General features: G+C 39.9%; 5 protein-coding genes and 1 non-coding gene across 7 annotated transcripts; 1 reads left to right on the forward strand and 5 right to left on the reverse strand.

The window, feature by feature from the left end:
- Window positions 1–44,093: 44,093 nt before the first annotated feature.
- LOC131242322 (phospho-2-dehydro-3-deoxyheptonate aldolase 1, chloroplastic-like) lies at window positions 44,094–47,576 on the forward strand. The gene is made up of 5 exons (XM_058240896.1): window positions 44,094–44,758; window positions 44,870–45,147; window positions 45,260–45,536; window positions 45,642–45,887; window positions 47,124–47,576. Exons 1-5 carry the CDS (start codon window positions 44,213–44,215, stop codon window positions 47,412–47,414), a joined length of 1,638 nt encoding a protein of 545 aa, XP_058096879.1. The 5' UTR covers window positions 44,094–44,212; the 3' UTR covers window positions 47,415–47,576.
- Window positions 47,577–64,267: 16,691 nt separating this feature from the next.
- LOC131242323 (small heat shock protein, chloroplastic) lies at window positions 64,268–65,264 on the reverse strand. 2 transcript variants are annotated; one of them, XM_058240898.1, is made up of 2 exons: window positions 64,937–65,264; window positions 64,268–64,830 (listed from the first exon to the last, which is right to left on the reverse strand). In XM_058240898.1, exons 1-2 carry the CDS (start codon window positions 65,151–65,153, stop codon window positions 64,421–64,423), a joined length of 627 nt encoding a protein of 208 aa, XP_058096881.1. In that variant the 5' UTR covers window positions 65,154–65,264; the 3' UTR covers window positions 64,268–64,420. The 2 variants fall into 2 exon arrangements, with proteins under 2 accessions (XP_058096881.1, XP_058096882.1); XM_058240899.1 differs by having other exon boundaries at window positions 64,940–65,254.
- Window positions 65,265–71,067: 5,803 nt separating this feature from the next.
- On the reverse strand, window positions 71,068–88,210 carry LOC131242325 (ABC transporter G family member 1-like). Its single transcript, XM_058240901.1, has 8 exons — window positions 87,696–88,210; window positions 75,893–75,972; window positions 74,838–75,302; window positions 73,691–73,777; window positions 73,384–73,506; window positions 72,675–72,869; window positions 72,488–72,574; window positions 71,068–72,053 (listed from the first exon to the last, which is right to left on the reverse strand). Exons 1-8 carry the CDS (start codon window positions 88,177–88,179, stop codon window positions 71,382–71,384), a joined length of 2,193 nt encoding a protein of 730 aa, XP_058096884.1. The 5' UTR covers window positions 88,180–88,210; the 3' UTR covers window positions 71,068–71,381.
- Window positions 88,211–92,147: 3,937 nt separating this feature from the next.
- On the reverse strand, window positions 92,148–103,333 carry LOC131242326 (ABC transporter G family member 1-like). Its single transcript, XM_058240902.1, has 8 exons — window positions 102,921–103,333; window positions 97,742–97,821; window positions 96,623–97,087; window positions 95,124–95,210; window positions 94,882–95,004; window positions 93,710–93,904; window positions 93,517–93,603; window positions 92,148–93,027 (listed from the first exon to the last, which is right to left on the reverse strand). Exons 1-8 carry the CDS (start codon window positions 103,234–103,236, stop codon window positions 92,356–92,358), a joined length of 2,025 nt encoding a protein of 674 aa, XP_058096885.1. The 5' UTR covers window positions 103,237–103,333; the 3' UTR covers window positions 92,148–92,355.
- A 14,517-nt stretch (window positions 103,334–117,850) lies between these two features.
- On the reverse strand, window positions 117,851–123,021 carry LOC131242324 (ABC transporter G family member 1-like). Its single transcript, XM_058240900.1, has 8 exons — window positions 122,283–123,021; window positions 121,177–121,256; window positions 120,601–121,065; window positions 120,061–120,147; window positions 119,811–119,933; window positions 119,257–119,451; window positions 119,071–119,157; window positions 117,851–118,627 (listed from the first exon to the last, which is right to left on the reverse strand). The coding sequence occupies exons 1-8, from the start codon at window positions 122,923–122,925 to the stop codon at window positions 117,956–117,958; spliced, it is 2,352 nt and encodes a 783-aa protein (XP_058096883.1). The 5' UTR covers window positions 122,926–123,021; the 3' UTR covers window positions 117,851–117,955.
- A 13,918-nt stretch (window positions 123,022–136,939) lies between these two features.
- On the reverse strand, window positions 136,940–137,046 carry LOC131244738 (small nucleolar RNA R71). Its single transcript, XR_009170515.1, has one exon. It is a non-coding gene; the product is annotated as a small nucleolar RNA R71 (small nucleolar RNA).
- Window positions 137,047–144,179: the final 7,133 nt, after the last annotated feature.

Raw genomic sequence — 144,179 nt, forward strand, 5'->3', positions numbered from 1 at the left:
CTTGACGGCTTCACTTTGTAAAAGCAGTTATATTTGAATAGAGTTGGCACATGTTGTATTGCAAGGCACAAGCTCCCTTAAACGTCCAACCTTGTGAGAGTCAAATAGAGTGGTGTAGAGAACGGAAGGGCATGGACACCCCCCCTCTCCATCTCCCATCCACTTGTGTGCACACTGTTGCAAAAAATATTAATTTTAATAAAATATATTTCAATAATAAAATAATATATAATATATAAAAAGTTATTTTAAAAAATACTTTTTTGTGGGTTTTTGGGAATAGTCCCATATGGAAAATAGAAGAGAAAAATTTGTGGTTTATATGAAGGATGTGAAGTATTATAATATTTACCTACCTAGTCCGTGGACTATGGACCTTGCATGTTCTAGTGCGTAGCACTGGAACACCCGCGCGGGCGCTCGCGCTCGGGCACGGTCTCGGTCTCGGGCTCGGTGCGAGGGCGTGGGCATGTGAGGCAGTGTGGCTATAGAGGCGCTAGTGGCGCACTTTGCACTTCGCTGCGAACCAGAGCGAGACGTGTGCGAGTCGCGGTGTGACTAAGTGGCTATGGCGGGTGGCTGGTTAACAGAGAGACTAAAGGACTGGGAGAGAAATCTCTCAGTATAAATAGAGAGACTAAAAAGAGCCGTTGCAGTAGAAACTGTAATAGCTGAGCCATTAGTGTAGGGTCCAGCTATAACTGCTACATGGCTAGCCCAACAGCTAGAAAACGGTTAGCTGTTGTCTCACAACAGTCAGCATGCAGCAGCTTAATGGCTCATGCACAATAGTCAGAAAACGGCCATAAAATGGCCAGTTTTCCAACAGCCAGAAATGGCTTAATGGAATTTAAGTCTCTGGACCATAACCCCCTAACCACCATAGCTTATAAAAGGAGGACCTGGATGGGTTTCTAAACCATCTCAACTCACTCCAGCAAACCCATACGAACTAAGACAGCCAGCCCCTCTCCACTCATATATTTTAGTGTTTCCAGCAACGTAGCAAGGCTTAAACCTTAGCTTGAAGAACGGACCAACGGTATGGTCTAGGACGGTTCAACTGAACCAGTGGCTGAAGATTTGAACTGACCTGTGCAGAAGTCGAAACTACTTTTTCTCTTCTTTTCTTCTTCTCTTAAGATTTTTCCTTTATACTGTAATACTGACAGAAAATGTGTAATTGAGTTCCATTTGGTCAGCCTTCGTGTTTGCTGAATGCAGACCCACACCAGGCTCGTCGTATCCTAGAAGCTGTTTGCCTGTAACCTATCAGCATACTCAATTCACTTGAGTAGGGGCAAATAACGCTTTAAGGACAGCGTTTTTCTGATTATTTTGCAATTTTCGGTTTCCACATTATACAGAAATACATTAATCTGTATAATTTTCAACAATCTTAAAGCGTTATTTTTCTAATGGAAGCCGACAGTGTTTCATCCATCAAGTTGATGAATCAGGACTTGATACGTCTTGATCGGTTCGATGGAACCAATTTTACAAGATGGCAAGACAAGCTGAAATTTCTCCTGACGGCGCTGAAGATCTATTACATATTAGATCCAAATTTGCAAGCACTACCTGAAGCATCTGACAAAGACACACCTGAACAAGTAGCTGCCCGCACCAAAAGAGCCGAAGACAAACTCTTGTGTCGAGGACACATTCTGAACGCTCTCTCCGATCGCCTGTACGATCTGTACCAAAAGACATCATCAACAAAGGAGATCTGAGCCGCTCTGGAATTCAAATATAAGGCTGAAGAAGAAGGTACCGACAAGTTTCTCATCGCCAGGTATTTTGACTTCAGCATGGTAGATAATAAACCGCTGCTGCCCCAAATCCAAGAACTGCAGCTAATAGTAAACAAAGTCAAAGCGATAAAAATCGATCTTCCTGAATCATTCCAAGTCGGGACTATAATCGCCAAATTGCCCTTGATGTGGAAAGACTATAAAAATAAGTTGCTGCATAAAACCGAGGACTACACACTGGAACAAATCCAGAAACACCTTAGGATTGAGGAAGAATTCCGTAATCGCTATAAAAAAAATGATAACGGGAATACCTCGTCCAAGGTGCATGCTGTAAAAAACACTAATAACAAATATCCCGAGAAGAACGATTCCCTGAAACCTAATAAAGGAAAATTCAAGAAGAACACCTAAAAGAAGAATGCAAAGTTCAAGGCACATGTCATGTCTGTGGAAAAATCGGGCACTATGCTCGAGTATGCCACTATCGCAAATCTAAAAAAGAGGCAAGTGCAGTAGAAGAAGGCGATATCATGGCTATGATCACTGAGGTGAATATCATCCAAGGCAAAGTTTCAAGTTGGTGGTATGATACTGCCGCTACTATACATGTGTGTTACGACAAATCAGCCTTCAAAACCTATGAGGAATTAACCGATGGTCAAAAAGTCCAAATGGGTAATAAAGCGATCGAAGGTCGTCGGCAAAGGAACTGTTGAATTGATATTCACCTCTAGAAAGAAAGTGATTCTAATTAATGTACTGCACGTTCCAGACATGAGACAAAACTTAGTTTCTGGGGATCTTCTGGGAAAACCAGGCATACGGATGGTGTATGAGTCAGGTAAACTGATTCTGTCCAAAAATGAGAATTTTGTCGGAAAGGGATATGCTTGTAACAGAATGGTTAAGTTTTCTCTGAATGAAAGTAGCACTTCTGCGTATATGGTTGAATCCACTGGACTGTGGCATGATAGACTAGCCCATATAGGGTATAGTACCTTGAAGTTCATGGTTAAGAATGGTTTAATCTCATACACAGATAATAAAACTGAAAAATGTGAAGTGTGTATAAGATCCAAAATGACAAAGAAACATTTTCCAAGTGTTGAAAGTTCGTCTCAAGTATTGGATCTTGTGCACAGTGATATCTGTGAGTTAAACGGCATTCTTACTCGTGGAGGTAAACGGTACTTCATAACCTTTATAGATGATTGCTCTAGGTATGTGTATGTGTACCTATTAAAGAGCAAAGATAAAGCATTAAACATGTTTAAAATATATAAAGCAGAAGTAGAGAATCAACTGAATAAGAAGATAAAAATTTTCCGTAGCGATAGAGGAGGAGAATACTTCTCCAATGAATTCAATAACTTCTGTGAAGAACATGAACTGATACATCAATGTACAGCGCCATACACACCTCAATAAAATGGAATAGCTGAAAGGAAGAATAGAACATTAGTAGAAATGGTCAACTCAATGCTGATAAGAGCAAAGTTGTCACTAAGTCTATGGGGAGAGGCACTGCTTGCAGCATGCCATATAATAAACAGAATTTCGTTTAAAAAATATAAAATATCTCCATATGAAACATGGAGAGGTAGAAAACCTAACCTAGGATATCTAAAAGTGTGGGGGTGTCTTGCATATTGCAGAACCCCTGATCCAAAAAGAACTAAGTTAAGACTAAGAGCTATTAAGTGTGCCTTTGTAGGGTATGCACAAAATAGTAAAGCTTATAGACTTCTAGACATAGAGTCTAATACAATAATAGAATCAAGATATGTTGAGTTCTTTGAGAACTCACTATCCTTGAAGTCAAAGGATAATGAAATCCAAACTCCTAATAGAGAACCAGATAGCAAAGCTCCACAGATAGTAGAAGCTCCTATTGAGCCTCGTAGAAGTCAAATGACAAGAATAGAGAAGAGTCTAGAAGATGACAATATAGACTCACAGCGTGTCATTTTTCATCTTATAGAAGGAGATAGAGAAAATGTTATAAGGAAAATACCTATAGTAATGACTATACAAGATGATCTTAAAACATATAAAGAGGCCGTATCCTCTAGAGACTCAACTTTCTGGAAAGAAGCGATAAACGATGAAATGGAATCTATACTATCAAATCAAACATGGGAACTAGTTAACTTACCTCCAGGTTCTAGACCCATAGGTTGTAAGCGGGTATTTATGAAGAAATATCACACTGATGGGACTATCCAAACCTTTAAAGCTCGACTAGTAGCTAAGAATTTTAGACAAAAAGAATGGATAGATTACTTTGACACATACTCTCATATAGCTAGGATAACATCCATTAGGATATTATTTGCGCTAGCTTCCATACATCATCTTCACATCCATAAATTGATGTAAAGACCGCATTCCTGAATGGTGACCTCAACGAGGAGGTATATATAGAACAACCTGAAGGATTCGTTCTACTAGGAAATGAAAACAAAGTATGTAGATTAGTCAAATCATTGTATGAATTAAAATAAGCACCAAAACAGTGGCATGAGAAGTTTGATTCTAAAATACTATCTCATGATTTTGTGCATAATGTAGCTGACAAATGCATATATTCTAAAGTAGATGGTAGTTACATCGTTATTTATTTGTATGTTGATGACATGTTAATAATAAGTAATAAAATGGAAGGTGTGACTGAAACAAAAAGGTTTTTATCTTCCGTATTTAAAATGAAGGATCTTGGACAAGTTGATACCATTCTTGGTATCAAAGTTAAAAAATATTGTGGGGGTTATGCTTTATGTCAATCTCATTATATTGAGAAGATACTAAACAAGTTTAACCATCTAAATATAAAAGAAGCAAAGACCCCATTTGATCCAAGTATCAAGCTAAAAGAAAATACTGGAAGAACAGTTGCACAATTAGAATATGCGAGTACTATAGGGAGTCTTATGTATGTTATGCAATGCATTAGACCTAATATCGCATATGCTGTGAGTAAACTTAGTAGGTTTACTAGTAACCCCAGTACTGAATACTAGAATGCAATAAGTAGAGTCCTTGGTTACTTAAAAGCAATCAAAGACTTAAGACTATTTTATTCAGAGTTTCCTGCCGTATTGAAAGGATATACTGATTTGAGTTGGATATCGAGTGTAGGGGACAACAAGTCTACTACAGGGTGGGTATTCACCCTAAAAGGTGCAGCTGTATCTTGGGGATCCAAGAAACATACTTGCATAACGCATTCGACTATGGACTCTGAATTTATAGTCCTGGTTGCAACAGGCAAAGAGGCTGAGTGACTAAGAGATCTTGTATTAGAAATTCCTTTCTGTGTAAGGCCTATATCGGCTGTGTCACTGCATTGTGATAGTGAAGCCACATTAACTAGAACCTATAGCGACACTTATAATGGTAAGTCTAGACATATTAGTCTTCGACATGATTATGTCAGATAATTGATTCAAGATGGAATCATTACTATTTCTTAAGTGAAATCAAGAAATAACCTAGCAGATCCTTTCACTAAACCTCTACCGAGAGAGGTAGTAAAGGCTACATCTAAAGGGATAGGATTGAAACTCTTCAACCAAAGTTCCACCAGTGATGGTAACCCAACCTAAAGTCAGAAAATCTCTAATTTTGGATTTAAGTCACTAACATGTGAAAAGTTTTCAGCACTAAATTATAAAACCTCATCCATAATAGATAAGTGCTGAGCATTACGATAGAGGGTTGAGTCTTAGAACTCTTAATGAAATTCAGTCTATAAGGACAAGTATCTTATAGTAACGGAGACACTGGAAGGATTTCACCTATATGAATGTAAAGATGGTGCCGTCTCTCATGAGAGTTAGGAGTTTTCTCTCGGGATGATTCACAAATTAGGATAAGCACATGGCCATTAATTGTGCTGAGCAAGATTGTGGGAACTCTAACAAACATATAACGAATATGTGTGTAGTATTTTCAATTCTGTTATCTAGGAATAACTAGTTCAAAGCTGCAGCTACCAGTCATTTCGACAGAGTTTTGAGATACTTACACTAAGGAAAGATTAAAATCGAAAGATATTTTTCTTTATGCATATAAGCTAATTATTCTGGCAGTATTGTTTAATCGAGAAAATATTTTTATAAAATCCAGTGAGGGATTGTTATAAAAAATACTAATTTTAATAAAATATATTTCAATAATAAAATAATATATAATATATAAAAAGTTGTTTTGAAAAACACTTTTTTGTAGATTTTTGGGAATAGTCCCATATGAAAAAGAGAAGAGAAAAATCTGTGGTTTATATGAAGGATGTGGAGTATTATAATATTTACCTACCTAGTCCGTGGACTATGGACCTTGCGTGTTCCAGCTCGGGCTCGGGCTCTGGCTTGAGCACGGGCACGGGCTCGAGCTCGGTCTCGGTCTCGGGCTCGGGATCGGTGCGAGGGCGTGGGCATGTGAGGCAGTGTGGTTATAGAGGCGCTAGTGGTGCACTTTGCACTTCGCATGTCCGCATCGTGTTATAGAGGGTCGCTCCTTTGTGACCTTGAGCAAACCGAAGCGAGACGTGTGCGAGTCGCGGTGTGACTAAGTGGCTCTGGCGGGTGGCTAGTTAGCAGAGAGACTAAAGGACTGGGAGAAAAATTTCTCAGTATAAATAGAAGGACTGAAAAGAGCTGTTGTAGCAAAAACTATAACAACTGAGCCATTAGTGCAGGGTCCAGCTGTAACTGCTGCATGACTAGCCCAACAGCTAGAAAACGGCTAGATGTTGTCTCACAACAGTCAGCAGGCAGCAGCTTAATGGCCCATGCACAACAGTCAGAAAACGGCCATAAAACAGCTAGTTTTTCAACAGCCAGAAATGACTTAATGGAATTTAAGTCTCTGGACCATAACCCCCTAACCACCATATCCTATAAAAGGAGGACCTGGATGAGTTTTCAAACCATCTCAACTCACTCCAGCAAACCCATACGAACTAAGACAAGCAGCCCCTCTCCACTTATATATTTTAGTGTTTCTAGCAACGTAGCAAGGCTTAAACCTTAGCTTGAAGAACAGACCAGCGGTGTGGTCTAGGACGGTTCAACTGAACCAGTGGCTGAAGATTTGAACTGACCTGTGCAGAAGTCGAAACTATTTTTTCTCTTCTTTTCTTCTTCTTTTAGGATTTTTTCTTTATACTGTAATACTGCCAGAAAGTGTGTAATTGAGTTCCATTTGGTGGGCCTTCGTGTTTGCTGAACGCAGACCCACACCAGGCTCATCGTATCCTAGAAGCTGTTTGCCTGTAACCTATCAGCATACTCAATTCACTTGAGTAGGGGCAAATAACGCTTTAAGGACAACATTTCAAACGTGCTTCAGCCTATCCTGATTTCTTATTATTTTGCAATTTTCGGTTTCCATATTATACAGAAATACATTAATCTGTATAATTTCCAACACACACCATCCATCATGCATATGGTCCACTGCTTAAATAGCTCGTGAACAAATCCTAACCCATACTAAGGATTTTGATGTGGTTTCTTCTTCTTCTAAACTTTCGATATATCTGCAGGAGACTCTCAATTGGGAGATTGACAATGACTCATCGATTGATTTATCACACGCATGTATGGTTTGTAATGAATGGTAGTTTTGGTTTTTGAATATGAAATGATAACGACTCTGCTTTAGGTTGATCAACTTAAAATATGGGTTTAAAAAAAGTTTTATCTTATTATATTTCATCAAAACCCAATGATATGCCCCTAGGATTATAGATGCCCACTTTAACCACGGTTGCAAGAAATTTGTGTGTTGAGCCAAGTCCAAGTCTTCATGGCCAAGCATAATATAATTCCTTAAGTCGTTAGGGAAGAATTGTAGCTCGTTTGGATATATGTAAAATCCTTAATTATAAAGGGGTTACGAGTAAACACTTAATGACAAGTGTTTGGATGGCAAAATTTGTTTATGGAGTGTTTACAGGTAAACTTAGGGCCTGTCTTACATTTTTATTAATAATAATGATTTACTTATTTCTATATAAAAAATTATTCAAAAATAGATTGTTTGGTAATTTGCCTATTTCATGTCTATTTATTTTAAACATAAGAAACTCTATCTCTTAATTATTTAAGGGTTGAGAATTTATTTTACTAAATTGGTTAGACATTTTAGGCTAATTTTGAGACAAGTTTGACCTAAACTTTTTAAGTAATTCATATTTACCAAGCCCCCTCCCTCTCTCTCTTTTCGGGATGAGACCATATGATGAACGACCCATATTGAAGGTGGGGACCCTCATGATGAATGATCCATGTTAAGGTGGGCCCACATAATGCATAGCTCACATCAAAGGTAGGGTCCACATAGGGTTGTATACGAACCGAGTTAGCTCGGTTAACTCGCTCGACTCGACTCGAAAAAGCTCAAATCGACTCGGTTCGAAACTGAGTTCGAGCCGAGTCGAGCTGTTTTTTTAGATCAAAAAAATTTTGAACCGAGTTCGAGCTTGCCCGAGCTTGACTCAACTTGGATCGAACCCCAACTCAAATCGAACCAGTTTAGTGACTCAGTTACTTTGATATTGATGTTGCTCACCAAGTATTTGATGAAATGACTCAACGAAGTGTGACCAGTGGCAAGGAAGGTATGTATATGAAATAAATACCCTTTTATTTTCTTGATTTTATGTTGCTTAGAAGGTGTTTGATGAAATACCTATAAAACTATTGTTGCTGTTTTACATATAGTGAGAAATTGAAGGTGTTGTCCATGTGTTTATGAAAATGCTGCACAGGTAAACTCGGCTCAATGTTGGCTCGAATTGGCCCGATCTGCTAACCGAAACGAGTCGAGCTAGCCAGTCAAGCTCGAGGACCGAGCCGAGCCGAGTCGAGTTGTGCAAAGCTCGACTCGGTTTGACTCGTGTACACCTCTAGGTCCACAAAATTAATGGCCCACATCAAAGTGTGACCCCACATGATGAATGATCCACATTAAATGGGCTCTACTGGAAGGACGGTCCACATCAAAGGTGAGCCCCACATGATGGATAGTAGACATTGAAGGTGGGTCCACATGATGGAAGGTTAACATCAATAGTGGCCCACATGATGAATGACCCATATTGAAGGTGGGGCTCCACATGATGAATGATCCACATTAAGGGAGACCTACATAATGCATAGTTCACATCAAAGGTAGGCCCCACATGATTGATGGCCCATATCAAAGTGTAGCCATAGATGATGGACAGTCCACATCAAGTGGGCCCCACCTGATGGACGGTCCACATCAAAGGTGGGACTCACATGATGGGCAATTGACATCAAAGGTAGGCCCATATGATAGACAGTTGACATCAAAGGTGGGCCCATATGATGAACAATTAACATCCAAGGTGTGTCCACATGATGAACAACCCATTTTGAAGGTGGGGCCCCACATGATGAATGGTCCATATTAAGGTGGGCCCATATAATGGACGGAGTGGACCTTGCATGATCTATGGCCCACATTAAATTGTGGCCCCGCATAATGGATGGGGCCCACCTGATGGGCAGTCCACATCCAAGGTTTGGCATGATGGGCGACCCATATCTAAAGGGCCCAACATGATGGATGATCCACAAAGAAGGTGTGCTCCACATGATGGACAATAGACATCAAAGTGGGCCCTACATGATGGATGGCTAGGGGTGTCAATGGGCCAAGTTGGGGCTGAGGCAAGCTCTGTGTAAGCCTAGCTACCATTTTTTATCGTAGACTAAAACTCAGCTAAGGCTCATTACAGGCTAAAATAGTACAACCCAAGCCTAGCCCCAGATGCTCATATAGGGCTTAAGCTCAAGCCCTAATGAGAGAAAACCAAAGGGAGACCTTGTAGCGAATGACGAGACTTTTCCACTTGCATTTGCATTGATTAGGACTCCTTATGTACGACCAACATAAAGTGATCCCACGTGATGAATGGCCCACATCAAGTGGGGCCCTCCTAATAGATGACCCACATCAGGATGGGCCTCACACAATGGATAGTCCACATTAAAGGTCGCCTCTAGTGAATAATGGCTGACACCCAAGGTGAGCCCTAGACAACCTACTTCAAAGGTGGGGCCCAAATGATGCACGTATCAAATGTGGGCTCCACTTGATGGCCTATTGACATTGAAGGGTCCCACATGAGTGACAATTAACATTGATGGTGGGCCCCACATGATGGATGACCCACATCAAGGTGGGTCTCACATAATGAATGGTCAAAATCAAATGTTAACCCTTAATAATGAATGGTCCACATACAAAGCGGACCTTGCGTGATATATGACCCAATTTGAAGGTTGGACCCACAAAATGGATGATCCCCTCAAAGGTTTGATCTACATCTAATGTTCGATATGATGGATGACCCACATCTAAGGTAAGAGGCATGGAAAGGAATGCTGGTTTGAGATAGAGTTGTTGCAATTTTTTAAAATTATAACTACCTTTTTAAAAAAAATCTTATTTGAATATTTTATCAAGCTTTCTTATTTTAAATAAGGGCTTCTTATGTTATGAAAAAGTAATTTTACCATATAAGCTTTGTTAAAGTGTTAAAGTCCCTTGAAATACATTAATACGCCATCTTTGATGGCTCCAGCTTTTAGGTCAAGTGGTGATTTGACATATTTAGGTTAATCCTAGGAGCAACAAATATGCCTCAGTTAATATACATTGATATGCCATCCTCTAACGGCTTGAACTTTTAGATCAAGTGATGATTTGACGAGCTTATTGGAAAATAAGAGCTAAAACAAAAAGTCTTAATTCTCTAGGGTTGTAAATGCTTCCAAAGTTAGCCAAATACATAATTTATTTACATGCAAATACATTACTAATTAAAAATTAAATAGAATAACATGTAAAATAATTTATAATTAAAATTCTTTTAGGTCTTAAAACTTTAATTAAATCCAAACAACCCCTTACATGATTTAAGGCTAGTGATGGCCATGAACAAAATACTCCGCCTTCATTGCTACAAGGGGGTGATGTGGACTATTGGTTTATCAGGCGCTATCATAGACAAACCATGCCTTGAAAATGCCTTGGATGGGAAGATCCTAGCCACCAATCTTGAGGCTTTTTTCCAGGTGATTATGGATTGTTAGAATATATATCTACTTAACAATTGGACCACCCGAGTCTTGGACCACAACATCCACATGATAATACCCATTTGGTGGATGGATCGGATGTGGCACGTATCTGTCATGCACGTGACTTACACCTACTTTAAAATAAACTAGGAAATGGATCATGGGATTGACATTGAAGGAGATTGGAGATGAGGTGAGGAGTGTTTGATACTTCGTAAGAGGTAATGGTTGATATTTAGGGATTTAAAAATTTTATACATGGTACATTAGCTCCACCAACCCATCTAAGTTGTCTGGCTCACATTAGATAGTCTAGTTTCCAAAATTCAAATTGAATTAACATTTTTAATCTTTGATTAATAAGTAGAGAAGCATAGGGAAGAGAGTTTGAGGAGCAGAGTTAGAGAGGCAGATGGTCTCTCACATGACTCTATCGACATGTGTGGGGTCGGACTTGAAGTCCTTCTTCATCATTTGGCCCATATAATGCTTTCATATATGTTGTCCATTAAAAATCCACAAATTAGCTAATTATATAATGAAATCAAAATAATTTTCTGTTTAAGATCCATTTAACCTAAGGCTTGTATTCATGTTCTTTCACATATATAATTTATCAACGCTTAGATATCAACCATCTTACTTTGCCAGAGCAAGTTATAGAAAGCAAGTTGCCTGATCCTCCAGTTTGGAAAGTTTCCTAGTTATGGAAAGCAACTTAGTATGGGTAAACAAATAATCAAGGTGCTTCACCAAATTATCTAAATGCTCTTTCATTTTGCTAAAAATCCTTCATCCTTTAGATGAAGCAGTGTTCAAGATCCTTAAAAACTAATTGTGAGGAATGTTTGCCATTGTGTACTTGCATGATACATGGAGATTAAGACATTTTAAAAATAAATCAAGAACTAGAGCATTTATTAAGTGCCAATACTGTTTGAGAAGTATATTAAGTGGACCTTCCTAATGCATCCTATCCAAAAAATTATTTGAGATATGACCACATTGATCATTCCTTATTTAATGATCGAGGTTGGTTCCTTACAAGTCTTATAGAATGAATTATTCTACAAAGGTTGCAGGCGGGGCCACTATGGTGTGTGTATGGCTTCCAACCTATCCAACGAATTCTTTTCACCAAGAAAATTAGCACTAGGAAAAAAGGCTGCTCACACAATCTTATGGGCCAATACGTAAATTTGGAGGTTTTTGAGGTAGTCTTTCATTGTTTTCATGTGTGACCAACCTAATTATTAGATAGGTATCTTTTTAAAGAAATCTTGCTATCATGATGGAGCCCATTTAATTTTCAAGTTGGATGACATACATACAATAAAGTGGGCTCCACAGAAAAAGAACGGTGCATAAGTAGGTGAAAAGTATATGAATAACTTTCACACTATTTGTTTTAAGGTAAAAAACATACGCTGATTTGGATAATAGACTACCACAGTAATGTGGTGTAAAACTCACATCCTTACTCTTTACCTTTGATTAGATATTACTTGCTGTCAAATCAGAGTAATCCTTCAAAATCACCAAATTACACAGATTGGCGAAGGTGTGTTGAGGTGGCATGGTTTCATGGGGCCTACCATAATGTATATGTTATTTCACACTGTCTACCCTCTTGTGTGATCGTTTAATGGAATGGGACAAAAAATGAGGCAGATCTAAAGAAGACATGTACCACACCATAGCTAGCATGGGGATTGAACGCTTGCTATTGAAAACTTCTTGAGATCCATATAAGTGTTGGATCAAGCTCATTTTTGAGGACACGCCCTAAAATGATTTTTCCAATCGAATGGATGGTGTGGATATAACACATATTAATGAAATTACATCTAAGTGTATGTAACTAGCAAAATTACTTTAGATGTCAAAAGCAGCAATGTAAGACTAGCATTGCATATGGTCGTTACTGTTGGGAGCCACATAAGTAACCTCAAAGTTGAATCAAATAAGCGAGAAACAAACGCAAACAAAGAAACATAGATAACACATGATATATATATATATATGTATGTATATATATATAGTATTACGCACATAATAGGAAACAAATCACACAAATACGCAGAATTGTGTGGGTCATCAATCTAAGCTTCGATCGATCGACATTAAATTAAACTTATCGATCAATCGACATCAAATTCTGTTCAACATCAATCAAGCAACCTTCGATCAATCGAGCTCCATGTTCGATCAATCAAGCCTCTATGTTCGATCAATCGAATATGTTCAAAAGTGTCCAGCATGCAAACTAGAAATTTGAAGAATTTCAATTGACTTGGGTAGTTGATCAATTGATGACCCTTGTTTCGGTATAGATTACAGGCACCTGATTTAAACAATCTCCACTGTGGTTTTAATCTTTATGCTCCACTACTCCAAGCTTCATCCTCCATCTTTAATCATCTCCATCATAACTTAACCGTCATCGCTTTTCATGCACACTACATATTCATTAAACCTTTGCCAATCTCAAAAAAGTAGAACATAATATGATCTTCTCTGCACAAACCACCTTTGTGAACATATCCACCAGATTCACGCTCGTATGGATCTTCTCAAGAATAACACTGTTTTCCTCAAACACCTATTGAATAAAATGATGACGAATATCAATATGTTTAGTTGTAAAATAGTAAACCAAGTTCTTCACCAAATTGATGTTGCTTTCTCTGTCACAATTCATATGCACGACCTCCTACTGAAGACCTAACTCATTCATCATTCCTCTCATCCAGATACCTTTTTGGAATGCCTCCTGTCACTAACTTATATTTAACTTTAGTTGTGAAAAGAGTAACAATAAACTGAAGCTTCGACATCAAGCTGATCGCTCCACCCACTAATACAAATGAGTAACTAGAAGTCGACCTTTTATTATCTGTGTTTCCTACGTAATCAGAATTCACATAGCCTATAAGTTTGCCATTTGATTTCTTGAATGTTAATACGTAGTCCTTCATACCTTGTAGATACTAAAGTAGCTATTTCATTATCTCACAATGCTGCTTTCTAGGGTTTGACATATACAACACCCATTGCATGTGAAATATACGATCTTGTAAAGACCATAAATACATCAAACTGTCCATTGTGCTCGAGTAGGGCACACGAGACATAAACTACTTTTCTTCATCTATAGTAGGACGTTGCTATAAAGAAAGTTGAAATTGAGCAACAAGGGGTGTACTAAACCGGTTTAGCCTACACCCAGATTCATAGCTCAAGTGGTAGACTGAGTGAAAGATACCTCATTTCAACACCGAGGTGTTGGCATCGATTCCCTAGTGGGGGTGGCTAACAGTGAAGTGTGATCTGACAGTGGGTGTACTAACATGCCAACAAAAATAAAATAAAAAATCGGTTTAGCTTTGTCCATCCTAAACTTGAGTATGACCTTCTTAAAATATTTTGTCTGAGATAACTGTAACTTACTCCTCTCTCTATTTTTGTGAATATCAATGCCAAGAATCCTATTTACAACCCACAGATCTTTCATTTCGAATATCTCTGATAATTGAGCCTTCAATAAGTTAAAATCAAACATGTTATGGTTGACAATAAGTATATCATCAATATATAATACCAATATAATGAATTACTCACCACTCAGTGATTTGAAGTAGACATAATGATCGAATTTACTCATAGTAAACTGCTAACTCACCATGAAAGAATAAAACTTTTGTACCATTGCCTAGCCAAGTATTTCGGTTTAACCTGGAAACTTAATTCTCTGACCCTTGTACCTCGAACCCCCCTCTTGGTTACTTTATATAAATCTGCTCATCTAGTTCCCCATGTTGGAAAGTATTGAGACTCAAATATTGCACAATTTTCTCTATTTATATCTTGGTTTTATGAACATGAATCAACTTAATGTTTTATTTTACTCATGTATGTGTTGCAAGGTGAATTTAAGAGCTTGGATTGAAAAATGGTGCTAATAGTATGTATTTGATGCTCAAGAATCACCAAAGCAAGGGATGGATCTTAGGAGACCAATATTGAAGAATTCACATGCCAATGATCTAAGAAAACCAAGTGAGGAATGAAGAGAATCGAAGATTTGAAGTGAAGAATCCTGAAATCGTCCTGAAAAAGTATATTCTAAACTCTGAAGTCTATTTTGAAAAATTGCAAAGCGTAAAATCTATTTTAAACAAAATATGCAGCGAGAAATCTATTTCGAAAAACTATGTATATTTGAGGTGGTTTCTAGAGTTTTCCAACTTTGTATGAAAATTGGAGTTCCTTACTTATAAATAGGACTTCCTAGGGCATTCATAAGGATCATTAAAAGCATTCAAGAGCAATATTTAGGGTTTTTAAAGAGTTTTCAATTTTATAAGTTTTTTTTTTTGTTTTTAGATCTGTTCTATTTACATTTATTTCTTTCTTGTTGCTTTCTTTTTCTATTTTAATTGTGTTTTTCTAAGTTCACTCTAGCCCAAGCTAGAAGGGAAGCACATGGGTTTAATAATTCTCTAAGTTATGATGATTGATTGTTTTAATGATGATAAGAATGGTGTATGCATGTTATCTATTATTTAGGTTTTGTTTTTTATCCTCTTGTGAGATCCATATGTTTCCATCATATGAGATCCATATTGATGGATAAGCTTACCCTAGATCAATTAGATTTCTTAGATAGGAGAGGTTTTCAACCTGTTATATTTCTTTGAATTTCATTATCTTATTGATGTTGAATTCTTAAAATCATTAGCACTTAAGAATATATATCAATGGTGCAAATACATGATTTTCTAATATTTTATATCATTTATTTAAAATATTTAAACTATTTTATTTTTCAACTAGGCTAACCATAGTGCTCAGATCCTAGTTGTGTTATCGAAGTCATCATGATTTTGGAACATTAAGCTATGTGTGGAACTTTGAAGCTTGGGTATTGTTTTAATTCAGTGGAATTACATCCATTCAAAAATTTCAAAATCAAATCATCAGTTTAGTTTTTATTACTTAGTTTGTTTTGTATTTGATTTTCTCATTCTCGCAATTTATCTCCCTGTGGGATCGACCCTGTATTAACGGGATATTGCTTACGAACCTCTGCACTTGGAGGTAAGTAATCAGAAAGCAATCTTCACATCCATTTATTCCAGTTCTAGATTATATTAGGTAACCAGCATTAACATAAATCTTATAGATACATGTTTGACCACATATGCAAAAATCTCGCTAAAGTCGACACCTTTCTTTTACGCGTAACACTTCACTACCAGTCGGGCCTTGTATCTATCTTGTTTCTTTTGATAGATTCACTTACATACGATCACTTTACACCCTAATGGAAAGTTCCAGCAGCTGTCATGTCCCATTCTTGTACAAAGAATCCATCTTATCCTGCATTGTCGTCATCTACTTCTCAGTATATGTATCTTCCAAATACTTCTTAAAAGGTAAAAGAATCTCTATCGTCCATAATGAGAGCGAATTCAACATTTGAGTTATCTCTGTATTTCGCTGGTAATCTACAATCTCTCAGTGGATTTCTCCTCACAGGTGGATGCTTTACCTGCTCATGTACCTCTTCTTATAGCTCAACATTTACTTGGGTCTCACCCTTATCGATTTTAACATTAATTACTACTGACTTTTTTGTTTCCTTATGTTCATCCTTACGGAATGAACGAATCCTCATTAAACCTGACGTCACAACTAATTGTGATCTTCCATGTAACCCAGTTATATAGTATGTATCCTTTCACACCATCACAATAACCCACAAAAGTACACTTCTTTAGTTTAAGTTCTCAACATATGGTATATGAGATTAAGCATCACAACCAAATACTTGCAACTCTGAATAGTCTACATCATGACCATTCCAAACTTCTTCTGAAATTTTACAATATATGGCCATAGATGGAGACTAATTCACTAATTGACGACATCAGTTCATAATTCTTTGCCTAGTATCTTATTACTCAATATACTTCGGGCCAGAGTATCCACCAGATACTCGTAAGATTTCGGGAGAGACATCAACAGGATTAAAGCTTTATCTTTCTTACCCATTTTTACCTCTATACTCGTCAACTTATAAAGTAAATGATTGTATGTGCTAATGTATTCATTAAGATCTGATCCTTTCGCCATATTCATATTATAAAATTGTTTCTTCAGATATAAATGATTACCGAGAGATTTCGTCATGTACAAAAATTTTAACATTGTTCAAATCCCTGTGGTGGTTGTTTGATCAAGGACATAATAGAGGACGTCGTCTGACAAACACAATTGAATTGAGGTAACTGCCATCCGATCAAGTTCTTCCCACTCTTCATTCTTCATAATCGTAGGATGCTTTTGCTATACCATGGAGTGACAGTTGTAATCTTTACCGAACTAAAATGCCTCTCATCTTCACCTTCCATAGTTCAAAGTTATTTTTCCTTATAAACTTTTCTACCTCATACTTCACGTTTGACCCTTCATCGCCATGTTCTAGATTCAAAATCAAATTCTAATGTATATCTCTGATACCACTTGTTGGGAGCCGCAGAACAACCTCAGATTTGAATCAAACAAGTGAGAAACAAACACAAATAAAGAAACATAAAAAACACACGATTTTACATGAAAAATCTATTGTGGAAAAAATCCACGACATAAAGCGGCAAATAATCCACTATAAAAATGAATTACAAAAGATATAATCGACTTATAAATGCAAAAACCCTTCACAAAATCCTAGTTCTCCCTTAGAACAAGTTCTTCATTACCCTAATCACGTTTAACACACACACACACACACACACACACACACAAAGAGTATTACACACGGAATAGGTAACGAATTATGCAGAACCATGATCACTGTCAATCTAAGCTTCGATCGATCGATATCGATCAAGCCTCCATTCTTGACCAATCAAACATGCTCAAAAGTGTCCAATGAGTAAACTAGAAAATTTGAAAATTTAAAGAATTTCAATCAATCGACCCAAGTACTCGATCGATCAATGACGTGTGTTTCGGTATAGATTAAAGGCACCTAATTTCAACAGTTACTTTGTTTTTCTTTGAACTACAATAGTAATGATAATCATTACTTTTTTACCATACATTTCTAGAGCCACTTTCAAATAGCCCATGTACTTTGGGCCCTAATGTGATGTATGTATGACGCCCATTTTGCCCATCCGTTGCATCAACCAGGATGCAAGCCAAAAATGAAACAAATCCAAAATTCAAGTGGGCTTCACCACAACAAGCAATGGAGATTAAACACTTACCATTGAAACTTTCTTGGGCCCACGGAAGTTTTAAATTAGGTCCATATTTGTGTTTTCCCTTCATCCTGTGGAAATCACCCTATCAATGGGTTGGATGACATAACACCACAGTGAACTTTTAATGGTGGTGTTTCCATAACTGTTTCTTGAGATGTCATGGACCTACCTCATTTTTTGACACATCCTAACATCAGCTGCCAAATATGGTGGATAGTGTGAATGTTACATAGACATCACAGTGGGCCCTACCCAGCTTTTGGTTGCACGAGAGCTCCATATAATGGTAAATTCGCATCCCCTTTTTCTGTTCAACTCAATGGTAGCGGTCAGACCCACCGTTCATCAATCTATCTAGCAAACTGAATGGTTAAGATCATCTGATGGGAGAGAGAAGAGATTCTTAGAGAGGTATGTTAATTACATCCCATGGAGCTCACCACATAAACAATCTGATTACTAAAAGCTGGGCCACACATATTTTGTTACATTGGAAGTAATAGTGGCAATCGGATGGCTAGCCCATTCCACCTGAATAGCCTGAATAACTTTGGGCTGGGCTTGGAGCAATAGCTTGGCCTGTGGGCGGGGCCTAGGCCTTGCGTGCATGGCCGGAAAAATCTTTGACTCGTGCTTATGATCAAGCTATTTTAGTAAGACCTGGCCTGGCCCAGCATAGCCGGACCGTACATTTATTATCTCCCGTGATTGTTAACATTTCAAACCTTAGTTATAGTCCATCTATCTTACATGTATATGGTTGGCTTGGCTTCATTTCTCTAAAATGTCTTTTTTTTTTTTTTTGGCATATGGCCTAATTAATCAACGGATGAATTAGGATCATTCAACTGGAAAATACGAATCGAAGCAATTTTCAGGTGGGGCCTGGCCCATCCAAATTTTCTTTTCTACTTGGCTATGGGCTTGGCCCAATATTGGGCCTGGGTCTTAAGTATCAGGCTGGAAAGACCGGCCCAAAATCAGGCCCATTTCTTATTGCGGAAAGATGCGGAGTGGAACGTGTTTACACGGGACACGGATTGCGTCCTACCCCGCCTGTTTCTAGCCACGAATGGGCAGTTATGTGGGCGGGCCCACCGTGATGTATCTGTTTATCCACGCAGTCCATCCCTTCAGTTAGATCATTTCAAGGTACTTGCGTAAAAATGAGGAAGATCCAACGCTCAAGTGGAACACATTGAATAATAAGTTTGGGTAGCATTAAATGAACACATCATTAAATGCAAGTTCATTAAATGCGAGAGTTATCCAGGGGTGTGGTCTACTTGAACGTTGGATCAGCCCTATTTTTGTTCCTATACCTTAAAATGATCTGAGTAAAAAATATGAACGGCATGGATGAACAGATACATCACGGTGGGCCCGCCCACAGAACTGCCCGTTCGTGGCGAGAGACGGGCGGGGGTAGGACTCAATGCGCGTCCGTTTACACGAGAGTAACAAAGGGTTGCACCTCCGAAATGATACGTCTGATCTTGCGCGTGAGATATAAGGAAGTCTTTGCACAACAATTGCTAAACTATCACGATTTTTAAGACATCTGGTCCATTCATTAGGTATATCATAATTGGAAAATGTTTTTCATTAAAATCACATGTCCCACCTTCCTTGTAGACCACACTTGTAAGTTGAACATAGATCAACGTTCATTTATAATTTTCATTTGTTGTCATAGGAAGATGGTCTTTCTGATGAGTGGACCGCGCTTAATATTAATTCAAGGAATTTTAGATGTAAATAGAATCTTGATGAATGTCTTGGATCTCTCACACGTGCTCCAAGCTAGCATGCGTACTGTCCGTTCATCTAAGAAGCGTCTCACTAGTCACTTTGTATGGTTGGTGAAGGGAGTGGCAGGGAGTAGGTAGTAGGGAAGGTGCGACCGGCTGCTGCGGTTTCATCCTTTTGACTTCAGATTCTTCCTCGACACCTAAAACGAATCGTCCACGACCCCTGCATTCCGCAGTGCGTAAAACACCAACGATATGTGGAGCGCATTATATTATATAGCTTAAATCCATTCTTTCCATCATATGAGAATCTTTATTATATCCGTACATAAAAAATTTTAACCTTCTTAAATACTTTTTTGAGATACAACAATGGGAACAATGTAACAGTGCCTTTATAACCTCTTAGTTCATGTGGTGGGGCTCAATTGAGTTTTAGATCAATAAATTTTTTGAATTTTATCTTCATCTATGTTATTTAAACTGGATTAACGGTCTTGATGAAAGATAAAAACCATGGTAGTAGTCTCGCAGACAAACCTATGGTTGGCATCCCATATTCATTCTTTACTATGTCATGGCCCACCTAAGTAGTGGAACTCAATGATTTTCATTATTGGAGACTAAAATGGATGATAGAACATGATGGACGGATTGGATTTTAAATATACAAGTGATGGAGTAACACCAAGGCCGTTTGCCTGAAACAGGTGTTGGTGTGACCCCAAGGCCGTTTGTGCTTCAAGATATGGGGAGATGATACGGTGGACGGGTGTAGCCCGTGGAGCCGGAACATTGTAGATCGATCTTTATACGTGAAGGATGATGTGTCAATCTAGACCGTCAATTTTGAAGGAAGTGTTACATAATGACTTATTTTTTAGACACACGCATCTAATTATTAAAGTGATCTGATCAATGACCTTAAAAGATGGATCGAAATCTGTGAGAAAAGTAAATAAAACTTTCTTTTTGGGATTTTTTATAAAATGGAATATATGATGTAAAATACATTAAATAGAAGGTGTAGATTAATACATAGAACGTCCAATGCATCATGCTGTGATGGATGTACCATATTTCAGTTCTCCATGTTCATGTTCTACGGTACATCCGTCCTCCGTCATGGAGAGGTCATTAGCATTTGGTACGTTGGACTTTGACCGCTCCAGCTGGAGCCACCGAGAGTAATGTCACGACCCGGCTAGGCTCAGCTCGGCTCAACCCAAGAGGATACCTTACATTAACGGATCCCACGTGACGCTCGCCTTACACGTTTTGTCTCACAGGAAATTCACGTAAGTACAAAAAAACAAATGGCTAGTCAAGCCCTCGGATGATACACAGGTGCTGGGGTGTAGATTGGCTGAGCTTGGGCCAAGTTAAATCAAGAGTGCAGATATGCCCAGGCGTAGCCCCAACCGTTCAAAATCTAGGTGAAAGCCAACCAATGTCCGGTCCATTAACATCTCTAACTAAAATTAAGCTTATTTAGTTAACTGACTATCGAACTGCTGGATATTTATTTGATGGTTCAAAATTAAAATATCCAACAAACAAGTGTCTGCAAATCACATATCACAATTGTTCGACAAATACTACTCCAGGATTGTAATTCAACGACAGTGATTTTCTGATCTCCTGCATATCACGCTTCATACGGATTCAGATCATCTAAGTAATTTGGCTTATCCTATTGTAGAGATGTTAGAACTGGAATATAAAATATAGAAAAGTCGTCTCTCTGCATTACACATAACCAGATCATCCATAAATCTCAACTGTCTAACTAGTAGGTCTTATTATGGATGGACGATATTTCAAAAATCCTACCTATCAGAGGGCTGCAGTCATCATTTATCTTTACTTTCCAGCACTTAACGCCAATCATTTACTGTTTTCGAAGGCCACTATTTAGATGGATACGATCATCCCATCAATGCATATCTTGAAACAATTATAGTGGGTCCCACCAGATAGACAATTCTCATTAAAAGATAATCCATGTCTACCAATTTTGCAGTTCTTCTGGATCTACGTTATCATCTCACCAACCCCCACTCCCTTCTCCCAGCCAGTAGGAACTGTGAGGTTTGCAGGTGTGCACATGCAGAGGTTCCAACATACGCAATTTTTATAGTAAGATCTAAGACGTTCATCAGGTGGCCCTGTATACACTCTTAAAGATGATCAGCAATGTGTTTGATAGAATGGACGGGCCCTCCGTTCACAGATATCATGTGGTACTATGTTTTCTCCGATGGATGGCACAGGAGTGATTGATCTAGGCCATTCATGTGTAGGGAACTCTGTTAACATGCCATATACCTTACTGTATCTCGAATATGGACCGTTGGACATTTTTCTTAAGCCTCCGTCTTTTAATATCCAACGGTGGAACAAGGCCCTATCTGGTAATTGTGATGCTGGGCCCAGCATTCTATCAAAACTCTAGCCTGTATTATTTACACCTTCTATAATTACAATATAGTACACCTCGAATATTCCTGGATTACAAACAAAATACCCCATCTCGAGGCCCTTAGTTTATAATTCTAGTAAAAATGGCATGTGCCATGCACGTGGAGAAATTTAAGAAGATTGAAAAAAACGTGGGACGGAGGTAGAGAAACAGCAGGAAATAGGTCGGCTACACTCGGGATGGTTCACTATCATTTTGAGAATTTTGTTGATTAGGGCTGTAAACGGCTTAAATAAGGGTTGGATATTGCAATACTCATATTCCACTAGTGGAGCTCACCTGCTCCATGTGGGAAAACAAGGGGTTCTAAGAAAATTTTGGGGCCCACATGATATTTATAGGACATTATCCAGCCTGCCGATCCTAAGAACCCAACCATAAGATAGGCTGCATGTGCAGTTTAATAATTTCAAGTGGTGTATGTTATTTTATAGTGTGGCTCACCTGATGTTTAAGCTCCCAAACGTCACGATGGGTTACACCTATTGGTGAGGTTTGATATTATAAAAATATCACGCAAGTCTTATAATTCTTCACTTTATAACTTTTTAAAGAAAAAAGTGCAAAATAATATTATGATAATTTCACAACTTAAAAAGAACGTTCCTAATATTTCGGTTTGTAGAGACATTATTTGTCAAAATTTTAAGTTGTGAGGAATTTTACAGCAAAAATTCCTTAAAAAAAAGTTTAAATATGAACTTCATCAACTTACATATGGGTCTAAAGTTTTTCCAGAGAATTTTATAAGAAAACAATTACCTAATTAATATAGAATTTGTTATTTGATACTTTTTCTAAAAGATTTTCAAAAAGCTATCTTATCGATTGATATAATTATTATTTTAATACATTCTGTTATATTTCTTCAACATCCAATGTATTAGGGAAATGATCAAATAAGTTAGTAGCTCAAATGGGCCCCACCATGATGTTTATAGAAAATTCACCCTGACCACCTGGTAGAGCTGGGCAGAATCCGACTCAATCCGACGGATTTGACCCAATCCGACGGATTCAACCCGATCCGATCTAAAGGCCAGGATCGGGTTGGATCGATTAGGCCCACTCAGATCCGACTATACATCAAGTCGAGTTTGAATCAGTGGCCAATCCGGACCGATCCGATCCGCACAACATTCATTTAACACTATTTCTTATAATGTTGTACACTTGAGAGTAAGATATACCTCTTTTTTTTTTTTAAAAAAAAAATATACCATAAAATGATTTATAAAAATATATGGACGGCATAGATGAAATAAATACATCATGGTGGGGTCCACAGACTAGCTGAGAGAGTAGCCAATCTGTCTCCTCTTAGGTGTATTGGGTATATTGATGCGGTAAAAAGCATCAAATGCCTCAATACTCCCCTTTCGCAGTAAGTTCCTGTCCTGCACAAAGATACTAGGTGGGGCCCACTACGATGTTTGTGTAAAAAAAACCCGTCCATCTATTTTTAGACCTCATTATAGGACATGCCACAAAACAATGAGCAGGATCCAAAACTCAAGTGGACCATAGGAGATGAAACAGTGGGGAATGGAATGCCTACCGTTGAAACCTTCCTAGGATCCAACTTGTTGTTTATATGCCATCTAAACCGTCTATAAGGTCATTTTCACTCAGATAAAGTGAAAACACCAAAAAATTTATACCGTTACAAAACTTTTATGGCCATATAAATGTTTCAACAGTGGTCACTAAATATTCACTGTTTCGTCTCGTGTGGCCCACTTTAGTTTTGGATCCTCCTCATTTTTTGTAACACGTCTTAAAATGAGGTTAAAAAACGGATGGACGAGTTTGATTTCTCACAAGCATCACATTGGGCCCACCTAAAATCCTTTAGCAGGAACTTCATTGGAAAGGGTTTAGTGGGAAATTCGCGTACACTCTGACGCCTCTGTATTGGCAGGTGTACCACGCACCAGCTGTTATTGACGTCGGCAATTTATGTGGGTCCTATCATGATGTTCGTGTTATATCCAAACCATCCATCCATTTAGTGGGCTCATCTCAAGGCTTGAGCTGAAAAAGTTTCAGATCTATATATATATATATATATATATATATATATATATATATATATATATATATATATATATATATATATATATATATATATATCCTCTTTATCCATGTAGCTATGACCTGATTACCAGAATGGATGGAAGATAAACATTATGGTGGGCCCTACAAATTTTCTAACGGTAAAAATCATATTTTTTTTTAATTTTTCAAAAAAATAAAATTAAAGTAGAAGGCTTGATCCGAACCGTACCCAACTCGATCCGACTCAGTTTTCTTGATCGAGTCGAACTCGGTTCGGATAAGGTCAACAATGCAAATGATCGGATCGAGTCAGATGACCCAAACTTGATCCTGGATCAGATCGAGTTCGGATCAATTCATTGAAATTTCGGACCGATTGAGTTGGACCCAATCCGATCCGACTCGACTCGATGCCCACCTCTACCACCAGGTGTACGTGTGTTACCACATGTTAGGACAAGACCCTAAAAATTACCTCCACCAACCGCCCTTCAAAATGTTTCACTTGTAATGGCCGACTTGAATCATGAATCATGGATATGACTTATTTTTATTAAAAAGAAAAAGAAAAAAAAAAAAAAAAAGCTTAAATTTTGGTGTGACATATAAAGCTTCAATTGAATTTCAAATAATCATCATGGTAGCCCTGTAAAAATAAGGGTGGATATCTCTTTCATAATGATTTTCTTTCATGTGGCCCACTTGAATCACAGGTTAACCTAGTTTTTGGATCTGCACCCAAACTTATATTATGTATTCAACGGTTAGAGTGGATTTCACGTACAAATTACATTGGGCCGTACCCAAAAGTAAGTCCGCGCATCCTCTCTAACTGTAACGAGAGATTATTAATAAAACCTTGACGGGTACGGGCTGCTGCCTTCGATTTGGACAGGCCCACCGAGAATATTTATATAAGATCCACTCCGACCATTAGACATTTACCCTCATATTAAGCCTACAGGCAAAAGATTGGGTTGATCCATCATTTCGATGGGCCATAGAAAAGGAAAAAGTTGAGACAGCTGTCCACCCTTGATATTAAAAGGGCTCACACTGACAATTATATGAAATTCACTTCAACCGTCAGATTCCACACAAAAATTTAAGATTATGGCCCAAACTAACATGAGGTGACACATCAAGTGGTTGAGGGTAGATTTTACAGAAACATCAAGGTGGAGCTCACAAGCGGCCTGACCAAAGGATTTGGAATTTACTACCATGGGATTTTACATAATCATCCGTTTGGTCACAGGTGGCCCTCATCGAAGGAAGTAGGAAGTGGAATGATGGTTATCTCAATTAATGAGGTAGTTTTGTTAAAAGCTTTTTTTTTTTAAAATTTTTTAATTTTCTAATTTTATTTTTTTTAATAAAGCTATTGAGAATGTCAATTCCTTATTAGTTAGTTTTGTTTTTTCTCACGGGGTGAATTTCGAGAGCAACAAATATACCTCACTTATATATTATTTTCTCACGGGGTCAGGAAAAATCAAGCCCAACTTATTTATGTGTAAGTGTCCCTCTGTATGATTCCTGTGTTGAGTTCCCAACCGACGTGGGGTGGAGCCACCATGGTTTCTATACCTTACTAAACCCCGTTTATCCAACCTAACTCACTGGGATAAAAGGGTTAGTGTGATACGATAGTAAGTCGAGACACGTGAACTTTGGATGCCGATTGCATGATATGGTGGAATTTAATTGGGCCACATCAGATATACCTAAATCATGTTTTAAAGTTGTTAGGTTGAGTGACACTGAATTGGATGCCGATTGCATGATATGGTGGAATTTAATTGGGCCACATCAGATATACCTAAATCATGTTTTAAAGTTGTTAGGTTGAGTGGCACTGAACTGGGTTCATCTCTAACAGATGCATGTGGTTCAATCAGATCATACCATGTGAAGGTAGGCACTTAACTAATCCATCTCTAACAACTGCACGTGGTTCAATAAAATCACACCATGTGAAGGTGGGCACTTAACTGGTCCATATCTGACAGCTGCGTGTGGTTTAATAAAATTACGCCATGTGGAGGTGGCCATGTCACGGGGGAATGTATGTCCACATATATTTTAGGTGCAATTTTGGAATCCGGTTGATATTTTGGATGTATAATAATTTTTCTTTCGGCGGATAGATAGAGCAGAGATGTTACACATGATACATGCTGGGCCCACAAAACTTGGGTGTTATATGCGTTGAGTAAAACAGGTGTTGTAGGCTATTTCGGTTCAAAAATGAGATACGTTATTTAATTGGAGAGGCCGGTTTCTCCGGATCGGCGTGGAATACCATATTCCAGAACGCACTGTTTGGGTCCCATTGTAATGTGTGCATCACATCCAATCCGTCCATCATGTAGGTATCCTTATGATCTCTTATTTTTCTAAATATCAAGCTAATCCAATACTCAGGTGGGCAACATTTTACAAAATCATGCCTAAAACCTTTAAATTAAATCATGTATTTATGGCCCACTTGATTTTGGAATTGCCCGTTTTAGGTGTCCACACATCCTAAAGTGGGGCTCATCACTCATCTTTTTAATCGACTGGATGGCATATACAAAACACGTTGGTCCCCACGCACAATCTAGAAGGTTTTAGTGCTGGTCCGCTTCATCTCAACTTTTCTCTAAGGTGTGACCCATCGCTATTTATGATCAACCTGATTTTTGAGACAGTGGGTAATATTAAAGGGGCTCACTTTATAGACGGATTGGATGTGAGGAGTACATCACATTGAGGAACTCTAAAGAGGTAAAAAATGATTAAGAGCCTGCTTTGGAACTTGTTTAAGATGCGTACGGACTTCCTACTTGGGGCCTAATACAGTAGTGATATATTCCATCCAACCTGTTCATCTAATGATGCTCACCATGATGAAAATAAAAAATAAAAAATTAGCCTAATCCAAAACCCAAGCCAAGGCAGAAATTGTGAACTTAGATATTCTAAGAGTTGTGGCCCACATGAGTGTATACTCTTGCTAAATTTTTGTATATTAGAACATTGTATTGAACATGATTGGGGTAAAATCATGTATCACATATGATATTTTCCATTCAAATATATTAGGTAATCTAGTAAATGGAAATCCATTGCTATTATAGCGTTGAGTAATCCTTTTCATCGTGCTATTCATGCTCTTCTGACTATTAATTCAAAAATATGGAAATATTAGATGAGTCATACTTCAAAAACCACACGTATCCATAAGAAACGAATAGTTAAAAGCAAAATAGTAAATTTCATGTGCTCACTCAAAGTCTTTTTTTTTTTTTTTTTTTTTTAAATATTTATTATTATTATTATTTTATTTATTTATTTAAGTGTAGCCACCCAATCTTACTATTATCCTGGTAGTGTATGCTTTTTGTTATGCTACACCCAAAGTTAATTTAGCAATTTGGATGGTTTAGATTGCGTTGGTATATATTGTCATGTGCTTCGTGAAAGATTCACTAATATTTTTTAAATGGTGGTGAGTTATTATAGAGTTTAATTTGTAAAAGGTAAGTCTTCCTGGTGAAACCATTAGATGATGACTATGATAGATGATCACATGTATTCAGTTTATAACTTATTGTTATAATTATTGCATGTGAAACTTTTATTAGCTATGCTTTTACGGGCTACGGCGAGGGATTCCTCTAATATCCTAGAAAAAGGTTAGTTTGGACACAATGGCCATTAGCCAAGGAAAATTGGTGTTTTATGGAGTTTAGTAACCTAAATTCCATAATCATGTACTAAAATTATATAATTCACAGAAAGTCAAATATTCATCATGTGTGTGGGAACTAATGACAAGTTTGGGTGAAAGTTCTCTACCACTAGTCTATCAATGCCTCACATAGGAGTGTGAGTGCTCAGATAAGGATTCTTATGCCTAAGCCAGTTAAGCAGTTACATTTGAGGATTGTATAGTCTCTGATCCATGAGGCTTATATCATTGGATTGGATTGACTTAATCATATACTAACTTATTTGACTGATTCTTAGACTAGAAAATGCTCGGAGACTGAGAGTTAAAGATTCTAGTTTTATTTATTTATTTATTATTAATACTTTCAATCAACCTATAAGTTTATATTAGTGACTGACGTATGTTGGTTGAATCCATACACTAAGGGTGTGTTTGGACAGGCACACTGGATGGAATTGGGTAGTACTACGGTGGATTGCACGCCTTTCAAGACGGTGTCAATGGATTACATGCAATCCCATTGGATTGCTGTATCCAGTGGCCCAGGTATGACGTGTTTGGACGGACAGATGGCAATCCAGTGATTGTGTTTGGATGGGCTGTTGGTTGGTGCTCCGTGGGACCCACCACAATGTATGTGTCTCATCCATGCCATCCATCTAATTTAACAGATCATTTTATGATCTGACAACAAAAATAAGTTATATCCCAATCTTAATGGACCACATTACAGGAAACATTATTGAATGAGCGTCGAACTTGAAAAAACAATTTGGGGCTATAAAAGTTTTGGATCAAGGTCATTTTTGTTTATTCCCTTCATCTGGGGCTGTACGACCTAATCAACCTATTGGATGTCAAAAAAACAGTACAGTGGGCCTTACAAGGATTTGAATGATGGATGTCCAATCAATATTGTTTTCATGTGGTGTGGTCCAACTGAAATGCATATACCTCTCATTTTTTGGATCAAGCCATAAAATGATCTGTAAAAATGGATGAACGGAAAGGATGAAACACATATATCATGGTTTCCAAAAAAATCCCTATTCAGCATTGAATCCTACAGGATTGCACCGTACGCCCAAAAAACCCCCACAATCCAGCGTCCAAATCCCTCACAATCCAGCGGATTTTCATCCAGCTGCAAATCCACCGCCTGTCCAAACAAACAACTGCTCAAACGCTGTGGGATTCGAGTACCCAATCCAACTTAATACGGGCTGCTCCAACGAACGCTGCCCATCCAAACACGCCCTAATGTAGTTAAAGTCCATGAGATTCATTGATTCACCTGAAAATTTATTAGTCTTATATCTTAGTGATAAGATTGTTCATCAAGTAATTTTCTAATTGGGCCCAACACTTCAAAAGTTTTAGATAATTAAGTAAATATTTTTAATCATTGATCTTCAACTTTCTATTGAGTAATGTGAAACTTGGTGGACAGCTTGATTCCAAGGACGACACAATACATGCCATGATATTAACCATGGAGTGAATCAGCTTCATTGAGATTGCAACAAACGTAACCAACCAAGATCCCTAATCCCACTACCTACTCCTCCAATGCCATCATTCCCGGTTGTACCATCAAAGTCAAGCTTAGTAAAGCCGTCCTTGGGAAGGTTCCATTTAATAAAATTTGTATAGCCTGCCCTAGTTCCAAGACCTGAGCAAGTCAGGTACGGTATGAGCCAATCAAACATGCTGGATTTTGAATGGGAATAGTGACTTCCAAATGGCCTAAAAATGATCTTTACCCGCCTTAATTAATATCATACCATATTACAAAGGACTCTCTAATGATACTTTGCCATGTGACGAAGACAGGCACAATGGAAGCGAATGGTTCCAGATGGTTATGTCAACTGGTTAGTGAAGAAAGTGGGTGAATACACGGATTCATTCTCATGTAAACAAGATTAGGTGGTTTGGTATGACAGTAACAGTTTTCTGAATTAGCCAATCTCTAGTCAAAATCTTCAGGTGAAGACCAAAAGACACAAGACACGGATTTAGAGGTTGTTGGATACTTCCAAATGAAAAATTGATCACCAGTTTGCAACGGGAGTAGCTTATGTGAGACCCCACACTCACCCAAGATAGTGTGGCTCTTACTGAGGGGCCCACCTAGATATATGTATTTTGCATCCACGCCGTCCAATATCCTTTATATATATATATATATATATATATATATATATATATTTTAGGGCATTATCCCAAAATTGAGGCAGATCCTATTATCAGGTGGACTATATCATAGGAAAGAGTTGTGATTGACATTAATGGGCCATAGAAGTTTTGGATCAAGATGATATTTTCCTTTTACCTTTATCCTGGCTTATGTGACCTTATTAACAGATTGGATGGAAAATAAACACTAAGGAAACATTAAGGTGCGCCCTGAGAAGTTTTTAATGGTTGGGCATTCAATCACCATTGTTTCCTAGACTATGGTCCACTTGAGATTTGGATCTTCTTTATTTTTTGGATAATGTACTAAAATGATCTTAAAAAAATAGATGGACCGCGTGGATACAAAATACATACATCAATGTGGGCCCCATATCAAGGGCCAAACTGTCTTAGGTGAATCCAGGGTCTCACCTAATCCACTCCTATGAGCAACCTATAGAACCAATGCCATGTAGTACATTTTCAGCAACAAAAAATCACTTGAGTAAAATTTATTTATTTTTCTTCCAGAAATTTTATAGTTAAAAATGCAATGCATGGCACTCAAACAGCCTCTAGTTCTCTTCCAAATGCATGTTCATTTATTTGAAAATCTATTGTCCTAATTTCCCATAAAAATCGATTATCTTAATTGTGCCATTAATTATGTAATTTAACGATAGCATTCAAGTGCCCACATCATATATTGTCCAATCATCCCATCCACATCATACGTTGTCCCATCATCCTATCCGTTTCGATTATAATATTGTAACCAATATCAGTATTGCACTACTCATTTGTATAATGGCCCACCATCTAGATGACCAAACTCGTTCATACCTTGTACCATTTGATCTTGAATTGCCCTCCATCCCACGCAATAGGTCTCTTCCTTAATATAATCATAGCACGCTGATATCTAGCATGCTGGTACAACATGCTGACGAAATAAACTATTGATAAAGCGAGGCTCATCTTAGATGGGCCACATTCCAAATATCATGTAGATGGGAAAGTCCTAGCTATGCATTTATTGGATTATTTTTTTCGCCGGTATGTGATTAAACTCTGGTATAAGCTTTTATTAGCTATTTTTCTAGTAACACAAGAGAATTAAAACTAGGGATAAGGACAAAATACCCCTCTCGTCGTATTTTCTGTGTGGACCGCCACCTTTTAATTTTTTATTTTATTCCACCAAACTCCTATTTTCATAAGTCTTCTTTAGGCGGATGAGGTTAGGTGAGATAGGGTGACGGCTTAGTGGGTGAGGCCTTGACAGTTAGGTCATCTTAATGTATGTGTTGTATATATATATATATATATATATATATATATATATATATATATATATTCATATTATCCATCTGTTTTTCCAGCTCATTTTGAGGGTGTCTAAAACAAAAAAATAGAGATCCAACTCTCAGCTGGACTGCATTGTATGGATTGAATTCCCATTATTAAAATCTTTTTGGAGCTGTAAAAGTTTTGGATAGGATGCCATCTCTGTTTTCACTTCATCCAGGCTAGTGTTATCTTATTAATAAGTTGAATAACAAACAAACATTAAAGGGTCTGAAGAAGTTTTCACTGGTGGGCTTTCAGTCTCTTTTCATGTGGTATTGTCTACCTGATATTTGGATCTAGTTTATTTTTTGGAACACGTCGTAAATGAATTAGCAAAATAGATGGATCAAGGTGGGTCCCTTTAACCGGTCAGGGCCCCACCCGGCCAGTTAAATGGGACTAACTAACGAACACGTCGTTTGAGTTGGAACGAAAACAAGAAGAGGCGGTGGTGATTTCTGGAAACGAGATGAGGGGGTTTTCGTCTTTTAAAAACTACTTGGGCGCCGTGGAATTCGGACACGGATTAACTCACAAAGTTATGTGGGACCCATCATGATGTACGTGTTGTATCCAAATCATTCATCAGAGATCATTTTAGCGCATGAGACAAAGAATGAGTCATATACAAAGCTTGAGTGGACCCACCACATAAAACAGTGGAGAGAGTGACACCCACCATTAAAAATTTTTAAAGACCACAAAAGTTTTCGATCAAGCTGAAATTTGTGTTTTCCCTTATTTTAGATCTCAGATAAACATCATAGTGGAGCTTATGAAGGTTTCAAGGCGTCACTCTTCCCACTGTTTTCTGTGGCGGGGTCCACTCCAGATTTTGATCTTACTCATTCTTTATCTCATGCCCAAAAATGATCTCTCCAAATGGATGGATGGTGTGGATACAAAACATACATCATGATGGGTCTCACATAGCTTGGTGACATCACTTCAGTAGTGAATCTCCCTACTCAGTATCTGATTGGTGTCCGTGGAATTCACCAAATGACCATGCCGTGGATTCCTTGGTGAACCTACCACCACCGATCTCTATGCTGTCAATACTATGTTGGGCACACGTAATGTATCATTTTATCCACGCCCTCCATTCATTTTGCGAGCTCATTTTAGACCACCATCTCAAAATTGAAGCACATCTAAAGCTGAAGTACCATCTACCATTGAAACCTTCGTGGGGCGATCAGTGATATTTATTTGTTATCCAACCTGTTCAAAAGGACTTTGACGAAGGGAAAACACAAATGTCAGCTTGATCCAAAACTTCCCTAACTTCCAAGAATTTTTCTACACATCATTATCCCCAATGCTAGCTTCTTATGGTATGGTCCACTTGAACTTTGGATGCTTCAATTTTGGGCTCATAGCCTAAGGTGATCTAGCAAAATGAATGGATGGTGTGGATAAAACAAGTACATCACGGTGGGCCTCACAGAGAGTACTGCCACCGCTAAAGAGGTGGGTGGTGGGCTGGGTCACCACGCAATCCATGTCCGAGATTCTTTTCCGTGTTGAATTGGATGGAAGTGCAATGTATTCGTGACATTCAACCCATCATCCATGCATGACCTCAAGCTACCTCCAGAATGAACTCTGCCGGATCCACAAATTCTGTGGCCAACAGTTTGTGAGTGGATGCCTACCGTTGATCTGAATAGGAAGTCTAATCTACAATCCAGGCTATTCATTTGGCCTGGATAAAAGGTTGTGGGCCAAAATCAGACGGTTTTGAAATTCAAGCAAGCCTAGCTGCAAATCAAGGGTGGAAGTTCCCTCTCATCTTGTTCCTTGTGCTATAGCCCTCACGAGCATTGGGTTATTTTATTTATTTTTATTTTTTTAATGCCTGGGCCTAACATAAACTCAACTACCTGATGGACAGGTTAGATATCATGCATACATCACGGGGGCCCCACATCTGCCTTGTACCACCTTATGGTACAGGTACTATTGTTGACACACCTTTTATTTTCCTCTCATGTACGGTCACATGTTTATTCAACATAGAACCTTGGTCAAATTTTCATTAATCGTCCATTTATTTAATATCGTGTGGACCACCTAATGAGCATGTTGCACGCTGAGTTGCACGTGATGAGCTGCTTGAATCTTGCTCATGTTGTCATCTGACATTAAAGTATTCAAAGCGCCCACAAAGTCTACTTGGCTAGGGCAGAGGGTCACGTCGGTCATTGTAAGACCCGCTTTAGGAGGTAGGGTCTACCTTTAGTAAGGCAGCGGATGGTGCTCTTTTCTGTGTATATAATCTTAACCATTTGATTAGTAGACCATAGATAGATTGAATGGTTAAGATCATTCGTGGCAACTTATGCTTGATCATGGCCCATATAATCTTAACCATTTTATAAGTAGACCATAGATAAATTGAATGGTTACGATCATTCGTGGCAACTCATGTTTGCTCATGGCCCATTTCTGTAAAGCCTGAATATATAACCCACGGCATAATTTATGGAAGTGGATTGCATGGTGAGTGGGTCAGTATGCGTACTGAGTAAACTGTACGGTCTATCCTGATTTATGTATTTTTGCACTCCATCTATTAATTTACCACAATTTTAGATCTTGATACAAAGAAATAAAGCATATTCAAAGCCCAAGTGGACCACACCACATGAAACCGTGAACATTGAATGTCTATTGTTTAAAAATTCCAAAGAGTCGTAACAGTTTTGGATGAAGCTGATATGTAGTTTTTTCGCTTCATCCATGTCTTTGTGATCTCATGGACAAATTGAACAAACAAAAATCACCTAGGGCCTTAGAAAGGTTTCAACTGTGGAAATCATTATTGTCATTGTTCCCTGAGTGGTGATCCACCTGAACTTTGAATATGCTTTAATTTTGGTTTCAGCCCCTAAAATGAGTTGAAAAAACAGGTGAACAGAGTTTACTCAGTAACTCAGTGCATTGCATTTGAGGGTAAATGGTAATTTGGAAGGAAAAATGATTTCCCATGTGAGATTTCAATTTAAAGTGAATTAACCTTTTATATAAAGGTAAAGTAAGGCTACTCTTTCTCCCTTCATTTTCTCTTTTCTCCTCTCTTTTGCCCTTCTATTCCTTTGGCTTAGACTTTAGGCTCTTTGTTTTTTTTTTCTCTTGCTTGGGTAGTGTAGGTCTGTGTATTCTCCTAGCCATGTTATATAGAGAAAAAAAAGAATGTCTTTATGTTTTTTGTAAGCTTCTCTTTAACCAAATAAATAGTTGTTAAAGGGTCGTTTGGCATCATAGATTTGAGGGGATTTTAAATCCTCCAGTATGTTTGGCACATAAAGTAACTGGGGGTTTCAAATCCAGGATGAAAGCTTGGAGTACATCTAAAATCCTTTCGAGAGTTGCATGTGTAATATGTGTCACTAGGATATTAATACACATTAGACACATGACCCACTGATGATATCTCAAAACAATTAGATTATCAATTGCATCACTATAATTACTTAAATGCGACGATCTGCACTATCCAAATATTGCCCATGTAAATAAATGGTTAAAAATCATTGGTTAGTCACTCGGATGTGATCTTGTGCTTGTGGCCCATCCTAGACTTGGAATTTCATCATTTTCGGGCAAAGTATATATTTAAATGGGCTTATTACAACCATTATATCAAATATTACATACACTAATTAGAAATATTAAAGTTAATTTAGTAATTAAATTCAAACCCATGTAAATACACTATACATAACTACTCTTTGGATTACAGGGATTCTGAATGCAAGGTGCCAAACACAACGAGAGGATTTTAAATCTAGGGGGTTCTTAATCCAGGCTCCTAAACAGGCCCTAAGGGTATGCTTCTCATAATACTAACGCAACTTCACCTAGGTTAGGGTCATTTAGGGGGTGTTTAGATGTTAAGTTGCTTAAGATAAGTTACTTATGCCACAAGTAACTCATCTTAGTTTCTACTCATTAGGAAAATAAGTATGTTTACCAAACAGGCCCTAAGGGTTTGCTTTTCATAATATTATTGCAACTTCACCTGGGTTAATGTCATTTAGGGGGCGTTTAGATCTTAAGTTGCTTAAGATAAGTTACTTATGCCACAAGTAACTTATCTTAGTTTCTACTCATTAGGAAAATAAGTATGTTTGATAAACAACATATTTATTAACTTCTTCTCTCTTTCATCTCTCCCAATGCCTCTCTTCAACAACTTACAAAAACTAGAAAAGCTAAAAAAATTAACGAAAGTGATTGAGTACTTTTAAGTAAAATAGTTAATTATAACTAATCATAAACCAAATTTACTTATTTGAAATAAGTCACTTATCTACTATTATACATAGAAAAAGCAACTTATTTGGAGGTATTGAAATGGGCCCTTAAAAAAAAAAGCTTTCGCTCAATTTTTTAAAAGCTTACGTTCAATCCCAACTAGCCGTAAATCCATAGTCATGTGTACTGTAAAATCCTTTTATGGAACATAGATTACATGGTGATGTTGCCACCACCAACATTTATGGTGTTAAGATTTTGTTTTTAAAATAAAAGTAATAAAAACTTTGAAATTTCGTTTCTCACCAAAAATAAATTTGAAATAGGCAAAGAAAAATTATTTTTGTTTAGTTCCACATCAAATGGAGTGGGAGAAAATTTTTGTTTATAAGTTTTTGAGTGTGGAGTATTCTTACTTGAAGAAATGGAGAGAAATGCTCGATACGCTAGGACACATGCACGTTCGGGCTCGAGCAAGAGTGTGAGGCTCGTATCCTAGCCCGTATTGTTCCATAAGCTTCCGTAGTCCTCCGGGTCGAATTCCGGCGACCTGTGATCTGTTATCGGCGTTTGTGCGTAATCATGAGTCGTGTTAAGTATATCAGAGTCGGCTCGATCTGAGACTTGTACCCCTTGTGACCGCACCATCGCCGCGTATTACGTGCTGAGGCGATACCCGAGCCAAGAGATGTGGGGCCACGTTCAGTTCAAGAAAATGCTGCGCATTTGCAAACCCAAGAGAACATCACATCAATCCCATCAATCAAGTATACATCATGTCAAGTACAAGCAAACCCTCAAAGTCAACTCTTTCTCTTACATACCCTTACATGTCAAGTACAAATCACTCACCTTTTCACCCATCACACCCATCCCTCTCTCCTTACACCTCTTTTCTCTCTCATTTCCCTTCTCCATTAGCAAGCTTAGATGTCCATGGCTTCCATGGGAGAGAAGCTAGTATGACCCACTCCCTACCACCCGAATCCAACCCGTCAAAGCCGATCTCAACCATTAGATCAACCCCCTTGAAGCTCTAAAGCTTATAGGCGGAAGGAGGAAGGAACGAAAATTCGAGGTGGGTGATTTTTAGTTTGATTTGGTGATTTGATGGCTGACTTGTGGTGGGACCCATCTTGATGTATGATTTGTATCAAAGAGGGACCCATAGTGGCGGGATCCTTCCATTACTCCGATCTCTCTCTCTCTCTCTCTCTCTCTCTCTCTCTCTCTCTCCCTGGTTGTTAACCCACCTAGGGGCAATTCAGATCGTTTAGCAGGTGGGACGACCTTGTTGCCCACCCTGCTGGATTGATCGTTCAGATGGGTAGTCTGAATGGAGGGAAAACACGAATATAAGCTTGATTCAAAACCCTGGTGGACCCCACCTTGATGTACGCGATCCCCATACACACCGTCCGTCCAGTGGAGATGCCAGGCCACGTTGGACGCTGTCCAGATGGGTCAGGTGCTGCTGGATGGTTTGCTGTCCAGTAGCAGGCCTAGCCAGTAGTTTAAAAATTATATAAATATATATAATATATTATAATTTAATATATAATATATACACACATATAATATTATGGTGGGCCCCACGTGGGACCTACCTACCTAAAAGCCTATTGGCTGGTTCACCATATCAGCTATATAGCTGCTGATTTAACGTCAGCAGCTTTGAGGGTTTGATCGTGAGGTATGTGTTATAATCCAAACCGTCCACTCTCGTGAACCCCACGTTGATGTGTGTATTTTAGATCCACCCCGTCCATGCATGGGACGTGGGGCCCACCTTGTTGCTGCCACGTGTGGCCTACTATGATGCATGTATGGGTATATCCAGCTGTCCATCTGTTTTGCCATGTGGGACGCACCTATGATGTATGTGTTTTAGCACCAGCTGGACGGTGGGGCCCACATTAATAGATGTGCTTTATCCTGGCCGTCCACCTACAGCTACGTGGGACCCACCTTGAAGACATGTTGCCTTTAGCACGTGGGACCTACCTTGAAGATGGGTTACCTCCAGCACGTGCAACTGTTATTGTATTGGTCGGTGTATAACATCTATATAGCTGCTATATTGACGTCACTAAGCTCCGTGGAACCCATTGATGTATGTATTGTATTCCACACCATCCAGATGGCTAGACGGTGGGACCCACCATTGATGTATTTATTCTATATCCACGCTGTTTATCAGGCGGACCACGCTACAAACAGTAGGAGATTGAACACCTACCATTGAAACCCTTTTGGGAATGCAGAAGTTTTGGATTTATATGAAATTTGTTTTTCCTCTTAGTTCAGGCCTTTGTAACCTTATGAACAGATTGGATAGAAAATAAACGTCATGGTGGGCCCTGGAAATTTTAAGCAGCGGAATACATTATCACCACTGTCATTTGTGGTATGGTCTAGATGATTTTCCAATCATCATCTCCGCCACTATTTAGGATGTGGTTCGAATAATCTTTCGATATGATTCATTTTTGGAAAGTATTAGGCCCACTTGATGTGTATGAGGCCCATGTACAGGGCTCATCTGTTATGTATATTAAGCCCATGTGTAGGGCCCACCTGCCTTGTATTTAAGGCCCATGTAATAGGGCCCACCTGCCTTGTATTGAAGGCCCATATGATGAGGCCCACCTGCTTGAATCTGAGGCCCATGAGCAGGGCCCACCTGTTATGTATATGGGGCCCATTGGTGCGACCCGTTAATGCGGGCCACTTAATGTATATGAGGCCTGATGTGATGTATTTATAGCCCATGTGCAAAGGCCTACTATGATTCATTTGAGACCCATTATTGTGGCCCGTGATGATGTATATTAGGCCTGTGTTAGAGGCCCATTGCGATGTATATTAGATTCGTGTGAGCGGCCTATTGTAATGTATATGTGGCCCATATGATGCGGCACACTTAATATATGAGAGGCCCATGAAATGTGGCCCATTGTGATGCATATGCCGCTTGTATTTGAGGCCCATTGTGATGTGTATTCGGCTCATATTTATAGCCCAATGTGTTGTATATGCGGCCCATGAGTGACGCCCATAATGATGTGTATTAGGTCCTTATATGAGATCATGGGCCCACGATATGTTTGGCTCTTTGTGGGCCACTCCTTGGGAGTAATGATGGTTAAATGTCCACATTGATGGGCGATGATGGTTAAATATTCACATTGTGAGCTTTCCTTAGGCCGATTATCGATGCTGATTATCAGTGCTGGTTGTCGATACCGATTATAAGTATAGCATCATGATACATGCCCATACGCATCATCTACATGTTTATTATGAGATGCGGTTGTATGTTATTGGGTAGGTTGTTATGAGACTCTCTGATAGGAGGAAATTGTCTCACATGAGTGCACGGTATGCACAAGATTGATGCATAACTGGATTGAATGACTCATGCATCTTGCATTGTGTGTTGTGATTACTGAACGCCCTAGCGACATTAGGACCATACCCTCCACAGTCATATCGTGGATGGCCAGATAGGACACTGAAAATTTGTTACTAGCATCGGACAGTCATAGATAGCCCTGAGTGAAAATTCTCAAATCCTCTTAGTACCAGAGGACGCTCCAATGTCGAGACCGAGGGGATATATATGAGCACATGAGGGCCGTATACCAGTAGATTGCGTCTCCCACTTTGTTGTGGTAGGTTGGAAGGGGGTGTGGCCTTACCCGCCTGAGGGAGTATGTAATGCTAGGTTAAATCTGACCAGCTTAAGGAATGAGTCCGCTATCAACGAGCCGGGCCCGATATTGGCAGGTGAATAGTGAGGTCTCTTCCACTTACTAGTTGTGCGCTTGATGGAGCGACAGGTGGCGTAGAGTGTACTAGACTTCGGTGATGATCCCAGAGATGTGCAGTACTGATTTGTGGAGCAGGAGTTGCATACTCAGCATTATATTCATTCACTCATCATTCACTATCCACTCGGGCTGGTAGTGTGCAACTATTTGTTACGTGTACATTTGCAATGGCCAGAATTTTGGTTAAGGTGTGCGACTAACCTGAGATTAGGAGCTTACCACATTGAGTCTATCTATCCAAATTTAGGAATGGGATTGGTTTGAATAGAAGTCCTTTGTGATAGGCCACATAGCTTACGATACCACGTACTATCATCCCGACTTCACACTGCAGCTTAGTCATTTCATTCGCACCGTATATTGCATTATATCCACGACATATGGTATATTGGTTTGCTATGTCTTTTCATCCTATATCCTGAATAAGGTTCAGTATATGATATTTGGCTCATTATGATCTGCATTACGTACTCTGAAATTGTATGACCCGTGGATTTGCCAGTATTTTCCTCTTACTTTGATATCGTATGATTCATGATCTTAACAGTATTTCCGACATTGTATGATTATGGCATTGTATTGAATACTTTACACTTATTTTGTGCCCACACTTTCACCACCCTCTAAGCTTTGTATAAGCTTATGCACGATAGATACATGCGTATGGCATTAGGTTACAGCAGCATGGAGCTTAGAGCATGTAGTTGACTTCTGGAGCTTTGATTTTGATATATGTATTTCCCTTTCAGTATTGTATTTAAATGTTTATATTAATGGATATGTGATGATGATGTTGCCTTTGTGATTTGAGTATATTTGTGGTTATGCTTATTACGAATCAAAATCATGTTTGAAATCCTCCTTGTACAATACTAGGATCGGAACCTGGTGTATGGGTGCTGGGAGCCGAGAATGAAGTAATACAATGAGGTAATACGGAGGCTGTTGGCGCCAGATTCGGCGATCGAGAATTTTATGAGCCCAGTTTTCGAGTTTGGGGTGTGATAACAGTGTGGACAGTATGCCTATAGTAGCGCTAGTTGGTATACTTCACACATAGGTATCGTGTTGCAAAGTTCACCTGACTTTATAGGCCACTAGAAACGACATTTAATGATCCAACGGTTAGATCGTTGATCTAATGATCTAAAACGTTCAGAATTTAGTACCAATGGTCAAAAACATTTCACAAATGTTTTGAACCATTGATGACCGCCTGATAATGGTCTACACCTCAGATGCTATATAAATTGGACCCTCCAAGTCCAGAATCATCTAAGTCTAACAAATTTAATCTGCTGAACGTGAGACCTTAAAAAATACCTGTCTTATCTCAGAAGCAATTCACCTGTGACCTACCAACGATCTTAATTCAATAGAGAATTCGGCGAATTAAACTCTAAGGGTCTGTTTGGATACGCGTTTTGGGATGTATTGTATCGTATTAAAAGTTATGATTTGACGTTTACCGTATTTGGATTGGAGTGAATAGGAGTTGAATCCCACGCGTGTGAATACAAACTCCAACCAAATTTTCGAACCGACGGTAGAGTATTGTCAGTGGGTTCTGCTGTCGTCAATACTTCGTATTCATTGCACTATATTCGGCAGCGGATGAAAGTTTAAAATTTGTACGATTACTAGATATCTGGTACCTATGCAGTGTAAGATCAGGACCATTCATTTGGTACATTTCAACGTGAAAATCATCTGGGCTAGAAATTAGAAAGTTCCATACGTCAAACAGGCCACCCGACCCAATTAAGATTGTACAATACGCAGACATAATACGTCTTATCCAAACATTAATCTGTATAACGTATTGTATACTATGCCAGACAATACCTCATATCCAAACATTGATTAATATCTGATTGATTTGGATGTATTCTGAAAACCGTCCAATGTATACATGAACAACACCCATATACAATACAATACAATACTATACACGAATGCAAACAGGCCATAAGGACAACGTATTACATACGTAATTTCAATCTAGTATTAATTTTATTTTATCTTTTAGTTTTCAATATTATTTGTGAAATATTTTCCATCACATGGTAACCCAATGTTGTGGAATTTGATTATGCCATGTGCTATTGTAAAAAATGAGGCCCGTTGGCCCAACTTAACAAAGTTTGGTATCCCTAATGATGGGGACTATAGGGGGCCTACTATGAAGTGTGTTTTATCCATGACGTCTAACCTGCCGCTCATTTTAGTGCATACACCCAAAATTGAAGTATATCTAAAGCTCAGGTGGCCCCTATGAGGTTTTGAACAGTAGCCATTTAATCCTCAGTGTTTCATGTGGTGTGGTTCGCTTGAGCTTTGGATATCTTTCAATTTTGAGCTCATATCCTAAAAGAAGCTGATAAAACAGATGGACAGCCTAGATAAAACACATACACTTACAAAATGGCTTCTTATCACCAATTCCTGTCTCCTTATTGTCCTGCCCTAGCTAGGATGGATAACACTCTATCTTAGCAAAGGCGCCGCACAGTGAGGTTTGAGCGCCCAATATTTAAAACTTCTTGGGAGCTGCGGAAGATTGGATCAAGTATATATTTTTAATTTCACTTCAACCAGATCTAATAACCTATGAACAGGTTCGAGGCAAACAAACATCAACGTGCGCCTTCGCAAGGTTTCAACGGTAGGAGTCATTATCACCCTTGCTTCCCGTCCCATGTTTCACCTGAGCGTTGGATCCACTCTTTTTTTAGATCATGCTCTAAAATAATCTATTATGTTGAATATGCTCCTCTTTTTTATTTTTATTTTTACATACTTTTAAAATAATTGTTAAGATGGATGAACGGTGTGGATAAAATAAGTATAGTTCTAGTTCGGCCGGCCCACAAAGACAGTACGTGGACCGAGTCCGTCAGGCGGAGTCAAGTTGCAGTCCCGCGTTCCCCTTTGCGGCAGTGGGATATAATCATCGCCGTAGAGGCTGAATAGCGGTATATACATCTCTCTCAAGACACGTGGCATGCATCGACAGTGTCCAACCACATACTGGTCCAAGTACAGATAAGTCAATCCTATCCATTACTTTCGCCACTTCTGATCACTGCATATTTGACCGTTAGCTGGTTTTGTTTTCCACCGTCCTTTAATAGCCACGGATCAGATGGACAGTATTGCCTAATAGATTCAATTTTTGAGATATCAACCATCCATTCTAGGGGTCTAGATATGGATGGACCCGATTTTCACATATCCCTCCTACGCGTACCGTAGAGAGCGGGCTCTACCGTATTTCGGTTCTCCTACGCAACTCAAAACAACAGATAAGACTTCATAAGGCAACAAAAACTCCCTCGTTCGGCTCGGCTCAAAGCCGTCAAGCTCTAGCCAGCATTTGATAACTAAAACCCTTAAAAGATTAGAAAATTACAACGACTTTTCGTCCTTTTCTCTACTCTCTCGATTTCTGCAGTAATCTCGCGAAGGCTACTCGAGCATACAAATCTGACAGCGTGGCGGTCTCCTGCGTGATCTTGTCCGTTCATCAGGTCAGTCCACCCAAGAGCCTTTACATTAATGGTCAAGCGAGCCAAAAGTAAGTATAAAAGTTAGATCAATTAAAAGTGACGCCCAACCCACATCCTTTGTACACTACGTGATAAGCATGATTGCCTGATTCAAGATCTATTGTACAAAAATCCAGATGCCTTCTGATGAACCGTCCAGATATCATATACGTATACCCCAGTGGCAGAAAACTATACATACTCGTATAAGTAGAATTGCATACTTCCCCTTACGTGGCATTTTCACTTTCTTACTTAAAGAGTAGTTCTCAAGTCCAACCGACTGGACCATAAATTACTGTCCATCAGCTCATAAATATAATTTTTCTCATATTTGAAAAATCTAACCTGTCCAATGGTTGGCCACACTATGGGAATGACCCTATGCTAAAATCAGCATGATCCATTAAAAACATTAGCCATATCATATAAAGCAATAAATAACCGCCGATGAGTTTTTTTACAAAATAAAAATATGGCCCATATAATCAGTGGATCAATCTTGTTTTTCCAAATACTAATAATAAATACTAGTTTAAACATATTGGACGGTTTGGATTTTCATATTGGAAAGGATTTAGAAGATATCCTTCAATGGACGGTGACCTATAGTCCAACCGGTTGTACTTGCGATATCGTCCTCCCCAAACGCCCCTTGCTCGTTCTTCCCTGCCATCTCAACAACCACCTCTTCACCAAACCCCGCTCTCTCTCTCTCTCTCTCTCTCTCTCTCTCTCTCTCTCTCTCTCTCTCCACCCTTTATAAATAGCTTCCACATCCTTCCTCCATTCTCAGGGCATTTTCTCAAAAGCTCTGTCTTTCTCTCTTTCATCCTCAAATATAAAGGAAGAAAAGAAGAGAGGCAAAAGAGAAAATGGCTCTTACAACCACCTCATCCCTCTCCACCAAATCCCCTCTCCAATCCCAACCATCCATCTTCCCTTCTTCTTCCAAGACCCACCAACATTCTCTTCCTCTCCTCCCCACCAGAACCCCCAAACCCATCTCAGCCGTCCACGCCGCTGATCCCACCAAGAACCCCGTCGTCGTCGACAAGCCCTCCAAGGCCTCATCATCACCATCATTGTCGTCGCCTTCCAAGACTGTTCCAAGCAAATGGGCGGTCGATAGCTGGAAATCAAAGAAGGCCCTGCAACTCCCGGAATACCCGAATGAGCAAGATCTCGAGGCCGTCCTCAAGACCATTGAGACCTTCCCTCCTATCGTCTTCGCAGGCGAGGCCCGCCATCTGGAGGAACGTCTTGCTGATGCCGCCATGGGGAAGGCTTTCCTCCTCCAGGGCGGAGACTGCGCCGAGAGCTTCAAGGAATTCAATGCCAACAACATCAGGGATACCTTCAGAATCCTACTCCAGATGGGAGTGGTTCTCATGTTCGGTGGACAAATGCCTGTTGTCAAGGTATTTTCAGTTCTCTTGATTCCCATCAATGCAAAATTCCAATTTGAATTTTGGGTTTTTCATTTTCTTTGAAATTGCAATTGAATTTTGGATTTTTTTTTTTTTTCTCAGGTGGGTCGGATGGCAGGACAATTCGCAAAGCCAAGATCGGAATCGTTCGAGGAAAAGAACGGCGTGAAGCTTCCAAGTTACAGAGGAGACAATGTCAATGGAGATGCCTTTAATGAGAAGTCAAGAATTCCGGACCCACAGAGGATGATCCGTGCCTACTGCCAGTCCGCTGCTACTCTTAATCTCCTGAGGGCCTTCGCCACGGGAGGCTATGCTGCCATGCAGAGAGTCACACAATGGAATCTTGATTTTACAGAGCAGAGCGAACAGGGTGATAGGTAGGTGTTGAATCTTTGGTTCTTTCTTTCTTTCTTTCTTCGTTGTTGTTTTTTGACTCGGTGACTCGGACTGAGTTGACTCGTATCTCAACCTGGATGTTGATGGAAACAGGTACAGGGAGTTGGCTCATCGAGTCGATGAGGCATTGGGGTTCATGGCTGCTGCAGGGCTCACTGACGACCACCCAATTACAACGACCACTGAGTTCTGGACGTCGCACGAGTGCCTGCTCTTACCATATGAGCAGTCACTTACGAGGGAGGATTCCACATCCGGGCTTTACTATGATTGCTCTGCTCACATGCTGTGGGTCGGGGAGCGGACCCGGCAGCTCGATGGTTCACACGTCGAGTTCCTTAAAGGTGTTGCGAATCCGCTCGGCATCAAGGTAAATACATACATGCATACATTCATTGCTCTGTATTCTGTTGAATGTGATCGTGTAATTGAATTGTATGGCTTGAACGGATGGGATTTGATGTGTCAAATGCAGGTGAGCGATAAGATGGATCCAAAGGAGCTGGTGAAGCTGATTGAGATCTTGAATCCTGCTAACAAGGCCGGGAGGATAACGATAATCACGAGGATGGGGGCTGAGAACATGAGGGTGAAGCTTCCTCATCTGATTAGAGCGGTCCGCCAGTCCGGGCAGATAGTCACTTGGGTCAGTGACCCTATGCATGGAAACACCATCAAGGCTCCTTGTGGTCTCAAAACTCGCCCTTTTGACTCAATCAGGGTATGATTCTACTCTGTTCATGCTTCCAATTTTAAGAACTTAGTTATCTAATTAATGTTGGTTTTAGTTCGGCAAGTAGCTCTCTATAGCTGATGAAACATCATGCATAAAATCCATGGTTTTAAGATTTGGATGAGTCTGATGTGACGTGTCGGAGGCACTACCCAATATGGTTTGATACCACAAGAACCACAAGTCGCCATCACCCCTTACTACCTGAGTGGGGTGATACAACCCCCTAGGCGAATTGGACATTTCATGGGCACACACCATGGATCAGATCTATATGCTTAAACTGTATGCTGAGGCATATTCCCTTTGTAGAAAAAAAAAAAGTTCTTTACTAGATAGAGACAATTTTACTCATGCAATTAGTTGAAATAGTAGTGAACTTTACGATTTAAAATGAGGGATATGTAAAATATGTGAGGTTATTTATGTTATAGTAAAATTCTCCATGCAACCTACAGTTCTGATTTTATCTGCTACTCATATGAGATTTTAGCTCTTCATGGTCATTCTTGGCATTTTGTTTTCTCATCCTCTTGGATGATCCTATTACAAAACCAGAAGTATCGGATGTTACCCGACGGTCCCACACCAAGTCTAGCGACTAGGTCGGGTGAGCTTGTTCAAATATTGCAGACTATCACACCCCTAGTCTAGCGACTAGGTCGGGTGAGCTTGTTCAAATTTGCAGATTTTACATATTCAAAGGAGACGGTGGTTCAGCAGTTGGGGATATTATTTTCATATTCAGATAAGAAGAAACATGGCTTATTTTCCAAAAAAGTGAGTTCTTCCATCAGATTTTCTAGGTCAGAATACCCCCGGAAGGCCATGAAATTATCTCTGTTCTTCGTGTAGACCACAATGATTGGAGAAACATGAAACAGGCATTGCAGCTATAATGGCGCCTGTCTGGCAAAAACCAGAGAAAGTGGTTTTTGGGGTGTCAACCAAACAGGCCCTTGGTGTTTGATGTGTTTTATTTATTTATTTCTTAGTTAGGTTGGTAGTCAGTAGTTCTTTTATCTTAATGCATATAAGAGATCCTAGAATGCTCTCATCTTAATTATGTTTGTTTTCAATTTACTCAACATAGATTTATGTCAACATACAACAAAACATTGAATGATTCTACGACATTATACATCCATTGTATCCAATTTCTAGTCTATGGCAGTCCTCATTCAAACTGATGTATTTTAACACTAATGCTGTATCCATCACCAGAATGAGGTGCGAGCCTTCTTCGACGTGCACGAACAAGAAGGGAGCCATCCGGGTGGCGTCCATCTTGAAATGACAGGCCAGAACGTGACAGAGTGCATCGGAGGGTCACGGACTGTGACCTTTGATGACCTGAGCTCGCGATACCATACCCACTGTGACCCAAGGCTGAATGCATCCCAGTCTCTGGAGCTCGCATTCATCATCGCGGAACGGCTGAGGAAGAGGAGGATCGGATCGCAGCAGGCAGGCCAGCACCTTGCAATGGGCCCCCTGGCCTCATTGGGGCTGTGAATTAAGAAGGGTGTTGGTGGGCTTGTGGGTGTACTCATCATAATTAGTGCTTTTTTAATACTTAAATCTTATCTTCGTTGGGTGCTTTAATTTATGTATGTATACGTGAACACATGCGTTTGGAACTTACAGAGGTAGAATAAAAGGCAAAGGTTACCTTCATTTTAGGCATTTGGTATTTGAGTGTTTGGTGGGTCTTTTGGGATTTAAAAATATTGAAATGTCTTGTGCTTGGTGGCCTACTGGTTCGACTGGGGCGGGCGCAGCCGTGAGTCGATCTTGCAATGAAGATGGGGCGGTGGTCTGCGGGTCCCACCAAGTGTATGAATGTACGTACCTACTTGAATGAGGCCTTTAATCTCAGAGAGTGCTGGGTCAGAATGGATTTAAGACACGAGTCATGATGGGCCCCACAGATAATGTAACGAACCTTGTTACATGGGGGGGTGAATCGTTCTACATCATCCTAGATTTGCGTAGGATGGCAATGGGTTGGGGCTCGAGGTCAGCCCAAGCCCAAACCATTTACTAAATGGGCCAAGCATTCTGGCTCAAAACTGACCCACGACCCAACCTGACCCACTTAAAAATTTCCCCAAATCCAAGTCCAACCAACCCAACGCATTTAGTTGTTACTGGGTTGGACCCAACCTGGCACGGTTTTAACAAAGGAATATGGGGCTAAAGGTACGCCAACCTCATCCAATTAATGAATTGCTACCAACATACATATATTATATGCATGTATCTACTTATTTTTCATTTGGGTCTTGTGTTGGGTGGGGCCAGGCTAGATGACCTGGTCATCTGGTCCAACACATTAATTAACATATGCTGGGTGGGCCACATTTTCTAATTGTGACTAGTTCAGTGGACGAGTGGGAGTGTGGGACCAGTTCAACCGAGTCATGGGTAATAAAGGCCGAGCCCCTTCTATGTGAATGGAAGGGTTGTACCGGATTTTCTGCAACCGAATACATACGCTGGTCAATACTAAGAATGGCACGCAACGTCTTAAATGGGCCTAGGGCTAGCAGCTGTTGTTGAGTTGATGGGCCTCGTCCCTGGTGGTTCTTGATCTGGTGCTACTGGCTCGCATCTCTCCCATCAGTGGATGGCCCGATCTTCTCTATAATCCAAACAGCATCCGATGTATAGCGAACGCACCTCTTTGGATGCATCCAGACCACAATATAACTTAGGGACCTTGGGAAATTTTGAATGACTAAAAATTCTAGGGAAACACTTATTATTATTATTATTATTATTTAATTATTATATTAAAAAAATTGATCTCCTCTAGTATATGAAATATGTTTTCCCTGACAAAAATACTCTTCCCTAATTTTTCTAAAAAAATGGAGTCGAGCATTATGGGGTGCTATGACATCCAACACCATCCACATAGCTGACCCCACCTTGATGATTAGACATCCCAAAAAAATCGTGCAGATGCCTCAGTTGGACCACCGCATAACACCACCTAAAACTCCAGTTAATGTGTGGCCCACCTTATGATTGCATGAGCCTATCTTTTCGGCATCTAATCATCGTGGTAGGTGGCACCTGTTGGATGGATGGATGCCATCCGCACACCAAGTAACCCCACCTACCTCATTTCTGTGTCAAAATAAAGGAAGGGTGTCACCCTAAAAAATATCATTTCATACAAAAGTCCAGGTCTTTTGTTTATAAAATCCAAAATGTTGAAGATTTTGTGTAAGATAATAATATTAATAATAACAATAAATATATTATTATTATTATTGATATTCCGTCTAAGTGGGTAGGTTGAGATGTAACCTCTGACCTAAATGTGGACAATTTCAATTGTTTCAACCATACTTGACAGATTTGACCATCCATATACATGCACATAGCCAGTTAAAGTGCATATCCATCAACAGCGGCCGATCAAAACCACACACCCTAGAGTAAAAGCTAGATTTATGTGTAATCAGCAAAGAAATGTCCATTGTTTGAGTTGGGTTTTCCTATCAATCTCATCTTCTTGCTATGAGTGTGGGAGGCCTACCGCTAAGCTACGAGAAAGGACTTATATATATATATAGAGTCCCGGTCTCCAGCGCACAAGGCCGCACCGACCTTAAATGAGAGCTCGGTTATCAGCCGTTAGATCCCTTCATCGGCTGGGATTCAAGAGACTTGCGCAAGAGAGAGTATCTTGAAGGAGGACTCGTGCGGCACTTTTTTCGGTAAGAGAGGGAAGTGATGTCTCCAAGTTCTGTGGGCCACACCATGATGCATGTTTTGTATCTACACCGTCCATCCATTTGGAGATCATATTAGGGCATGATTCGAAAAATGAATCAGATCCAAAGCTGGAGAGGACCCCACCACAAAAAACAGAGGGGAGAGTGACGCCCACCGTTAAATTGCATTGAGTGTTTGATCCAATCAGTCAATCAGGAGCCATAAAATGAATTTACAGGACTGTAGGGCCCAACAACCCTTTACAACCAGTCAGACGGTCTGTGCCTCGTGTCCGGTTAAGGCCCATTATTGGAAGGAATGGCAGACATTATGCGATGAACCGACATAGGTTCTGTCGAGGAATGAGATGGCCTCCACTGGGCCATTTCACGCCCACAGAAACGCACGGTCAGGATGCTAATACGCCCATTAATAATAGATATCTATGGTCAAAAATATATTACAAAAAGAGAGGTTAAATAGTTTGTTTAGACTCTGGTGAAAGTTTGCCACCATTTATTCAAGTTTTGCTTCTCATCCACTGACCACAAGGCAGACTTTGAAGGCAATCCGGTCCACCCAAATTGTGGAACCCACAATGGATGGTACACAGCCCGAAATCATCAATGATCAAAAGCAAGTAATCATCTGGATTCACAAATTGAATTTAAAATGGTGATTATTTTATTTTTAACTTTTCCAATTGATAGCCAACAAATGGATGGTTAGGATTTTTCTACCAGCCTGATCTCCAGGATGTGATCCATCCATGGTAGACCTTACAATTGGACACCTGGGTTGAAGTTAACGGTTGGCATGTGTAGAATGTCTGAGACACCACAGCTTAAAGAATATAAGCAGACAATCGTTGTGGTAGGGTACCAAACAGCGAGAGAAGTGTTGTTTGACTTCTGACTGTCTCAGGAGCTAAACACGTGTGGTTTTCATCACTCTCATCACTATGAGAGAAGTGCTACGTGGGCCCCACTATGATGTATGTATTTCATCCATGCCGTCCACCCATTCTTTCAGATCATTTTTTGTATAAGCCCAAAAATGAGGTTGATCCAAATCTCAAGTAGACCGCACAGTTAATTGAACGCCCACCATTAAAAACTTCTTAGGGGCCACAAGGTTTTAGATCAATCTGATATATATTATTTACCTTCATCCAAGTTTTTATGACCTCATCAACAGGTTAGATGTCAAATAGCCATTATAGTGGGCCCTAGGAGGCTTTTAATGGCGGAAATTCAATCAAAACTGTTTTCCCATGGTGTGGTCCACATGTGATTTAGATATAGCTAATTTTTGGGATAAAAATATAAAATTATCTTTCAAAATGGATGGATGGCGTGGATAAAACATATACATGATGGGTCCACATAGCACCAACCACTAGCCATGGTTGATGGCAACGTCACCAGCCAAACCGCGTCCCTATCTCTCTGTCAAAACTGATGCCGCTCTTTTGCCGAAAAAAGTGCCGCGCGAGTCCTCCTTCAAGAGACTCTCTCTTGCGCAAGTCTCTTGAATCCCAGCCGATGAAGGGATCTAACGGCTGATAACCAAGCTCTCATTTAAGGTCGGTGCGGCCTTGTGCGCAGGAGACCGGGACTCTGTATATATATATATGGGAAAAGGTACTATGCGCTCGACCTCACAATAAGCTCCCGTGAGGTCGAGCTGTGTGGGCCCCTCCGTGATGCGTGTCGACCATCAACACTGTGCATTTGATGGGTCCCCTCTAAATTATGGGATATCCCAAAAATCAACCGTATACGGAACTCAAGTGGGCCATACCATCTAAAATCATGTGAAGACATGCCAAAAACATATAAAAGCACTTGGTGGGGCCCACCTGAGTTTTGAATGTTGCTGAAACTTGGTCTGAACCCTCATCCAAGTGGGACACATATAATGGATGGGCTGGATTTGCAAACCACATCTCGGTGGGCCCAAAAAATGATTATGGATGTTTTAATAGTGCACGGCCCCTCCCCACTTCTGTATGTGGTGTGGCCCACACAAGTCACGGATTGACTTGATTTTTGAGACTTAGACCCACGATGGAATGGTGCATCTAACTGATGGGGTAGATGTTCGAAACGCATCACGGTGGGGCCCACACAACTCAACCTCATGGGACGATCTCGTGAGGTCGAGTCGCATAGTACCTTTTTCCCTATATATATATAGGAAAAGGTTCTATACGGTAAAGCTCATGGGAACTTCCCGTGAGGTCGAGCTGCGTGGGCCCCACTGTGATGCATGTCGAACATCTACCCCATCAGTCAAATGCACCATTCCATATTGGGCCTTAGGCTTAAAAATCAAGTAAATCAATGACTTTTGTGGGCCACACTATGTACTAAAGTTGAGAGGGGTTATGCTCCCATTAAAAACATTCATAATCATTTGTTGGGCCCACCAAGGTGTAGTTCACAAATCCAGACCATCCAATATGTGTGTCCCACTTGGATGAGGGGTCAGACCAAGTTTCAGATGCATCCAAATTTCAGGTTGGCCCCACCAAGTGCTTTTATATGTTTTAGGCATGTCTTTACATGATTTTCTATGGTATGGCCCACCTGAGTTCTGTATACAACTGATTTTTGGGATTTGACCTATTAAATTCACGATGTTGATGCTCGACACGCATCACAGTGGGTCCACATAACTCGACCTATGAGAAGTTCCCATGAGCTGATATATATATATATATATATATATATATATATATATATATATATATATATATATATATATATATATATATGGGAAAAGGTGCTATGCGCTCCACCGTATGTTACCTTCTCATGAGGTCAAGTGTTGGCGGCACATTATTGATGGGATGATAAAAATTTTAAATAAATGAGGTGATTTTATAGAGTGGGGAGATTTTATAGGGAAACTGGAGAAACAAAACTGGTACAATAAGTTATTAAAATACCCCTCCAACTCTCTCTCTGGCCTATTTTCTGCAAAAGCCTTGCGCCCACCGGTGAAACCTGCCTATGATGTTTATCTGAGATCCAACCTGTTCATAAGCTAAGCTAAGACATACATGAAAGAAGCCAAAACACAAATTTCAGCTTGATCGAAAACTTTTGTGGCCTTAGAAATTTTTAATGGTGGGCGTCATCCTATCCACTATTTTCTTTGGTAGATCCATTCGAGCTTTGGATTTGCGTCATTCTTTGTCTCATGCCTTAGGGGTCATTTGGCACCATGGGTTAGAGGGGATTGGAGAGGGTTTCAAATCACCTTGGTTGTTTTGCAGCATAAAGTAACTGGGGTTTTAAATCCAGGAGGTTTCTAATCCCTTCTTCAAGGGGGTTTGCAATCCACGGTGAGAACTTGGATTACACCTAAAATCATTTCAATAGTTGTAGGTGTAACATGTGTGTCACTGTACACTATCATTCTATTGAACACATGGCCCACTAATGATGATCAGCACCATCCAAACATTGTCCATATTAATCAACAATTAAAAATCATTGGTTAATCACTCAGACATGATCTTGTGCTTGCGGTCCATCCAAGACTTGGAATTTCATCATTTTCAAGCAAAGCATATATTTCAGTGGGCTTATCACAACCATAGTGTCAAAAATTATATATCTTACTAATTGGGGATATTAAAGTTGATTTAGTAATTAAATCCAAATAAATATACTATGCATAGGTATTTTTGAATTAATGTTGATTCACACTCCAAGGTGCCAAACACACTGGGAGGATCGCCAATCCAAGGGGTATCCAATCCTGGAAGTTCCGAATCCAAGGGGTTCCAAATCCACACTCCCAAACAGGCCCTTACACTCCCAAACAGGCCCTTGAATTGATATCTCCAAGTGAATGGCCGGTATGGATATAACACATACATCATGGTGGGTTCCACAGAATTTGACGTAACCTGTCTGTAGCTAATCCGCGTCTACCCAGCGTTGGAGGGAAGTGGATTAGCTAGTGTACCACACACCAGCTATATAGCTGGTATAGATACGTGTCCTGCGAAGACAAGCACCGACGCTCCTTGAGCTTCCAGTTGTACAAACGGCTCAAAGGAGATTAAAGGTACATGGCCCCATAATGAAGTATTTATAATATCCACACCTATCATCCATTTTTTGAGATCATTTTAGAGTATTAGACAAAAAATGAATCATATCCAAATCTCAAATGGACCACACCAAAAATAGCAGTGACGATAATGATTTTCACCGTTAAAAAATTCATAGGGCCCATCAAAACGTTTACTTTCCATCCAATCTGTTAATGAGGTCACAAATACATAGATGAAGAGGAAACACAAATTTCATATTGATCCGAAACTTCTGTGACCCCTAAAAGGGTTTCAATGGTAGACATTCAATATTCCACTGCTTTTTGCAGTGTGGTCCAATTGAGCGTTGTATCCATCTTATTTTTCGGCTTAAAATGAGCTCGTAAAATGGATGGATGGTTTGGATATAACACATACCTAATAATGGAACCCATAGAGCTTGCTGACATCAACACATGGTACACTAGCCAATCGGCTTCCGCGTTGGAGACCATTATACCTTTTAATACGGAAGCGGACGTACACGGATTAGATACCAACAGGTTGAGTAGCGAGTCGGCTAGGAAGTTACGTTACCAAGTTCTGTGGGCCACACTATGATATATGTGTTATATCCACACTGTCCATCCATTTCGAGATATCATTTTAGGGCATGGGCCAAAGAATGAGGTAGATAAAAAGCTGTAGTGGACCCCACCACAGAAAATAGTTGGGAGAGTGATTCCTACTGTTGAAACTACCCAAGGCCCACCATAATGTTTATTTGAAATCCAACTTGTTCAAAAGTTAAAAAAGACATGAAATAAAAGAAAATACAAATAGCAGCTTGATCTAAAACTTTTGCGGCCTTTAGAAGTTTTTAAAGGTGGGTGTCACTGATCTCACTGTTTTCTGTGATGGGGTCCACTGGAGGTTTGTATTTAACTCATTCTTTGCATATTGTCTTAAAATGATCTCTCCAAATGGATGGAAGGTGTGGATACAAAACATACATCATGGTGGGGACTCGGTGACTTCACTTTAGTAGCGAGTCTGGCTACTCAACCAAGTCTCACTACTCAACCTGTCAGTATCTAATCTGGCCCCAGGTGGATGGAAATAGGGGATCGTGTTGAACCGAGTCGAGCTGGCCTTAGCTCGACTCGGCTTGAACAGTGGCTGACCTCAACTTGAACTCAGCTTGGCTTGGTCCTTGAGCCTGACTGGCCAACTCGGCTCAGTTCGTTCAGCAGCTCGGGCTAGCTCGGGCCGAGTTCGAGCCAAGATCGAGTCGAGTTCGCCATTGAGGCATTTATACAAACACCTTAACTGCAACTTCAAAATCTCACTTTTTTACAAACAGAGGCAATGGTTTTACAGATATTTTCTTAAACACCTTCTAAATAACATAAAAACTAAAAAAAAAAAGAAGACGAGAAAAAAAGTATTTTTTTATGTACATACCTTCGTTGCCACCAGCCAAACCTTCGTTGCCACCGGCCAGCCAAACCTTCTTTGCCACTAGCCACATTTTGTTGAGTCATCTTATCAAACAGTTGGTGAGCAACATCAATGGCAAAGTAACCGAGTCACCGAACTAGTTCGATTCGAGCTGGATTCGATCCGAGTCGAGTCGAATCGAGCTGGGCCTGCTTGAACTCGGCTCAAATTCATTTTCGAGCTCAAAAAATCAGCTTGACTTGGCTTGAACTCAGCTTTGAATTAAGCTTTTTCGAGTCGAGTCAAGCGAGCTAACCGAGCTAGCTTGGTTTGTGTACACCCCCAGATGGAAACAGTGTGAATTTAACTTCTATTTTTGAGAAATTCTCATGGTGGACAAGGCTGCACTATTTTCGGTAAGAGCCAACTATAGTGTTTGTGAGAAATTCATATTGTCCCTTGGTTTTTGGAGATCATTTTAGGACATAGGGCCAAAAATGAGCTGGATCCAAGACTCAAGTAGGCCGCACTAAAGGAAAAGGTAGGCAAGAAAATTCCTACCATGAAAACTTCCCTGGGTCGAAAGTGATGTTTCAATTGTATTCATACCATTCATAGCAATATTCTTACTGAGATGAACTGAAAACACAAATATTATCTTGATTTTAAACTTCCGTGGCCCCGCAAATATTTCAACTGTGGAAATTCAATCCTCACATTTTCAGCCCATTTGAGTCTTGGATTTGGCTCATTTTTGGCCTCTTGTCCTAAAATGATATGGAAAAACGGATGGACAGGGTGGATTTCTCAAAATAAAAAAAAAAAAATCACGGTAGGCCTCACCTAGGTTTCTAGCGCAAGGCTTTTTGTAGAAAATACGATGTGAGAGATAGAAGTGGAGTATTTTACTAACCGGCTCATCGTTTATTTAAAATTTTTACCTTCCAACAAATAACATGTTTCCAACACTCACCTCATGGGAAGGTAACATACGGTGGAGGACATAGAACCTCCCCCCCCCCCCGGAGAGAGAGAGACACACACACACATAAAGGTGTTCTATGCGGTCGAACTCATGTGAACTTCCCATGAGGTTGAGTTGTGTGGGCCCCACCGTTATTCATGTCGAACATCTACCCCATCAGTAAGATGCACCATTCCATGGTGGGCCTAAGGCTTAAAAATCAAGTCAATCCTAAACTTGTATGGGCCACTCCACGTACAAAAGTTGACAGGGGTTACCCTCCATTAAAACATTCATAATCATTTGTTGGGACCACTGGCATGTGGTTCACAAATCCATCCCATCCATTACGTGTGTCCCACTTGGATGAGGGGTCAAACCAATTTTCAGATTCATCCAAATTTCAGGTGGGCCTCACCAAGTGCTTTTATATGTTTTAGACATGTCTTCACATGATTTTAGAAGGTATGGCCCACCTGAGTTTCGTATATTGCTAATTTTTGGGATATCCCATAATTTAAAGGGGACCCATCAAATGCACGGTGTTGATGTTTGACACACATCACAGTGGGCCCCACACAGCTCGACCTCATGGGAAGCTCCCATGAGCACAACCGCAGAGAACCTTTTCCATATATATATAGAGTCATGCTCCCCTGCGCACCTACGCACGTGCGCACCTTTGCACACGTGTCATGGGTGTCTAATCTGAACGGTCCATGTCATGCGGAATCCCATGAAACCTCATGTGCGAAATTTTCACCCTGATCTAAAATTCTGGTGGGCCATAGAAAAGAGAAATGCAAATCAAGGGAGGAAACTTCGTCCTGGGGGGTTTCACGAGGTGCTGCTTCACATGAACGGTTCAGATTTTAGATCCACATCACGTATGATGGGTTCTCAAAAAAGTTCATATGTAATATGTACGAACTGGTTCGCAGGTGAGCGTTTCCGATATATATGGGAATAGGTACTATGCGACTTGAGCTCACGATAAGCTCCCATGAGGTCGAGCTGTGTGGGCCCCACCGTGATGCGTGTCGACCATCAACACCGTGCATTTGATGGGCCCCCTTTAAATTATGGGATATCCCAAAAATCAGCCGTATAAGGAACTCAGGTGGGCCATACATCTAAAATCATGTGAAGACATGCCAAAAACATATAAAAGCACTTAGTGGGGCCCACCTGAAATTTGCATGTATCTAAAACTAGGTTTGAACCCTCATACAAGTGGGACACACATAATGGATGGGCTGGATTTGCAAACCACATCTTGATGGGCCCAAAAAATGATTATGAATGTTTTAATGGTGCACGGCCCCTCTCAACTTCTATATGTGGTGTGGTCCACACAAGTCACGGATTGACTTGATTTTTGAGATCTAGTTCCACGATGGAATGGTGCATCTGAATGATGGGGTAGATGTTCGAAACGCATCACGGTGGGGCCCACACAACTCACCCTCATGGGACGTTCCCATCAGCTCGAGCGCATAGTACCTTTTCCCTATATATATATATATATATATATATATATATTATGATCTCCAAAAATTTCATTTCTGAACTCTCAAAAATCTTCACCTCAGTTTTTTTGTTGGAAATTGAAGTTCGGATATTGCATGTTTTTATAGTGATTAAATGATCCTAATGATCCTAATTCTTTGAATGGGGAAATTTGTTACTATTGCATGTTTTTATGAACCACAAATCATATTTTAGAATTATCAAACCAAAGTGTTACTTTAAATTCATAAACAATACAAAGTAGAATTTCCTACCAAATGTTTCTAGATGATGATAGGGGTTATTTTGTTTCTCCATTCAATCTTAGCTGCCCATCTTTTTCATGTTATTGATAGAATGCTTAGAATCATTTGGTTAACATGATTTCTACACCATGGCTTATGCCTAATTATATGAATGAATAGTTCGGTTTAGTTTGAATGATCACTCCATGTGCCATTTTGGGGAGGGGAAATTAGCAAAACCATCATAAATTCCATTAACCCACTGTGGGCCCACCTTAGATATGATGATTCACCATAGCTTGGGGCTTTTAATCCGTGACCCATTGCGGGGCCCCCTATGGTTCTGCTGACCTACCGTGGTTTGGGGCCTCTCATCCTTAGCACCCATAACCTTTTCTTTTTCGGAATATGTTCTGTGGAGTAATCTAGACCATTTATAAGTTGGGCCTAGCTGTCGTTATAGGATATGTTTGCTTGATTTTTCATCGTTAGATCCTCTCTGTTCCTTCCCGGCTCCTCGTATGTTGTACGTACCATTTCTAGTAGTGTACCAGGAACAAATTTTTGTCAGTACCCGTGCTTTGCAGGCGAATGTTAAGATATAATCGTCAGACGTGTATATTGAATCATATGTTAGTAGGGCCCATTAGATGGCCACTCTTGATTAACACATCACCATGACAAATGATTTTCCAATTTTCCATTTCTATTGTAATTTATGCATAATTTGACTACATAGATCTAGCGATTCAAATGGTGCAACATGATAATGAGATCATGAGAAAAGACATACAGAAGATTTTTCATTTCTATAGTTGTTTATGTTTGATTGGATTGCGTTAGATCTAGCAACTCAAACGGTGCGATGTGACAATGGGATCTCAAAAACAGACATACAAAAGATTTTCCATCTCTACAATTGTTTATGCTTGATTTGATCATGTTAGGTCTAGCAACCTAGATGGTGATACGTGATAATCACATCTTGAGAAGAGATAAATGGAGGATCTTTTTAGCTGTTTTGATAGTCAAATTTGATCAAAATCTAAAAACTCGTAAGTAGCTAAAGAAGAATAAGTTTAGCTGGCTACCGTTATGCGAGGCTTGTCACGCATCTCACTCATGTGGTGGAATGACTACACACCGTAATGGCCTCGTGATCAACAATAGGTATCGACCAAAATACACTCATGACTAGTGATTAATTTGCCCGATGCACCACAACATCAGATAAAAGTAAAATTTACAACAAAAACCGTTTTAGGAATTAGAAAGCAACATAACAACAATACCAAGGTAGCCAATTTTCATGGGTGTTACGTACGTTCGAGCAGAGCGGTGGAAAACAATCAGCTATACATGATGTTACAAGAAGAACTCTTATTCGTGTAGTAGGTGTAGGATATGGGCACAACCAATGATCAATCCACAATAAATGACAAGCACATGTGGTATTGCATAATGAATCACGACTATCTACAAGCCAAGATGTTTATTTCCGCACTAACAAACATGAGAAGTGACTACAAAGATCTTTTTCTAGCTATTGCTTAAGATTTTTATAAACAGAAAAAAGATCTAAGAGCTTCAAGCCATCACTAATCCAATACAACATAATTATGCATGCCACGCTGCTTAGCTTATCTTAGCTTAAGGCAATTTTAATTTTCCCAAACTCACTGTAAAAGCCTGCAAGTGGGGTATATAATTACTTGTCATCATTAATTGGTTGAAGACAGGATTGTTGTCTTTATAAATTGTATAAATCTAATATGAATCTTATGTGTTTCTATATGCAAAAAAGTATGGGGCCCACTATGATGAAAATGTCATATCCATGCCATCCATCCATTCCACAAGCTCATTTTAGGGCATGAAAATAAGAAATGAGGCAAATCAAAAGCTCAAGTGGACCACGCCACAAGAAATAAACATTCCTAAGGCTCACTCTATTGTTTATTTGTCATCCAACCTATTCATAGGATCATATAGACATAGATAAAGGGAAAACATAAAAATCAGCTTGATTCAAAATTTCTGTGGCCCTAAGACGTTATTAATAGTAGGTCTTTAATTCTCACTGTTTAATGTGGCGTGGTTCGGTTGAGCTCCGGAATTGCTTAATTTTTTGGCTCATGCCCTAAAATGAGCCATGGTGGCCCCAGAGTTTTTGCACTTAAAATTGTTTCCCCTCCTCTGTTTTGCACCAGAATGCTTAACCTATCAACACGGACTTTAGGGTAGGAGTTGTAATTACCAGCATAAGTTATGATGGTTCGTTTACAATGTATTTATGCTACAATTTGAAAATCAAACAAGTCCCTAGTGTAATCCAATCTATTTACATCATTAGGTTGAACGGATTTTAGCTTAGAAGTACTATAATCAAGTACATCTACACTGCTATGCTGGACTAACTTAGATTAGGAGTAACGTAATTTCCTTTGTTTATGCTCATGTCACTGGACCAATGCAGATCTTTGTATTTTTCTTTTAGTTAATTCTTTTTATCCATGCCCAAGTCGCTAGATCAATGAAGATCTCAGCTTTATAACTTCACCATTTATCCTGTAGTCGTTGGATTGCCAATGATTATTTTTTTTGTAAGTTATATATATATATATATATATATATATATATATAAAAGGGCGGTTGAGCTCCTAGGAACTTCCCATGAGGTCCAGCTATGTTGGCCCTACCGTGATGCGTGTCAAACATCAACACTGTACATTTGATGGATCCCCTTTAAATTATGGGATATACGAAAAATAAGCCATATACGGAACTTAGGTGGATCACATCATCTAAAACCATGTGAAGACATACCTAAAACTAATAAAAGTACTTGGTGGGGCTCACTTGAGCTTTGGATGCAGATGAAACTTGGTCTGACCCCTCATCCAAGTGGGACACGCACAATGGATGATCTGAATTTGTGAACCACATCTTGGTGGGCCCAATAAATGATTGTGAATGTTTTAATGGGAGGCTAACCCTTCTCAACTATTGTATGTGGTGTGGCCCACTCAAGTCATAGATTGACTTGATTTTTAAGTCTGTGGCCCAACATTGAATGGTGCATCTCACTGATGGGGTAGATGTTCGACACACATCACGGTGGGGCCTACACAGCTCGACCTCATGGGAAGTTCCCATGAGCTGGACCATATAGAACCTTTTCCATTATATATATATATATATATATCAATACAATTTTGTTCTTTCTACCCTTACAATGTTCTAATAGATCAATTTTTGTTATCACGGTGTAAGAAAATTCTTTCAGCTAGGAGATAAAAAGAACTCATTAAATGGGCAAAATCTCTTATTTGCAAATTGCTTAGTTTCATTTATAAGTGGCCAAATAAACGGCCGAATTGTTTAGTTGCCGATAATAGATGATCACCCATGATTTTTCTATCCATCTCTACACCTGGGGTGAAACGTATTAGGTTTGAAATAAGGTGTATTAAACTTTGGCACGCCTAGCATGGTGTACATGTACACGATGACTGAATTTCGAGCCCAACATCTATTACATCCCTCTATCATAACGGTAAACCGCATAGCACACTCACATTGTGAGATCATGGTCGGTCATAAGTAAAGAGTACATTGAACATGACATGGCACACAAATCAGGCTGGTCTACTTTCAGGTGGGCCACATCAGCACTAGAAAAAAGTAGACCAATGTTCTATATTAGACGTACATGTGTAGTAGCCACATAATGCATTGATCAGTCTAACTTTCAGATCCGGGCTTAGTCACAGTGGTCCCGCTTGATGAACGGCCTAAAAAATTTGACACTGTTCTGAGATAACCGTTCCTTTTGGCAGGCGAATGATTGAATCTCTACCTGAGTCCACTTCTCTTGCTTTCAGGTTAATTGCCTATCTGCGTGATGGCCCACTCGATCAACAGACCCAATCAATACCATCTTTGCCACATTTACAATGGGGAGCTGCATGCAGCAGTTCTACAACCAGAACTATATACTAGCGATCCTCATGAAGGAAATACTGCAACCCATACCACGACCAACACTGTCATGACAACTGTCCAAATCGTGGGCCTTACTGATAGGGTTGGCGATAGGTCGGGGTCAACCAAAGCCTACCCATTTAATAAACGGCCATGAATTCTACCCTGAAGCCGACCTGTAGCTCAATTAAGATGTGGCCCAAATCATCATGCATTAGCCCAATCGGAACCAGCCCATATAATTGTAATTAAATTAACCTGGACTGACCTGACCTGACCTGACCTGGCACGACCCAACAAGGAAATATGGGAAATGAGAATTCTTACATGCATCATGCATCATATTTATATGCCTACACTTGCTTTCTACTTTGTCTATCTAAGGTTTTGGGCCGGTCGGGTTGTGATGTGTCAAATAGCCTAGCCCATCGATAACCAATATTGGACGGTCAGGTCAGGAAGGCTTCAATCGAAGCCGGACCCATTTATTTAAACAGGTCACATTTTACAGCCTGAGCCCAACCTGCTACTCATTTATCTTGGCCCACGCCCACCTTTAAAGTGTGTCAGGCCAGTTGAACCATGGGTTCTGTCCCATTTGCTGCTGCGACTCTCTGATGAATGAACTTTGCCCTTTGAATGTGACAGATTACCTCCCGTGACTGCATGCGCCGTTGATCAGACGGTTGCATATTCCAATGTACAATAAACAGTAGGGTATGCAATGAATTGGCTTGGTCAGCGAAGCAGGCAAATGAAATTAACGGAGCAGCTGAAGTCCAAAGATCATGGCCCAAAACGCTGTGCTCTGGTGATCGATCGTGTGTAATCAAGCCGGTATCATGGTGAAGGTTTAAAAAAAAAAAAATAAATAATAAAAAAAAAAACAAAAAAAAAACATTAGATGAGGGCCATAGATCCTTGGTTGGCGGTGGGACCCACCAAATGGCAGTTTGATTGTGCATCTTGTATATATACCCACTGTCAAGGACCATACACATCAGATGGTTGAACATCCACTGTCAAGGACCATACTAATCGGATCCTCATCTGCCGTCTCACTCCATCAAGGACCACCGACGGATCATGTTCTGCTGTCCCACTCCATCAAGGGCCATACGCCCTAGCATATGTTAGAGATGAGATTTTCATGACGGAGTTTAGTTGTCCCGCTCCAACAGGCTTCAGACCGGTAATGAGAGCACAGAAATTCCAGCTGATGGGGTTGTATAAATGGGACTCCTGGATGGTGCGGATACCTTTTCAGATGGGAGCATTTCATATATTTGATCATTTGACTGCCAGGGACTTTCCGAACTAGTGAGGCGTAAGGCAATGGTCTGGTTATACGTGCAAGTATCGACGCGTCTGTATCTACACCGTTTATGTGATCGACGTATTGAGCCACTGGGACTCGCGGCCCTGTAATGAGCAGCTTGGGCTTTGTAAATCATATTCTCCTTACTTCAGAACCATCTAAACGGTCCCCCAACTCTTCAACCGTACACATGTCACAGCTGTAGAACAATCCAAACCGGCCACATCACTGGCTGTGGAATAAGCAGACCGGAACCTGGAATCCACACCATCAATCGGATGTACCCTTTCTGGATGGCTTTAGGCCTAAAAATCAGGCTAATCCATGCCTAAGGTGGGCCACACCACAGACAACATAATTTCCACCCGTTGAAACCTTCCTAGTGTCCACTGAGATCATGGTTAAGACTTGCCCGCCCATTGAAAGCTTCCTAATTGTTTGGTGTAGGCCCCATTAAGATATGGTTCGGACATCCAGCCATTCATCATGTCCCAATTGAATGAGTTCTCACACCGAATTTCATTGACATAGGCATCCAGCCATCCATTGTATGTCCTACCTATTATACGTTCCACTTGGACGACTAGTTACCCAATTTCATGCTTTTAAATGTTTTAGGCGTTATTTCATATTATTTTAGATGGTGTGGGTGAGTGTGGCTCACATGAATTCCAGATTGGCCTGTCCGTTCCACCGGTGTCGATGTCCCACATGTCACGGTGACCCCACAAAGCTCATAGACCCGAGAAAAAAAAAGAAAGATATAGATAAAAAGAGAAGCAAGAAATCAGGGAGATCCAGAATTCAGGTGGGCCACAGCAAAGCAACACGGGCGTGGGACGCCAGCCGCATGTTTGCGTATGGGTCACCGTCATCAAACCCGTTAATGATTCGTGCCGCTCTATCGTATAGAGCCCGGATCCTTCACAAATCCATCATCCCAGGAGTCGCCCCAGCTGCAGAGTCGCCCTGCCGCGAAAGCTAGATGCCTTAAGAATCAAGACGATCCAATCCAACCATCATGTGGGCCACACCTGATCATAGCTAGTCTCACGTAATGCACGACTTGGATGGCAAATGTACAACACCAACAAGACAGATGATCAACGCTGATAAAAGATTAGAAAGTATAGAACAGCTAAACGCTTCGCATTTTGTAACAACTACACCGGAACTCACACATTTGACACTAACACCCACCACTAAAACCCTACGGAAGATTGAGAACAGACGGAAAAAGTCAGAGAAAACCATTCGAAAAAACAAAAGAAGCTGATTTCATCACTCGATTTTCACTTGGAAGACGTCCTTCCTCTCTTCTTCCTTCACCTTCGAAACCACAACCCTAAGAACCCCATTCTTCATCTCCGCCTTTATTCCTTCCATGTTGTAAAGATGCGGAGGCAGATCGATCCTAGAGCTGTACCTCCTCACGCTATCTTCGCCTTCCGTCTCCTTCTCTACTTCTCCTCTTATTATCAACGTATTCTGCTCTGCCGTAACGCTAACGTTCTCCTTCCCAAGCCCTGGCATATCGATCCTCAGGTACAGCGCGTCGTCATCTTCCTTCGCATCCCATCCCCTCCACGCTCCGCCTCTCGACATCGCCGAGAAGGGATTCTCCATCATCTGGTCCATCAGGTTCAGCACCTGGCTCAAGCTCCGAGACGGAAAGAACGGATCCAGCACATCTGCAAATTTTAAAAAATAAAATAAAATCCGATCAGATTGCGTTTTGCATTTTTCGCGTTTGGCTTATTAGGAATTTGGAGGATGAAGGGAGCGAGACGTTACTACTACCTGAGAAGAAATCGCTGCGGCGAGGAGAGAGGGATGTCTGATCGGAGCGGCGATCGATGTCGATGCTGCGCTCGTCCTCAGTGTCGCGCATCTGGGCATTAGTGTTGAAAGATCGGACGGGTGAGGGAGCGGCAGAAATGGAACGGACGGGGGAGATGAGCCTGTGGAGGAGGTTGGAAGAGAGGGCTCTTTTGGAAGCGAGCACGGCGGCCATGACGGATTCTTGTGCACAGAGAGATTTCAAGTAGGGTTTTGCTTGCTTTTGTCATACGAGGGGGGGAAATGGGGTTTATATAGATGGTAGAGGGTTCTAGATCTTTTTCTTGGAGGGCAAGTTGGGAAAGGCGCGAGACGACTGTAGAATGTTCGAGAGTATAGCAGAAGAGAAGGGGGTGATGATTTGGCAGATCGCGTGTAACGAAATGGGAACTCAGTACGCTCTTATCGTACTGAGTAAACTCGGTTACGCCAACCTTGAATGTATGTGGTCCATCTACGCGGTCCATCTGTTTTTCCATCTAATTTAAGGGCTTGAGCCCAAAATTGAACCGTATTCAAAGATCAAGTGGATCATACCAGTGGAAACACTGGGGATAATGATTTCCACCGTTGAAACCTTTCTAGGCCCCATAGTGATGCTTATTTGTCATCCAACCTGTTCATATGATCATACAGACATGGATGAAGGGAAAACACAAATATAATCTTGATACAAAACTTCTGTCGTCTCCAAGAAAATTTCAACGGTAGATGTTCAATTCAAATGTTTCCTGTAGTGTGGTCCATTTGAACATTACATATACCCCATTTTTGGGTTCTAGCCCTAAAATTATCTGTTAAAATGGATGGACAGATCGGATAGAATACATAAATCATGATAGACCTCACGGACTTTACTCAGTACGCTAAGCTTAGTGAGTTACTCACTACGCAATAACCGGAATATGTGGAGCTGCGGGGAAGCGGATAGCGTACTGAGTAACTCGGTACCCTAAACGTACTGAGTAAATTCTGTGGGGCCCACCGTGATTTATGCATTTTATCTACTCCATCCATCCATTTTTCCAGATAATTTTATAGCTTCAGAATAAAAATTAAGTATATATAAACCTCAAGTGGACCACACCACAGGAACAGTGTGAATTGAATATCTACCGTTGAAAATTTCTTGGGGACAACAAAAGTGTTGGATCAAGCTTGTACTTGTTTTTTCCCCTTCATCCATGTCTGTGTGATCGTATGAATAGGTTTGATGAGAAATAAACATTACCGTGGGCCCTAAAAAGGTTTCAACGGTGGAAATCATTATTCCAACTGTTTCCTATGGTATGGTCCATTTGATCTTTGTGTATAATTAAATTTTGGGCTCAACCGCTAAAATAAAATGAAAAAATGGATGGACAGTGTGGATAGATTATATACATTTACGGTGGGCCCAACAGAGTTTACTCAGTACGATAGGAGCCTACAGGGTAACTCAGTACGCAATCCGAATCGGAGCTACGGCTACGCATTGCGCAGGTCCAGGTAATTGGAACCGTTTATTTAACGGGCCTTATCACGGATGTACCAAATTAAAAAAATTAAGATTCATGGGACCATGACATCCACTACATTGTTTTAGTTGAATCTCAACGGTTTACAACAGTCATGTTTCCCCGTTTTCTTTGAAAGCCACTCATCAGACGGCTAAGATTTTTCAATCCGTCCAGTTTAAGATAATTTATCATGTATGGGAGGGGTGACTAGATGCACGGTCGGCCGTGACCCTACAGCGACGTGTACGGTTAAGAGACGGATCATGTTCATTCGGAAGAGCCTTCACATGCAAGAGAAAAGTAATGTTTGGGAGGGCCTGTCGCTTTTCGGAGCGACGTGGCCACATCTGGCCTTCATTAGCTGTTCGTTTTGCCTCCGTGGCTATCACTTAGCATTTATGGCAATAAACGTGGCGGTTCCACTCCAATGTGTATGGCCCACTAATCATAGTGTAGAAACGCGTCGGAGTCACCCAGGCCCGTTGGACCAAACGGCCGTGTGCCAAAGCCCAACCCGGTTAAAAGCTCGTAGACGCGGTGCCAATAAGAAAATGATTCGGGAATATTGGTAATTATTTATAATTTAGTTGTTTGGATTTTCGGGCAGAGGCAGACCTAGGCTTAAGCGCAGGGCTGTCCACACGTCGGGTTCAGGTCTAACCGGTCCATGCATCCATACCGGGCCGAATTGATTCGGTTCTAGTACATCTTCTGCACACTTTCCAACATTTAAATCTGTAAATTTCTACCGCAAAAATCTTCGGTTCATGTTTTACCAAATAAGTTTCTTCATGACTTGTGTTATGGAAAAAATATGTCGGCTTATCATCATTAGGCCAGGTCAACTATTCCAACGGCAACAGGCGTGACCCAACGGTCCAACACTCACCTCTTGGTCAATTAGAAAGAAAGTTTGACCTCAGCACCAGGTCGAGCTTGACCCCAACATTAAGCCGAGCCCGACCTCAACGAATATGAAGAACCCGACCTTGGCGAGCCAGAGGACCATCTGAAAGAGATCACCCACCTTGGATTTACAATCTTGCCACCCTCGATAATGATGCGATCTCAAGAGAACTAGGCCAAACCACCCCGGGTCGGTTAAGCCCGACCTAACCAACATCCGATTGGCTCGCGATTCGCACCGAAGATCGCGGGAACCAGCTTCGACACGGTTCTCCTCGATATCCTAGCCGAAGATCTAGAAGGATTCATCGCGTGTAAACTCAAAATCCTATTAGAATTCTACCCTCGCCAAAACAGGGACGGACGCCCTCTATGCTATCACCTCTCTCCAACTATAAATAAGAGCATTTCTAATAGTGAGAGGTATGCATAATCTCTAACCTTAAACCCTCGATACTTAACTACACTAAAATTCCTAACTTAGGCATCGAAGGGCCCTCGGCACAAGTTAGAGTCTTCTTTGTTTATTTTTTGTGCAGTTCAAGAGCCAAAAAAGGCTAACCAAACAACTTTAAATCATAAAATGTGCCTTTAAGAGAGGAAATAATAAGAATTCTTTCATCTAATTATTTATTTATTTATTATTAATTTTTAAGTAGTAAAAATTGTGACTTGTGGGGCCCCCAAATGGTATGTGTGAAATCTACCACCCATCCAACATATGGACCCCACCATGGTGGTCACTCGAACAAATAATTAGGCCGATCAAATTATCAAATGAACTGCAATTGAATTTGGATGTTTTGAGTGCTATTATATTATTTTTATGGATTACCTACTTATGATTGGATCATCCGTAATTTTGGTTCATCTAATAATAGTGTTGGTTTACATCATCCGGTTAGATGTTAGGTGTATGGCTGCGCCCTGCGATTTGCAATTCTCTCTTTATAAAATAGAGGGCAGTGTCATACATTCACCTCTGAAAAAGTACTTCCAGATAATATGAGTTGCAAGGCTTTATTTGGTAAAATCTCATTTTAAAAGGAATTTTGCAGTAAAAATCAATTAAATTTATGGTCTATTTGACAACTTTTATCTAATTTAATAAAGATTACTTTAATAAGAAATAGTGAATTAAAATTTCTTTATTCTAGATTTTATTTTATAATAAATTTTTTATAAAATCATTTTTTTTATTAAAAAAAGTTCTTACTTTTAAATAAGCACAATTAATAAAACATTTAAATAGGAGTTTTATTTTTTAGTTGCTCTCATTTATACTATTATGACCATTATAGAATTTGTTTTTTGGCTATTGATTGGATGGATAAACTCATCCAATTAAAATGAACGTGCAACTTAAAGATGGGACCATTTTCAGGTGGGTTGCCCATCAAGTGAGGCCAACCTTTGATGTCCACCATCCATTCACCCACCTTTAATGTGGAGCATCCTTCATATAGGCCCACCTTTGATGTGGGCCATCCATCACGTGGAGCTTACTTTTTAATATCAATTGACCATCACGTGGGGCACATCTTCGATGTGAGCTACCTTGGATATACGCCATCCATCATGCTAGACTTTGGACATGGACAGTTAATTAGGTAAGGCCCACTTGATTGGACCATCCATTATGCAAAGCCACACTTTGATGCGAGCCTTCCATCATGTAGGGCCCATCTTTGATGTGAACCATCCATAATGTGGGCCCACCTTCATGTGGACCATCTATCTTATAGGGCCCCACCTTTAATATGAGTAATTCATTGTGGGCCCACTTTCAACGTCCACCATCCATCATGTGGGTCTCAGCTTTGATGTGGACCATCTATTGTGTATGACCTACCTTCAATATGGGTTATTTGTCATGTGGGTCCTATCTTTGATGCCAATTGTCCATTGTGTGGGCTCACCTTCAACGTCTACTATCCACCACGTGGGTCTCACTTTTGATGTGGAGAAGCAAGGAGGGTGATATTGTATTCTTGTTTATTCTATGAGTTTAGAAACAACCTAAGATTGTTTTAGAATGCTAGAGGTGCCAAAGGGCTCTTAGATTTTCAAGCAAGTTGGCAAATAGGAGCATTTACTTTGTCAAGCCCCCCCAGTAGATCATTTATGCTACACCTATATGCCCCTTTGACACACATGGTCTAGATTAATGGATCTAAATCAAACCTGACTAGACTTGAAGTTAGCCAGGACTCACCCAAAAGGCATGACCTAGGCTTGAATATTTCTTCATGGGTCCTAAAAATTAGACCAGGACCGTTAAAATCAGGTTGGGTTCATCTGCTGCTATGTGTCCACCATAGTGTCAAGCCTGGATCTCATCAATTTATCTGCCTGAGAATTTCTTGAGAGTTTTTAATATTTTGAATTTTGTCCCGTGATATTGTGTGAATCTTGTTGAAAATAAAATATCAGAAAATATTTTATTACAAATTAATGAATACATTTAAAAATATAAATGCATGGTCATAAAATAAATTATTTAACTTTTATTACCTTAAAAAATGCATCACTTCCACGAAAAAATCACAGAAATCAAAAACTAATTTTCTGGGCTCCTGCTTGGGCCTGCTGGGCTAGACCCATACCAAGTTCAGAATAAGCTAGGGCTAGAGTTGGGCACAGGACAACTCGACTCGCCTGACTCGACTCTTTTGATTTGTTCAGACTCGACTCGATCCGAACTGAAAAGGTGAGTCAGTCCAAATTGAGTAGGCTTCGCTCAATACGAACTCAAATTGAGTCAAGTCTGAGTTACCCAGTAATTTGATCCAACTCGATTCGAAACTCGATCCGGTTAGACTCGACTCAATCCGAAACGCAACTCGACTTGAATTCGAGTACTCCACCTTCTCCTCTCTCTCTCCTCTCCACTCCCTCCCTCTCTCATCTCTCGATCCAATTCGGTGCCAACTTGAATCGACTCGGTACGTTTCACCGGGTCGGATTCGGTCCGGATTAGTTCAGGCCAGACCCGGACTCAGATCTGCCAACTTGAATCGACTTGGTCTGGATTAGCTCAGGCCAAACCCGGACTCAGATCAGGTCAAGCATACTAGACTCGGTACCAAGTCAAGTTGAGTTTGAGTCAGGCCTATTTCAAAATTGGATCGAGTCGAGTCAGCCCTAACTCAGTCTGACTTGACTCGTTGCCCCAGCTCTAGCTATGTTCTAGCTAGGGCCTCAGGCTGGGTCAGGCCTATTATGGTATGGGTTTAGGTCGAAACCTAGCCCAATGCCACCCCTATTTGCAGCTCCTTATATGCATAGGTGGGGCACGTGTACAACGATTTTTTGGGCTGCTTGTACGGGCAGTCTCATCATGGATGGCCCATCATCTGCAGAAACATACTGATTGAACGATCCTAGCCATCCAAACAGAGGACCTGCGTTTCTTGAGTTAAGTACGTGACTAAATTTTGAGTAATTCGATACTTTGGCAACAAATGATGCTTGTACTCACAACATACATGAACTCGAATTAAACCAACTAAATTGTGGAACATATCTTTCATTTCTAACTGTCCAATCAACGTCCACCAATCACCAATCCTATTGTAAGATAATTCGAACAATCTTGACTTTTAGTTACCAATGACCCTTTTTGTGGACGGTTTGATTTGAATTACTTTTACGCATTCATGCGTATTATCCATCAGACCAGAGTATCAAAGATTCCTCCTCTTATATCTTTCTTGCGGGTCACCAATGATTCGATTACCCAACCAAAGCTCCATCAGATCAACATTCTAAATCACCATACATGATCTATGGCCCACCAAACTCAAACCAAAGGAAAAAAAAAGCCAACAAATGGAACAAACTCCTTGAAATATTCAAACCAAATTCACAAAAAAAGCTTATTATAATTTCCCATCAGACATAACATCAACACCACAGGGGCGCAGATCTTTACTATTATTATTTTCTGATCTTCTGATTCCTTCGTTCATCCAATCACCTCCATGGAAGAAATTGCATCAACGTGTGGGAGTACAGGGCTGCTCCATCACCTGCAATGTTTGCGTGGAAGTAACTGAAAGCATCGCTCTCAACATCGGCTTTCCCTTCTCGATCACCTTCAAAATACCCAAGAACATCAACGTATATAAAACCACCATCCCAATTAAGATAGCAAGATCGACCCACTTGGAGTAGCCCATCTCAACCTGCCAGATGTTTCTCAAGATCTCATCCCCAGTGATTCTGGGTGGCCCACCTTCTTGGTTGTTGGGGAATGTCAGGCCCATAAACTCATTCTTGTATAATCCTTGATTGGCATACTTGTGGAATGCAATGTGGTACATTGGGTATCTCCAGAAGATCTTTGGAAGATCATTCGGCAACCGGAAGAAGCCGCCACTCAAGATCATCACTGCTTGGATCCCAGCACCAGTTATTATGCCCATGAGGAAATCTGGGACGATACTTGCAACGATCATCATCAGGCCTTCGACCAACATCATGCACACAAATAACATGAGAGAGAAGAATACAAAATTATCAACTCCTCTCTGAAGGCCCACCATGAAGTAAGCAATGGATCCAGGGATCAATGATACAAGAATCAAGTAAGGAATGGAAGAAAGTGTGTTGCCTACAACGAATGCGCTCACGCCGTAGTGGCCATTCAATCTCTCCCGTTCAAATATCTGTAAATGCAGCCATTTGGAAAAGAAGAACAGGATTCGTAAATAAGCAATAAACGAATTTATGCCTAGGGCTGTGTTTGGATGTGCAATCGAATTCGATTTCAAACCAATTAGTTGATCAGCCCAAGGATGAGATAATTACCAAATGAGCAAAGAAGTAAAATAGAAGCCAGACCAGAGTTACTAATTGGGACAAGAACTCAAATTCGAGACACCCACAGCCCAAGAACTGCTAAAAAATCATAATGTAAGTAGGCCTTAAATTGCATTTCCATTCCTTTGGAGTTTGAACAAACATAACTGCAATTTGGAGACTGGTAACTGCATGGGGGGAAATTGCAATTTGGCCATTTCCACTTTATCAATCCAATAATCATAATTCAATCAGATAGTGCATCCAAACACACTAATGAAGTTTCTAAACATCTGCTAACCTTCATGTCCTCCACAAAGGAAGGGAATCCGCCAATTGTTATGAAAGTCATGAATGCAGCTACAAATAAAAGCATTGAACCTCTAGCCTGCAAAACTCAAAATGTTGTTGTAGATCAGATAAAATCCTTGCATTACAGGTGAGGGATGAAGGAAAAATCATAAAAATGAGTCATTTCACCATCTCACCTGAATAGATCCAACATCATCACCAATGTCGTAGTAGATAGCACCAAGACAGATACACATTGCAATGTATATTACGAGACGCAGCCAGTAGTAGCCCAAATCCCTCTTCTTGTTCACAAAGGACCTTCTTGTGAGGACAAGGCTCTGCATGAGGAAGCTTGCTTGGCTTCCTTTCTTCTGCAAAGCTCCTCCTTCCTACAAAACAATGGTTAGGCCTAGTGGGTTCATCATAGATCACGGTTTTGATGAAACCAAATTGAATCCAGTTGTTGAATCTTCAATAAATAAGCACGCGAGAGTCGTAGGTATACGGCATGATAAGGGATGGCTAAACCTTCCATGCTTATCGTTTGCCTGGAGTCCTGGTAAGAATGGCGTTTGTAGGAGTGTGGAGACTATGGAGTAGGACTCCTATCCCTTTTTTGATCATTTCCAGTGGCTTTTATCATCAGATCATGGTTTCAATTGTTATTGGGGATTATAGGTGGCCCACATAAGAATTCGAACCAAGAATGAGATGAATTTGCAATCTGCATTGTTTTATTAACATAAATGAAGAGGAGATCAAGCCTCGCCTGTCATGGTTTCTCAACAGAATGTTAAGGTTGTCTATTGGATCCCAACACCAATGTAGTAACGATGAAAGCAGCAGCAACCACCACCACAGAAGTAACCACGGTAGAGCTGATTGACTTGATTGCTAACTTACCATTTTATGTATCTGGGTGACCCGCTGTGATACTTGTTTACAGGTGAGGGATGACTTATATGATTTCACGAGGACGTTGATGACTTCGGCAGTTGACTTTGTACCGGGGCCTTGTTCAATGTCCTAATTTACCAAAATGAAGAGATTAGAGGTTTTAAAATCTTGTGAGTTAGACATTCCATTTGAGACACTGAATTATAATAATAAGAACAGAGAGAGAGTGAGAGAGAGAGAGAGAGAGAGAGAGAGAGAGAGAGAGAGAGAGAGAGAGAGAGAGAGAGAGAGAGAGAGTCATTTTTGCGCTGACCTCATCAAAGTCTTTGTTGATTGTTTTGAGGAAGTGATCAGAAGGGTTCCTCAAAGATGGGCATGGAAAGCCATTCAATGCGAAAAACTGCCAGTGAGTCGGATAATCAACAACTTCTGCTCAGTACTCTTCAAAGATCAAATAAAAAAGGTACAGAAAAATCTGGAAAGTCTAGATTCATTATTAGTGATGCTAATTAATGAAAAAAAAAACCACATCTTTAGTTTACTAATTAAATAAAATAAAGAAGATCCGTTTAGTGTTTGTTGTGCAGATGCCTTCGATTTTACACTGTCTTAGAGTTGAAGAAGGGGTCTGGTAGTTGGACCTAATTAGGTTCGGTCCGACCTACAGAGTGCGGGATTTCTCCGTTAGAAGTCATTAGCAGAGCAAGAATCTGTCGGCGGACAGAAAATGAGTTCGGTCCGACCAAATGTTGCTGACCCAACTATGCAGTTTTGCATAAGTTAGGATATTTAAGTCCTGATTCGATTAGAGCTGGTGAAGACAAGTATTTTCTCTCATAGGGCAAATGTTTTACAATGTTAGAGGGTTTTCTACACATGTAAGGGATTGGAAATGGATTTTTTCTTAAGGACTAGGGATTTTCCTAGGGGTGTGCATTGCAAGGGGAGAACAGATTACTTCTGTAATTAGAGAAGGAAAATGGTGTAACTTGAAAGTTTCTATTATAAAGGAGACCTTTGCGCTTTGTGCCGTAGTTTCTCCCGAAAGATTTTCCATGTAAAATCGTGAGTTTGTGATTACTTGATAGGTTGATTCTAATTTGATTGTTCTGTTTTTGCTGAATATGCTTCCACAAAGCATAGGATTAACAGTAGTATTAGATCCAAATTTCTAATATTTAGGATTGATCCAGATTTGTTATGGGCTAGGAATTACTATGAATCCTAACCAGCCAATCAGTGGCGCAAACATAAATGCTTAAAAACACAAGTTTTCTTCTGCAAGCAACAGATTGGTCAGCGATTGTCCAATCAATATGACTTTGGCACCATGGCCCATATAACATTCTGACCACCATTTACCATACACGTGTACGGAGGAGACTGGGCATATTGCATTCCAGATTGTCCCTACCAAAGGTGAGGATTCCAAGGCAAACAATGAAAAACAAGTTAGATACCTCATTAGCTTCCGAAGCAGGGCCAAAATAAACTGTTCTACCAGAAGAGAGAAGGCAGAGATTGTGAAAGAGCTCAAACACTTCGCTGCTAGGCTGATGGATGGATGCGATGATGGTCCTCCCACCTTGTCTAGCAAGGCTCACGATCCGACTCATGACATGGTACGACGCCGCGCTATCGAGCCCGCTTGTCGGCTCATCCAGGAACAGTAGCTTCGGGCGTGTTAACATCTCTATGCAAATGCTGACCCTCCTCTTCTGGCCCCCACTAAGTCCTTTGGTGGCCCACCCTCCAATCCTCGTGTTCATAGCATCTTGCAATCCCATCTCTTTTATCATTGTCTCCGCTCTCTCCTTCTTCTCGGATTTTAGCATGGAGTCAGGAAGTTGGAGCTGAGCTGAGTAATACACGGCTTCTCTAACCGTCAACGTCGTCATTAGAGAATCATCTTGAGTCACATAAGCCTGAATTAAGAAACAAATGACCTTGTTTACAAAAGATAACTAGTACTGATTTGCATTGTGCCCTGTACTTTTTTAAAAATTCACATCTGATTATATAACTAGTTCGAGGTAGATGCTCCCGTGCTCATAGTTGCATTAGGAAAGTTAGTCCAATCCATTGATCTAGACTGTTCATTAGGTTCAATGAACATTTCATGGTACGTCATGAAAATATCACACCGATCTGACAGATGTGAAGTATTCAATCAATGATTTTTAGTATGGTTGGTTAAGATAATTTATGATCCAACTATTTGTTAGGGCCCATCATATGGATTGCTTATGATTCTAAAGAATCACTTTTGCTAGGCAATTGTAACTATCCAATCCATGGCCTGGAAAATAAGGTCGAATAAAAATTGGACTGGATCATCAGATCAGTAGCTTTTTTTTCTTTTTTTTTTTGGGGTATGATAGCTTATGAAATGTGTTTTGGACTTAATGGACAGTTCAGATGGACCAAGTGGATAGTTGAAGATGCAACTAAGAGCACCATATTACTGTGGGAGCTCTGGAGCATTTTTCCTGGTTTGAATGACTGGTTTACTTACTGAGGTCCCAAATGCAAGTGTTTGCTTTCGGCCGTTGATTAGGATGTCTCCTGATTGCCGGGTGTTACCACCTAATCTCCCTGCAATTGGGTGTTAATTAGTGACTTGAGAGTTTCCATCAAAAAATCGAATTTAATCTCTCTCTCCAGCCCCAAAAATGAACAATGAGCACGTAGTTGGAATTTGGGCCAGCCATTGGGGTCAGGACGTGGGTAGAAAAAGGCTCAAGCCATTTAATAATTGTGTGTTTATTTCAGCCCCCAAAATGAACAATGAGAACATAGGTGGACTTTGGGTCAGATCAAAAGTCCAAATAAACTCGGCTTGGGTTGGGTTTGGGCTGAGTCTAGACTAGGAGGTTCCATTTATCTATGCATTTGGCTCTAAGTTGGGTTCCTCAAGCTTTTTACTCATACCTTAGTCATACACTCACAATAGTTTCAACATGAGGTCATGGGTTTGAGTATCCATTGTGGTGAAATTCCACTTTAGTGTGAGTGGGAGAGTGTGCGTGGGAGTGTGAGAATGTGTGCGGGGAAAAATAAATTCATACCAGTACAGAGCAAGTCATGTTGCAAAAATCATGATACTCATCATCTAATTAATATCATGAAAATGGATAGTTAGAATTCAGCAGGAAAACAAAATATACCTGCATTTGGTTTTATGGTGCTAACCATCATATCTATACCTCATAAGATGGACGATTGTATAGAACTACCATATTCAAAGGGTTAGGATTATCTGAGTGGAGTGATTTTTGCACCATATCTTGCTCTCAATTGTATGATTGAATGGACCGTCCAGATTCATAATTGGCTATGCTGTCTGAATCAAAGGCTTTCAGGTGAAGGTGGAGATGGTAGCATTTCCCTTATTCAATTACCTTAATTCCCTTCATTAATTAAGATTAGATAAAATGATAAGCATTCTCAGAGGCTGAGACAACAGTTGTGATTTTTGGATAGCAGCCCTAAATAATTATAGAATGAATGAAATATCCAAATTGGTATTTAGGTTATGCGTATGTACATAAACATTTGCACACAAACACATGAGGAAATAATGATTCCATGGAAACGTTCTCATCAAAAGACAAGTGAAAATATTTTACTTATATGAGGCTAATATGATGTGTAGCTAACCCGAACTTGAACTTGGCACGGTCCTCAAGTCTGACTGGCTGGCTCAGCTCAGTTCAGTCAGCAACTTGGGCTAGTTCAAGCTTTGTGCAACATTTTCTCAAACATATAAAGTGTATCTTCAATTTTTTATAGAATGCAAAATAGTAACAACAGTTTATAGGCATTTCATCAAACAAAACACTTGGTGGGCAGCATTAAAATCAAGATATGAGGATAGTTTTTTAATGTAAAGTTTTTATTTTTTGTAGTGATTTGTTTCATATCTATTCCTTCCTCGCCACCAACCCATCCTGCGGAGAATATATGCACTCAAAACAACACTTTGTTGAGTCATTTCATCAAACACTTGGTGAGCAACGTCAATATCAAAATAACCAAGTCACAGAGCCGATTTGATCCGAGTCAATTTGAGTTGAGGTTCGATCCGAGCCGAGCTGAGCTCGAGCATGCTCAAACTCGACTTGAAATTTTTTCGAGCTCCAAAAACCAGCTTGACTCTGTCTAAATCTAACTTCGAACCGAGACGAGTTGAGCTGGTTTTTGGAGCTCGAATGCATCTGATGAACAGGTCAAATGGCATCAACACATCATTAGAGCTGCACACGAGTTCAAGCTTGTGTTCTACCTCAACTATTTCCCACCGTGCGGCTCACCTGATTCATGAATTGATCTAATTCTTTGGCCCATGGCAATTCTCACGGAGAGCAAATGTTACCGTTACATCCCAGTGGTGTGCTGATGTCACCTTGTTCTGTCGACCTCACCATGATATGTGTTATATCCACTCCATCTACCCATTTTTTGAGATTATATTAGCGCATGGACCAAAAAATGAGGCTGATCCAAAGCTGAGATGGACCACATCATATAACACCACACCACACTGTGGCAAAGTTCTATATGCCCCATCATGATATGTGTTATATCCACACCATTAATCCATTTTGCAAGCCATTTTAGGGCATGAGCCCAAACTTGAGGCATATCCAACCTTAAAGTGGATCACACCAAAGATTGCAGTGGGGATTGAACGGCCACCAGTGAAAACTTCTTGGTGGCCACCGAAGTTTTGGATGATGATATTTGTGTTTTCCCTTCATCCATGTCAATGTGACCTTATGAACAAGTTGGATGGCAAATAAATATCATGGTGGGGCCTAGGAAGGTTTTAACAATGGGTGTCACAGTACCCACTGCTTTATGTGGTGTGGTCCACTTGAGGTTTCTATCTGGCTTGTTTTTGGACTCTCGTTTTTGAGCTCATGCCCCAAATTACCTGCAAAATAGATGAATGGTATAAATATATAATACATCATGGCGGTCTCACGGAACTTTGCCATGTCAACATGGGTGTGGTGGCACACCATTACACTACAACATATTGAGTAAACCTTGTGGGCCAGCCTGAATGCGTATGTCTTGTCCATGCGGTCCATTCATTTTTTCAGTTCATTTTAAGGCATGAGCCTAATATTAAAGCATGTATGTTCAAACCTTACTGAGGCCCACAATGATGTTTATTTGTCATTCAGCCTGTTCATAAGGTCACGGATAAGTGGATGAAGGGAAAACACAAATATTAGGTCGGTCTACAACATTTGTTGCCCCAAGAAGTTTTCAATAGAAGCATTCAATTCAGACTATTTTCCTGTAGTGTGGTCCACTTAAGTTTTGTATATACTTCAATTTTGAGTCATGCCGTGAAAGAAGCTGGTAAAATGGAGGGCGTGGATAAGACACATACATCACAGTGGGCCCTACAGAATTACTCCGTACGTTATAGCGTACTCAGTAGGCAATCCGCTTATGTCCCAGCCACCAATAATTGTGGGCCCCACAGTGAACGGTCCATGCCCCACTGCCCAATCTGTGGTCCACGGTAAAAGTAACGGATTCTTTCAACCAATGAAAGGCTGGATACTTTATGCTCGGGAGGATTTCATGTGCACCAGCATCTATCACGACTCCTGTCTTAACGATGTTGTGAAGGGCGCGGCTGTGGATCCCCCGATCCACCTAGGTGGGTGGGACCCCTGAGTGTGGGCCCACGGTGATGTATCTTACTACATCCACACCGTCCATTTGTATTGAAATCTTATTTTAGGGCATAATTCAAGAATAAGACATCCAAATCTCAGATGGACCATAGTACAGGAAATGGTGGTAATTGACCATTAAAAACTTCTTGTGGGCCACAAAAGCTTTGGATCAAGATGATATTTATGTGGTTTCTTCATCTGGATCTTTCTGACCCTATCAACAGGTTGGATGGCAAATAAACCTTCTCGGTGGAATCCATGAATTTTTTAATGGTGGGGATTCAATCAGGACGGTTTCTGTGGCGTGGTCCACCTAAAATTTGGGTCAGATTTATTTTTGGTTTCACACCCGAAAATGTCGAAATAGTTGGACAGTGTGGATTTAAGGAAGGCACATACATCACTGTAAGCCCCACAATCAGGTCTCACCCACATCTGTGGGATCCACCGCAGACGCGCGCTGTTATAAACCACAGAACAAATGCTACTGTGTGGTATACTTTCCACTTCCTCATCTAGTGGGCCCCACAGAACTTTCCACTTCCTCATCTAGCATCCCTCTGCTCATTGACAGGCCACAAACAAATGCTAACTGTTGAGTGCAGCCTATAGCTGACAAAATATCACTGACAAGATAATATTATACCTTTGATTTATTTATATTTTTCCCCTCTAAAATTGGTCCACTCATCATTTTAATTTTGATGTAGAACGGGTCGCGGACAGTTACATGGCCAAGATGGATCAGAAAAGGCCCGGTTGATGACAAAAGTGATCTGGACCGTCGGACCTTAGATCGGGCGTATCTCGCAATTCGGAATAAGTTATTTGACGTAAAATATATGATTTTGGAGTAGAACGAGCTACTTTAGCCAACCAATCCTGCTACAACGGGTAACGTAGCTCGGAATTGTGAAAAACCCCTAGATCGACGGTTGTTTCCCTGTTTTAATTCCGTTTTTACTATAAATAGTAAGTTTTAATTTGATTATAACTCTTCATCCGTCGGGCTTTAGGAGTTGCGCCCAATGTGAAAAGAGCTTAGAATAATTAGGAGAATGGTTTGGTGAAGCCAAATAGAACACTTACTATTTTTTGCCAAAAACCTTGTGCACTAGTAGACATCACGACCGTCTATAAATAGTAAGTTTACTATTTATAGTAAGTTGCGGATTCTAGGAGTTTGAGTTGTAGTTTGATTCTGATTTCTTTCCCATTGCTTGGTACCCCTATTTAAAGGGTTGTGAAATCATTTTTATTCATCAATTAATCAATTTTGAATTTATTAGAATTTATTTCTATTTTCTACTTTCTTTCCTCGTGGATTCGAGAAGTCTCTGTGAGGAGTCCAGAGAAGCTCCGTATATTCGGAGTAGTTATCCTCATCACATTCATCCCTGCATCAATTGGTATCAGAGCGAGGATTCCTCTCGAGCCGATGACAAACAATGAAGGTATGAATCAAAATCCCGTGGACGATGATCCAGGGATTTGTTATCTTTCGAAAAAAATGGAAGCTTTCTACCGGGAGAGTTAGTTGACTATGCAAAGGCTGTAGGTAAGTCTCGACCGTCTTGCGGATGCGCTACTTCCGCCCCGAGCCTTAGGCGGTGCTCCACCACCTTTGGTTGCTCTCCCACCCATGGTGGCTCCACCACCTATAGTTGCTGTATGACGCAACCCTGATTTTCGTAGATCACTATCAGTGGCAAACCGTAGGGCTGCACCAAATGATTTAAGTTCTAACGACGAGGACCTTAATGAGAGTTTTGCCCGACGACTAATCCATGGAGGTGATCATCTAGATCGTGCTGAGAGAGACTATCGAGGTAAGGCTGAACTTCTTAGTTTTAACGGTTTATTACGTATAAAAAATTTTCTCAATTGGCTAGCCGAAGTAGAAAGATATTTTGATTACATGGACGTGCCAGATTATAAAAGGGAAAAATTGGTAGCGTTTAAATTAAAATCTGGTGCTTCTGCATGGTTGGAACAATTACAACTCTCACGAGCCCGCCAGAACAAGGCGCCCATCTCATCATGGCCACGAACGAGACATCTTCTTCAATCATAATTTCTCCCCAGTGATTATGAGCAGATATTATTCCAGCAATATCAAAATTGTAAACAAGAAAATCGAATCGTCACAGATTACACTGAAGCATTCCAACGGTTGGCTACACAAAACGATCTGTCAAAATCTGAGTCATAGAAGGTGGCACGATTTATAGGTGGGTTGCGACCGACAATTTAGGACCGAGTTCAGATGTACTCAATCGAAACCGTGGATGAAGCAGTTCAATTGGCGGGTAAGGCAGAAACATAACTTGCAAGAGCTCCTGCTCGTCCATATCCTTCAACTCGACCCCCCATGACGGGTCCCACGCAGGATCCAGTGCTGCTACGAGAAAAAGACCCAGTACCTCAATTTCCTACAACCGCAAACCGTGATACGGGAAGCGGTTCATCCAGACCTTAACGTGCAGTACTCACAACAGCGGGTCCGAGTAAGATTACAAATCCTTATGCTCGGCCAAGGTCAAACAATTGTTACCGTTGTGGCCAACCAGGCCACTTATCAAACACTTGTCCTCAATGTTCCACAGCACACTTGACTATAAACGAAGGGGGCACTGAAGATGAGGCCGCAGAAGAAGACCATCGCTTTGATGAACATGAACAAACTACTAAAGAAATAGCAGGTGGCGATGAAGTGACGGGCGAGGATCATGGCAAATTTCTAGTTGTGAGGCGATTATTGTATGCCTCACGAAAGGAATTACATTCACAGCGACACAATATATTTCGTACTCGGTACACCTTCAATGGGAAGGTCCATGATGTGATCATAGATAGTGGTAGTAGCGAGAACATCGTCTCGAGAGTGATGATGGACAAGTTGCGGCTACCAACGATGAAACGTCCTTCCCCGTACTCAATTCGCTGGATAAAAAGGGTGAATGAGACCAAGGTAACTGAATAATGCACTATCTCGTTTTCAATTGGCAAAAATTATAAGGATCAAATACTTTGTGACGTGGTCGATATGGAAGCTTGTCATATGTTACTCAGTCGACTCTGGCAGTCGGACCGTGATGCGACCCATCGGGGATGAGATAATGTTTACGTATTCGTCAAGGATATTCGAAAAATAATCCTTGCCCCTATGATACCAGAGAACCACCCTGAAGCCTCTAAAGTGGAGGGGAGTTCCCTCTTAACCATTCGGGATTTCATGGATGAATCTAAGGAAACCGGCGACGTATACACCGCAGTGGTAAAGGGTGAGGAAGAGGAACCCTCAAACATCCCTTCAAGTTTAAGACTGTTGTTAAACGAATTCAAAGAAGTCTGGCCTGAGGATTTACCTGATGGATTGCCCCCCATGAGGGACATCTAACATCACATAGACCTCGTCCCTGGGGCTAGCCTGCCCAATCGCCTTTATTATCGGATGAGTCCGAAGGAGTGTGAGATACTTCAGGGGTAAGTGGAGGAATTGATCTGTAAGGGTCTCTTGAGAGAGAGCATGAACCCATGTGTCGTATCAGCATTATTAACGCCAAAAAAGATGGAAGCTGGCACATGTGTGTTGACAACTAGACAATCAAAAAATTACCGTCAAATATTGGTTCCCAATACCATGGTTGGATAACATGCTCGATATATTAGAAGGTGCCAAGGTATTCTCTAAACTAGATTTAAGGAGCGGGTACCATCAGATTCGTATTCGACCCGGTAATGAGTGGAAAACGACATTCAAGACCAAAGAAGGGTTGTATGAGTAGCTAGTCATGCCCTTCAGCCTATCGAACGCACCAAGTACTTTTATGCGTTTGATGAATCAATTCTAAAATTGGTCACTGGCCGATTTGTGGTAGTATAATTTGATGACATATTGATATATAGCCAGGATGAGGTGGAGCATAGGAAACATCTTAAGCAGGTGCTGCAGGTCCTACAAATTAACAAGTTGTACCTCACTTGAAGAAGTGTAGTTTTTTAACTGACAGCCTGTTGTTTCTAAGATTTTTTGTAACGTCCACAGGCATTCGTGTGGACAATGAAAATGTGCGAGCTATTAGGGAATGGCCGATCCTGACAAACATTCATGAGGTGAGGAGTTTTCACGGGTTGGCGACTTTCTATTGTCGATTTGTGCGAGATTTTAGCACCATAGTCACGCCTATAACAGATTGCATGAAAAAAGGACTGTTCCGGTGAACCGATAAAGCTAACAAGAGCTTTTATGAGATCAAGCATCGTTTGTCTACAACACTGGTATTGGTGCTTCCTAATTTGGACAAATTATTTGAGGTTGAGTGTGACACTTCATACGTCGAAATTGGAGGAGTATTATCATAGGAAGGTAGGCCGGTAGCCTTCTACAGCGAGAAGCTCAGCGAAGCCCGAAAGAAGTGATCGACTTATGAGCTTGAGTTGTACGTAGTTGTTCAAGCGCTGCGACATTGGCGACATTATCTGATTCAAAGAGAGTTTGTTTTGTACACTGACCATCAAGCATTAAAGTTTATTAATAGTTAGACTAACATAAATCGTGTGCATACTAGATGGGTTGCGTTTTTACAGGAATTCACGTTCGTTCTGAGGCACAAGTCAGGGCAGCAGAACAAGGTGGCTGATACACTTAGCCGTCGTGCATCACTACTTATTACGATGAGCAACGAGGTGGTTGGCTTCGACCGTCTCAAGGAGTTGTATGCTGAGGATGAGGACTTCAAAGATTCTTGGATGAAGTGCCAAAAAGGTCACCCCAGTGACCTTCATATATAAGACGATTTTCTCTTCAAAGGGAATCAATTATGCATCCCCCAAAGTTCTCTGAGGGAGCAGATTATTCAAGAGCTACATAGAGGTGGCCTCGGTGGACACCTGGGGCGAGACAAGACGCGAGCTCTTGTGGAAGAGCGATATTACTGGCCGCAATTAGTACGCAATGTGGAAAAAATTGTACAACGTTGTCATGTTTGTCAGACTTCTAAGGGGCAATCTCAGAATACGGGCCTCTACACTCCGTTACCTGTGCCTGACGGTCCTTGGGAAGATTTATCAATGGACTTCGTGCTTGGTCTCCCACGAACACAACGCGTCATGGATTCGGTGTTCGTGGTGGTAGATCGTTTCTTCAAGATGACGCACTTTATCCCATGCAAGAAGACCCTCAATGCTACACACGTGGCGAATTTATTTTTTAGGGAGGTTGTACGGCTACACGGGGTCCCTAAGACCATTACTTTCGATCGTGACATGAAGTTCATTAGCCACTTTTGGCGGACTTTATGGAATCGATTCGATACACGACTTCAATTCAGTAGTGCTTACCACCCACAGACTGATGGGCAAACCGAAGTTATGAATCGTATGTTGGGAAACCTCTTTCGCTGTATTTTAGGAGAAAAACTGAAGCGATGGGAGTTGGCTTTATCTTAAGAAGAGTTTGCATTCAATAACATGGTGAACCGCTCGACAGGGAGATCACTGTTCCAAATTATCTACGGACGAGCACCTCGCCACACACTTGACTTGGTCCCTCTGCCCAAGTACCCAGGCACGAGCATTGCAGCAGAACATATGGCAGACAAGATCATGGGCATCCATGCAGAAGTGCAGACCAAGCTACATGCTTCGAACGAAAAGTACAAGGAACAAGCAGACAAGCATCGGTGACAAAAAATGTTCGAGATGGGTGACCGCGTTATGGTCCATCTATGCAAAGAGAGATTTCCGACCGGAACGTACAACAAATTGAAAAATAAGAAGATTGGACCCGTCCCAATCATTCGAAAGATCAATGACAATGCTTATGTTGTTGATCTTCCAGATGACATGGCGATCTCACGGACTTTCAACATCGCGGACTTGACCGAGTATCATGAACCAGAGCAGGATAAGAACTCGAGGACGAGTTCTTTTGAAGTGGAGGGGACTGATGTAGAGCGGGTCGCGGACAGTTTCATGGCCAAGATGGATCAGAAAAGGCTCGGTCGACGACAAAAGTGATCTGGACCGTCGGACCTTAGATCGGGTGTATCTTGCAATCCGGAATGAGTTATCTGATGTAAAATATATGAATTTGGGGTAGAACGAACTACTTTAGCCAACCAACCCTGCTATACCGGGTTACGCAGCCCAGAATTCGAAAAACCCCTGGATCGACGGTCGTTTCCCTGTTTTAATTCCGTTTTTACTTTAAATAGTAAGTTTTAGTTTGATTGTAACTCTTCATCCGTCGGGCTTTGGGAGTTGCGCCCAACGTGAAAAGAGCTTAGAATAATTAAGAGAATGGTTTGGTGAAGCCAAATAGGACACTTACTATTTTTGGCCAAAAACCTTGCGTACTAGTAGACATCACGACCTTCTATAAATAGTAAGTTTACTATTTATAGTAAGTCGCAGATTCTAGGAGTTTGAGTTGTAGTTTGATTCTGATTTTTTTCCATTGCTTGGTACCCTTATTTAAAGGGTTGTGAACTCATTTTTATTCATCAATTAATAAATTTCGAATTTATTAGAATTTATTTATATTTCTTGCTTTCTTTCCTCGTGGATTCGAGAAGTCTCTATGAGGAGTTCAGAGAAGCTTCGTGGATTCGGAGTAGTTATCGTCATCACGTTCATCCCTGCGTCACCTTTTAACTATCCATTTACTAGTTAATGACTGAGACTGATTGATCAGATCCATGATGGGCCTACTATTTAGAGGTCTAGATAGCCGTGCATTGGTCCGCAATGTGAGGAGCATAAGTAGCCACATTTTTAAAGGATGGAAACTAAGACAAGTAGTGTAGCTCTTTTCCACAAAGTCCTTGCCTAGAGCGTGCCAACAATTAGCCAAGCTCCATGCAGGGAGAACGTGCAGAAGATCTACGCCATCTATTAGGTGCATTACTTTATCTTGCCTAGAAATAAATAATTGAGTTGGTCCAAGCCTCAGGTGGGCCACACTACAATGCAGGGTTGGGATGAAAGGCGTACCTTTGGCTGTGTATGACTCTTCTCAACAAGATGGAGATAAGAGTCCAAAACTGATGTAGAGCAGGTCGCGGACAGTTTCATGGCCAAGATGGATCAGAAAAGGTCCGGTCGACGACAGAAGTGATCCAGACCGTCGGACCTTAGATCGGACGTATCTCGCAATCCGGAATGAGTTACCTGACGTAAAATATATGATTTTGGGGTACAACGAGCTACTTTAGCCAACCAACCCCGCTATGCCAGGTTGCCATGCCCGAAATTGCGAAAAACCCCTGGATCGACGGTCATTTCCCTGTTTTAATTTCGTTTTTACTATAAATAGTAAGTTTTAGTTTGCTTATAACTCTTCATCCGTCAGGCTTTAGGAGTTGTGCCCAACGTGAAAAGAGCTTAGAATAATTAGGAGAACGGTTTGGTGAAGCCAAATAGGACACTTACTATTTTTGGCCGAAAACCTTGCGCATTAGTAGACATCACGACCGTCTATAAATTGTAAATAGTAGTAAGTTTACTATTGATAGCAAGTCGCGAATTCTAGGAGTTTTAGTTGTAGTTTGATTCTAATTTCTTTCCCATTGCTTGGTACCCCTATTTAAAGGGTTGTGAACTCGTTTTTATTCATTCATTAATCAAATTCGAATTTATTAGAATTTCTTTTTATTTCCTGCTTCCTTCCTCGTGGATTCGAGAAGTCTCTGTGAGGAGTCCAGAGAAGTTCCGTGGATTCGGAATAGTTATCCTCTTGAGGAAGACGGTGCTCGACCTCACGTCCTCCCCTGCGTCAAAAACTAATGCTACTTAAATACTCAGGTGAACCACACCATGTGAATTTTGAGGTTGAGCCAGATTTTATGTCGTCTCTGGATGAGGCTTGCTTGCGTTTTTGGATCAATGTGATGTTTGGGATCAAAGCCTAACGGACGCCGATTTCCTGCCAAAGCCTTTCCGGAAAGATCCTGCGCGGAAAGTTAGGTGGGGCCACGGTGATGTTTGTTAGAAATCCACTCCGTCCATCAGTTTTTCAAGCTCATTTTAGGAGATGCAGCAAAGAAATGAGGTGGAACCAAAACTCAAATGGGCAACGAGAGAAAAAACTTGGGAAAGAATGCCTACTGTTGAAACTTTACTAGGCTCCCCCAAAAAAGAGCCTGATACAAAACACCGTAACCCTTTTGAATGTTTCAACAGTACTGGCCGTTCAATCCCCACTGTTTCCTCTCGTGTGGTCCACTTGCGTTTTAGATCCGACTCGTTTTTTTTCACACGTCCTGAAATGAGCTCGCAAAACGGATGGACAGGGTGTATTTCTTACAAACATCATGGTGGGCTCACACAGGAACTCCATCCTGTCCATCCGTTTTGCGAGCTCACAAACATCATTCTGTCCACCCAGTTAGCCTTTCGCAGGAAATCCATGTCGAAGCCTAACGTGGGGTGGAATACTTGATGTATAGGGTGGATCTTATCCCAATGAAGTCATCCATCCACCTCGATGAATAGCCACACCTCCCTATGACTCATGACCGTAGTCATGCAAACATTTTCGCTTATTAAAGATTAAAAAGAAGAAGCTAGAGAATTAGGATTACAAAGCCAAAGCTATAAAATCCGAATTACAATTACCTGCTAATGCATCGAGAAGTGTGGACTTGCCGCAACCAGAGGGACCCATGATGGCCAAAACCTCACCAGGCTGAGAATAGCCTGTGAGGCCTTGAAGAATCGCCCGACAGCCATCTTTTCCATTCGAAACCGTCACCCAAAGATCCTCCCATGTCAAGAAAATGCCAGGCTCTTCCGACCCAAGTCCAACGCCGTCCCACTTACCCCATTTTATCTCTTCTTTGGCTGGCAACGTCATCGTTGCATTCATCTCTTGTATTGGTAGCTCTGCCACTGTTCTTACTTCCCTAGTACTCTCCTTGATTTCCATATCTACTTGTAAGGACGATGGCCCCCTATATACGGGCCCGGACGTGCTAGCTCCAAGTTGAGGAGAAAGAGAAGAAGCACTTAAAGGGAAGAAGCCTTCTACGTCAGGGGATATGTCATCATGGGACAGAATGCCATCCGTTTGTTTAATATCCACAGTAGCCATAGAAGCCATGTTATTTTGAGACTCCAAAAGAGAGAGAGAGAGAGAGAGAGAGAGAGAGAGAGAGAGAGAGAGTGGTGGTAAGCGAGAGAGAGAGAGAGAGTGGGTGAGTGGTGGTAAGCGAGAGAGAGAGAGAGAGAGAGAGAGAGAGAGAGAGAGAGAGAGAGAGAGAGAGAGAGAGTGAGAGAGAGAGAGAGAGAGAGAGAGAGAGAGAGAGAGAGAGAGAGAGAGAGAGAGAGAGAGAGAGAGAGAGAGAGAGAGAGAGAGAGAGAGAGAGAGAGTGAGTGGTGGTAAGCGAGAGAGAGAGAGAGAGAGAGTGAGTGAGTGGTGGCAAGCGAAATATGTCGGCATTTAAAGGCTTGTGGAAGCAGAGCCATAAATATTACAGCGATTTTGAAAAATATTGCAATCCTAGGACTGATCAATTACGCCATGACGTCACTGATTTTGAAAAATATTGCAATCCTAGGACTGATCAATTAGGCCATGACGTCACTGACCAATCAGGCTATGACATTGTATTCATATTGAAAATCTTGTATTTCTATTTAATTTTTTTTTTTCAACTTTATCACGAAATTATCCTCATATTATTTTTTAAATAATTAATATATTCTCATATATTGAAATTTTAAAGTTATCATTAATTGATAATCATCATGTTAATATTTACAATTTTCAAAATCTCTTCATTTCACAAAATTACCATCGTATTAAATACTCATATATTTAAATGTTAAAATTATTATTAATTTATAGAAAGTATTTTAATATTTTATTTCTAACAAGATTTCAAGATAATATTCTATGAAAAGCCTCAAATAAATAGATAAATAAAGCTTGGGAAGTTACCAAGCTAAGAAAATTTATGGGAGATTTGTCACATCTATGGCCTACTCTTATTACTTCCAAGTGAGACCTAACTTAAGAATTGTTTGGATGCCCGTAAAATCATTAAGTTGTAATTTGATTATGGGTGTAAAGTATTTACATGTAGTTTTATTTGGTATTAAGCTATAATATGTTTGTAGGGAAATAATTATATGAGATTGGATAACTTAAAATTTATTTACAGCTCATATTTAAATATTTACTAACAGCAGAGATAGGAATAGTAAATCCTTTAAAAATAAATAATTAAAAGACATTAAGTTTTTATGTAAGATCTATCATTAGGATAAGGTCAACTCAATAAAACATGTGACTGATTTTTATGGTAAACAAATTATTTGGTGGGCCATAGAAGTAGGCTCACCAAATCAAACATAGTACTATGGTTTGACAACATTCTAATGTATGAAAAGTTTTAACCTCGACGATAGTAACAAAAAAAGATGGAATGTTTTTTGTTTTTTTTTTTTTTCATATTTTTCATTTGTTTTTGGTCCTTATAATTGTTTGAAGAGGATATGAGGATACGCAATTTTTTTTGCTTTGGAAATTTTTTAAAATTATAGCGATTGCCTGAAATCCCACTGCTTATAATCTGAAATGTGACTTTTTCCCATATTTCAAATTATAACTTGGATTATATCATAAAATTTAATTATAGATATATATACCCATCCAAACAACCCATGTAATATGATTATTTTTAAACATATTACTATTTAAGGACTTTACACCATCCGAAAGTAATAATTACTAATTTACCTAGATTTAGTATTGTGGAAAATCAAACAGGCCCTATACCCATTCATGCCTGTGACGTCACTGGTCCGATGGGGTTGAGTTGCTCTCATTGGTTGGCCCTAACCTGTCTTATTTGTGGACTTTTGGCCCATTAAGGCACCATGCATCTGCTGTCTATCTAATTGTCTACTTATCAGTCACATCTAACTGCTACAAAGACAGGAATAGTCTATAACACCTGTATCACAAAGCGTGTATAACACTCAACCTTTAGGGACAACGTGTTTTACATGTTAAATCCACTCCGTTCATCTCGTGAGAATCGTAAAAATCAAACCTTCAGAGAATTCATAGCCACACCAACGTCAACGGTGTAAAGTTACACCTACAACCTCCAACTTCACTCGGCGTGACCCTCATGAGTGTTGTATCAGGGCGATTTTTGTGTTTTCACTTCGTCATTGTGAGTCACGCCGGCTGGACAGGAAAATCCTGCTTGTTGCAATCTGAAATCGGGATCCGAATTCTTGAGAAAGATACATGTCATGGTAGCCCCTCAGACAAACCTATGGTTGGAGTTCCCATCACCAATATTCTTGTGGTGTGGCCCACCCAAGTTGTGTATCTGGATGATTTTCCGCCTCGGGCTTTACATTGAGGTCTACGCGTGCAGTACGGAGTGGACTTTGCACCTGCAACATGGTGGGCTCATAATGCCAGGTTGTTACACGTTAATCTCAAGACCCATGTTACACGGTTCTGCTCAGATTGGTTGGTGTGATTTAATCGGACCACCTCATCACACTGCATTTAATGCAGCAGTTATGACAATGTCAATGATAACATGGACCCATCTTTACTATGAATGGTTAAAATCACCGTGAGGGATCACCTGACCTGCAACAACTTTGAAATATGGCCGCAAATGGCCCCGGAAGCATGGCCAAGCAGTTCCAAATAGAGCTCTAATAATAATTTTATTATTTGAGTGCCAAACGTGGGAAATAAGAGATGGGAAATGCTCACCCCACCCAACCCGCTTTGGGCCGCCTGATTTTTAATTACTTGGATTTATGCCCATGAGGAATCCAGGATGATGCTTGCGACCATCATCTTCAGGCACTCAACCAACATCATGCACATGAATAGCAAGAGAGAAGAATGCAAAGTGATCGACTCGTCTCTGAAGGCCCACGAGGAAGTAAGCGATGGATCCAGGAAGCAAAGATACAAGAGTCAAGTAAGGAATGGAAGAAAATGTGTCGCTGATAACAAACGCGCCCGCCCCATAGTGACCATTCAATCTCTCCCCTTCAAATATCTGTAAATGCAGCCGTTAGTAAGAGAAGTACATGATTTATGAATAAGCAAGAAATGAATTTACGCCTAAGACTGTGTTTGGATGTGCAATGGGATTGAATTTGAAACAATCAGCTGATGAAAAGGTTGGGGTAGCATTGGGTTAGTTTCGGTCCGGTCTGGTCAACCCAGGCATGAGATAATCAACGAGCGAAGAAGTAAAATCCCGGTGTTCCATGGTCCAGTTATCCAAATCGTTGATATTTTATTTTATACCATGGGCCACAACACGGACAGCTCTGATACTCCAGAGTCTAAGATCATAACATCAGATCTTTGGGGTTTTTTTCAAGCCACCAATTGATGGCTAGATTTTTCACATTTATGAGATTTTTTGTAGCCAGATCATCTACAGTAGGTCTTGCAATATCGGCGGTCAGGAACTTGAAGCCAGTTTCTACATTATTGAAAGTACCTAGGACTTCAAGCTTTTTTTTCTTTTTTATAGCTTATTAGTACACCCCCCCTGTCAGTTCACACATCACTGTCAGTTCACACATCACTCATTGCCTACAACTTGAAGCTAATTTCTACATAATTGAAAAATCTTAGGGTCCATTTTGGTAGGGATCCGGCAAAATCAGGATTAACAGGCCCATTCGGCCCCAAGCTAGTGGTCGGTGGCTGAAAAGTAAAAAAATCGGGACTAAGGCCTCTTTTACCCTCGGTTTTGCATCAGTTACTCAAATTAAAGGCTTTAACCTCAGCGGCTAAAAATCCTTACATTTTATTATTATTATTATTATTATTTTTATAACTTCGGTTATTCAAAATGTTACTAAATTTAGCTTCATTGTCCACAACTGAGGCTAAATTCAATTTTTAATCTCAATTCTCGAGAGCCTTTTAACTAACCAAGGCTAAAAGACAGATTTAGCCTATATTGTCATCAACACAGGTTAAATTCAACTATTAACCACGATTCTCAACAACCGACATTAAATCAATTTTTTTTTTTTTTCAATTGATGCTAAGAGAGGCTAAATTCATCTTTAACTTCGGTTTCTGCCAGCAGAGTCTAACAATTTATTTTATTCTCAATTACAAACCTAAATATTTGTTTGAAATCTGATATTACTGCAGGGGGCGTTCCTAAAATGAATCCTTTGTAAGAAATTGAAAATATCACTTTACAGTCCACGGAATTAGAGAATCAGAAGAGAAGCATTGCATAAATGAGGGTAGACAGAAATTGCATCAACGTGAGGGAGTAAAGGGCTGCTCCATCACTTGCATTGGTTGCGTAGGAGTAACTGCAAGCACAACTCTCGTCATGGGCTTTCCCTTCTCTGTCAGCTTCAAAATACCCAAGAATATCAACCTATATAAAACCACCATCCCAATCAAGATAGCAAGATCGACCCACTTGGAGTAGCCCATCTCAACCTGCCAGATGCTTCTCAAGATCTCATCCCCAGTGATAAAGGGTGGCCCACCTTCTTGGTTGTTAGGGAATGTCAGGCCCATAAATTCATTCTTGTAGAATCCTTGGCTGGCATACTTGTGGAATGCAATGTAGTGCATTGGATATCTCCAGAAGAGCTGTGGAAGATCGTGTGGCAGCCGGTAGAAGCCGCTGTTCAAGATCATCACTGCTTGGATCCCAGCACCTGTTATTATGCCCATTAGGAAATCCGGGACGATGCTCGCAACAATCATCATCAGGCCTTCAACCAACATCATGCACACGAATAACAAGAGAGTGAAGAATACAAAATGATCGACTCCTCTCTGAAGGCCCACCAGGAAGTAAGCGATGGATCCAGGGAGCAAAGATACAAGTATCAAGTAAGGAATGGAAGAAAGTGTGTTACTGATGACAAATGCGCCCACTCCGTAGTGGCCGTTCAATCTTTCCCGTTCAAATATCTGTAAATGCAGCCATTTGGAAGAGGAGCATGATTTATAAATAAGCAATAAATGAATTTACGCCTAGGGCTGTGTTTGGATGCGCAATCAGATTGAATTTGAAGCAGTCAGTTGATCAAGAGGTTGGGGTGGCATTGGGTCAGTTTTGGGTCTGGTCTGGTCAACCCAGGCATGAGATATTTACTAAACAAGCGAGAAGTAAAATCCAAGCCAGACCTGAGTTACCAATTGGGGATAAGAACTCAAATTCAAGACACCCACAGTCCAAGAACTGCTAAAAAAAAAGGATAATGTGAGTAGGCCTTAAACTGCATTTCCATTCTTTTGAAGTCTGAAAATATAAATGCAATTTGGAGCCTAAACCGTGGGTGTGAATGCACTGAGGGAAATTGTAATTTGGCCATTTCTGCTTTTTCAGACTAATAATCGTGATTCAATTAGATAGCGCATCCAAACACACCCTAATAAAGTTTTTAAACATTCGCTAACCTTCATGTCCTCCACAAAGGAAGGGAATCCGCCAAGTGTTATAAAAGTCATGTATGCAGCTACAAACATAAGCATTGAGCCTCTAGCCTGCAAAATTCAAAAAGTTGTTGGAGATTAGACAAAGTTCCTTGTATTACTGTGCGGACGAGGGATAAACAAAAAAGCATAAAAGTGAATCATTTCATCATCTCACCTGAATAGACCCAAAATCATCGCCAATGTCGTAGTAGATAGCACCAAGACAGATACACATTACAATGTATATCATGAAACGGAACCAGTAGTAGCCCAAATCCCTGTTCTTGTTCACAAAGGACCTTCTTGTGAGGACAAGAGACTGCATGAGGAGGCTTGATTGGCTTCCTCTCTTCTCCAAAGCTCCTCCTTCCTACAAAACAATGGTTAGGCCCTTTAACCTGAAAAGTTTCTGTTTAGTGGGTCATCATAGATCAATGGTTTTGATCAAACCAGACTGAATCTAGCAGTTAAATCTTCAATACACAAGCATGTTAAGAGTGATAGGGTGTATGTCATTACAAAGGATGGTTACACCTTCCACCCTTATCATTTGCCTGGAGTCCTTGTAAGTATGATGTTTGTTGGGGTGTGGAGACTACAGAGTAGGACTCTCATCTCTATTTTTAAGTAGAGCTCTTGGTCCCCAAACCTCTCTCGTGTTTTTGCACTAAGAGTCCCATCTACAAGTGCATCTAGAAAAGCAAAGGGAAGAAGTTGAAGAGATCAAGCTTCTCAAATAAACATCTTATTGACAATGAACAACAATCCCGTCAAATTCTTGTTACCTTACTCAAGTACAAATTTCTCTGTTGGACCCAAGTAGTCCCACCCAAGATCACATCAGACCAATGGACGAGAGGGACCACTGTCGATTGTTCATAACTCTAAAATCACTTGGATATAATGGCCATAGGCATCTGATTAAGATCCTGCAAAACGGACAGTAAGACCATTTTTACTCTCTCTCTCTCTCTCTCTCTCTCTCTCTCTCTCTCTCTCTCTCTCTCTCTCTCTCTCTATATATATATATATATATATATATATCCCTTTTTCAATTTCCCCTTAACCTGGTGGCTTTTATATTTATATCATGGTTCCAATGGTTTCTGAGGATTATAGGTGGCCCACGTAAGAATTTGAACCAAGAATGAGATGAATTTGCAATCTGCATTGTCCTATTAACATAAATAACATGAAGAAGAGGAGATCAAGCTTTGCCACATTACTCATGATTTCTCAACAGAGCATTAAGGTTGTCTGCACCACTATAGTAACGAGAACAGCAGCAGCAAGAACAATCACAGAAGCAACCACAATAGACGTAGATTGACTTGATCATTGGCTTACCATTTTGCATATCTCAGTGACCTGCTGAGATACTTGTTTACAAGTGAGGGATGACTTGTATGATTTCACGAGGACATCGATGACTTCGGCAGTCGACTTTGTACCAGGGCCTTGTTCAATGTCCTAATTCACCAAAATGAAGAGATTTGAGGTTTTAAAATGTAAGAAATTCCATTGGAGGCAATGAATTATAATCATAAGTACACACACAGCGAATGAGAGAAAATCATATTTGCCCTCACCTCATCAAAGTCTTTGTTGATTGTTCTGAGGAAGTGATCAGAAGGGTTCCTCAAAGATGGGCATGGAAAGCCATTCAATGCGAAAAACTGCCAAAGTTCCGAATAATCAATCGCTTCTACTAAGTACTTTTTAATGTATTCTTATTGTAAGAGCAATGAACAATGATACAACAAAATCTGGAACGTCTAGATTCATTATTAATGGTGCTTATTAATGAAAAAAATAAATAAATCATGTCTTTCGTCTACTAATTAAATAAAGATGACCCGTTTAGTGTCTTATGAGAAAACGCAAAATTGCCATTATCAACATGATATTGATCGAATCCTAGCCGTCCAATCACTGGCCCAAACATGAATGCTTCAAAACTGTTAGTGTATATTCGTGTGCTCTTATGGACTGCCTTGCACTTTCTACCATATATGCTTGCATTCTATAATTGCTTATATACTTATCAATTTTGTAACTTTTACTCATTATAAATTAATGAAACGGGGGAGGAAGAAATCATCCCAAAATTCTCTTAAACTCTCATGTATCAAAGCCGCCTAATCTGGGTCCTTAAATTCGATGGATTTTATAAGCCAGATTTTTGAGATCGTCATCCATCCATCGTATTTGAATGTGATTATCTAGCCGTTGGTCAACTAGCACCACCTGCTTCTTCCGGCACTGCTGCACTGCTAAAACCATCAGAAACCCTAACCCTAACCCTACCCTCTTCTTCTTCCACCAAAACCCATCTTCCACGCACATCCTTCGGCAGTGATGATCCAATCAATAAGACTTTGGCACCATGGCCCATTTAACGTTTGACAACCATCTACTATACATGTGTGTGGAGGAGATTGGGCATATTGTTGGGGAATCACGAAAGCACAAGGAGAAGAATCAAGAAAGTACTTCAATCGCAAAACTAAGTTCAAACACAAATAAACCGAATTTTATATGCTAAATCCGCAAAACCACAGCACAAAGTGACGGTAATGCACTATGAAAGCAAAAAATTATAAGAGATAGAAACTACCAATTCGAACAAGCCTCGAATCTACTCCTCAAGCCCAAGCTATGCACTTGAAACCCCTAGGAACGAATTTAGAAAACCTAGAATACCTTTATATAATCCCAAGTCCCGATTACACCCGATGCATATAACCCTATATAGTATCATAATCGGAATGGGAAACAAATCTCTCACTTATGCAATTTTGCACGCGCGCTCGATGACACCTTCGATGAGACTTCGATGGCATCGAATACCTTCAATGGCATCGACTAAAATACCAAAATGTTCCAGCGATAAAACATGAATTTTTCGATTTTTTTTAATGGCATCGACATTTGTTCAATGTCACTGAGTGGTCTGTTGATGGCATCCACATAACCTTTTCTTTACATATTTATAACATCAACAATACATGTTGCATTCTATATTGTCTATAAGAAAGGCACGGATTCCCAGGCAAATAATGCAGAATTAATCAGACAAGTTAGGTACCTCATTAGCCGAAGAAACAGGGCCAAAATAAACTGTTCTACCAGCAGAGAGAAGGCAGAGATTGTTGAAGAGCTCGAACACTTCGCTGCTAGGCTGATGGATGGACGCGATGATGGTCCTCCCACCTTGTCTAGCAAGGCTCACGATCCGACTCATGACATGGTACGACGCCGCGCTGTCGAGCCCGCTCGTCGGCTCATCCAGGAACATGAGCTTCGGGCACATTAACATCTCTATGCAAATGCTGACCCTTCTCTTCTGTCCCCCACTAAGTCCTTTGGTAACCCACCCTCCAATCCTCGTATTCATGGCATCTTGCAATCCCATCTCCTTTATCGTCGTCTCCGCTCTCTGCTTCTTCTCGGATTTGGGCATCAAGTCAGGAAGTTGGAGCTGAGCTGAGTAGTAGACGGCTTCTCTAACCGTCAGAGTCGTCATAAGAGTATCATCTTGGGTTACATAAGCCTGAATTAAGAAACAAATTATCATGGTTACAAAACCTGGCTAGTGATTTCCAATGCCGCCTTGCAATTTTTTAAAAATTCGCATCTGATTATGGAAATAGTTTGAGGGAGATGATCCAGTGCTCTCAAAGCACTATTAGTGATCATGCTGCTAGTTGAGTTGGAACACTTACACAGTCCAATCCATTGATCTAGACTGTTCATTAGGTCCAGCGCGCATTTAATGGGATACAATACAAATTTCACACCGATCTGATGAATGTAAGTATTTGATCAATGGTCTTTATTATGGTCAGTCAAGAAAATTTACAGAAATAGGTCCAATCAACAATCTGATCCATCTATTTGTTAGTGCATATCATGGACTGGTTATGATTTTAAAGATTCACTTATGTTAGTTATTTGTAACTATCCAAACCATGGCTTCGGAAATGGATGGCTGTAGAAATTAAAACCAAATCAGAGATAGATTGGATCATCCAATCAGTAAGATTTTTTGTAGGATAGACTATGAAATGTGTGTTAGACTTAATGGACAGTTCAGATTGACCAAGCGCACTGTCCAAGTTAACTGATGCACCTAAGAGCACTATAACTTATATTCCTCTGAGAGCACTGGAGAATTTCACCTGGTTTGAATGACTGGTTTACTTACTGAGGTCCCAAATGCAAGTGTTTGCTTTCGGCCATTGATTAGGATGTCTCCTGATTGCCGGGTGTTAGCGCCTAATCTCCCTGCAATTGAGTGTTGATTAGTTACTTAAGACGTTCAATCAAAATATAAATTCTAGGGAGTGTTTGGATTGTGAGTTAGTTTACATTAAGATATATACCCACGCCCCAAGTAGCTTATCTTGTTTCTTTCTTATTATTAGGTGGATAAGTGAGTTAGGTAAACAACATGCTTATTAGCCAAAAAAAGGAAAAAGAAAAAAAAGAAAAAAAAAAAAGAGAGTAGAAAATCATGATTAGTTTCCAATACAATATAAGTTTATCCCTCGGGTTTGTTAGTTTGTTAGGTTCAACCATAACATCCATTGTCTATCATCTGGCCCAACCTTTGATATAGATCATTCATTATGTTGGCCCGCCTTGGCCTTGTCTTCAATGTGAACCATCCATCATGTGAGGCCCACCTTCAATGCAAGCTATCTATCATTAGGGCCCACCTTGAATGTGGGTTATCCATCATGCAAGCCCACCTGTGAACCGTCCATCACGCATAGCCCAACTATGAAGTGGGACATTTATCTAACAGGACCCGCATTGGATGTGGATCATTCATCATTGGGGGCTGACATTTGATGTGAACTATCCTCATATAGGGGCTACCCTAATATAGGTCATCTATCATGTGGGCCCACCCTGATATAGGTCATCTATCATGTGGGGCCCACCATCAATGTTATTGTCCATAATGTGGGGCCCACCTTACTATCCACAACCTATCACGTGGACCGTCCATCATGTGGGCCATCCATCATGGGGGGCTAGCCTTGGATGCGGGTCATTCATCATTAGGGCCAACCTTTGATGTGAACCATCTATTATATTTGGATGTGGATCATTCGTCATTAGGGCCAACATTTGATGTGAAGCGTCCATTATATGGGGCCCACCTTGATGTGAGTCATCCATCATGTAGGGTCCATCTTCAATGTTATTGTCTATCATGTGGGGCCACCTTCAATATCCACTGCCCGTCTTTTGGAGCCCACCTTTGATATGGATTGTCCATCACGTAGGTCCCAAGTTCAATGTGGGTCATCCATCATGCGGGGCCTACTTTGGATGTGGACTATTCATCATTAGGAGTCCACCTTTGAAATGGACAACGCATTTTATGGACTCACCTTGACGTGGTCTGTCCATCATATAAGGTTTTTCTTTGATGTGAATTGGCCATCATGTGTGGGTTCCTTTGACATGGACCATCCATGGCACGGATAGAGAAAAGTTAAAAGTTAAAAAATAAAACAATAAAATCTCATAGAAATGTGTCACACTCAGTGCATTAATTACTTTTACAATAGTGCTTGCCAAACGAAAGTTTAGAAGACAACTTTGTGCTGCTCAATGGCTCAATGGTAGACTGAGTCTCTTCCAACAATGACGCTAGGGATCGAGTGTCCGTGTGGATGGCAGGTGTAATGTGAGTGTAAAAAAAAAAAAAAAACGTTGGAAAGGCAGCTTAATAACCTAGATAAGTTGAAAAAGCTGTTTGCTGGGGTGTGGTATTCGGATAAGCCCAGTGAGGGTGTTTGGCGCATGGTACTGGGAAGGATTAGGTTGGATGAGATTCAAAAAAACATAATTATTACTTATGGCAGGGTTTGTTCTTAATTCTATGTTATGCTTATAATACGGTGGTACATTGAATGGATACACCCATCATCATTTGAAACTATTGAAAATAATACATGTGTTATATCCAAATAGTTCATCCATTTCATAATCTCATTTTATGGCATGTGCCTAAAAACGAGGCAGATCCAAAACTTATGTGGCCCCAAAGAAGTTTTCAATGGTAGGTATTCAATTCCTGCTGCTTTCTATGGCGGGGTCCACTTAAGCTTAGATCTACCTAATTTTTTGGACCATGCTCTAAAATGATCTCAAAAAATGGGTGAACGGTGTGGTTAAAGCCCACACATCATGGTAGGACCTACATAACTAGCTAACATTGAGTGGAATTGGCACTGGACCAAATGCAATTCCATCTAATCTAATTCCAAGCTTTTCCTGGAGTGAAATTGGCACGGGACCAAATGTAATTCCATCCCACCTAATCCCATCTAATACCATGCGCCAAGGTGCCGGATGTTCTCACCACCATTTGTACTTCTTTTAATGGTCACATATTTAAAAGGTAACAACCCCATTAACATCACATCATCTCATGTTCACGAACAGGTTTTCCCAATCTCACCATCATTCCTCCTTTTTTAAAAAGGTCTCATTTTTAAAAGGCAAGGACCCCATTAACATCACATCATCTCATGTTCCTAGACAGCGCCGACTCATATAATAATTGAGTCTAGATTTCAACCGCCTTGAGTATTTTAATTTGGTGGGATTTGGGTCAGCCATTCCGGTCAGGATGAGGACCCAACCCATTTAATAATTGGGTCTATATTGAGCCTTAGAAATAAACCTTAGTACACAGGCCGATTTTAATTTCACTCAAGGTTGGGTGTCTACAATATTAATATCCATGCCGTCCATCCATACACCCCGTGGGACCCACCGCAGCTAATTGACAAGCCACAAACAAATGCTAACTGTGAGTGAAACTCATAACCCACGAATCACATAAGAAGATAATATTAACCGTGTGAATTTATTTTTCTTTTAACCTTGATTTATCCTTTATTTTACTTTTAACCATCCGTCTTCTGGCAATTACTTGGATGACTGAGACTGATTAATCAGTGCGATTTTAAATATATGCTGGCCCTCACGTTTTGGAGGTCTAGATAGCCATACACCCATTCCCCCATGAAGGAAAATAAGCCACCACATTTCTAATGGACGCAAAACAAAGATAAAGAGTCTAGCCCCTCTCCACAAAGTGATTTCCGTGGGGGGTGTGCCTACAAACAACGGAGTACCATGTAAGGGAGAACGTGCATAAAATCTATATCATCTACCAGGGCAATACTTCATCTTCACCTTGGAAACCAAAATTGAATTGGTCCAAGACTTAAGTAGGCCTTACTAAAATTAAGGAAGAGTTGAGATGAAATGCCTTCCTTTGAATGTGTGTGCAGTGGCCATGTAGTTTATATATACCATTCATTCCATTCATATTACTGTTCTTAACACGAAAGAGATGGCATCCAAAAATCATACTATTTTGAAACTCAGGTGAACTACAACCCATGAATTCAGAGGTTTAGGCATAATTTATAATTTTCCTCATGAGGTTTACTTGACTTTTTGGATCAGTGTCATGTTTGGTATCAAAGACTAACTTTGGGTGGAATACTTACGGAGAGGGTGAATCATAACCCGTAAAGTCGTCCATCCACCTCAGTGAATAGCCACACCATGTCCCCACTTCTATTATTTTAGTAAAAGCACGAAAAAAATTACTAATTTTTATTGAAAATATATTAATATAAGAAATGATTAAAAACACTAATTATTTTTTGTTCTAGTAAAAAATAAATAGCGTAATCCACAGAGTAATTTATTTTTTTTGTGAGAAATTTCCAATCTTAGGAGATGTAGATATAGAAAACGAACTACATGTACTCAAATTTAATCACAAAAAAGTAAACTACTAACATGTTGATGGGCCAAAGATACAAATCAACATCCACACAGTATAACATAAGCTATACAACGTGTATGCATGTGTAAATTAGCATGTAACATGGGCTACATATGACTTATATATATATGCACGTTCCCACGGTAAGCTCCCATGAGGTCGAGCTGTGTGGGCCCCACGGTGATGCATGTCGACCATCAACACCGTGCATTTGATGGGTCCCCTCTAAATTATGGGATATCCCAAAAATCAGCCGTATATGAAACTCAGGTGGGCCATACCATCTAAAATCATGTGAAGACATGCCAAAAACATATAAAAGCACTTGGTGGGGCCCACCTGAGTTTTGAATGCTGCTGAAACTTGGTCTGAACCCTCATCCAAGTGGGACACACATAATGGATGGTCTGGATTTGCAAACCACATCTCGGTGGGCCCAAAAAATGATTATGAATGTTTTAATAGTGCACGGCCACTCCCCACTTCTATATGTGGTGTGGCCCATAAAACTCACGGATTGACTTGATTTTTGAGATCTAGAACCATGATGGAATGGTGCATCTGACTGATGGGGTAGATGTTTGAAACACATCACGGTGGGGCCCACACAGCTCGACGTCATCGGACGGTCCCATCAGCTCCAGCGCATGGTACCTTTTCCATATATATATATATATATATATTGAGAGCTATGTAGTGCCAACAGTAAGCTACGCTCACTAGTGCTACATAGCGTAAGTTATGTAAAACACTAATTTAGATAAACTGAGAACATCGTAAAGAAGATTTTGGTTGGCCCACATTCAACTCCATGAGAGATCTTAACCATACGGTCACAGATCATGTGCTATTTATAATAGTACGTGAACATAGGTTCCAATCATTGCACCGTCTCAGCATGTGAGCCCAATAATGGCGCAACACATACGACAAAGGCAAAATAAAATTATCTTTGTCGAAGTGATTGTAAAAAGTGGTTATTTTTATAATTGTTTTTTTGGGAAAACGATTATAATTCATAAAATAGGAGATTTACAGTACCTTTGGGCAGGCATCGCAGAGAGGACGATGCCTCACCAATCATATGAGAAACATGAGCTACATTCCTCTCAAGTATCCTAAGCCTACTTGATCCAAAAAGACAAGGCCTTAAGCAATATCAGGAGATCAGTCTGGGCGGAAAAATTGGATTTAGCTTGAGAGGCACTACCTCTCTTAGCCAGGTGGTCGGCTATCACATTAGCCTCCTTAGGAGTGTGAGCAAAGAAAATGTCTAACATGCCTCGCAAAGCCCCGACCCTCGCGCACCAATAACGCAAGGACCACGCTAGATTTGAGTTGGCTGACAGGATATGTGACCACGCTATATTTTTTATGATCTTAAATATAAGCTTCATCGCTATTTACTGACTTATCTATGGTGTAAATGAACTCCAGATAGAGTATAGGAATGTACATATCCTGTACTCTAACAAAATACATACACATCCTATATTCCAACGACTGCTATATTATTTGGATTATGATGCCAAAGTTATAAAAATCGAATTATAATTACCTGCTAATGCATCGAGAAATGTAGATTTGCCGCAACCAGAAGGACCCATGACGGCCAAAACCTCTCCAGGCTGAGCATAGCCTGTGAGGCCTTGAAGGATCCCTCGGCAACCAGCTTTTCCATTCGAAGTCGTCACGCAAAGATCCTCCCATGTCAAGAAAATGCCGGGCTCTTCCGACCCAAGTCCATCGACATCCCACTTTCCCCATTTTACCTTTTCTTTGGCCGACAACATCATTGTTCCATTCATATCTTCGGCTGGCATGGGCAGTAGTGTTACCATTCCAACCTTCATTGTAGTGTTCTTGAATTTCATATCTACTTGGGTAGATGGCCGATTATATATGGGCCTGGAAGGACTAGCTCTAAGTTGAAGAGGAAGAGAAGAAGCACTTGAAGGGAAGAAGCCTTCTACGCCAATACCATCATTTTGTTTATCATCTTTCTTCATTTGTATCTTGTGTCCACTGCAAGGTGATCTTGGTGGGCCTTGAACGGGTGTCCACCTCTAGATGTTAATATCCACGGTAACTAGAGAAGCCATGTTATCTTGAGACTCCAGGCTAGAGAGAGAGAGAGAGAGAGGCAGTCACAAATATCATCCAGATTTTGAAAATATCGGGATGTTCTCGTGACTAATCAATTAAGCTATGACGTCACGTTCATAATAATCTTGCATTTTTAACTTTTCTCCGTTTCATCGCAGAATTACGTGAATTTTAAAGTTACTTGTTAATATTGTACTATTTACAAAATCTCTTCATTTTACAAAATTATCATGGCATTATGATGGAGGGATGGACATGATGAGGTTAGTCGCGGTCTTCTTCAGGGGATAATTACTCCGAAATCACTGAGCTTCTTCGGACTCCTTATAAAGATTCCTCGAATCCACGAGGAAAATTAGAAAAATAAAAATAAATTGATTGATGATAAAAGCAAATTTACAATCCTTTAGATAATGATACTACACCTACGAATAAATTCAAAATCAAAATCCCACTCAAACTCCCTAAAAAGAGTGACTTATTATAGACAAACATGACTTCCATAGACTTCATAGTTTTTGGCCAAAAATAGTAAGTATCCAATTTGGCATAACCATGTTATTCTCCTAATTTTTCTAAGTCATTTTCATGTTGGGCACCACTCCTAAAGTTCAAAGGATCAAGAGTTATGATCGATCTAAAACTTTAAATAGTAAAAATGAAATTAAAATGGACTTTTGATTGTGGATCTAATGGAATATTGCAAATCTGGCATGGAAGTTGGCTAAAGTAGCTTCTTGTACCCCAAAATCATATATGGTACATTTAATAACTCATTCTAGTTTGCAAGATACACATGTTTTAAGGTTCTAACGGTCATGATCACTTTCGTCTTTGATCGGGCCTTTTTTGGTCCATTTTGGCCATGAAAGTGTCCATGGCCTGCTCTACATCACATTAACAATACACAACATTATTTAACGTTTTAAATAATTCATTAAATAACCATATATTGAAATGTTGGAATTATTATTAATTTACAATAAGTACTTAAAATTTTTATTTTTAACAAGATTTTTAGATAATATCCCATAAATAACCTTGAATTATTTATTTATTTTTTTTTTTTTTTAAAAAGTGCACAAAATTCATAAGTAAAGAAATTTAGAAATAGTGGAAGTTTTTATTTAAAGCCTATATTGGCTAACTACCCTATTAATTAAAAAAAAGATGTGTCATCAATACAATTTTATAACAGGCGAACCCCATCGCGTCAAATGCAAATGTATTTATGAGATAGGTAGAGTATTTTGTAATTATTTGATTTCATAAATGTTGCAGGAGATAGGTAGAGTAATTTATAAACATTGTACAATTAGACTGTGGATCCTCTGTTTCCAGCGCACCTTGCCCATATCCTTGAATTTAATTGGTCCACGTCATTTGTACCAACATTGGCAGATGAAAAATGGGGTTGAGAACTCTCAACTATAGGTCAGAATGAATTTACGAGATAGGTAGAGCATTGTGTAATCATTTGATTTCATAAATGCTGCGGCAGATAGGGAGGAACTCTCAACTATCACCTAATCAGATGATTACAAAATACTCTATGGATCTTATAAATTCATTCTTACTTATTGTTGGGAGTTCTCATCCCATTTTTTATTTTATTAAGGGCCTGTTTGATTTTCATTGTTTTTCCAGAAAAAGTTAAATATCCTAGAAATGGATGATTATAACCGTTTCGCGTTTGAATATTCACGTGGATTTCACTTCTTGGAAACCAGTTCAAAAGTAGTAGTGGTTATTTTAGGACTCCATCTCGACGTATATGATATATCTGTTTTGTCCATCCATTTTATCATAACATTTTGAGATATGAGGAGAAAAATAAGTTATATCCAACATTCAACTGGCTCATACAAAAAGAAACAATGGCCCCAAGAAATTTTTAACGATAAGTATTTAATTCACATTTTTCTATGGTGTGGTCCACTTGAGCATTAGATATGCCTCATTTTTTAGCTTATATTATAAATTTATCTAACATAATGGATGAACGGTGTGGATATATGATATACATCATGGTGGGACCCACGAATGTTTTACCATATTGGCCACTTTTACCTAAAAAAAAGTAGGCAGTCAAATCAGCCATGGGGAAGTGTGTGGCAATTACAAAGGGAAATAATTATTAGCATTTGCCCTGGTATTTCCCATTTCTTTGAAAAACAAACAGCCACTAAAGAGCTATGCCAATGTCAGTACAAATGACGTGGGCCAATTAAATTCCAACAGACGACCCAAGGTGCGCTGGAAACAGAGGATCTGCACTCCTAAATAATCTCATGGGCCACCATGATAGATGTGTCTTATCCATGTTGTCCATCCATTTTTCACATCATATTAGGGCATGAGAACAAAAATAAGGTAGATCCAAATCTCAAGTGGATCACACCATTATGTAATTGAAAGCTCACCGTTAAAAACTTCCTAGGGCCCCACTGTAATGCGTATTTGCCATCCAACTTCTTAATAAAGTCACAAAGTCATGAATGAAGAGAAAATACAAACATGAGTTTGATCCAAAACTTTCGTAGCCACCAAGTTTTTTATGGTGGGCATCCAATCACCAGTTTCTTGTGGTGTGGTCTACCTGATATCCAAATCAACGTCGAGTTTGTGCTCATGCACTAAAATGATCTATAAAAATGGATGGATATTATGAATAATACATATATCATGGTAGGGCATACAAAGCTTTTTCTAGTAGCACACAACTGTCCACGGTCCATGCTACCCTAGGCAATATGCATACCACCTTATAGTCACCTGCAAGAGCAAATAGTTAATTGGTGGATTAGGTGGGGCTTACTATGATATTTATGTAAAATAAACCTCAACTACAAGGTTTTTCACCCCATGTTAGGCCATGGGCCAAAAAATTAATTCCATTTATGATTCACGTTGACTTCGATATAATGTAAAGGGTTCTGCCAAACTATTTCCATTGGTGTGGTCCAAGTGATTTATGTCTAATTACAATTTTAGGGCACAGGCCTAAGTTGTTTTTTTGTAGGCCTAAGTTGTTTTTTTTTTTTTGTTTTTTGTTTTTTGTTTGTTTGTTTGTTTTTTTTTTTTTTTTGCAATTTAGTTGAAGTGGATTTCATACAATTTACCTGATATCCAGCCTTTAAAAACTAAGGGTATACATCTCTCCCAACCATTTCTTTTAGTGCAGCCCACAAAAATCACAATTCAATCCGATTTTTTGTCTTTATACCCAATATGAAACTTAATAACAAATAGTCATAGTGGATCTTACAAAAACATCACGGTGGGCCCTATCTAAGTCAATAGTTATGTCCCATACAAATATTATTTTTTTTTTCTAAGTAAACTCCATATACAGTTAAAGAGGTTCTACCACACAAAGTGATGGGTCCGACTAGACAAAGTGATTGAATTTCCAGATAAAGGAGTTCCACTAGACAAAGTGACAGGCTTATAGATAAACTGACAAGATTCTACCAGACAAAGTAAAGGGATTCTGCAAGACAAATTGACGAAGTTATTGAACAAAGTAACAAGGTTTCACTAGATAAAGTGACAAATTTCCACTAGACAAAATGATAGGATTATGGGACAAAGTAACGTGGTTCCACTAGACAAAATGATGAAGTCTTACTTGACTAAGTGACATGATTCATTAGACAAAGTGATGGAGTTGCTGGATAACTACAAGATTCTACTAGAGAAAGTGATGGGACAGTGAGATAAAGTGGCATGGTTGCAGTAAAGAAAGTGACGGGTTTTATTAGAGAAAGTGACCGGGTTGCCTGACAAAGTGACGACTACTAAGTGAAGTGACGGGGTTGTCGAAAATAAGTGTGATGGTTTCATAAGACAAAGTGACGAGGTTGTTAGAGAAAGTGATGGGATTTGACAAGATAGTGATGATATTCCTAGACATAGCAACGGGTTCCACTAAACAAAGTGATGGAATTGTTAAACATAGTAACGGGTTTAACTAGACAAAGTGATGGAATTGCTAGACAAAGTGGTGTGGTTACACTAGACAAAGTGACGGGGTTCTCTTGTAGCACTCTGGGCTACCAATACCTGAGCACCGAATATCTTAGAACATCACTAAATAATTTTATTTTGTCAATGACACAAATAAATATGCACACACCCCACTACACTCAAGAGCCTTGAAAATTTATGCACATAACCCAAATTTTGGGTTGGTGTATCCATAGTCCATCAGGCCCACAACTAGGGATAGGCAATCCAACATGTAATTACTAGGTCATCTAATCAATGAGGATATCGTTGGTATCCATCCCATCCAGGCAAGGAATTCTTATAACCATTGAGATCATTAAAGAATGGCATCTGATCCACAGATTGTAAGAAATCAACATCCGCGACCCAAAACTTAGCAGTATGGCCCACCTGAATTTCGGTTCTACTCGACGAATAGGCCGAGGTCCTACCAAACCTAACAAAACCCAATGATTGGTTTGGCTTTAAGACAGCATAGTGGGCACCACACAGTGGTTGCAAGCGCACAACTTATATGATCCTGCGGCTCACCGAGCCAAGCCCGTGGTCAAATCGGTTTTAACCTGATGCCTCCCGAAGAGGAAACTCTCCTCTCCCCTTTTTTTGCTTGGTAGAAATTTTAACGTATAGTGTCTATGTTCTTCGATCGGTGGCCCATCTACACTGTCGGACTGGACGATCTAAACTATCTATTTGACCCTGAGGATGACTTATCACTTTACCCAATAGAACCCTGTCAAATTGTTTGGTAAAACCTCATCATTTTATCTAATAAAATCCCATCACTTTGTCTACAATTTCATCACTTTGTCTAGTGGAACCCGTCATTATGTCTAGTAATCCTGTCACTTTTTCTAGTTGAATCTCGTTACTTTATTCGATAACCCTATCACTTTGTCTTATAAAACCACTACACTTTTTCCGGCAACCCAGTCACTTTACTTAGTAGAACCTCACTACTTTGTAATACAACTCGGTCACTTTCTTTAATAAAATCCATTACTATGTCTACTGTGACCACGACACTTTATCTCATACTCTTATCACTTTGTCTAGTAGAATTTTGTCTCTTTGTCTAGCAACTCTATCACTTTATCTAGTAAATCATGTCACTTTGTCCACTAATCTCATCACTTTGTCAAATAAGACTCTATCACTTTGTCTGGTGGAATCACATTACTTTGTATGGAAACCCCGTCTCTTTGTCTAGTAGAACTCCATCACTTTGACCCATAATCTTGTCATTTTGTCTAGTGAAACTTCGTCACTTTATGTAACACCCCGAACTTTTCAATACCCGAGTATTGATAGTTCTCAAGTGTTATCATAAAATGTAACTTATTATGTACATATGTATAATACCAATCTAGTTATAGTAACCTTACATTTATCCTCCAACACGAATCTGACCATTGGGATTAATCCTCATTCATAGATCAAGCAATCTAACAATTGATTTTAAGACAGGATCATCATATACCCAAATATTCTCACTTGTCCACCATAACCAACTATTCAGTCAAATATGTAACTGCTAGATAAAGACATTTAATCGTTCATTTTAATTTTAGACCACCTGATCGTAGTAAACTAGCTACTTGATCTCTGCATCTGCTCGTACACCACATTAAGTTGATATTCTGATCTATTCATATTGTTCATTACCTATGAATATGCTTAACCTACTATTAGAATTACAATCTACGAAACTTACACATGTGAATAAGACACTTAAACCTAACGATACATATGTTCTACCCCTTCATTAATCACTCCAGAAACCTACATTTTGTTCATCCATTTACAATACTAACAGTACAATCACCTAAATACATGACCAGAATACCAACCATCAAGTCTTCGTATTTTTAGCATCTCATCTAACCGTCTAGCGTATTTGGATCCCCTAAATGGGCCATCAGAATATTAGGATAATTTAGTCACTATGAAGATCTTAGATTATATGATCAAACCACTGGGTAATGTTTCAACCAGATGTGTGCAACCTCGGTCTTGAAGCACAGGGTGTGTTAGCCAGTTAAAAGAGCATCTTGGACATCCTTGGGAGATCGGGACCCAATCTTGGTCAACGGAGAGAGCACAAAAAATGAGGAATGCCCGCCCAATTTCAAGACAATTAGACGGTGCGTTCCAACATAATGAATGACATAAGTTATTTGAGAATTCGATGGCAAATTTGTAAAGAGCACAAAAAACGATGAATGCCCCTCCAATATAACTTATTTTAGCGGTTAGTGTTGTCCCACACTATGATCAATCGTGTGGTCCACATAGGGCTCAAATCTACTTCATATTTGGGCCCATGGCCTAACACGACCTTGAAAGGCCGATGAAGGGCACGAATTTCCAGAAAGACCAAACACCATGTCAGACCCCACCTTTTCCCATTCATCCATTAAACTAAGAAATTCATGCAAAGGATGTAACTGACTTCCCACACCAAAGCCCGTTTCAACCGTGAACATTGTCCTCATGTTGACTGATGGTGGCCCACCCAGAGCTTGGACTTGCTTCATATTTTGACTCTTGGGGCAACACATCGTGGATATTTTGATTAAGGGACTTGATCCCCTAGAAACCCATAGTAGTGGCCCCATTGAATTATGAAAACTTGAGCTCTGGAAACGGTTCATTTTTAGCATCATGTCTTAAAACGAACTCACAAAATGGATGGACGGGGAGAGATTTCTCATGACAAACATCACAGTGGGCCCCACCTGGGTTCCCACTGCAGGAACTTCCTGAGAATGTCTTTCACAAGAAATCTGCGTCTTTGGGAACGTAACCTTTCTAGAAACGGAGTGACTACTCCCCCTGCCACTAGCCAAAGACTAGTGGTCGGTGCTCTGTGGGTGCCACCATGATTTATGTGTTTTATCCATGTCATTCATCTATTTTTAGATCATTTTATTACAAGAGAACAAAAATGAGATATATCCCAATCTCAACTAGACCGCATTACAGGAAACAATGTTGAATGAACATCGACCATTAGAAACTTTTTGGGGGCCATAGAAGCTTTGGATCAAGCTGATCTTTGTTTTTTCCCATCATCTGGGTCTGTATGACCTAATCAACAGATTGGATGTCAAATAAACAGTACAGTGGGCTTTAAGAGGATTTAATGGTGGATATCCAACCACTATTATTTTCCTTCGGTGTGGTCCACCTGAGATTTATATACCTCTCGTTTTTGGGATAAAGCCTTAAAATGATCTGAAAAAATGAATGAACGGAGTGGATGAAATACATACATCATGGTGGGGCCCACGGAGCACCGACCATCAGCCACCCGGCTGGTGGCAGGGGGAGTAGCCAATCCGTTTCCCAACCTTTCTTCAAGCGGTATTTTGTAATTTTTTTTTTATTTTATTAAAGAGGTGTGCTGATGTCAGTACAAATGACGTGGACCAATTAAATTCCAGGATACGGGGAGAGAGGGTGCGCTGGAAACAGAGGATCCACACTACATTACACTGGTAATTAGTGAAATAATAGGCTAAGGATTAACGACAAGTACAGGCATTTAGGTGCTGCAACACAAAGTTACTATCATTTTCATTTTCATGTTTTTTGGATCCAATCTTTTTGGAGTTTTTAACAGTCATCGGCGGCCCACCCTCATCACTTCCCAGTGATGCACGTTATGCACAGTCCTGATGTGACTGGTCCGAAGGGCTTGACTTGCTAGCATTGGTTGATCCGTAACCCATCTGATTTGTAGACTTTTGGCACCATCGTGTGTCCTTATCATCTGCTAATATTCCGTCCCATCTGGCATCTACAATGGTCTAACAAGGACCGGAATAGTCTATAACGCCTGCATTGGGGCCTTGAGGGATAAAAAAAAACAGATATAAATCAGCCATCAGATAAAAATCATACAAAAATCAGCTTGATAAAAAAAATAATAATAAAAAAATAAAAAAATCACATAGCCACACCAACAGGAACAATGTATAGAGTTGCACCCGAAGCCTCCAAGTTCAGCCGGTGCGCCCTGCTTGAGTTTTGGATCAGGCCAGTTTTTGTATGTTCATTTCATCCTTCCTTGTGAGTCACATTGGAAGAACAAGTTTGATGAAGAAAGATGCATATATAACATGGTGGACTCACAGACAAACCTATAGTTGGGAGTTCTCATCCCCATTCTTCCTGAGTTGTGGCCCACCTGAGCGGTCTATCTGCATGATTTTTGGCCTCAGGCCTAACATTGAGGAGCATACACCTGATACACGGAGTGGATTTTGCACCCGCAGCAACATGGTGGGCTCACAAAGCTTGGTTGTTACACGCCATCTCAAAACACATGTTGCACAGCTCTTCTCCCGTTTGACTAATACTAGTTCCGGTAGTTGTCCGAATCAGCGTGAGGGTCCACCTCAGGAAATTTAGATAACAACTTGGAAATATGGTCACAACTGTCCAAAAAACATGGCCAACCGGTTCTAAGTAGAGCTCCAGTAATTTATGATGCGTGTGCTCAAAAAGTTGTGAGATATCACATCATTTGAGGAACAGTTACTGCCGGATTATAGGATCGTCAACAACGGCGTTCTAGTGCGTTGTGGATTCTTATCCAAGATTTGTATCATTTGACGATTCGCTAGAAACATGTGAAATGTATGGATAACCCAATCATAAAATAAGAGATGGAAAATGCTTACAACTCTTTGGCCGGCCTATTTTAGGGAATGGATTAGGTCATGTGACTCCGGCTGCCTCATCCAAGCTTTTGTGGCCTTTACTGCCAAGCCCACCTTGATGCATGTGTTCTGTATTCATGCCATCCATCCGTTTTGATAGATCATTTTAGGGCATCAGCCTAAGTATGAAGCAGATCCAAATCTTAGGTGCACGCGCCTTAAATCTGATATTTGTTTTCTTTTTTTCTTTTCTCTTTCATCAAGGTAATTTATGTGATCTTATCAACAAGCCAAATGACAAATAAACATTGCGAAAACATTATGCCTGGACTTAAGAAGCTTTTAATCGGGAGGCGTTCAATCACCACTGTTTCCTATGGTAGGGTCCAATCTGTTTCAATTTTGGACTCATGTCCTAAAATGATCTGCCAAAACAGACGGATGCCTTGGATATAGAGTACATACATCAAATTGGGCCCCACAGTAAAGGCCGCACCGTCTCAGGTGAGGCTGAGGACGCAACTAATCCACTCTCTTGATTTTTTGATGAGGATGTACTCCTGATAAGACCTGATGAATGATTTGATTGGACCAGATGAATAACTTGGATGGCTAACCACGTCTTTTCATCATCGTATGTTATCAAATTGACCAGAGAGGATAAATGAGAGAATTGTTGTGATTTTATAATGGGCACAAATGAATTTATATACACGAGGAATGGGATCTAATGAAATTATTACAAGATATTCAAGCTAAGCTACTAGCTTTTATTCATAAAATATTTTACATCCATTCATGATTTAATACAATCTACAAGGGATATAATTAATGATCCCCTTAAAAATCTTTGTGAGACCCACGCTGTTGTTTAGATCTATACTTTTCTTCAAACTAGGGTGGGGTGAACAACAACAGTTTACTAATTAAATAATCATGACGAGTCCAAGTCATTGCCTTTATAAAGATATTAGAAACTTGACGATGAGAGGTAATATGTTTAAAATATGATTTCACTAGCCAAATGCTTTTCTTGAATGAAATGGAAATCTACCAGTATATATTTAGTATGCTCATGTAAAACAAGAGGCCATGCATGCAGAAAAACTACCCGGAAGAAAATGATCTAGTAACGACTGCCATGGGGATCAGGAGAGAGACGTCATCTACTTGAGGAGAAGGCGTGCATGCAGGGAGGGATTCAACGTCTCATGAAGAAAGGGTTTATTTGGTGATTAAAGCCCAACCATGCATTAAGGTTTATCCAAGAGCGTCGTGCAAACCAATAAGATGCCTCCATGTGTTGGGGTTACTTACTAAATGATGGACAAAATTTTACTTGCGTCCTTTTGTGGTACGTTATCAAGAGCATAATTACACAGGTTTGCATCGCATGTCTATGGATAAGATGTTATGACGAATGACAGGTAATCCTAACACAAGTGTCCCGTGTAATTGAGGCAGCGTGCTTGACAAGTATATGAAGACATGCCAAGATAGGGATCCTATTGTAAACTGGATATGCATGGCAAGGTTGTCAAACATAATCCTTTTAAAATTAGAGATTCTCCCATAGATGATCGGTGCTCTTGTGATGATTATGAAGGTTCAAAAAGCATATTTTTCTTAAAACGGACGGATATCAAAGACACCAAGAGAAACATAACAACCATGAATCTTTGCATGCGGGTATCTAAAAATAGTTCTGACCTTTAAACATCTCTTTGGCTAGATTGGAATGATTAATAATAATAATAATAATAATAAAACAATTGTATACTATAATTGCCAAGGATCCTGGTCCAGTTAGGAAACCCGTACAAGGGTTTGCCCTCCTCTCGGGCTATATAAGGAGCATGTGATGAGGAGCCTGAGGCTGTAGACACCCCATTCAGGCTAACAACTTGATGAAAAATTGATGATCCTTACGAATTAAACCTAAAGCCTATACCCTACCCAGAATTTTTGACATTTTCAAGCCTAAGCCAAACCATTACTTAAGCCAAGCCATACTTAAGCCACTACCCAAGTCGAGCCATACTCAAGTTGTTTCCAAGCCAAAGCTTTAAACCCAAGCCTTAAGCCACTCTACAGGCACGAACGAACCAAATTGCTAAATTTTAGAGATGAACTATAAATGATGATAATTGAATTATCGCCTCCTCTTAGAATATGTGCCCCAAGCTTTAATTGTTGCTTCCTTAAAAGTCAACTATAATGGGACATGCTTAACCCTAGAGTTCTTACTATTTACCATTGTACCATGCCCTTTAACTCATAAGAAAGTGCCATGTGTCATCTCCCCTTCATTAATCTTAAGCTGTCACATTATCTTTTATCCTTCATAATCCCTACAATTACCTAAAAACTTACCCAATAGCTATAAATACCTTCCTCATCTCTTCATTTCACACCCAACAACCAAGCAATTCTCACCAAGATAGAGAGAGAGAGAGAGAGAGAGAGAGAGAGAGAGAGAGAGAGGAAGTGGTTGAGTTCCCAAGCTCCCATATATTCTTTAACTCCCTACCAGTCCTCTCTTAGCTTCATAGTGTCACTTAAGCCAACCTTTCTAAACCATGATGCACACAAACCTTTAAGCAATTTCAAATGCAAGTCAAAGATCGTGTCATTATCACTAGCATTCATACTTTGTCAATCGCATAATTACTTCCCTTCTCAACCCCCTCTATTTCTCTAGGTTACTATTGAACGTATGCTCTGTGAGTTATCGGAACTTCGAATCTTATCGCATCAGAAACTCATGGTAACTTAGTCCTCTTACATAATATTCTAATATTATCACGTATATTCTATGATTTATGTTGGAATTCTGAACCATGTTACATCATAAATCTGAAACTTCCTAGTTTCATTTTAATACTATACATCTTATAATTTTATTCCATAAGATCAACTTACTACACAAAGTAGAGAATGTTCACCCATATGGGCAGAGATGGCGCCTAACATCTTACCCCTCTGTAACTAGGTCCCTTAATCAGAATCTCATATTGTGGACAAGGAGTAAACTTAGGGCCTGTTTGGGAGCGTGGGAACCCCCTGGATTTGGATCCCCCGGGATTGGAAACCTTTTGGATTGGCAATCCTCCTGGTGTGTTTGGCACCTGGAGTGGGAATCAACTTTAATTCAAAAATACCTATGCATGGTATATTTACAGGGGTTTGAATTTAATTACTAAATCAACTTTAATATTCCTAATTAGTGAGATATATAATTTTTGATACTATGGTTGTGATAAGCCCACTGAAATATATGATTTGCCTAAAAATGATGAAATTCCAAGTCTCGGATAGACCGCAAGCACAAGATTTTTAATCGTTGATTAATATGGATAATGTTTGGATAGTGCTGGACAATATTTGGATGGTGCTGATTTACATGGACAATGTTTGGATGGTGTTCATCATCATTAGTGGGCCATGTGCCGAATAGAATGATAGTGTACAGTGACACACATGTTACACCTGCAACTATTGAAATGATTTTAGGTGTAATTCAAGATCTCACCGTGCATTGCAAACTCTCTTAAAGAAGGGATTTGAAACCTCCGGTTACTTTATGCTGCCAAACAACTAAGGGGATTTTAAACTCCCCTCCAATCCACTCTAACTTTATGCTGCCAAACAATCAAAGGGATTTGAAACTCCCCTCCAATCCCCTCCAATTCACGGTGCAAATGACCTCTTAGGCCCTGTTTGATTTTCCAATTACAGAGGTAATTCAAAGTAAATGAGTAATAATTAGTTACCCGTGTATTTCTGGTTGGATTTTCAAAGTGATGTTGACCGCCACCTTTCATTTATAACACTCCTCACGTCACCCGAGGAGAAAAACGTTAAATCATGGGGCCTACCATGATGTGTGTGTCTTATCCACACCGTCCATCCCTTTAGCCAACTCATTTTAGGACATGAGTAGAAAGATGAAGTAAATCCCAAGATCAAGTGGACCACAACATAGGAAATAATGGGAATTGAACTCCAATCATTGAAAGCTTCTTGAAGACCCCAAAAGTTTTGGTTCAAATTGATATTTTTGTTTCCCTTTTATCATGACTGTGTGACCATATGAGCAGGTTGGATGACAAAAAAACATCAATGTGGGCCCTAGGGAGTAAATAACTTTCAACCATTAAAGTTTTAATGATCACTGTTCCTTAAGGTGTGGTCCACTTGAACTTTTGATTTTCTTGATTTTTGGGTTCATGCCTTAAAATATATTTTTTAAAAGGATGGATGGTGTGGATAACTCACATATATCATGGTGAGGCCCACGTATATAAATCAGTAATAGCAAGTAGTGTATGGACAGCTTTTCGAAATATAATTCCAGGTTAAGTTGAAACTGGTGGGGTAAGTAATAATTACTTATTCCCCCCTGTGTACCGGGGAAAATAAAAAATCAAACAGTCCATTGAAGTAAAACAGGAATCGAATTACCTGACTTTTACGTAGTCGGAAGGATATAGACGTTTGTGAGAGTACGTAAGTGATAACTTGTCAACTAAAGGGTCTGAGTACGGTGACGACAGGCGCTATCCAATCATGGTAATTAAAACCCAATAATGACTAAAATACTACACATTACCACCGTATTTGGTGAACCAAACACGGCATAAACAACGCTGTAGCACCAAAGAGCTTGCGGGTGGTAGCCTCTGCATGAAAGAGGTGTCGTGGAGGATTCCAGTCCTTTGGAGTGACGGTGCTGAATTCTTGGTATAAATCAACCCTGAAATTTAACACCTCCAAACAATAGTAATAATCTATTGATGGTGATCGTGATATGATGTCCTGTTTCACCCAATTCGTACAAGTGTAGCCCCTCGTTTGGTAGTCCAAACCGTTGATCTCATAGGACCCATCACAGATTTAGATCGAGTTCAATGGTTTAGATTGTTTGGCCCGTGGATGGCATATCAACCAAGAAAATGTTCCGATTGGGCAATCCTAGTCATCCAATTGGAGGACGATTGATTGGAAAGCGTGGACGGCCACCAATTTTGCATATAACAATTTGCTTGCAGGAGGATGGTTCGAGCGTATGTAACACAAATCTTGCATCTGGCCCACCTCCTATGCTCACCTTTCATAGCAAGAATCATCCCCATCCAAAACTCAAATGGGATGCACCACAGGCAGCAATTTGCAACCATGCCTAAAACCTATGTATTCACTTGTTGTGGGCCACCTAGGTTTTGGAATAGCTTGTTTATTTTTTGAGTGCCCTTGATCCAGGTGGGGCTCACTGATGAATGGATTGGATGACCCACACACACACACACACGAAAAGATGGATCCCCCATTCTTCTACTCTGTTGTGACTCGCCCAGCTGAGATATGAATCATGCAGGATCGTGCACATCTAATGGACGCGTTGGATGATTCTCACAATCCGTTTCTCACATATGGTGGGCCCCACTAAGCTCGAACATATGGTGATCATTTCCCATTCATAAAATCCGCTTTGATAAACATGGAATCACCTTACGTGTCCACGTTCTATTCCAACTAGTACTGATAAAAAAACGACACAAACAAAACCCAGAAACCTAAGTAAAAGGGTACACACGTGGGACCCACAAGATTAACTAACATGATCAAACCCGAGTTTATAAAATCTTATTTATTTATAAACTGCTAAGCCCATTTCAGACCAACAAACAAGCTTCAAAGAAAGTACAACAAACATTAGTTAGATGTAAGTTCCCTTTCAAGGAGGATTGAAGTGGAAAATCACGTCATAACCAACACATGAACAAAAGGAAATGAGAATCCACATTCTTCAGTGTGTAGGTGTATAAGGCTGCTCCATGACTTGAATGGTTTGCTTGGGAGATCCAGCAAGCAGAGCCCTTATCATGGGCTTAACCTTTTCAGCCATCTTTATAATACCCAAGAACATGACTCTGTATAAAATCACCATACCAATCAAAATACCAAGATCAACCCATTTGGAGTAGCCCATCTCAACTTGCCATGTGCTTCTCAAGATCTCATCCCCACTGATTGTGGGTAGCCCACCTGCTTGGTTGTTGGGGAATGTTAAGCCAATGAACTCATTCTTGTAGAACCCTTGGAAGGCATACTTGTGAAATGCAATGTAGTACATTGGGTATTTCCAGAAGGGTTTGGGGAGGTCATCTGGTAGCCGGAAGAAGCCGCCGTTTAGCATCATGACACCTTGGATCCCAGCCCCTGTTATTATGCCCATGAGGAAATCTGGGACGATGCTCGCGACAATCATCATCAGGCTCTCGACCAGTGTCGTGCATGCGAACAACACAAGGGTGAAGTAGATGAAGTGATCAGCTCCTCTCTGGAGGCCCACCAGGAAGTAGGCTATGGCGCCCGGTACAATAGATATGAGAAACAAGTAAGGGATGGAAGAAATTGTGTTGCCGACTACATATGCACCCACGCCATAGTGCCCATTTAATCTCTCTCGTCCAAATATCTGCAAATGTAGCCCACATCATGAAAAAAAGAAAAAAAAAGAAGAGGATTTGTGATGACATGGTGACCAACATATTCTTTATAATCATTATAGAGATTCATCATAATAAAAATATTTAGGACTTACGATTCAAATAGAAAAATGGATAAAAGCATACTGACATGAAGACAATATATAATTAGTAATGTTTAGCATTATTTCAAACGTTCTTTAGGATGCATTTGGTTGCACCTCGTATAATGAAACTTCATAGTATCTCATTATTAAGCAGTCTAATTTGGTGCACATATCATGAAATTTCATGAAATTTGGTGCAACCAAACACAACCTCAATCGAGGAATTTGTACGGAAGCATGGTTAATTGGGAGTTATCTGACTCTTAATGAAACACCCAAGAATTTCTCCAGAGATATATTAATGGAGTTTAACAACATCAACTAACCTTCATGTCCTCCACAAAAGAAGGAAATCCACCAATCGCCATGAAGGTCAGGAATGACGCTACAAACATAAGCATCGAGCCTCTAGCCTGAAAAACTTGAAAGCCATCCAACATTAGAAGATGATCCTTATTCTGTTTGGACCATAAGATTAAAAAAGAGAAGGATGAAATCTTTCATTAGCTCACCTGAATAGAGCCGAAGCTTTTGCCAATGTTGTAATAGATGGTGCCCACACAAAGACACAGCGCAATGTATATTGCAAAACGGAGCCAGTAGTAGCCCAGATCTCTGTACATGTTAACAAAGGATCTTCTTGCAAGGACAAGGGACTGAGAAAGGAAACTAGCCTGGCTTCCCTTCTTCTCCAAAGCTCCTCCTTCCTGCAAAGACAAAGGTGAGGCCCCTTTAAGTATCTTATTCATGTAAATCAAGGACTCACTTATTATTATTATTTGAATTAGATTGCGAACATCCAATGCAATCCAAATAATAATAATAATACTGTTGTTACCAAGTATTTGAAATGAAAAAGTAGAAAACAGATTCAAGTTGCATTTTTTCAAGCCCACTTGAAAGTAACATAATTGCATTTTGGGACCAGGAACCTCAATATGGATTCCAAAGAAGGAAATGACAATTGGATTGTTTCCACTTCATTAGATTTAAATTACTGCAATTCAATGTGATTGTGCTGCCAAACACACCCGAGATAAACAGAGGGGTTCAATTATCAGCTTACAATTTTACATATCTGAGCAACCCGTTGAGATACTTGTTTAGAAGTGGGGGATGATTTGTACGACTTCACGAGGATGTCGATGGCTTCGGCAGTTGATTTTTTACCAGGGCCTTGTTCAATGTCCTAATTCACCAAATCAAGAGATTTGAGGTTTTAAAATCTCTAAAGTAAGAAATTCCATTTGAGACAAGGAATTATAATCACAAGAACCTGAAGAGAGAAAGAGAGAGAATATCGGTTTTGTTCTCACCTTATCAAAGTCTTTGTTGATTGTTCTGAGGAAGTGATCAGAAGGGTTCATCAAAGATGGGCATGGAAAGCCATTCAATGCGAAAAACTGCCAGAGTTCCGAATAATCAATCGCTTCTGCTAAGTACTTTTTGAAAGTATTCTTAGCGAACAGAGAAACATACTTATGCTGAGAAATCTAGATTACATATCATGGTAATTAAAGAAAATAATGTCTTGAATTTCCTGACAGATGAAGTTAATCAGTTAAGTGTCCCATGAGGATGGACCATGGTGGACGATCCTAACCATCCATTCGTTGGCCTTGCAAATGGATGGTTAAAGCAGAACGTCCCTTAGCAATCTGTTCATAGGCAACTGTTTTGACAGTTAGGATCGTTATGTTCAATGTGACTTTGCACCGTGGCCCCACCCAGTGATGGGTTGCAACTGCCGCCTGTCGTACAGGTACATCAAAGATTGGATGGTCCACATTCAGATTTAAGTAGCGTATTCAAGACAGAACACTGCAGAACATGGTAATAGATAATAATTTCATTACCTCATTAGCTTCTGAAGCAGGCCCGAAATAAACTGTTCTACCAGCAGACAGAAGACACAGATTGTTGAAGAGCTCAAAGACCTCGCCGCTAGGCTGATGGATGGATGCAATGATGGTTCTCCCACCGCGTCGAGCGAGGCCCACGATTCGATTCATGACATGGTATGATGCTGCACTGTCTAGCCCACTCGTCGGTTCGTCTAAGTAGAGAAGCTTCGGGCGAGTTAGCATCTCAATGCAAATGCTCACCCTCCTCTTCTGCCCGCCGCTGAGTCCTTTGGTAGCCCACCCTCCAATTCTAGTATTCATGGCATCTTGCAGGCCCATCTCCCTGATTGTCGTCTCTGCTCGCTCTCTCTTCTCCCATCTAGGCATGGAGTCAGGAAGCTGGAGCTGTGCCGAGTAGTACACAGCTTCTCTAACCGTTAATGTCGTCATTAGAGTGTCATCTTGGGTCACATAAGCCTGTATTAACAAATGAACGCCCAGGATTACAATAGATGGTGAGTGGAGGTTATGTGTCCACATTGGTGGGCCACCAATACTCGATCTTGATTAAGCTAACGGTTGTCTTACCGAAGTGCCAAATGCTAGTGTTTGTTTTCGACCGTTGATTAGGATCTCTCCTGATTGCCTTGTGTTTGAGCCTAATCTCCCTGCAAATGAATGTTAATTAGAGATTTACACATCCAGTCAACTTTGCATATCGCTTTCTTTCCCGCCAACTTGTCGCCTGTGTGGAACATCTGAGCCGTCCATGATGCAGCCGCATAATAAGGATCACGTGGGACGAAGACCAGGGTGGTCCGCACATCAGGTGGACTGCACCGATTGAAATCAATGAATGACAATGGTGTGACTGTGTATGGTTGTAGTCGACCTAATCATTCAATTGATTAGATTTTCTTCATTATTGATGTTTATGGCTGTGCGGCCGACCTTTTGCTCGGATCAGATGTTTTATTACACCAATGACAAGAACCTAAATGCATGGTTTCAATTGCTCAAAAACTCTTTCAAAATTTAGTTTTTCTGTATGATTAATTGCAACGAATATTTTACCCCCCACTTGGGTTTTCTGTTCGTTCAAGCAGGGTCCATGGTCCAGTTATCTAAATCATCGATATTGATATGATGGGCCACAACATGGACAGCCCTTATACTCCAGAATAAACTTACTGTGTTAAGGATTCACGGGAACTGGCCTTGTTTTGAAAATATCCAGAGTAATTGACTGGAATCGTCTTGGAAGCATCGCTATCACCACCACCATCATCATAGCCTCTTCCGAGCCATTTTGGGCAATGGGTGTGGTTAAAGAACGTGGTCCATGTTCCAAAGGAAAATAGTTAAATTATGAAAAGGTTGGAATATTCTTGTCCATGAATTCTTTTTCTTTTCATGTATAGCCCCATCGAAGGGCCCATCATACAAACTGTTTTTTTATAGTTGTAACGTGCTCCCAGATCCAACAGCTACGGTGACAATGTTAATAAAATAGCAATGCATCTTGATATATTGTAACCAGACCTAAGAGATTTTATTTTTATTTTTATTTTTATTTTTTTAAATAACAAAAATCAATGTTTCATGGGAGGACAGACGAAGTCAAGATTGGTTAATTGAAGTTAGAGAAAATGGACCAGGAAGAACAACTTTAAAAGAAATCGAATTATATTTACCTGCTAAGGCATCGAGAAGGGTCGACTTGCCGCAGCCGGATGGGCCCATGATTGCTAGAACCTCTCCAGGCTGAGCATAGCCCGTGAGCCCTTGAAGTATCCCTATGGAACCAGCTTTCCCATTCGACGCTGTCACCCAAAGATCCTCCCATGTCAAGAAAATGCCATTGTCCTCCGACACAAGTTGAATTGTGTCCCAATTAACAGGTTTCACCTCTTCTTGGGTCGGCACCGTCATCGTTTCCGCCTCTCCGGTGCCCTTAATTTCCATGTCTACTCTCAATGACGCTGCATTATAGATAGGCCTAGAGAGATTGTCTCTAACTTGAGGAGGATGTGGATGTGGTAGAGTCGAGGAAGCAGCAGTACTGAAGGGAAAGAAACCTTCAGCACTGTAGGACATGTCTTCTTGTGAGTCGAAGCTATTCATGCCTCGCTCATCTTTCGTCGGGCTCGGAGTAGGCGTCCACCTCGGGATGTTAATAGTAGCACTGGCCGGAAGGGCGATGTTGTCTTGCGATGTGAAGCTGTCCATTTCTATGTCGTCTTCGGGCACTGGTGCCACGGGTCCATGTCCCGGCGGTCCCTTTGGGCTTGAATTAGCTGTCCACCTAGGGACGTTGGGATTAACCGAAGAAGCCATGAAGAAAAATTAGCAAGAAGACCGAAGAGAGAGAGAGAGAGAGAGAGAGAGAGAGAGAGAGGGAGGGGGCGTGAAGGGTCAACTAGAATGTGGAGCGGTATTTAAACGGAAGCGGTGGCTGGTGTACCACACAGCAGCTATATAGCTGCTGTAGGTACGTGTCGTGCGAAGACGAGGACTGACGCTCCTCGAGCTCCGAGTTCTACGAACGGTTGAAAGGAGATCAAAGTTACATGGGCCCCAAAGTGATGTGTTTATCATATCTACACCGTTCATCTATTTTTATAGATAATTTTAGAGCATTATCCAAAAAATGAATTATATACAGAAATCATGTGGACCACACCACAAACAACAGCAGAGATATGATTTTCACCGTTAAACAAGTCGTAGGGCCCACTATAACGTTTACTTTCCATCCAATCTATTCATAAGGTCACAAAAACATGAATGAAGAGAAAAAAAAATTTTCATATTGATCCAAAACTTTTGTTAACCTAAAAAGGGTTTCAATGGTGGAGGTTCAATCCTCCACTTCTTTTTGCAGTGTGGTCCACTTGATAGTGAGATATGTCTTCTTTTTCGTCTCAAGACTTAATATTATCTCACCAAATGGATGGACGGTTTGGATATAACACATACCTTAGGAGGATTTTAATTGTGGATATCCACTCACTATTTTTTCATTTGGTGTGGTCCACCTGATATTTTTATCCTTATATTTTTTGGTATCAAGCCATAAAATGATCTTTAAAAGTGGATGAACGGAATGGATGAAACAAATACATCATGGTGGGGCCCACAGAGCACCGACCATCAGCCACAGGGCTGGTGTCAGGAGGAGTAGCCAATCCGTTTCCGTAATTTTATACTGGGAATTATTTGAGACTCTGATTGGCACTTGACGTTGATACACAGGAGCTTCTAAACGGTACGTATGACATAGATTAATTCAAATCAGCTAAATTGTGAACCCCAATGCGCCGAGTTATATTCCAAAAATTAGAGTGCATGTACAATCATATAACCTCTGAGTCATGGATGCGTAGTTGTTCAAATAGGAACGTTGGATATGTTTCATTTTAAACCGTCCAATAAATATCCACCAATGTGATGGTCAGATAATTAAATAAGTGTCATTTTTTTGTACATGACAGCATCGAAACTGGGACACATAATTTTAACGGTTTAATTTGACTTAACTGTATGCTTTGTGTTTAATTTTTAAGTAATTTCTAATTGCCCGTGTATCATCCATAACACTCTGCTGGAGTACAAAAGATTTTCTCATTTGATATTCATGATTCCACGTGGAATCGGTATAACGTCGAATGTTAGTTATCTTGTTTTTATTTTTTAACTCTTTAGTTAATCTATATCCTACAATCCAGTCGCCTGAGCCTGAAACTCTATAATATTCCGCACTCTTTCATTGATTTCGATAGTCTAGCCGCCCTGATGATTGGGCCATCCTGATTTCCTCCCAGGTGGGGCCCACCTTTTTGCAACGATCGGATGCTCAACACAAGCGAAACGCCGGTCAGGAAAGAGCAGTACATTTGAGCATCCACATTGTCTAATTCAGCGCGCGTGTGGGAGTCCTACTCCCACACATCCACACGCAGGCTTATGTGTAAAATTCTGATAGATATGTAAGATCTGAGCCTTCCATTTGGTGGGTTATACTGCTTAGATATTCTAGCCTAAAAATAAGGAAATTTCAAACCTCAAGTGGTCCACATCATAATAAAACAATGGATGGCTGTAATAAAATGTTTTAGCCGTATTTCTACTTTATACAAGTACATGTGTAAATTTCTGATAGGTATGTCAAATCTGAGCCTTCCATTAGGTGGGCTATATTGTTTAGATCTTCTATCCTAAAAATAAGGAAATTTCAAACATCAAGTGGTCCACATCCGCATGCATGCAGGCACATCTGTCAAATTATTGCACGTGCGTAAGAATGATCTTTCCATCAGGCTGTTTAGATCTTCTGGCCTGAAATTATATTTCAAAGCTCAGGTGGCCCACAGCATGCGAAAAAAAATGATGGTTAAGGTGAAATATTATTAGCTGTCATTTTTACTTTGGACATATGGGGGCACCTGAGCAGTAAAACTGACTGTCTCTCTTTTTTTTTTTTTTTTAAGAAGATCCAGATATTATTTCCAACCAGATGGAAAGCTCGCTTGCACGCGTGCTGCATATTGGCACGTGTGCCTGTATGTGGATGGCCTATGCTGCACGCACGTGTACAACTGATGTCAGGGTGTGGGAGCCCGCTGTGAGTAGACCAGAACATGACAATTGCTCTTTCTTGTCGATCCTCACCCGCGTTTATTGACCTTTTATCTGCTGAACTTGCGGTGGCTGGTGTGAATTTTCCCAGCGGCTGCACCATTTAAATAACCGTTCACATGGGCTGCTCACACGGATCAACTTCAGGTGGGCCCAAACACAGCCCATGTTATTTGCTGGACATGCCGCAGCAAAGCTGCAATAATTTTATACAAAATGGGCCCCGGTCCTGTACACCCTCGGTTCTACGGTGAATCATAGTCCGTTAGTTGGGCCACGATGTGGACGATCAGAACCGTCAGGTGAGAGGTCCCACCAGGAACGTGCCACAGTCCATGTATGAGTTGCCAAAAAAGATTGTATCCGTTCAATCTATGAACATATAAAATCATAGAATAGTCAACATGTAATAAAATAAGATCATCCATTGCTTGTAGATGGTGGCGTACACCTCCGGAAGCGCTGCTTGCTGAGCCACATGGACAAGCTGGCCCACTAATCCACTACGATTTCACTCCGTGATCCAAGGAGCATTGTTCCTTTTACCTATATATTATAGGGAGCGGATTATGTGTTACCCGGGTAATACGTTAAAGGTTGTTGCCCTGACCGTGGGGCCCACCTTGATGTATATGTTGCATATCCATGCCGTCCATTAGTTTTTAAACTTATTTTAGGGCGTGGTCCAAGAAATAAAGCAGATCTAAATCTCAAGTAGAACACACCACAGGAAACAGTGATCACGGAAGGTCCACCATTAAAAACTTCCCAGGACTTACTGTAATGCTACTTTATTTCCTATCCAAACTTGTTGGTAAGGTCACACAAATCTGGATGAAGCGAAAACAAAAATATCAGCTTGATCTAAAACTCGTGGACTCAGGAAGTTTTCAACGGTGAGGATTCAATCCCTACTGTATGGTCTGTTTGAGATTTGGATCGGCTTTATTGTTTTATACATCCCTAAAATCACCTGATGGACAGTGTGGATATACAACAGGCACCACGGTCTGGGAGGCACCCATTAACGTGTTACCGGGTAACACCTTATCGGTTCCCATAGTATAAGGAGGTTAGCCACGCCTTTTGCAAGAAATGGCCACATTTATTTATAGAGCGTCCCACACTCTGTACTTCGCTATTTATCAACGACAAGACATTATTTCCTATGGCACCTGATGAGTGGTCAAGGCTCATTTACACGTTAGATGATCCTCATCGTGGGGCCAACCTATTAGAATGGTTGGATGACGCTTGCGCTTGATAGGATCTAAGTTATCTGCTGGGCGAACCATAACCAGTGGTTTGGACCTAATGCCTTCGTTCTGGGCTGTTAATTAAAATGACCTTCAATTATACAGTAGTAAAGGTGCCACCAGATTTTTAATACATATAATATTTTAATATTTTTGGTATGTTATTTTTATTTTCCAAATGAAGATGTTCTATGGTCAACCATCCTTTTATAGAGTGTTAACTTGCTGCAAAAGTTTTGATTGAATTACTTTTGAGAATGGGATATGGGCCTCACTAAATGAACGGTTGAGGTCACCCCTCATCTGATCTAATATGTTTACTTTAATCAAACAGTCGTGAATCCATGGTAGAGTATTTTTTTTTAAAAAAAATAAATTTAAATAGAGTTACTTATGGCCCAGAAGTACATTGGTGTTGTGAGTTGATTTTGAATTGTATTTCTATACATGATAAGTTTTGTCACGCCTCAAAATTCGAATACAAAGTGTACACCCTCAGCTCAAGTTTCGAGTCATAACTCATGCATAACGTGTACTAACTTCATTCCATTATACTATTATTTAGAGTAAAAAGTAATATTTATTTTTACATTCCAAGTAGGTCCGTTCACTATCATTCACACAAATGATATAAGCAACAATATCCGTCTATTCTCAACATTCATAAACATTAAATTTGCATAAATTATACATCATTCATCAGTCAATACAATTTACTTGCTATAGACCTAGAACAATTTAATTAAATAAAACCAATCAAATACTTAAAAATCCTACAACTAATACCACCATTCATAATATATAAATCAGATAATCATAACAAAGAAAATTCTAATTAATTAATTAGAAACAGTCTAAATGTGGTCAATTCATTTCCTGACAGATACAACCACATTTCACATGTGTTATACACTAGTTTAGTCACAACTTCTTGTTCACGCGTCAACTCATCAAGTAATTGCTTATATGTACGGTTTTTCCATCAGTGAAAAAGTAAGCTGGCCAGACTTAGTGAGAAAACCCAGTATGGTTCATAATCATATCAATTAAAATAATATAAGCACTAAATGCAAAACTGTATGCACAATGATATGAATGCATCAGATAGAATGATCGTCCATCTACTTGGGTTGGAGGTCATCAACCCGCATCTACCCATTGAGTAAGTTTCCACCTTTCGGTAGGCTTGGGCATAGCCCACATCTGATAACGCTCTACCAGGATCGACATTTCTTCCAGGGAGGGCTCCTAAGATCGACAATGCAAATGCAATGAATTATTGATAATGTATGAATATATCATTTTCATAACTGCCATAAATATTTATCTTGATAAGAACATTTATATATAAATTTAATGTACAATTATCATAGTCATGTAATTTGGCACAAATTAACAAGTGATTTATCGTAGTATACAATATTGCAACAAAACACTCAAATCATTATAGCAATCAATCAATCAAACAATCACAAATAATTTATTTTTATTTTAATGAATCATGAGATATATTGGGTTACTCACCTGAGTCTGGTGGTGTAGAATCCACAAGGTAATTTAGTTGGTTTGAATTTAGAAATCCTATCAATTATATCAACAACATTATTATTTTTCTGGGTATATTACACGGTGGGGCCCACCTTTGATATACATTCTAAGTGTGATTAAATAATTAAAATTATATATTTATTAAATTTAATTATTAAAATTTAGATTTTCTTTTTAAGATCCTGAAATTGAATGTCAAATTATTAATCAGGGTAGCCCACTGGATGATTGGATCATACAAATTCTTGATGTTCTAACATATTTTACCTCTACACATTAGATGAATGGTGTAAATCTAACCACATATACATCGATGGCCCATCTCGACTTTCTACGCTAAGTGATACCAATCAGTTGCACAAAAATCTAAACTTTCCTTATTTAAACATTTATATATCTGACTAGTGTAGCGCATTCGATGGTCAGATCGATCTAAAATTCAAGACAATGCTATCTTTTGGTGCTTGGGATCAAATGACCCGTTCAGATCTATCTTAATAAAATCAAATTCCATCCATTAAATTTATTCCTAAAATGTTACTGACCAAATCTAAAATCATAAAGCATTACTTTGTTAAAATTTTCTCTACATACCTATACAATGATTGCGTGGATGATCTACACCATCTATTGTATAGATCGAGAAGAAATTAACAACATAATAAAAAAGTAAAAAGATTAACAGTTGGACTTACCTGATCAAGCCCTTTTAGAATCTCATCTCCCTTTTTCTTTAGGCTTTCTATCTCTTTCATTTTTAAAGAAACTTCTCTTGATAAAATAAGATGAATTTTTTTTATAACATTTGATAAAAAAATTTTATTATTACTACTTGAATAATCAATCCCTAAACCTCTCTCTCAACTAAAAATGTCTCTACCAACTTAACTATTAACTTGTATTTGTTTTTTTAATGCACCAAAATTTAGAATTTTTACAAGTTTTGCCCTCAATTTTAGACATATAGCATGAAATTAAAACTCATTTCATATAGACAGCTTGAATCTATTACAATATGATGTAGTTGACACCATACAAGATGTGAGATGGGTTTAATAGGAGGACACTTACGTGAAAAAGGGCATTTTGATCCATTCATCTTGTTCGTTAGTATAGATATACTTAACCTACCATCAAATCTACGATCCTAGTAACTTGCATATGTGAAGAAGTTGCTTGAACCCAACAGTGTACATTCATAATAGACCACATCTAAAAATCACTTTATGCATATCCATTTGTGAAACCAACCATACAATAACCCACATAGATTATTAATATCCAAACCATCCAATTACTTCAATTTTATCCCATTATCTGACCATTTATCATGTTTGTATTTACTAAATGGGCCATCTAAATATCTAAATAAACTATTCATTCAGAAGATCAAAACTACCGACTAGTTTTTACATATGATGTTAATACACATTGTTTTGAATTAAAGGTAGACATAAGCCATTAAAAATACATCTTGGCCATCCTGGTGAGATTAATGCTCAAACTTAGTCTGTTGAAAGAACACACAAATTGATGGGCCATGGTGAATTTCTACTTTAAACAGATGGTGCAAGTGGGCCAAACGTGCATTTGAATATTTTTCTTTAAAAAAAAAAAAAGAAGTGAGACACCTTCCCCATTATGACATCTCACGTTGTCGTTGTACGTAGGGTAAGATTCACTTTCTTGTATTTAAAGAAGGGGTATGAATCCACCGCCCCAACTTATAACGGCAATCCACACTATTTAATGTAAGATCGACTGAATTAAATTCTAAGATTCGAACAGTATATTTCACCATCCATCGAACTATGGGGTTATGTGTAGCACCCACCTGCTTTAAGCCTGTTAAACACACATCTAATTCACTTAAGAGCTTGAGAGTTTTTAACTATACAACTAATCAAGAACATTAAATTCTCCATTCCACTTTATGAAAGGGAGCAGGGTGTGGTGGTTCCCTTTATAATAATTATTAATTTTGTATGAATGGTGGGAGTTTATGAAAGAGATAAATTTTGTAATGAAAGAATATTGTAATAGATGAATGTGATGGATGTCGAGATGGGAGAATGTTGTAATGGATTAATGTTGTATGGTAGATTGTTGATATTCACTGTGGATCGCTGATAATCACTGTAGATCGTGCAATATTCAGTGAGGATCACCGATATTAACTATGGATCGTCGAGATTCATTATGAATTGTTGATATTAAGTGAGGATCACTTATATTAATTGTGAATTGCCAATATTCACCGTGGTTCACTGATTTTAATGAGGATTGCCTATATTAATGGTGGATCGCCGACATTCACTGTGGATCGTTGGTACTCACAGTGGATTGCCAATATGCACTATGGATCGCTAATCCAACGAAAACGGTCATAACTTCCTCATTACATATCCGATTTTGGTGATCTTATACTCGTTAGAAAGATAATTTGATAAATTTTCAAATGTCTTTGTAATTATATCATTCGGACACCATTTTATTGTCAAAAGTGGGTCCAACATTCATGAAGGACTATGGATCACCGATATGCACTGCGGATCATCTATCCGAAGAAAACGGTCCCTCGTTATGAAAGTTATGACCATTCATCCATTTCAACATGCATCCATTTTAATGTCCATTACATTCATCCATTATAATATCCATTAATTTCAACATACATCCATTACAATATTCTTCGATTTCAAAATTCATCCATTACAATATTCTTTCATTATAAAATTTATCCATTTTACAAACTCTTATTATGCATACCCATAAAAAAAAAATTTAAAAATATATTTATAAAGGGAACCATTACACCCTCTTCCCTTCACAAACTCCCATCATTGACACTCACCAACGAAAAACACACAAAATCAACTATTATCCTAACATAAATCTTCCTTTGGCCACCATAGCTTGTACGTTGGAGAGTGGCTGAAAATCTTTAAAAAAAAAAAAAAAGCTTAAAAGCTCGTCAGAGTGGATGCTACAAAGGTGATCAACGGTTCCTACAGTTAAAATGGTCCCCTCTCATGAAAAAAACGAAGAAGAAAAATAAAGAAAATGCTAAATGGCCTTTCTGCACAAGGGACCTACCTATTGAATCAATCTTACATCTTGTGTGGGGCCCATTGGATCGTCTTATAACAGATCCAAACAGTCCACATGAAAGGAATTTTAATTTCATGCAATTAGTTCAAGTTTGAGAGAAAAACTCATATCATAAATGGATCGCATTGGATGAAACAGTTCGGAATTACCTCATGACATTAATGTAGTTATGGCCGCAGATAGCTCCATAATTTTATTTTGAAATGATCATACTATGGGTTCACTGTTGTCCGATTAAAGTGAATAGATCATATTGGACGAGGGGCGGCTCTAATCATTGATTTACTAAGGCGTACACCTTATTCTCTAAAGGCTATTTTGACCACCAGAACAACTTGCATAAGGGCATTTTCATCCAAAAAAAAAAAGTCAAAAAATATCAAGGGGCTAAAAATATATATGAATTAAAAATCTAATGTACGTTAGCTACTTTATTACATCATAATGTGGGCTATTTTAATTAATAGCACCTTCATTACATGGATATAAAAAAGCATAGTAGAGGGTGACCCGATCCATCCGAGCCAGCAACATGTACAAGGAAGTGGATTGCGTACTGAGTAAACTCTGTGGGGTCCACCATGATTTATGTATTTTATCTAGTCTGTCCATCCATTTTACAAGATAAATTTAGGGCCTTGGCTTAAAACCTAAGCATATACAAGGCTAAAATGGACCACACCACAGGAAACAGTGTGAATTGAATTTCTATGTTGAAAATTTCATGGGTGCCACGAAAGTTTTGGATCAAGATTATATTTGTTTTTTCCCTTCATCCGTGTTTTTTTTTTTTTTATCTTATGAACAGTTTAGATGACAAATAAACATCATTGTGAGGCTCAAAAATATTTTGACGGTGGAAATCATTCCACTGGTATGGTCCACTTGAGATTTGTATAAGCTTAAATTTTGGGCTCAACACCTAAAATGACATGGAAAAATGGATAGGAGGTGTGGATAAATCAATGAATTCACAGTGGGCCCAACTGAGTTTACTCAGCACGATAAGAGCGTACCAAGTTACTTAGTACGCAATCTGATTTCCATGTATAGGGGGCGTTACCCACTAAAAGTACTTTAATTAAGAAAGGCGTGGGCAAGTTTTGCTTATGTCGCGACTCAGGATCATCAGCATGTGTCGCTCTGATTAGGCTCCACATGCTGAGACGGTTTCCATGGGAACCATCCATGATCTAGATGTTATGATTTACGGGCCAACTCCCGCTGAATGGAAGATTCTGACCAATACACTGTGTAGATGAATTAAGAACATTGTACTCCAAAAATCAAAGGGTCCTATTCATCCTTGAAGCTTGATTATTGGATAATAGTTCAATTATGGTAAGGATGAGACGATGGACGGTTTCGATCATTGGATCATCTCATCACGTGGACCCATGTGATGATGTAATGATGGTTATCCCTGGACAACAATTTCTATCGAAGGCATTAATTATATGAGTGCAAATGATTTCTACAAGGTGTATTATACATGCAAGTGGAATCGACCAGTCGCTCCTCCTCCTATAAACACCGGATTGGATTAGGTGCAACCCCAGCCTCACCCAAGACAGTGGGGCCCACCTTGATATATGTATTCTAAATCCATTCTGTCCATCCATTTTTCCTGATCACTTTAGGGCATGAACTCAAAAATGAAGCAAATACAAATCTAAGGTGGATCATAATATAGGAAACGGTAACGAATGAACACCACACTATTAAAAACTTCCTAGGGCCCACCATAATGCTTCCTTAATGTTTATTTGCCATCAACCTGTTGTAAGGTGACACAATACTGGATGAAGGGAAAGAAACAAATATCAGCTCAATCAAATACTTTCATGGCTCGTAAGAAGATTTTAATGGTTAGTAATCATTGTTGCCTATGGTATAGTCCACCAGATATTTGAATCTATTTAATTTATGGGATTTTGATCTAAAATAATTTGGAAAAACGGATGGACGGTATGGATGTACCTTACATAAATTAAGGTGGGCCCTATTGTAAGGGCAGCACCATCCTAGGTGAAGCCGCGGGGGGTGCACCTAATACACCCTCTATAGACAACGATTTCTATAAGAGGTGTCGTACAGGTGCAAGCATATCTACAGGAGATATGTCATACATAAGGGTGTACATGAATCGAGCTAGCTCGGTTAGCTCGCTCGACTCAACTCGAAAAAGCTTGATTCGACTCAGTTTGAAGCTGAGTTCGAGCCGAGTCGAGCTGATTTTTTAAGCTCGAAAATGAGTTCGAGTCGAGTTCGAGCAGGCCCCATTTCGATTTGACTAAGATCGAATCCAACTCGAATCGAACCGTTCGTACAACTCAGAGCCCGAGAAGCGTTAGTGCTTCTCTTCGCATGACACGTTGATAAGGGTCAAATATTACATATTAGACCCCGATTATTACCTGATTTTATGTACTTGATAATGCTTAATGGAATATTTTAATCATGTTTTTGTTGCAGGGTGTAATCAGGAGCGTTGACTGAAAAAGAGTACTAAAAGCGTGGATTCGACACTTTGAAGTCATCAGAGCAGGGGATGGATTCTAGGGGACTAGGATCAACAGATTTACATGCCAGAGACCTGAAAAAATTGAGAAACTGAAGTTCAAGTGGCCCGAAATTGGTCCAGAATGCAAGATCACAGGGTTCCAACCATCCATTCGACTTAAAACTTCATACAGGGCTTGAAGACCATAAATGAACCGTACATGTCAAATTTCAGCTCCTGAATCTCTGTGGAAGTGGCCCAACTGACAAATCAGCCACCAAAACAATGATATGGGGCCCACCTGCTATCAGGATACGCTTCAAATTTGGTTTCCACGGTTAAAATGAGATAGCAAAACAGATGGATGGAGCAGATGTCTCACAAAGATCATAGTGGGCCCCACGTACAACGTGCGTGTACATGGCATGTCCGCACGCGAGCCGCACTAGACCAGGAGTCCCAGTCAAAGTCGGCTGACCCGACTCCTTGCTCAAGAACGGACAACATCATTCACTGTCCGTCTGCTTTTACAGTTGTGAGGCCTAATCATCATCCAGATCAATGATCTGGATCGTCCATTCGTCTCATGCGATACCCACAACCCACACCTAGGTGTTGGAATTCCAGATAAAAACATAGATCGGTTTTCAACCATTCAAACACAGGTTGGACGACAAAATGGAAAAGAAAGTGGGCCACGCCAGTAGCACTCCAAAACCAACCATATTAAAACAGTTTTTCAATATGAATCTACTGGATGGTGTGGATTTTCAAAACAAAAGCGAAGTGGGCCCCACCGAACACGTCAGCGGAGGTTGGAGCCAAGATCGCGCGTCCATAAAATTCGGATCTTCCGTGGAGTTGTGTGACCCCGAACGTGATCAGATCAAAGATCTGAACCGTCCAATGGAAGCCCCAGTCAGGCATAACCCTAGCCATGATGGCAGATGCGGTAATCGGGACGATCAACGTCGGGATCTTCAGTCCAAAAGCAGCTTTTTATGCATTTCTTGCTGCGAGAAACAGAGCTCACGCAGGAACCCTTTTCTGCGTAAAGGGCTGTGTAAAGAGGAGTGGGAACTGCCTCTTCAGGGGTCCGTGCCTATAAAAAAGAAGAGGGAGAGAGGAGAAAGGAGAAATCGGTGGGGGGAGATGCAAGGACGTGGAGCAAAGAGAGAGGGAGCTGGACGCGGAGCAGTTGTTTAACGGAGTTTTTTTCTTCTCCTTGTCTTGATTTTATGTTTTTAGAGGTGAGTTAAATCATGGTCATGATTAGTTAAACCTCTTAGATAGGGCTAAGAGGTGAAGCCTGTAGCGTGATGGGTGACTTTTGCTATGCCTTTTGTTTAGACTGAATTGATGTTGATTTTGGTTTTAATTAAGGGAATGTTTGTTTTAGTTTTTAATGGTCTGTTGTGACTAAAATTACAATGGGTCTGCGATGACTTTGAGCATGTTCCTTTCTTTTTATGTGTATGACATCAGAAAGCCCTATTGTTCACCATCATCTCTTGGGCATAGTCGGATGACGGTACCCTTCCTAACCTTCATACATTGTTGATAGGTTGGTAATTAGTTTAATTTTATTGTTTACTTTGTCTCCTGGGCATAGTTTAGTGATGGAATCCATTCTAATTCATATACCTTTCATCCATTGAAAATTAGATCAAAGGAAGTTCAGTTTGATCTTCATGGTTATACCCTTCAACTGGATGAAGATGCACTCTAAGTCCGGTTGAGTTTTTGATGCAGGCATAAGTTTTCCCTGATCTCTACAAGTGAATCCTCTAAATCCCTAGTGTCATTTCCCTGAATTCTTAAAATCTTAGATAATTATTTCATCATTATTAATCAAATTACATTCGATTTAGATTTCATCTTAATCTAGTTCTCGTTCTACTTAGTTTCAAATAACGTACAGGTATCAGTCCCTTGGGATTCGACCTCGGTCTCACCGAGTTTATTACTACATCACAACCCTATACTTGGGGAGTGAACAAGTTTTTGGCGCCGTTGCCGGGGATTGACGGTTTCGTTTTTTGAGATTAATTAGTTTTAGAATTTGGTTAAGATTAGGATTTTACTAACTTTAGGTTAAAGGTTTTTATTTTATTTTATCTTTAGGAACTAACCTGTTTTCCTGTTTTGTAGGATCCTGACATAAACTTCTAAATTGGTAATCCCCTTCTAATTCCTCTACTTTTTCTATTTTTAGGAAATAGTTTATTTTTAGAAACTTTCTAATTTTAGGTTTAGATTTTCTATTTTAGAAAGTTTCTAATTCTAACTCTTTTAGAATCTAACTTTGTTTTCTAACTTATTTTTAGAAATTTTCTACTTGTAGAATTTTTGTTTAGAAACTAACTTTCCTATTTTGTAGGCTTTTAAGATAGAAATTTCTAATTCTGTAAGCTCTTTCTCTACTTTCTATCTTTCAGATCCCTGTTAGTAACTTACTTTCTAGTTTAAGACTTTCCTAATTTATTTTAGAAAATTTCACTTTCTTTTAGGAATTCCTTCTTTTAGAAATCAGTTTACTGTTATCTTTCTTTTTTTTAAGGATTTTCGAATTTTAGCCCTTCTCTTTTTAGAATCTAACTTATTTTGTTTTATTTTGCAGGTTTTTAACTTAGGGACTCCAATTTGGTAACTTCTTTCCAACCCTCTCTTTCTCTTTAGATTTTTTTTTCCTTTCTTAGGATTAAGTTTCGAATTTGATTGAGGGCTGCGAGTGTTTTATGCCCAAGTGAGCCCGTGACAACACTCAACGTCTCTTGACTGAAGGAGGATTGGTTGAGGGGTTGACTATCCATCGCAGGACTAAGCACCACTTGAAATCCCCTGAGTTAATTGAAGTGATGGCTGAAAACCAACCTCTTCTATCCCAACCTAGGGTGGAGGACATTCAGGATGAGAATAAGGTGCATCAAGCACCCCCGCCACGTACTTTACGAGATTATTTACAACCAGCGGGGGTGAGTACGCCCTCATGCATGATTTTTTCTGAAAATACAGGACATATAGACATCAAGTCAGGGGTTATCCAACTCCCTCCTAAGTTCCATGGGCTTGAATTTGAAGAGTCATATTTACATTTGAAAGAGTTTGATGAGATCATAGCCACTTTATATTTTCAAAATGTGTCTGAGGACATAGTCAGGCTGAGACTCTTTCCTTTTTCCTTAAAGGAGAAGGCTAAGACGTGGTTACATTCACTGCGTCCTAGACCATTAGCACATGGAATGATATGCAAAGGAAATTTATAAAGAAATTTTTTCCACATCATAAAACGATTACCCTTAGAAAAGCAATCATGAACTTCACCCAAAAGGAGGATGAAACATTTTACCAATGTTGGGAAAGGTTCAAGGATTTGGTCAATTCATGCCCACAACACAGCTTTGAAACGTGGTGCATTACAAATTTTTTCTACGATGGACTGACATCTTCCATGCGCCAAATTGTCGAGACAATGTGTAATGGAGAATTCATTAATAAAAATGTCGATGAGGTATGGGATTACCGTGATAGTCTTGCTGAAAAAACACAATCATGGGATTATTACCCAAAATCTAACACCACGTCTAGGCCGACTCAATTAAAGGAGAAAGGTGGATTGTATCTCTTGAAAGAAGAGAATGATCTCAAGTATAAAGTAACTATGCTCATAAGAAAAGTTGAGGCCATGGAAGGAAAGAATGATAAGGTTAATGAAAGTGTTTACGGCATATGTGATTGCAACATTCATACAACTGAAAATTGTCCTACGATACCTGCCTTTCGAGAAGTATTGAATGAACAATCCAATGCTGTAAATAATTATCAAAGACCTTTTAATGGACCAACCTCTAATACGTACAATCCTGGTTGGAAAAGTCATCCAAACTTTAGTTGGAGAAATGGACAAACTGCTAGCCCTCAAGGTTTCTTCAATCAAAATCCAAATCAGGGGAAACCTCAAGAAGAACTGGTTCAAAATTTCATGCAAGAGCTGACCCATGCAATGTGAGACTTTATGCAAAAGATGGATTCACGTATGATGGTTATAGAAAAGGGGATGCTTCCTGCACAACCGCTTCCCAATCCTAAACCGCAGTACGAGATAAGTAATCCCAGCTCTTCAAATCAAATAGAGCATGTTAAATCCATCACCACTCTTAGGAGTGGGAAGATCATTAATAAAACCCTTCCGGTTAGGCCCGAAAAGCCTCAAAAACCGAAAGAGGACAACAATGATGGATCTAGTGATGCCCCACAAAAAGTAGAACCGGAACTTATAGAAAAGCCAGTTGCTCCATTTTCCCAACGGTTGGTCACACCAAAACATCTCTCTAACTCTCAGGATATCCTAGAGGTGTTGAAACAAGTGAAAGTCAACATCCCTCTACTTGATGTTGTAAAACAGATACCTTCATATGCCAAATTTCTGAAAGACTTATGCACGACCAAACAACGGCAGAGTATTCAAAAGAAGATCTTCTTGACTGAGAAAGTGAGTACCATCCTAAAGCAAGAGGTGCTACAGAAATTCAAGGATCCCGATAGCCCAACCATATCATGTGTAATTGGAGATCATCGAATTGATTTTGCACTTCTTGACTTAGGAGCGAGCGTCAATCTGATTCTCTACTTGGTATGCAAACAGTTAGGTTTGGGTGATTTAAAACCCACCCTAACCACACTACAACTTGCTGATCACTCTGTTCGTGTACCAAGAGGGATAATTGAGGATGTGTTGGTCCAAGTTGATAGATTTTACTACCCTGTAGATTTTATCATCCTGGACACCAAACCCATCAATAACATGAGCACTCAGATTCCCGTCATTCTTGGTCGCCCATTCCTTGCCACATCAAACACAATTATCAATTGCAGGAATGGTGTTATGACTATGTCCTTTGGGAATATGACATTGGAGTCAAACATCTTTTTCAATAACGGCAGAAACTTAGAGGATGATGATGATTTCCACGATATTAACATGATTGACTCTTTAGTGGAAGATATGACACCTCTGACCTTATCCTCTAACCCTCTAGAGACGTGCCTGGCCCACTCCCATGATTTTGATGATGACATGATTAGGGAAACGTGTGCCTTGCTTGATACTGCACCGGTACTTGAAGTTAACTGGTGGAGGCCACAATTTGAAGAGTTGCCCCAAACTGATGTAGTGCCTCTACCGTTTAACCTCAAGCCACCGAAACTTGACCTAAAACCTTTGCCCTCTGATTTAAAATATGTCTATTTAGGTCAAGATGAGACATACCCGGTGGTGATCTCTGCCCACGTGGAGAAAGAACAGGAGAGTATGCTCATATCTACTCTCATTGAGCATAAGGGAGCCCTTGGATGGACGATAGCGGACCTCAAGGGAATCGACCCCTCGATTTGTACTCACCGCATTTATCTTGAGGATAATGCTAAGATCGCTTGGCAATCACAACGTAGATTAAATCTAAACATGAGGGAAGTGGTTAAGGCCGAGGTTCTTAAACTATTGGATGTGGGTATCATATACCCCATATCCAATAGTCAATGGGTGAGTCCAACTTAGGTAGTTCCTAAGAAGTCTGGGATCACCATCGTAGCTAATGCCAATAATGAACTCGTGCCAACTAGAGTTACTACTGGTTGGAGAATGTGCATTGACTATAGGAAGCTGAATACCGTCACGAGGAAAGACCACTTTCCTTTGCCCTTCATTGATCAAATCTTGGAAAGGCTAACTGGTCATTCCTATTACTGTTTTCTTAACGGGTATTAGGGCTACAATCAGATTGAAATCGCCCCTGACGACCAGGAAAAGACCACATTTACATGTCCCTACGGAACCTTTGCCTACAGAAGGATGCCATTCGGATTATGTAATGCCCTTGCCACCTTTCAGCGATGTATGATGAGTATCTTTTCTAACATGGTAGGAAAATATCTAGAGATCTTCATGGACAATTTCTCTATTTTCGATTCATCTTTCAGCGAGTGCTTAGAGAGTCTTAAATGTGTGCTGAAAAGATGTGAAGAAAAGAACTTGGTACTTAATTGGGAGAAGTGTCATTTCATGGTTCATAAGGGAATTGTCCTTGGATATATTATCTCGTCCAAAGGAATCGAGGTGGATAAGGCAAAAATCGATCTTATTTCTAACCTACCTCCACCCAAGAACATTAGAGACATGCGATCCTTCTTAGGACACGCAGGATTTTACAGGTGATTTATAAAGGACTTTGGTCTCCTCTCTCGTCCTTTATGTAGTCTACTTCAAAAGGATGCACCATACGAGTGGACTGAGCCATGACAGGAAGCTTTCACTAAGCTTAAGGGCATGTTGACTAGTGCACCCATCATACAACCACCCGACAGGGGCATTCCTTTTGAACTTATGTGCGACACATCTGATTATGCTCTTGGGGCAGTTCTAGGCCAAAGAAAAGATAAGAAATCCTACGTTATTCATTATACGAGTAAGACTCTAAATCCTGCCCAAGTGAACTACTCGACTATGGAAAAAGAACTCTTGGCCGTAGTGTTCACTTTGGACAAATTTCGGTCCTACTTGATTGAATCCAAGATCATTATTTACACTGATCACGCGGTGCTCAAGTATCTTCTGTCCAAGAATGATGCTAAGCCCTACTTAATACGATGGATCCTCCTACTCCAGGAATTCGACCTAGAAATAAAAGATAAAAAGGGAGTAGAGAACGTAGTGGCTGACCATCTTTCTCGCCTTAATCCCTCTGATTCCCTTGAAACGACACATATCAATGATATGTTCCTTGATGAACAATTGTTCAGAGTCTCCCATTCACCTTGGTTCACTGATATTGCTAATTATCTTGCCACAGGTTCCATACCGACATATTGGACTGCGCAAGATAAGAAGAAATTTTTCACCAAGGTACGTAACTTTTTCTGGGATGATCCTTATTTGTTTAAATATTTCCTAGACCAAATCCTGAAGAGATGTATGCCAAACGATGAGCATCAGAGTGTCATCTCCTTTTGTCACTCACAGGCCTGTGGTGGTCACTTTTTTGCTAAAAAGACTATGACCAAGATTTTATAGTGTGGCTTTTAGTTGCCCACTATGTTCAGGGACACTCATGAGTTTTGCAAGGCTTGTGAGCGTTGTCAAAAATTGAGAGCATTGTCCCGTCGAAATATGATTGTTGGGGCATTGATTTCATGGGACCATTCCCCCAATCTTTTGGAAATTTGTATATTTTGCTCGCCGTAGATTATGTCACTAAATGGGTCGAAGCAATTCCGTGTCGAAATAATGACCATCGCACGGTCATTAAATTCTTAAAAGAGAACATCCTTTCGCGGTTCGGTACGCCTCGAGCCATCATTAGTTATAGGGGTTCACACTTTTATAATAGACCATTCGAGAGCTTAATGAAGAAATACGGTATCTCTCATAAGGTGAGCACCCCATACCATCCACAAGTGGACAAGCTGAGATTTTCAATAGGAAAATCAAACATATATTAGAGAAAACGGTTAACCCTGATCTTAAGGATTGGTCAATCTGATTGACCGATGCCTTATGGGCATACCGTACTGCTTTTAAAACCCCTATTGGAACGTCTCCCTTTAGACTTGTCTATGGGAAAGCTTGTCACTTGCCTGTGGAGTTAGAACATAAAGCGTACTGGGCGATCAAAAATCTGAATTTCAATCTGGACAACGCTGGCTCGCTACGTAAACTTCAATTAAATGAACTTGAAGAAATCCGGAACGATGCGTACGAGAACTCGAGAATTTACAAAGATAAAATGAAGGCGTTTCATGACCAACGTATTCTACGAAAATCATTCACACCTGGTCAGAAAGTCTTTTTGTATAATTCTCGATTACATTTCTTTCCAGGTAAGCTTCGATCTCATTGGACCGGCCCTTACATTGTGGTCACTGCGTATTCTCATGGGGCCGTTGAGATAAGGGATCCTGACAATGGCAAGGAGTTTAAAGTAAATGGACATCGCTTAAAGCCATTTGTCGAGAAATTTGATTCAGAGGACATGTCCATACCTTTGGCTGATCCTGTTTACCAGGATTGATTTCCTAGTCTGATGGAGGTATAGGTAGGTTTCCTATTTTCATAGGACTAGGATAGTTTCCTTTATGCTGTTTTAGGATAGACGGTAAACTTAGCGCTCCTGGGAGGTAACCCAGCCTTTTATTTTATTTTATTCCATTTTATTTAGTTAGTTCAATGTTTGTGGGTAACATTGCTGCAAACCCTCACGAGACTACAACTCGTCCACTAAGGGAAACCTAGGGGTTTAAAGGCTTGTTGCATACGCTAAATGCAATCGAGAGTACCTGCGAAAGTGGTGTAGGTAGGATTTTATTTTTGTTATTTTTATTTTTCTTCTGTTAGTTTCTCTCTTGTGCTAACCCCCTCTTACGTAGATATCTATGAAAAGCCTCTTGATTCTTTCGTTCAGGTATTATCTTCCCATCACTTCTCATTTACTTTCGTTGTCCCATGTGCATTGCATGCTTATTCTTTTATATTGAAGACAATGTAGATTTTTAGTTGGGGGTGGGAGATTTGGTCACCTAATCAGTACTTTCTCGATCTTGAGCAAATTGTGTGAAAAAAAAATTAAAATTTTTTTGAATTTCTTGTGAATTTCAAGATATGTAATGTTGGTAATTTAGGACTCTTCGATTCAGTATCTTTTAGATTTCACAATTAAGTTCCAATTGTTACTCCATAATTAGAAGTTTCAAACATTGATTGAGTCATGATTTCATAGGACACATCTCGCTTACACATTAAGATTTCAGTTCGACATTGAAGGGATAACTTGGTGATCATTAAGCATGAAAGGAACCAACCTGAGAAATTGAAAGGATTGGGGAAATGGTCTTCACCATAGGTTTGCTCCCTACAGGTGAAGGTTTGATTCCCCAATGTTGACATTCAAATTTATTTATTTTTTGACGACTGGTCTTTACCATAGGTTTGCTCCATATAGGTAAGGACTTAATTCCTCTCCTTGGCGTTACTTGTAATAGAAAAAATCAAAAACTGGAAGAATGAAAGAATGATCTGTGAGGAAAGTTTTGGTTATTATGAATTATCTTATTGGTTACTGATAATATCATGAAATTAAGAAGTGAACCTTAATGATAAGCCGAGATTACACGATACACCCATGGAACTCAATGTTTAGAATTTTTCTGATTGTTGGATTAATACTTTGATCTTGGTTATGAAATCTACCGAGTGCTTGAGTATAGGGAATGTAAAGCCCAACATTCATGAATCTTAGACTTCTAGTATCTTGATTGTAAAAATAAAAATAAAAAATAAAAAATAAAAAATAAAAAATCACTCAAGTTTTTAGAGATTGTCCTATAACTCTCAACTTATTTTTCGCATGCTTTGCTCGGGACTAGCAAAATGCTGGTTGGGGGTTGTGATAAGGGTCAAATATTGCATATTAGACCCTGATTATTACCTGATTTTACATACATGATAATGCTTAATGGAATATTTTAATCATGTTTTTGTTGCAGAGTGTAATCAGGAGCGTTGACTGAAAAAGAGTACTAAAAGCGTGGATTCGACACTTTGAAGTCATCAGAGCAGGGGACAGATTCTAGGGGACTAGGATCAAAAGATTTACATGCCAGAGACCCGAGAAAATTGAGAAACTGAAGTTCAAGTGGCCCGAAATTGGTCCAGAATGCAAGATCACAGGGCTTCAACCATCCGTTCGACTTAAAACTTCATACAGGGCTTGAAGACCATAAATGAACCGTACACGTCAAATTTCAGCTCCTGGATCTCTGTGAAAGTGGCCCAACTGACAGATCAGCCACCAAAACAGTGATATGGGGCCCACCTGCTATCAAGATACGCTTCAAATTTGGTTCCCACGGTTAAAATGAGATGGCAAAACGGATGGATGGAGCAGATGTCTCACAAAGATCACAGTGGGCCCCACATACAACGTGCGTGTACATGTCATGTCTGCACGCGAGCCGCACTAGACCAGGAGTCCCAGTCAAAGTCGGCTGACCCGACTCCTTGCGCAAGAACGGACAGCGTCATTCGCTGTCTATCTGTTTTTACAGTTGTGAGGCCTGATCATCATCCAGATCAATGATCTGGACCGTCCATTCGTCTCATGCAGTAGCCACAACCCACACCTAGGTGTTGGAATTCCAGATAAAAACATAGATCGGTTTTCAACCGTTCAAACACAGGTTGGACGGCAAACTGGAAAAGAAAGTGGGCCACGTCAACAGCACTCCAAAACCAACCATATTAAAACGGTTTTTCGAGATGAATCTACTGGACGATGTGAATTTTCAAAACAAAAGCGAAGTGGGCCCCACCGAACACGTCAGGGGAGGTTGGAGCCAAGATCGCGCGTCCAGAAAATTTAGATCTTCCGTGGAGTTGTGTGACCCCGAACGTGATCGGATCAAAGATCTGAACCGTCCAATGGAAGCCCCAGCCAGGCTTGACCCTAGTCATGATGGCAGATGCGGTAATCGGGACGATCAAC

This window comes from Magnolia sinica, chromosome 4 (genome assembly GCF_029962835.1).
Source record: "Magnolia sinica isolate HGM2019 chromosome 4, MsV1, whole genome shotgun sequence".
In the NCBI taxonomy this organism is placed as follows: Eukaryota; Viridiplantae; Streptophyta; class Magnoliopsida; order Magnoliales; family Magnoliaceae; genus Magnolia; species Magnolia sinica.

What these genes read in the sequence shown, in the direction of transcription:
- LOC131242322 (XM_058240896.1), top strand. Translation starts at nt 44,213, where the DNA reads ATGGCTCTTACAACCACCTCATCCCTCTCCACCAAATCCCCTCTCCAA. An exon ending in CGAATCCGCTCGGCATCAAG is followed by an intron (nt 45,537 to 45,641) that starts GTAAATACATAC and finishes TGTCAAATGCAG; the next exon opens with GTGAGCGATAAGATGGATCC. An exon ending in GCCCTTTTGACTCAATCAGG is followed by an intron (nt 45,888 to 47,123) that starts GTATGATTCTAC and finishes ATCCATCACCAG; the next exon opens with AATGAGGTGCGAGCCTTCTT.
- LOC131242323 (XM_058240898.1), bottom strand. Translation starts at nt 65,153, where the DNA reads ATGGCCGCCGTGCTCGCTTCCAAAAGAGCCCTCTCTTCCAACCTCCTC. An exon ending in CAGCGATTTCTTCTCAGGTA is followed by an intron (nt 64,831 to 64,936) that starts GTAGTAACGTCT and finishes TAAAATTTGCAG; the next exon opens with ATGTGCTGGATCCGTTCTTT.
- LOC131242325 (XM_058240901.1), bottom strand. Translation starts at nt 88,179, where the DNA reads ATGGCTTCTATGGCTACTGTGGATATTAAACAAACGGATGGCATTCTG. An exon ending in TCACCCAGATACATAAAATG is followed by an intron (nt 72,870 to 73,383) that starts GTAAGTTAGCAA and finishes ATTGTTTTGTAG; the next exon opens with GAAGGAGGAGCTTTGCAGAA. An exon ending in CCTTTGTGGAGGACATGAAG is followed by an intron (nt 72,054 to 72,487) that starts GTTAGCAGATGT and finishes CTGCATTTACAG; the next exon opens with ATATTTGAACGGGAGAGATT.
- LOC131242326 (XM_058240902.1), bottom strand. Translation starts at nt 103,236, where the DNA reads ATGAAATTCAAGAACACTACAATGAAGGTTGGAATGGTAACACTACTG. An exon ending in ATTTCTCGATGCATTAGCAG is followed by an intron (nt 97,822 to 102,920) that starts GTAATTATAATT and finishes ACTCAATTGCAG; the next exon opens with GGAGATTAGGCGCTAACACC. An exon ending in ATGATTTTGGGTCTATTCAG is followed by an intron (nt 93,604 to 93,709) that starts GTGAGATGATGA and finishes TGAATTTTGCAG; the next exon opens with GCTAGAGGCTCAATGCTTAT.
- LOC131242324 (XM_058240900.1), bottom strand. Translation starts at nt 122,925, where the DNA reads ATGGCTTCTTCGGTTAATCCCAACGTCCCTAGGTGGACAGCTAATTCA. An exon ending in CTGCTTCAGAAGCTAATGAG is followed by an intron (nt 120,148 to 120,600) that starts GTAATGAAATTA and finishes GAACTCTGGCAG; the next exon opens with TTTTTCGCATTGAATGGCTT. An exon ending in CTTTTGTGGAGGACATGAAG is followed by an intron (nt 118,628 to 119,070) that starts GTTAGTTGATGT and finishes CTACATTTGCAG; the next exon opens with ATATTTGGACGAGAGAGATT.